Source organism: Hyperoodon ampullatus (assembly GCF_949752795.1).
Source record: "Hyperoodon ampullatus genome assembly, chromosome: 1".
NCBI lineage: Eukaryota > Metazoa > Chordata > Mammalia > Artiodactyla > Ziphiidae > Hyperoodon > Hyperoodon ampullatus.
In genome coordinates, this window is record NC_136914.1 from 59,562,732 (window position 1) to 59,706,910 (window position 144,179).

Consider the following 144,179-nt stretch of genomic DNA (forward strand, 5'->3'; position numbering starts at 1 on the left):
ACATACAGAGAAAATTTTAAAGCTTGGGGGATGGGGGCTACCAAACTTCTCTAACACCAGATGCCAAAAATGATGGATCAATGGCTTCAAAACGTTAAAGCAAAATGATTTTGATGCTAGCAATTTTGATGCTAGAAACTCTACCAAATAATAATCCAAAGATCATTCAATAAAGACAATTCCATTTGTGTAAGAAAACAAAATTTACTTCTCAGTACTGTCTCTAAAGAGATACATGAGGCAGATAAAAGGAAAACAAGGGAGAAAGCCAAGAAAGAAGAAGCCAAGGCATCAGGGATGAGCTGGGAAAGATGACCACTGGGTAAAAGAACCATTCCAAACTAAAGCCCAGCTCAGAGGGCTTCAGGAGCAAAGTCTCCGGGAAAAAAGTGCCCCCTGCAAAGAGCAGTGTGACTGAGAAGCTGGGTGATTTTTAGAATATGGTAAAGGCACATTTCTCTTTCGTCAACAAGAACAGAGAAAAAGTACAGTCAACCCTCATTATTCACAGATTCCATATTTGTGAACTTGCCTACTCACTGAAATTTATTTGTAACCCAAAATCAATACTCGTGGCGCTTTTGTGGTCTTTCAAAGACAGGCACAGAGCAGAAAAAACTGACTCATCCACTGCACACCTCACCCGCTGAGGTCAAACAAGGCCACACTCTACCTTCCTGTTTCATCTCCCACCCTGCATACGAGGGTCTTTTTCATGGTCTATTTAGTGCCACGTTTTTCACATTTTTGTGCTTTCTGTTAGTGATTTCACTGTACAAAATACCCCCCTCCTTGGGCTTCCCTGGTGGCGCAGTGGTTGAGAGTTCACCTGCCGATGCAGGGGACACAGGTTCGTGCCCCGGTCCGGGAAGATCCCACATGCCGGGGAGCGGCTGGGCCCATGAGCCATGGTCGCAGAGCCTGCGCGTCTAGAGCCTGTGCTCCGCAGCGGGAGAGGCCCGCGTACCGCAAAAAAAAAAAAAAAGGCCCCCAAGTGTAGTCTTGAAGTGCTGTCTAGTGTTCCTAAGCACAAGGAGGCTGAGCTGTGCCTCATGTAGAAAATATGTGTGTTAGATAAGCTGTATTCAAGCAAGAGTTATTTTGCTGCTGGCTGTGAGTTCAATGTTAATGAATCAACAATTCATATTAAATAAGGTGTCTTTAAAAGAAACATACATCAAACAAGGTTTTGTACTGATCCATTGATGAAGAAGTTGTGATCAGAGGCTGACAGCAACCTAACCCTGTTTCCCCAGGAACAATTGTTCACTACTCACTAATTTAGTGTCCTGCCTACTTTATAGAACAGAACTACTGCACATAACAAGGATCAGTTGTAGTTACATGGATACCTCATTTTACTGCACTTCACAGATATTGCTTTTTTTTACAAATTGAAGATTTGTGGCACCCCTGCCTTCAGCAAGTCTACCGGCGCTATTTTCCCAACAGAATTTGCTCACTTCATGTCTCTGTGTCACATTTTGGTAATTCTCACAATATTTCAGACTTTTTCATTATTATATTTGTTATAGTGATCTGTGATCACTTGGTCTTTGATGTTACTATTTTAGTTTTGGCTTTTTTTTTTTAGCAATAAAGTATTTTTTAATTAAGGTATATACGTTGTTTTTTTAGACACAATGCTATTGCATGCTTAATAGACCACAGTATAGTGAAAACATAACTTTTATATGTGCCGGGAAACAAAAAATTGATGTGACTCACTTTATTGAGGTGTTCTAGAGCTGCACCCACAGTATCTCTGAGGTACGCCCGTAGTAACTTGGGCGCGTGGGGGAGGCTTTACAAGAAAGACATGATCCAAATGTGAAGCCAAGTAAAATGTGGAATGACGTTGAACAACATGTTTTCAGAACCAAGAGACTCCACTTCTTGATACTAAGACACAAGGGTCCTAGTGTTGGACCACAGAAATGTGAAGCTAACATCCCACTTGATTCTGAAGGGAACAAGAGTTACAGAGTCTTCATCATATAAATGCTGTTCTTTGGCATTTAACTTTCAAAATTATACCTAGGGAGAAAACGCAGGAGATTTCGTTATGTGATTACAGAGCAAAATAGAAATGTGATAAATCGGGATAGTGGAAAGTACAGAAGACAGGTGCAAGTACGGAGGTAAAGTTGGGAGGAGAGGACCAGGGAAAGATTTGGGCCCATACATCCTCATTTTACATGACAGTAGCTTAGGAGACAGTCCCTAAAGTTGGTGGAATTGGAAATGGAGATTGAGGTGTATTATTTAAAGTTTTCAGGAATTCCCTGGCAGTACAGTGGTTAGGACTCCGTGCTTTCACTGCCGGGGCCCGGGTTCAATCCCCGGTCAGGGAACTAAGATTTGCAAGCCGTGTGGCACGGCCAAAAATGTATAGATAAATAAATGAATAAAAATACAGTTTTCAAGGCAATCAATGGAGGAAGTAAAATAATAAAGTTCTTTACCTTTTTGCTTTGTTTTACTGTGTGCAAGTGTTAGATTTAAAGATAAATTCAAAATTTTAAATAACTTCTTTAACTTTCTTGTTTTCCTTGCTTTAGGGTGGCCCTGAGCAAGTCATAATTATGTTTCAGCTTGTACAGATTCACAGAGAACTTAGGGTCTCAGCCATTTTTTCACAGAGCTCTTACGCCAGAAGAAATGCCTTGCATTCCATTTATTAAGTGGTTTGGTCTCAACAACCTAATAAGTATTTCTGTCCTGACAATTTAGTAGCTCTTTGAAAAAATAATAACACATGAATTAGAAGAACAAAGAACATTTGCATCCTGTTCTTAAATAACCACGATGAATTACAAAGAGGGTGTGTACACCTGTTGGACATTACACGACTTCTCACACCTTGGAATCAGATTTGACACTGCCACTCTCATTTTCTGTTCCACACTGATTTTCACCCAGCACTTGCTTTTAATCAGAAAAGCCAAAAATTCAGCTTTGCAAAAGATATGGCATCACCAAAAAGAAAATAGCGCACACACACACACACACACACACACACACACACACACACACAAGATAGTACAATCTACCCTGAACCTCTGGTGGAACCACAATGAACTAGTAGTTGTGGAGGCCAACAGAGGTTGACTATCACTGTATTTCACTTGAAAGCTTAAACATTAGCTGTTGTGGGACTTCCCTGGTGGCGCAGTGGTTAAGAATCTGCCTGCCAATGCAGGGGACACAGGTTCGAGCCCTGGTCTGGGAAGATCCCACATGCCGCGGAGCAACTAAGCCCATGCGCCACAACTACTGAGCCTGCGCTCTAGAGCCTGTGTGCCACAACTGCTGAAGCCCACGTGCCACAACTACTGAGCCTGCGTGCCACAACTGCTGAAGCCCACGTGCCACAACTACTGAGCCTGCGTGCCTAGAGCCCATGCTCTACAACAAGAGAAGCCACCGCAATGAGAAGCTCGCGCACCACAACGAAGAGTAGCCCCCGCTTGCTGCAACTAGAGAAAGCCCGCGCACAGCAACGAAGACCCAACGCAGCCAAAAATAAATAAATAAAATTTTAAAACAAACAAACAAACAAAAATCAGCTGTTGTGTCCCCAGGTCCCTTGGCACACAGTTTGGAAACCATGGCTCTAGCATCTGTTTAAAACTTTATTGTGAGCTGTCATGCAAGTTCATTGGAAAATATTTGAGGACAGAGGCCATGTATATTCTACAACATCTAATGTCATTTCTTGTTCAATAATAAATGCTCCATAAATACTGTCTTTCATTGAATCTCTGATGTCACAGATTGCAAGATGCATACTGATTTCTAGAGATAGTAAAATTTTTTTTAAAAGGCATATCATAAAATCAATGAAATACAATAGTTATTTAAATAGGCTAGTGTGAGTTTATTGTCCATGTCTGAGTCAGTGCCGCAATTTAATATTTACCCTTGTGATACCTGTAAAATCTAACTTATTGGTGTTCTTACGGGCTTAAAACCCAAACATAAAAACAAATCCTAAAACAACAGAGTCCCATACTTCCCCAGCACACACAAAACCAGTGGTGTTCTACCAACTGCCGTGCTCCTGGAGGTGAAAGGAGTAAGCAGGCAACACTGCATTCTCCTTGCTTCTTCCCTGAGTTTTATTTTCCTGCCCCGCCCCCCAACTTAACATGCTTAAAACTCTTCTGTTCACTTTGAGAGTAATTATGAGACTTTATACTGTGGTCATACCTTGGTCTTTCAGATGTGGAAGGACAGGTATGATGCGGATCTAGGTTGTATCTGGTCTGCTTCCCAGTTCCTCTCACATCCTCCACGTAGTGTGTACGACCACTTGGAAGAGCTGCATCCAGCCATATTCTTTCTTCGAACCTATAAACAAACATCATGTCATGTACTATAGTCCTTAAGCTCTGCCTAATTAGAACAGAACTTGTTTTCGAGCAGAAGGTAAATAAATGTAAACATTTAAGTATTAGTCTGATGGAAACATTTCACATTGCAATAGTTCTCTTTCAATGAGTGGCCCTTCACGGAGATTCAGATTCACGGGAAGTAGATAAAAACGCATTCAAGTTTTTAAACTCCTGACTTCCCAAGACTGCATAGAGTCAGGGGAGGCCTAGAAAAGAAGGAAGTTAGAGGTTATCACTTCTCACCACTGCAGGCAGAGTCCAGCGCAGGCTGGGGGCCTGGGGGATATAGAAGGTAGGGTCTTCTCTCTAGTGGGCCAAGGAGGCTCAACACTTCCTTCCATCTGTGGGTTCCGGCAGGTATGACCTGTCATCTCCTCTCTACTTCCTCTAAGGATTCCTGGAGGTAGTCTGATTCTTAAAGTGTGCAGGGGCCTCCCAGCCCTTGGGGCCAGGAATTAGGCACCTGGCTGCTTAAACCCAGCGTAATGTCTGAAAATGTTACCAGAGGGGACCCCTTCCAGGGCCCTAAAGTGGGCTCTTGTCTAACCCTCAGAAATGAATTGTCCGAGGAGACACACCTACTGACAGAACAAAAGGCTTTATTGGAAAGGGGCGCCTGGGCAGAGAGCAGCAGGGTAAGGGAACCCAGGAGAACTGCTCTGCCACGTGGCTCGCCGTCTCAGGGTTTATGATGGTGGTGGAGTTAGTTTTCTGGGTTGTCTCTGGCCAATCTTGCTTGTGCCCATACTTGATCTGACTCAGGGTCCTCCCTGGTGGCACTTGCATCTCCCAGTGAAGATGGATTCCAGCGTGAGGGTTCCTGGGAGGTTGGCAGGACATATCGTGCTCCTAATCAGGACCTTCTGTTATGAGACAACTTATGCAAGCAGTTATTATCGTGCCTGGCCAGGGTGAGTGGTTTGGCTCACTGGTTCCCTATCAAAAAGATGGGTCCCCACAAAGAACTCTCTAGTCCTATTGAAGCACATGCATGCAACGGTCAATCTCACACTTAGATTCAAATGGCACTGCATCCCCAGCTCTAAGGCCCTAACCTAGAAGAAAGTCTGGAAGCCAAAGAAGGAAAGTCTCATTACAAAGTGCTGTGTTTGGGGTGATCCCGACATTTTATAATAGCTCGTATGTTTCTATTTGATCTAACCCTGACTTTCCTTTCCTTTCCTATTTTATCTTCATGAATGTGTCAGGCATCAATCCCCTACAGTCCCCTGTTTTTCTTCTACTGCCAGTCCTTATTTCCAAGTTTTAGGGCAATTTGTGACTCCACTTGACTGATACTGGGAAAGTCCCTGGGTGGCTTTATCCTGCACACCTAGTCATTCCCTGTCTGTTTTCATTTGAGAAAAATGTATTGGGGGGTGGGGGAATGAAGGGGTCCTGCTTTGTGGTGTTTGTGCTCCGTGCATTCTTCTCTCTGTAGGAGAGATTATGACCATCCCGCACATCGTATGGTATCCACAGAGCATGTCCATCCTGTGATGGGCTTTTCAGGTGGTTTCCTCGGCAACCAGACCTACTAATCCTCCCCCTCCCCCCACTTATCAGTAACTAATAATCGGTTTAGTGGAGTCACCAATACTAACACATCTTTATGCACCTGCACAGGCTCTTAACCCTTCAGAACTCATTTCTTAAAGAGACTGAGCTTCTTTTCCAGAACCATTTGAAAGTGCAGTTCCGAAGACTGGAGTGTTTAAGACCAGAGGGACCTTCAGGATCAATCAGTCACCTCCCTGCTTTACAGATGAGGCCCACTCGAATGACACACACAGCTCCCACAGCCAGTCATGTAGAAGTGGGGCCACACCCAGGGATTCCTGCCTGGTCCCAGGCTCTTTCCACTACACCAGGGGCCACCCCCATTCTGAACGCCACCAGCGGGTAGCCAGCATGTGCCATGTAACTGTCCCTGAGAACAGGGACTGTTGAACATGCTTTCGTGTTCCCTGTCCCCTGGGAGAGCACCGACTACCAGCAGGTACTCTACACTCATCGATGCCTGACCTAAGTTTCTTCAACATGAATTGGTGGTTATAATCCTAATATGCAGCTACCTGCTTCGTCACAGAGAGGACAGCTGTAAGTGGATTTATGAGAGTTTGCAGCAGAAGCAGAGAAATGTGGAAGTTCTAAAAAAAGGGATGCTGTTTTATCCCTGTGCCTTACTGGGAAAGAGATAATGTTCTCAGGCTATTTGCTCATCTTTGCTTGTACTTAACTTTGATGAATACCTACATCTCTTGGTGGCAAAACGACACATAAAATAGGAGTGTAGTAAGTACATATGAGCATACAAAAAGAATGTATGTGAAGTATATAGTAAAATGCCTCAAACTCATTTACCTCAGAGATAAGAGGGTGTTGAGAATGGGATTTGTTGCTAAATTCCATAGTTCTTATATAAAACTCCTCAGTCATACAGAGTTATCAGATACTTTAGAAAATTGAACTCTATGTTCAATCTTCCATCCAGATTAAAGAAATCCCAGGTTTGTATCTTTCATATTAGCCATGCATTTATTTAGCACTTTCTTCCATCATATTCTTACCCACTTTCTTAGGCCTTTTCATTGCCATCTTTGCTGTTAGTAAACTAACCAAGCCAAAATTTGAGATGGCTGCCTCAACAGATAGAACCAATTTCAATTTATTTTTGACCTTCTCATTTTCCATCCCCAAAGAAAATGGCCACTGAGAATGATGTTGCCCTTGGGCCAGAGAGCTTTGATTCATTAACATTTTTTCCTAGAAAATTTTTGTTTCCTTTTCTTTGGTTCTGCTTGTTTGTAATTTGCTTTTACTTATTCTGGCTTATGTTCCTTTTTTGGTTACAGTACTCCCTCCACCAACAGGTTTAGCTCTATTACAATTCTCTGAATTAGTTTTAGCCTTACAAAGGCTTTTTCAGAAGTATATAATTATTTTATCTTTGCACAAAAGGTAGCTTCCTAAAATAACGCAGAATCATATACGTGTCTCTTGGTGCACTGTACTGAAGTCACCTCTTCGTGCTGATTCTGAAGTTTCTCCCCAAAATCAACCTGGATTCCCCATTCTAAGGAGCAAAAACTTGGGTTGCATTATGGCTTTTAATTTTCTGTGTTACTCTACATTAGCATAGTCAATAAAACTGCCTCTTCTGGCATGTTTCTGTTTTTAAGAATGCTACAGGGGGAAGGGATAAATTGGAAGATTGGGATTGACATATATGCACTACTATATATATAATAGATAACTAATAAGGACCTACTGTATAGCACAGGGAACTCTACTGAATACTCTGCAATGGCCTATATGGGAAAAAAATCAAAAAACGAGTGGATATATGTATGTATAACTGATTCACTTTGCTGTACACCTGAAAGTACACAACATTGTAAATCAACTCTACTCCAATAAAAATTAAAAAAAAAAACAAGAATACTACGTTATTAGGGAATTTAGAAAAGTGCTTCCATCAGAGAAGTGTACATCAGCTCTGAGTTGTGGGTCAAAGGTAACCATTATGATAGCCATGGCCGTATTAACTTTGTACTATTTATTAAAAGAGGCAGAAGCAAATCAGGGCAAAGAGGAACCATATTAGTTTCCTTGTTGCTGCTGTAACAAGTTATCCCCCAAATTTAGTGGCTGAAAACAATACACATTTATTCTCTTACAGTTCTGGAGGTCAGAAGTCCAAAATCATTTTCAATGGGCTAAAGTGAAGGTGTCAGCAGGGCTGGTTCCTTCCGGAGGCTAAGAGGGGAGAATCCATTTCCTGCTGTCATCCTGTCACTTACTCTCATCTCCTCCCTCCATCTTATAAGGACCCTTGCAATTACATTAGGTCCACCCAGATAATCCAGGATAATCTTCCCCACCGGAGCATCCTTAGCTTAATCACATCTCCAAAGTCTCTTCTGCCATGTAAGTAGCATATTCACAGGTTCTAGGGATGTTGAAGTGGACCTCTTTGGAGGCTGACCACAGGACCATGGCCTCTCTCTCTGGCCTCTCCTACGGAGGCTGGGCTGGATGGGTGGGGTGGGGAGCTGTTCATGGGTTGGCCTGCCGACCCCCAGCTCCCCATCTGCAGCACCCTGCGGTGGCAGCCAGGTCTGAGCTGCCTCCCCGGGGCTAACAGGCATGTCACACGAGCTCTGTGGCCACAGCACGGTTCCCAAGCTGTAGGGCCAGTCACCCTTCCTTACCCTGCCACCTTTCCTTTCCAGCATTGAGTTAGTGCCGGGAGGCCACCGTGTCAAGCAAGCTGAGAGCAAAACTAAGGCAAGATGTCGGGCCGGAGCGGGAAGAAGAAAATGTCCAAGCTGTCGCGTTCAGCCAGGGCCGGGGTCATCTTCCCGGTGGGGAGGCTGATGCGGTACCTGAAGAAAGGGACGTTCAAGTACCGGATCAGCGTGGGTGCTCCCGTCTACATGGCCGCGGTCATCGAATACCTGGCAGGTAACGAGAACACGCAGGGCAGGTAACCCGCTCCCAGATCTCACCTTCCCCTCGGCCCCTGCACACAGGCTGGGCAGGGAAGCCTTGATTCGCCCGTGGCTGTCTCAAGGTCGCTGTGCGCGGTAATGGGGTTTCAGTTTGCCTGCTTGGCTAAAACCAACTCCTGCAGGCTTTAGGGGAGGGAAGAGCACATAAGGGCAGAGGATCAACATGGAAGGAAGAGAATCCACAATAAAGTGTCTTTGCTAGACCAGCCCCAAGAAAGGTGTGTCTTGCTGTAGACAAATGTAATACGTAAATTTCTAGGTTCCCACAAAAGACAAACCATGGGGAAGATAGGGTCTTGCTATTCATTTTGTAACATGAGTCTTCACTTTTACTTCATGGTCCTCACTAAACCTCAGCTGTCCTGCTGTATTGAACCTAGGACTCAATGTCCATAAATAATGTTGAGCCCAGCATTGAAAGCATCTTCAGTTGGTTCCATGAAGCCGACAACGTTTTAATTTTACTCTCCTTTACAGAGGTGGTTCTCTGTCTACAAATACATAGGAAAGAGTTTCCCATGTTGGTTGTTAAAATTATTTTTTCTACTGAAAGATGACATTTTTGTTGTGTGTGTTCTTTACCTATTTGAGTAACTTTACATTTAGCTTTTTTTTGTTGCTCTGGAGGTTGGAGAGAAGGACTGGAGGGCTCTGAAAGTCAAACCAATCAAGTGTGATAGAGCAGTGCTTTTCAAAGTGGGGATCACTCCAGGGATCTTGTTGACAAGGTCAAGGGTAGGACCTGAGACTCTGCATTTCTAACACACTGCTGTGATGTGATGCTATGCTGCTGGTCCAGAGACCACTCAGAGGAGCATTTTAGCCAGTCTTTCAGCAGCAGGTCTAAAGGCCTGGGGAATGCTTTTTTAAAATGCAGGTTCCTGGCTGCATTTTAAACCCAGGAATCTGATGGGAAAAAGTCTCCTGGCTTGGAGGGAGAGGAGGGACTTTGAAAACGGTGACTGAAGCTTTAAAACAACCTTTAGATCTAGACCACCCACTGATACTGGAAGACCCTGAGTAACCCAGAGATTCCACAGCCTCCAAGCGGGGAGCCAGGATACCCTGATGTCCTTCAACCCTAAGCTGTACACTTTCTGCTTCACTACACTGCCCCATTATAATGTTTGTATAATCAAAATAGTTAGTAGTTCCTGTGCCTCCACTTGGTAAAAGTCTAAACTGCATAATACAATACAACAAAATTTAGCCTTTTCAAATTCTGTTCACTGGTGACTCTGTTCTTTGGTTCAGAGTGTTTGATGAAAAAGCATATGTTTTCCTTTTCATTCATTCAACAAATATTTGTTGAGCATCTACCTGACAGTGCACACAGTAAGTCCTTAGACTCTTCCCTGCTAATAGCATTGGGCCATTTATATGATTTTTCATTTATCTTCAATTAGAGCCACCAGACCTCATAGCAATGCATACTATAGCCTGAATGTCACACTCCGGACTTCGAGCCAGCACATCCGTAAAGATCGATAGTGTCTCTCAAAGTAGAATGTCACCCATTTTCTCATAGTCTTTCATTCACTCAACAAACATTTATTGAACACCTACTATGTGCCAGGTGTTGTTCTAGGTGCTGAGGATACAGCAGAGACCAAGACAGACAGGAGTCCCTGCCTTCAAGCAGAATGCATTCTGAAGGGAGAAACAGCAAACAAATGAGTGAAGTGTATGTGGTCCAGCAGATGGTGTTAAGTGCTCGGGGATGAATAAAGCAGGAAAGAAGTTAGGCTTGGGCTAATTCCAGGAAGTGGGGAGCTGAGGGGAGGCCCCACTGAGGGGCTGGTATTTGAAGGAGGCCAGTGAGTGGGCATGTGGGTGTCTGGGGGGGCCCTCGGGACAGAGGGAAGCAGGTGCTGGGGGTGTCCAAGGAGCAGCAATGGGGACAGAGGGCTGGGGCTGAGGGAAGGAACTTGGACTGTAAATGAGGCCTGAGGGAGAGTGGCTGGTGGGGGCAGAAGAGCTTGTCACGGGAGCTCTGGAGGGTTTTGAGCAGATGTGCAAGACCCTGCCTGTGGGGAGAAGGGGTACAAGGCAGGGTCAGGGAAAGCAGCAGGAAGGCAGTTGCAGAGATCCAGGTGAGAGACGTGAGGTTGGGGAGGAGGCAGTGGAGCCTCCGAGGAGTGGTCAGAGTACTGAGATATCTTGAAGGCTAAGTCAACAGGATCTGCTGACGGTTGGACATGAAGTGTGAGAGAAGAGAGGAGGAGCACCTGGAAGGATGCTGTTGCCAATAACACTCCTTCCCCAGGGCCAGTCCCAGCCTCCAGCACCGTCCTGGGTCAAATGGAGAAGATGAAGCGGGTCTTCTGAGGCCCAGAACTGTCTTCCCAGTGTCCTTTCCTTCCCTTCCTTTTGTGCTTTTTTCTCCCCTCCAAAGTCAGGCTGGAGTTGACAGTAGGGGCTTCGATGTCAGCTTAAATCTGATTTATCAATTTACCAGCTCTGTTACCTTGGGCTAATTTCCTTAACCTCTCTGAGCTTTGGGTGTTTCCAGAGCTAATCTCATTTAATTCCATTAATGAGCCAATGTATGCAAAATGTCTGGTGCATAGGATGCACTCAGTAAATGGTAATTCTTCTCCTCTCTCTTCTATTAAGAGCTGATGAAATCATTCAGGGCAAAGTGTAATGAGTAACTCTGTCAAGGTGGTATATTTGGGGGCTGTATTGCATTTTAATGAGACAAGGAGTTTAAGCCAAAGGAATGAATCATTATTGCAGGCGATTGCTGAATAAGTAAAAAGGGGATTTTTGTTAGTTGTTTTGTTTTGTTTTGGAAGGGGGCATGAATTGATTTTGTTTAGGGAAGAGAGTTCAAAGTGTGAAAGTCTCCTGTCACCCTTGAAATGACCTTTAACATTCACGACAACAATATTGACTGAGTTTCTCCTTTGCATCAGGCCTTAAAGATACAATGGAAAACAGACAGATGTGGTCCTGCCTTCCCTGGGTTTACATTCTAGCAGAGTTGACTAGCATTAAAAACAACACAATAAGATGACATTCATGTGGACAGGGAAGCCAGAGGAAATTTGGGAAGCAGGGGGAGGCTGCCTAATATAAAGCAAGGGCTGTTAAGACCTAACCAGGGGTGTAAAGCAATTATACCCCAATAAAGATGTTAAAAATAAATAAATAAATAAAAATAAAAATAAAAATAAAAAAGACCTAACCAGGGGGACTTCCCTGGTGGTCCAGTGGCTAAGAATCTGCCTTCCAATGCAGGGGACTCAGGTTCGATCCCTGGTCAGGGAACTAAGATCCCACATGCCATGGGGCAACTAAGCCCATGGGCCACAACTAGAGAGACTGCGTGCCGCAACTACAGAACCCACGCGCTCTGAAGCCCACGCACCAAAACGAAGAGCCCACACGCTGTATCGAAACATCCCGGGTGCCACAACTAAGACCCGACACGGCCAAAAATAAATAATTTTAAAAATTGGAAACTGGGGCTTCCCTGGTGGCACAGTGGTTGAGAGTCTGCCTGCCGATAGAGGGGACACGAATTCGTGCCCTGGTCCCGGGAGATCCCACATGCCGCGGAGCGGCTGGGCCGGTGAGCCATGGCCGCTAAGCCTGCGCGTCCGGAGCCTGTGCTCCGCAACAGGAGAGGCCACACAGTGAGAGGCCCACGTACCGAAAAAAAAAAAAAAAGAAAACTTGGAAACCGAAGTTTAAAAACAAAAGACCTAACCAGAGCTTCCCTGGTGGCGCAGTGGTTAAGAATCTGCCTGCCAATGCAGGGGACACGGGTTCAAGCCCTGGTCCGGGAAGATTCCACATGCCGCGGAGCAACTAAGCCCATGTGTCACAACTACTGAGCCTGCGTTCTAGAGCCCGCGAGCCACAACTACTGAGTCTGCCCTGTAGAGCCCATGAGCCACAACTACTGAGCCCATGCACTGCATCTACTGAAGTCTGAGCTCTAGAGCCCGTGCTTCACAACAAGAGAAGCCACCGCAATGAGAAGCCCACACACCACAATGAAGAGTAGCCCCCGCTCGCCGCAACTAGAGAAAGCCCGCGCACAGCAACAGAGACCCAACACAGCCAAAAATAGTAAATAAAAATAAAATAAATTTTTAAAAAAGACAAAAAGACCTAACCAGGTTCTCAATCCTGCTTTTTAATATATTGATTGATTTAAAATCCTGATACCTGGGTCTTACCCCAGAGATTCTGGGATACTTCCGGGTATCAGGATTTTTTAAAGCTTCCCCAAAAGATTCTGATGGGCAGCCAGGGTGGGCAATTGGTAGGAGTTGGCTAGATTCAGATGGGTTGATTATCAGTTTGGGGAGAAACAAGGGTGAAGATCTAAAGTTTAGAGGAAGTATGTGGCCCCTTCCAGAAACTGGAGGCATTTCTGTGTACCTGGAGCAGAGCTGGGAAATGGGAAGGTGCGAGATGAGAAGGGGGAGCAGGGGGACAGGTCCTTGAGGGCCACATGAGAGTGTGCACATTTTGCACACACACGCCAGGGGAGGCATCGAAGGGAGGAGGTGGCATTCTGGGGGCCTCACGTGGGCTTTAGGTGGAGAACAGTTGGTGGGAAGCAAGATCAGAGTCCAGGAAACCAGTGGGGGCTGTTTTAAAGTCACTTTGGAGAACTGACAGGGGCCAGGACTAGGGGTTCTCAGTGGAGACGATGAGAAGAAATGGGCACATGTGGGAGCTGTCTGGAGGGGAGAATCAGCTCTGCTCAGTAATGGGTGGGATAAGGGGGGAGACCAATTTACTTCTCCTCTCAGATTCGTGTCTATGGTCTCTGAAGTTCCCCTCTCCCACTCACTGCCTCCGAGAGGGGACCTGGGGCCACAGGAATAGCCAAGTAAGAAAAAGCTGGGTGCCAAGACATAGAAACAACCTAAATACCCATTGACAGATGAATGGATAAAGAAGATGTGGTACATATATACAATGGAATGTTACTCAGCCATAAAAAAGAACAAGATAATGCGATCTGCAGCAACATGGATGAAACTAGAGATTATCATACTAAGTGAAGTAAGTCAGACAGAGAAAGACAAATATCATATGATATTGCTAATATGTGGAATCTAAAATATGACACAAATGAACCTATCTATGAAACAGAAACACAATCAGGGACATATAGGATAGACTGGTGGTTGCCAAGGGGGATGGGGGTAGGAGAGGGATGGAGTGGGAGGTTGGGATTAGCAGATGCAAACTGGTATATATAGAATGCATAAACAACAAGGTCCTACTGTACAGCACAGGGAACTATATTCAATATCCTGTGAAAAGCCATAATGGAAAAGAATATGAAAAGAATGTATATATATATATATATATATATATATATACACACACACACACACACACACACACACATATATAACTGAGTCACTTTGCTGTACAACAGTAATTAACACAACATTGTAAATCAACTATACTTCAATATAAAATTTCTAAAAAAAAAGAAAAAGAAAAGAGTTTTAAAAATAGCATGTAGGGCCTCCCTGGTGGCGCAGTGGTTGAGAGTCCGCCTGCCGATGCAGGGGATACGGGTTCGTGCCCCGGTCTGGGAGGATCCCATATGCCGCGGAGCGGCTGGGCCCGTGAGCCATGGCTGCTGAGCCTGCGCATCCGGAGCCTGTGCTCCGCAACGGGAGAGGCCACAACAGTGAGAGGCCCGCGTACCACAAAAAAAAAAAAAAAAAAAAAAAAAAAAAAAAAAAATAGCATGTAAAAATGCAAAGTCATATTTTACAAATGTTTGAAATTCATGAACCATTCTTACTTTCTATTAAGTAAAACTATACAAAGAAATTATCCATATTTTAAAGCCCATTTTAATTCTTCCTAGAGCAGATCCCCAAATTTAATAAAATCTATTAAAAATGTAAAGATTTTATAAATACAAAAATAAAATCTACACGAAATGCAGAAAGAAAGGAAGGAAGGGAGGGAGGGAAGAAGGAAGGAAGGAAGAAAGAAAGAAAAGGTTGGGTGCTACTTAGCCAAAAAGAAAGTTGCACGAATTTTCAGGAACTTGGGGAGAAATAGCAGTCAGCCTTACCTGATTTCTCTGGCCTGGCTGCCTGACCAACCCTAGGTTCACACATCATCATGATGTTATAGCCATATGGCATTTCTGGCCCCAACCTGTTGGGGGAGATTGCACACTCCGGCAACGAATGCATGCTGGACTGCTCATCTAGAAGGTCCCTTCCACCTGAGACATCCACCAGCCTCCCAGAATGGACATCACATTCATACTTCAGTTTATCAATCTGTAAATGCTGGCCCAGTTTACATCTCCAATGTAAGTGAGGAAAAAATGGACTGAAAAAGCAAGCCCCAGACTCTGGAAAAGAATTTTGTATTCATCAGCAATAGATATAATATAAATGTAAGATACTGAGAATGAGTAATTTATAATCGTTTTATGGTGAGAAAATGTTCTGTAATATATTTTTTTTTTTTTTTAATTTTTTTTTTTTTTTTTTTTTGCTGTACGTGGGCCTCTCACTGTTGTGGCCTCTCCCATTGCGGAGCACAGGCTCCGGACGCGCAGGCTCAACGGCCATGGCTCACGGGCCCAACCGCTCCGCGGCATGTGGGATCCTCCCAGACCGGGGCACGAACCCGTGTCCCCTGCATCGGCAGGCGGACCCCCAACCACCGCGCCACCAGGGAAGCCCCTGTAATATATTTTTAATTGATAGGACAAATAGGCCTTAAAACAGCATTGAATTTCAGGGCACTTCATGAAATCATTATGTAACAAAGAAACCTATCATTTCCAGACAATTGGGTCTATCCATTTAACACCAAGCATTTTTTTAATATAATGATTTTTCAGTTTTTACATTTGTGTTTTGAAAAGATCACTTTGGCAGCCAGGACCACATGTGTGGTTGTGCAGGTTGTACACTGCACAAGGACACACATTGAAGGGAGTATCATTCACATCACAGACCTCAAAGAACTGTGACTAATTATGAGCATTTCCAGCAGATGGCAGTAAAGGTTCTTGTTCTAACAAAATTAGGGAAGTCAGGTGTCTTGAGGAAGGGGCATCTTTTTTCTAATTTGCACAAAGGTGCCCTGGGCCAGTGGTGGCCTTGTTGGCATGGATCTGGAGGAAGACAAAACTGGGGGCAGGAAAACCACTACGATTATCTGGGCTGGAAAAGAAGACAGCCAGGGCTTCCCTGGTGGCGCAGTGGTTGAGAGTCCGCCTGCCGATGCAGGGGACGGGGGTTCGTGCCCAGGTCCGGGAAGATCCCACATGCCGCGGAGCGGCTGGGCCCGTGAGCCATGGCCGCTGAGCCTGCGCGTCTGGAGCCTGTGCTCCGCAACGGGAGAGGCCACAACAGTGAGAGGCCCGCGTACCGCAAAAAAAAAAGAAAGAAAAGAAAAGAAGACAGCCTTAGCTCGGGTAATGGCAATAAGCTTGGAGAAGAGGGGCGAAGTTATGTAAGATTCATGAGGCTGGGAAAAGAGAGGGAGAAGGAGAGGGAGGGAGAGGGAATGACTCCCAGGTCTGTCTGTGGATGGAGCTGCCAGTCCCAAGGGTGATGGGAGGAGCCTGTTTCGAGGAATGATTTGGATTTGGGGATGTGGTGAGCTTGATTTACCTGTGGCACGCCCAGGTGGCATCATGGCAGGGCTGGAAGTGCAGATGCGGTGACATGGGAAGGAAGGTGGAAGCAGGAGCTGTGAGTGGATGGCGTTTCCCCAGAAGACTGCACGGCCTGATGCAGAGCAGAGCGCCCAGTCGAAGCCCAGAGACACCGCCACCTAGTGGGCAGGTGGACAAGCGAGCAGAGGCCAGGGAAGGAGACAGTCATGCATGTGTTCTGTCCCAAGCCTACACTTGCTGTGGTATTTCCCATCTCCTGTGGGCTGGGCTATCCAGTGTTGGTTTAGATTGTATCCAAAATGAGCGGACACGAACTCTTCCAAAATAATGTGCATGATGAGCTTTCCAACCTCCTTTTTGGCTACAGAAATCATTCCTTTTACTATCAGATACTCAGCTGTATCCCAGATGGTTACTATTGCTGGAAGTGTGACTTGCGAGAAGTGAGAGGTTTGCTGTAGAAGTCTCCAGACCTCCGTGGAAATCTCCACCACTTAACAAATTATGATCTTCCAACAAAATTTGCAGTGAAACAAATGTGTGACATTAAATTCAGTTTTCCTATTGATTGCCAGTTGACACACAAGGATACTTGTGTTCCCAAAATCAATAAAATCACTCAAGAATGTAGCAAACTTTTATAGTTCGTGTGAATATATTTGTCATAACATTTGAAAATATTAATAATGATTAATGTTATTTCAAACATTTAAATGGTGGAGTCTGGCCCAAGGAATGTTCAGACTAAACATCCAACAGAGAAAAGAACTCCTTGGTCTAGATTTCCTGCTATGTATTCTTAAGTTTTTTCTCTTTAAATAAAAAAAGTTCTACCTCTGTTTTTGCACTTGAGCACACGCTCAAGGTTTTCTTTCTTATAAATTATTTCGGAAGAGTTAGTACGAGAGCCCAGCTGCACTCGGGCAGAGCCTCACCTGTGTGCCTGCATTGTGCTGCCTGACGAATCGCTGCCTTTAGCCTCTTCCCGTGGCGGCATTCGATGACAGATTCTCCGTCTGAGAATCCAGTGTCTGTGCATCTGGCTGTCAAGCTGAAAATAACCTGACCTTCAGGGGCTTCCTGAAGGCTGGGAACGTGTAGGGCTTCCCGTTAGCCTTGCTGACAGTTAATTTGATGAACCCCAAGAGGATGCTTAACTGCTTCCTCTAAATGCAGGAGACAGAGGGAGGACAGTGATGGTCCAAGATGCTAAATGAAATTCAACTTCTCAGAAGCTTAAAACTCGGAGGCTCCTTGACCCCCTTTCCACCCATCTGGAAAAAGGGCTGAGCAGAGTGCTCCTTCCTCCCAGGTGTGGGCCCCTAGGAGCAGCAGGTGCAGGAAAGTCCTTTTATTGTGCTCAGTGGGGTGCTGTACATTTTAACCTAGAGCCATAACGCAAGCCTGTTTGTGAAGACTTTATAAATACACCTCTTTTTGATGGGTACCCTTTTTTTTTTTTTTTTTTAACGCGGGCCTCTGACTGTTGTGGCCTCTCCCGTTGCAGAGCACAGGCTCCGGATGCGCAGGCTCAGCGGCCATGGCTCACGGGCCCAGCCGCTCCGCGGCATGTGGGATCCTCCCGGAGCGGGGCACGAACCCGTGTCCCCTGCATCGGCAGGCGGACTCTCAACCACTGCGCCACCAGGGAAGCCCGGGTACCCTTTTTAAACGAAAGAAAAGCTGGGCAGAAATCTGAAGGCAGCAAACCAGACATCTAATATGGGGTTAATTTCAAATACTGGGTCCTCCAGTCCCAAGAAGCCTGCTCATATTTCTCAAACTACAGTGCCCCAATCTTTGATTCAGAAAATGCAGTGCCGTGTAAATGAATTGTTGGTAAACACAATATTCCTTGCTTAATAATCCAAAAAAGATGTTGTGAGAATGAATTTGCAGTGATTTAGTGCTTTTCATTATGGAAATGCCATATAAATATTTAACTCTAATGCTTATTTTATTCTAATTTTTTGTTAATCACATTTGCTTAGTTAATATGGCATACTTATGCCAAGTTTTTATTTTATTGCCATAGATTTTACGAATGATGGCAATTGCATGTGGTGTTTTATTTGAAATTAGGTTGATTGCAAAAATTCATGCAGAATTGCCTATTAATTTTAGGGTTTAGTATCTATGCCATTGTACCAGCAAATCCCCCCAACACACACACGTATGCACATACGCACACACAACACGTTCATGCACACATGCACATACAATTTTCCACCCACATATAACACACTGGCACATTGCCTCTTTAGGGAAAGAACTCTTTCTAGGGGAAGAATTTTTCTTTAAAGGCTCATTCATGCTCTTGAAGGCAGACAAATTTGATTTAGCAGAACATCCTTCCAAAATTGAGAAAGAAAGAAAAAATAAAGGAGGAAAGGGAAAGCATTCAGGGATATAAACCAATTCTATAGTTTTGTTTTGTTTTTTTGACTCAAAAACTGATCGTATGTGAAATAGAATTCACTTTTCAGGTTAAGTGGTACCTCACCCCTTAGTATAAATCAGTTCTTCCTATCCACTTTCCTTTAGGACGAGAGGGACAAGGGGCATCAAGTGAAGAGGAAAAGGAGATTCTGAAAGGGGTCTCAGCTCTCCTCAGAGATGGCTGCACACTGAAAGAAACTCGGCTTCAATGTTAGGGTTCTGTTTTGGTCAGGATTAACTTCTGCCGACAGTGGCTTAAACAAGAGTTTCTTTTTCTCTCATACAAAAGACGTCTATAGAAGACAGTCCAGGTTGGTAAGGAGGCTCCACAGTCCTAAGAGATTCTGGTTCTTATCTTATTGCTCTATCATCCACAACTTCTTACCCTTGGTCAAAGATGGCTGCTCAAATTCCAGCCATCATGTCCTCAGTCTGCCAGTAAAAGGGGAAGAAAGGCACTGTCCCTTTATTAATGGGTACTTCCCAGAAGTACCGTACAACACAACTGCTTGCTTTTCATCGGCCAGAACTTAGTCACACTATCACACCTAACAAAAAGGGTGGTTGGGAAATACCGTCTTCATTCCTGTGATTTGGGGCTCTGCAAAAAATCAGAGGTCCATCTACTAAGGAAGATGGGGGAGAATTAATGTCAAGGGACAACTAGAAGGCTTTGCCCACAGGATCGTATATCAGGTCTTGCTAAAATATCTTACTTGTCTGTGACTTAAGTTCTTTTCAGTTTTCTGGATTTCTTTCCAGGCCCAGACATAAAAATCACAAATAAATAAAAGTGATCTAACTCCAAGGCCATTTCCAAAGGAACGCTTTGGAAAACTCAGACCCCATTCTATGATTGCCTATTAACCCTCCCTTGAAATTTCAGCGGAAATTCTAGAATTGGCTGGGAATGCAGCGAGGGACAACAAGAAGGCCCGGATAGCCCCAAGACACATCCTGCTGGCAGTTGCCAATGACGAGGAACTCAATCAGGTACGTCTGAAGCATTGACACCAGCCACGGATTGGGTTTGCCAAACGCACTACTGCATGTGGACCTGGCTGGCTAGAAATCCTTTCTGCTACAGTACCCAGTCACATTTACACTAAAAGAGTCAGATCATACGGGAGAAGAACAAATTCTGCTAGCCATATTATTTAGATTCAAAATAAAATTGTCTCTGGAATAGATCCCATTATATATTCTGAGACTTGCCAGAATTTCTTTTCCTCTTTAAAAGCAAGCTCTGTGTGTTGCCGAGGGAAGCGCAGTGCACATATGTTATTCTCTGTACAGTTTCTTCCCCCAAACTTTGTTGACGATTTATTCTGTTGAGGGCAGAAGCGTCCTTCTTCATATATCAAAACTAACGCTTTATATTTTAGAGCTGACTCCAAAATCGAGTGAATTCCCACCCCCATGCCCCCCGCCAAAGATGTGCAAGGTAGCAGGTAAACAGTATGAGAATTTTAATTTATGTGTATTTTATAATGTTAACTGTCTGTGGTTAAGAATCAGTTCTTATTTCCAATCCAACATGGGCTGATAATTTCCAAAAATACAATAAAAAATAATTACTAGAAAAATTAAAAAACAAACTACCAGCTACAATTTTTTGTTACTAGATCCAATAGGTATACAAAAATTCTGTCAACTTACTAGACTCTTCCTCATGATTTCTGTACTCTCTTTGTCACAGACAGGTAACTAATAGCTTGTGGACCAGCCTTGGTTGCAGACCACATTTGGAGTAGCGCTGCTATAAAATGTGCGGAATGTATTAGTGTGGTAGTTCATGTTGATTAGTTAAAGTAAACACATATCAGTTGGGAGGTGTGTGGTCAAACATATTTTACTGATGGAATGCATGATCAAAGGAGTGGGGTTGGGCTTCCCTGGTGGCACAGTGGTTGAGAGTCCGCCTGCCGATGCAGGGGACGCGGGTTCGTACCCCGGTCCGGGAAGATCCCACATGCCGCGGAGTGGCTAGGCCCGTGAGTCATGGCCGCTGAGCCTGCGCGTCCGGAGCCTGTGCTCCGCAATGGGAGAGGCCACAACAGTGAGAGGCCCGCGTAACACACACACACACACAAAAAGGAGTGAGGTCTGTTGTTAACTGGGTCTAGCCCTTGCATTAACCTTTGAACCTCATTTTGTCAAGCTGTGCTCCCACGTCTGAAGCTCTTTATCCTCGGTTATGTCTGGAATCTCCAAGCTCTGGGCAACCTCCCTGATTTCAACCTCTATACGCTTTCATTTTGCTTTGCTTGTTTTGCTTTCTGTACAAGATCTCGGGATGCCTTGTTACCTACAGAGAAAAGCCGTACCCCTGAGGCAGGGACAACCAGTTAAATTGTGTATTATGCAGTTTCTTTGGAAAGCAGAGACCAGATTTAACACTTGTTTTGCCAACAGTTAGAACCGTATTAAATCCAGAACCAACGAGCTCTTTGCTGTCTGAGCTCACGCCTTCTCTCTCTCTTCAGCTGCTCAAAGGAGTGACCATCGCCAGCGGAGGCGTCCTGCCCAGAATTCACCCTGAACTGCTGGCCAAAAAACGAGGGACCAAAGGCAAGTCAGAAACTATCCTCTCCCCTCCCCCAGAGAAAAGAGGAAGGAAGGCCACGTCGGGCAAGAAAGGGGGCAAGAAATCGAAGGCTGCCAAACCACGGACGTCCAAAAAGGTGAGCCCAGTGGCGTCTGTGAGCTCCGGACTCTCACAGAACGGGAGGAAAGTTGAACCATCCAAAGAGAAGGGCGTGGCCAGCATCCCCGAAGGACTGGGGACCCACCTCAGCTTGGTGCTGGGAGAAAATGATAGGAATGTGTGTGAAAAAGAATAAAGGGCCTTTGAGACGAGCTCAGATCATCATGCAGGGTCTACTAGAGTTTTCCAAACCCCACACATGGGTGGTTTTCATGTTTCCAGATTCCCTCCACTGACCTCACCAAAATCTCAAGTGAGAGAGTTGATCTGGAACTCTACTTTCCACCTCTCCCCATGGGACATACTGACACACCTTTAGCTTCCCACAGAGAGTCGCCTGAGTTCAGCCAATGGCATTTCAGGTGTTTTGGATAAGTAGCTATAGCTCAGAGGTGCCATTTGTGGAGTAATACTTTCATATGCTGCCCAGTACGGCAACTGCTAGCCACATGTGGCTATTTAAATTTGAATTTAAATTACTGAAAATGAAATCAAATTCAGTTCCTTGGTTGCACCAGCCACATTTCACGCGCTCAACAACACGGAGCAGCACAAAGGGAATGAGGGAATGAAGTTCTGTTGGACAGCGCTGCTTTGGGGGTTGTCAACTTTTCATTCCCCAGACCTCCATGATGGCAAAAAAGATGGTATAAGAGTTCATTTCTCGGCCGCTGTGCCCCCGGGGAATCCTGGAGAGAAGGGAAGTTGAGCAGTGAACTATGAATGACCCCACTTGGCTTATTATCAGAAGCTGTAGGTGTTGAAAAGAACAAGAATAACATATCTGTGTCCAGGTTTGAGCAAAGACTATGGGTACATGCGAACCCCTTAATACACTTGATTTTTGCAGTATCCTTCTGTTTTCCCCATATTGCTGTCCCTTGCTTCCCTCTGTTGAAAACAACAGAACCTAAACTCTGACCACTTCCGTTCATATCCAAGTTGGTGGTAACCATGGGAAAGACTTCAAAGCCACTTGGGGCTTTTTCTGGATTATGTCTGATCTGTCCTTCTGATTTCTACCAACAGTCCAAACCAAAGGACAGCGATAAAGAAGGAACTTCAAATTCCACCTCTGAAGATGGGCCCGGGGATGGATTCACCATCCTGTCTTCTAAAAGCCTTGTTCTAGGGCAGAAGGTAATAAAGAGAATTGTAATGTACTGTCATAAAACACTATTGCATTTTTATAACCTACTGTTTACAAGCAATGAAGCCTCCTTCATCCCTTCCTTCCCTAATATGACTTTCACTCTGGTCTTGAGTTATTCATTTTTAAACTAAAGAGCTATGGCAATGTCTGCATTGTGAGGATAAACAAGCTCTTTAGTGCTGAGAATTGTTCATGCTGACACTGGTCAGCCAGAGGTACCCACAGTGGATCTTTCTGGTCTCCATGCCCCAGATATCTCTTGCTCACCAAAAAAAATCCATAGCTAACTTTCTCAACCAGGCTTTGGGAGGCCTGCTTTACATGGTGTGATGTAATTTATCAAAGAAGGAAAATAGAAAGATATGTTCCCTGAATATCCCTGGTGTTAGAAATGAATTATTTGCTAATAATTCAGTCTGCTTGCCTTTCTAGGCTGCAGAAAGAAAACAAACAGGGTTATACATTTGAAAAGTCTTCAGCAGCACAACAGCAGCCCAGCCAGACATGCAAATAATTCATTCCCATAAGCATAACAGACAATTTATCTACCAAGTCAACTGGGGCTGCAATACGATACCCGCGGAAACAGTCAGTTAATCATACCGGGTAGCAAATGTTTGCAGCCTGACAGTAGTACGAACCTCTGTTGAAGCAACTGGGAAGAGCACGTTTTGAGAAGAGCATAAACGTGGCGGGTTCCTAATTCATCACTGATGAAAGCAGGGAAGCAAAGAGGTGGAATTTATGTCCACTCTAGGGGCTATCTGTGGTTACGTGATGATTAGCTTTCTCTCCCTTACCTAGGGGAGCAAGAAGTTCTAGCTCACATGGGGACACAATGGAAAATGGCTTCCATTCTGCTCAGCTATGGGCACATGGGGCAGCATTTCACAAGCATAGCCCCAAGAGGGTGGTCCCAAAAGTCAAGGCGGCCAGACGTAGAGGTCAGAATCCCAGAGCCCCTCACTTCTCTCCAGCAAAGTGGTTGGCTTTACATCCCTGCCCCCGCAGGTCTGTGCTGCTCTGGAGAGAATGCAGGGAACCGAGTAGCTTCTTGCAGGAGCTACTCAGAGAATTACGATATCAAACACCAAGGCCACCCAGATAGGAAACGAAGGCATAAGCTATAGGGAAAAGAAAAGGAGGGGAGGTCCCGGTCCTGCCCCCAAAAGGGGAGGCAGATTTGCTGCTAGCTTCAGGGTGAACATCAAATCCACTGAGCTCAAAAGAGCCCATTGAAAACCACACACCTTGGAAACGTCAGAAGGTCGCTCCACGCACAGCCCTTTCTGTTGACACAAGCAATTGAGAGAATGAACAGATGTGAGTAAAACATGAAGATTTTCCATAGGCCTTGATCTCACCCACACTCTGCATCTTCTCTTCCCAATGCAGCTGTCCTTGACCCAGAGTGACATCAGCCATATTGGCTCCATGAGAGTGGAGGGCATCGTCCACCCAACCACAGCTGAAATTGACCTCAAGGAAGATATAGGTAAGGTTCTGAGATTTCGGGAGAGGTGCCATAGAATAGCTACTGTTCTGGCAAGTTCTCGTGAAGTCGGTCATTGTCAGCTGGATAGCCCCTGCTTGGCGGACTGTGTCAATCAAGCTCTGCCTTCGTGTGTAATTGAACAGCATTACTAGAGAAAAACTAATTTTGTTTTAGGTCTGCAGATATTTTTGAAATTTTTATTGAAGTATTATACAAAAACAGACCATTAATGCACAGCTTGATGAATTTTTCTCCAAGCGAACAAAACTGGGACCAGCACCTTGATCACGAAACAGAACCTTGCCAGCACCCCACAAGGCCTCTCATCCCTCGTCCCGGTCACCATTCTCTCCGAGGGTAACCACTATCCTGTCTTCTGTTTTTTTTTATTTTTGGCTGCGCCTCGAGGCATGTGGGATCTTAGTTCCCTGACCAGGGATCGAACCCGTGCCCCCCTGCAGTGGAAGCGCCGAGTCTTAACCACTGGACCACCAGGGAAGTCCCCACCACTATCCTGTCTTCTAACAGCATAGAGGGGTGTCATCTGTTTCTGATTTTATATAAATGAAATCATGCAGTATGTCTCCTTTTGTGTCTGTCTCCTTTTGCTTAACTTTGTGAAATCAACCCATGTTGTTGAGTGTGGTTGTAGTTCATTGTCTTTACTGTACAGTATTCAACTGTAGGTATATAACACAGTTTGTTGATCCATTGTACCATTGATGGCACTGGGGCAGTTTCCAATTTGGGCTGTAATGAGTGGTGTTACTCTAAATATTGTTGTACATGTTTTGGGTAAACCTCTACATATATTTTAAGCTGAAATACTGAGAACACCATTGGTAAAAAGGAAATGGACATCTGGAAAAAGTTAGGTGGTCTGTAAGGCTATACACTGAGTTCTTTCACCAGTGGATTGCCATCTGTCCCGCGAGTGGTGGAGGCATCTGTTACTAGGCTAGGTGGAGGAACCTGGAGGCTAAGCTTCCAGGCACTAGAAATAATAATAAGACCATTTAGTCACCATCTCACCGATTTTTACAAGACAGAAATGGGCAAAGAAAGGGTTTTGTCCTTGGGATACAGGGCTTGCTTCTGAGGTAGGTGATTTGGGGCCAATGCTAGTAGCTCAGCCCTGGGTGGTAGCTGCCAGGCTCACCTGTGTTTCCCCCTTGGCATCAGAGGCCACTTGCTTTGCTGAAAAGGAAATAAGATAGCACCGGGTGGGGGGTAACAAAAACAAAAAACAAACAAACAAACAAAAAACAGTATTACAGAGAAAGAGGATTTCTCTGGCACACAAACAGAGATGGTTAAAATTCCTCTACTCTTCAAACGCAGCCCAGGCCCTACCAACTGCCCTCAACTCCCTCTGTGTGGAAAGACTCCCCCTCGTGGCCTTAATCTTGAGCTCTGGTTTTGGTTTTGGTTTGTTTTGCTTTTTTTTGCGGTACGCGGGCCTCTCACTGCTGTGGCCTCTCCCGTTGCGGAGCACAGGCTCCGGATGCGCAGGCTCAGCAGCCATGGCTCACGGGCCCAGCCGCTCCGCGGCACATTGGATCTTCCCGGACCGGGGCACGAACCCGCGTCCCCTGCATCGGCAGGCGGACTCTCAACCACTGCGCCACCAGGGAAGCCCTTGAGCTCTGTTTTGAAGTGTGTTCTAGCTTCTCTCAAACAAAACAAGTTTATCTTTTAAAGTTTTACCTTCTTTATCATTTCTATAGTATTTGCATTTTTATATCAGGAAAACTATAAAGATATTTCTGTTTTTTAAGGGGTGGGTGATGGTAGGATAGAAAAAACACTGGTATTGAAGCAAAAACTCGAGGTCAGATCCCAGCCTCAGTGGAGGTTCTGGAGCCAGCGTGGGTCTATGTCCTGGATTTAACCTCTCTGAACCTCAGTTTCCTCACGTGTGAGGATAACAATAGTACGTGTCTCATAGAGGTGCTATGAAGATTAAGTAAGATAATACAAAGAGGGAGCTTAGCACAGTGCCGGGCTCATAGCCATTTGATAAATGATAGTCTCCTTCATGGTTGCAGGGTTGTTAGAAGGGGTCCCTCCCACCATGATTCCATTCTCCACTACTGTCGCCCAAACCAATCTCCCCATGCAGATAAGGCCCTGATTTATTCTTTTTAAGACTTTATAAGTTATTACAGAAAAGTTCAAGCCTACACAAAAATAGCAGAAAAGTGTAATGAAACCCTAGACACCCCATTGCAATCATCATCTACCCATGACCAAGCTCGTTTCAGCTCCACCCCCACCCACATTCCCCCCACACATATTATCTGTGAATATTTCAGAATGACAAGGGCTATTTTTTTACAACATACCATTATCACAAGACCACTATCACAACTAAAAAAAATTAAATTAATATCTTCAAATATCCAGTGTTCAAATTCCAACTGCATCATAAATATCAATTTTTTAAAATTTGTTTATTTGTTTCAGGCTCCATTAATTTCACACGTTACAATTGGTTGATAAGTCACTTATAACCCATTGGATCCCCCTTTGTCTCTCTCTTTTTTTCTTAGCAATTTATTTGTTGAAGAAGCTGGGCTGTTTGTCCTGTAGGGTTTCCCACAGTCTGGATTTTGTTGATTCCATCCTCCTAGTGTCATTAAACATGTTTCTTCTCTGCTTTTCTTATAAGTTGGTAGTTGGACCCAGAGGCTTAATTAGATTCAGGTTCAAAACTTTTAGCAAGACTACTTGGGCAGTGATGGAACGTTCTCCCATCAGGAGGAGCCCCACTCTCTCACGATGCTCCTTCTCTAGTTTTGTCCATTCGTTAGGGGTCGCAAAGGGGAGATATTCTAATTCCTTCTTCACTTCCTCACTGGAGGCTTCCACACAGGGTAAGTCCCCTCATCAACTCTACAGGCTACTTTATTCCTAAATGTCTTCAGGGAAGAGGGTGGGCTCACCTTGATTTTTACATGGTCCCATTTGACCTCTGAAAGCAGAGCACAGCAGCCTAGACCTGTTTCCCCTGCGTCTCACAGTGAACTTGGCTACCAGCTTCAGCTACTTGGCCTTCTCCAGGCTTCTGTGACCCAGCAGATCGAAACTGGCCAGGGGTCTGAGGGGCAGAAAAGAGACTTAGAGGCACTTGCCATAGCCTGCGATCACCATAACCAAATTGCGTCATTGAAACCCAAGCACATTAATGGAGAAACCCCTCCACCCCCGCCTCAGTGGAGAGTGATTGCTGCAATCAATATTTTTCCTAAGTGATCTGCACATCATACTGTGCCCTTCCAAATATACTTGAGTGTCTGAGTGTGGAGTGGGGAAGCTCCCTCACTCAGCCTCTAGGGAAGCCTCTGAACTGAATAATAATAATAACAATAATAATCATCATCTGAATAATTATAACAACTAATAATAATAACCACAAAGAGAGAGAGAGCTGAGACTTGCCCCAGACATCCAGTTCACCAGATTCATTTGAAGATGAAAATGCATGAGGGGAAATACCTCATCTCCCACCCAAGAGCAGCAGTCATCCTGGTCTGGACAAGACACCCACATGTCATCTCAGGGGCATGAGGATCCCCTGGTGCACATAGGTGGGGCTCCTGCTGTGCTGGAGGTGGAGTCCTGCCATCTCCTGGGGGTTCCACTTGGCCTCTCTAGAAGCACAACCCTGAAATATGGCGTAAAGAATTGTCCTACCGTCAAAAACTCGAGGGATTTCCCAGCAGAAATGTCCTTAGAGATTAGCCTTGCAACGCTCTGCATTTTCCATTGGAAACCAAGGCCCAAGTTGGGGGAACAACATTCCAGGCTGCCCTGGGCCTGTGTCTGTCCTTTGGCCCCAGGGACTTACAACACATAGGTGGTGGTGAGATGGGAACAGGACCCCAGAGCTCTCCACTCAGAGGTTCCTGCTAAGCCATCTGTCACCTGGGGCCTGCTCCCCACCCCCCAGCAATAAGGTGGTGGCTGCAACCCCAAGGGTGGCTCTGGGACCCGGCTTAGGAGCTGGTGACAAGAGGCAGGCTGCAGGGTCTGTGAGATCCCCCCCAGTGTGGAGTGCTGCCGTCAAATCAAGACACTGAATTTAATCAGTACTACACGGGTACCAAACCCAGAGATCAGAACACCGGAGCCTCAATTTTTTGAAAAGATCACTTTAGGGTTCGTGTCATGAGACTGCTTTATGGCCAAATCACCCCCTAAAAGTTAACGAGTTTCCATGGAATATGTCAATTGCCACCAATATAACTAGCACTGCTGATGGACTTTGATAGTACTCACAATGGTATAAGCTCTTCTCCCATTTTATGCCTCTCCTTATGTTTTTTCTTATGCTTCCTTTTTGCTCTCAAGAGGGATCCATCTTTTATATCTCCAGTATCATTTTCCTCTTCAGTAGAGACTTCTAATTCTAAATTAAATATCAAGTTAAGAAATAAAGACATAAGTTAAGGAAAATGAAAATCTTATTTATCTAACCCTAACCTTAAAGTTATAAATACCTTTGCTTTCTTTGCAAACTTTTTTTTTTGGGGGGGGGCCATGCTGTGCGGCTTGTAGGATCTTAGTTCCCTGACCTGGGATTGAACCCGGGCCCTGGCAGTGAAAGCGCCAAGTCCTAACCACCGGACTGCCAGGGAATTCCCTCTTTGCAAACTTCTGAAGCTTCTTTTTTATTGTTGTCTTTTTGGGTCATTTTTTCCTAAATAGATCTTTATTGGAGTATAATTGCTTCACAATACTGTGTTAGTTTCTGTTGCACAACAAAGCAAATCAGCCATATGCATACACATGTCCCCATATCCCCTCCCTCTTAAGCCTCCCTCCCATCCTCCCTATCCCACCCCTGTAGGTCATCGCAAAGCACAGAGCCAATCTCCCTATGCTATGTTTCTGCTTCCCACCAGCCAACTATTTTACATTCGGTAGTGTATATATGTCGATGCTACTCTCACTTCTCTCCAGCTTCCCCCTCCCCCCCCAAGTCCTCAAGTCCATTCTCTATGTTTACCTCTTTATTCCTGCCCTGCAACTAGGTTCATCAGTACCATTTTTTTTTAGATTCTATATATATACATTAGTATTTGTTTTTCTCTTTCTCACTTACTTCACTCTGTATGACAAACTCTAGGTCCATCCACCTCACTACAAGTAACTCAATTTCGTTTCCTTTTGTGGCTCAGTAATATTCCATTGTATATATGTGCCACATCTTCTATATCCATTCTTCTGTCGATGGACATTTAGGTTGGTTCCGTGTCCTTGCTATTGTAAATAGCGCTGCAATGAACCTGTGGTACATGTCTCTTTTTCAATTATGGTTTTCTCAGGGTATATGCCCAGTAGTGGGATTGCTGGGTCGTATGGTAGTTCTATTTTTAGTTTTTTAAGGAACGTCCATACTGTTTTCTTTAGTGGCTGTATCAATTTCCATTCCCACCAACAGTGCAGGAGGGTTCCCTTTTCACCACTCCCTCTCCAGTATTTATTGTTTGTAGATTTTTTGATGATGGCCATTCTGACCAGTGTGAGGTGATACCTCATTGTGGTTTTGATTTGCATTTCTCTAATAATTAGTGATGTTGAGCATCTTTTCACATGCCTCTTGGCCATTTGTATGTCCTCCTTGGTGAAATGTTTATTTAGGTCTTCCACCCATTTTTTAACTGGATTATTTGTTTTTTTGATATTGATCTCCATGAGCTGTTTATATATTTTGGAGATTAATCCTTTGTCTGTTGTTTCATTTGCAAATATTTTCTCCCATTCTGAGGGTTGTCTTTTTGTCTTGTTTATGGTTTCCTTTGCTGTGCAAAAGCTTTTAAGTTTAATTAAGTCCCATTTGTTTATTTTCATTTTTATTTCCATTACTCTAGGGGGTGGGTCAAAAAAGATCTTGCTGTGGTTTATGTCAAAGAGTGTTTTTCCTGTTTTTCTCTAAGTGTTTTATAGTGTCTGGTCTTACATTTAAATCTTTAATCCACTTGTAGTTTATTTTTGTGATGTTAGGTAGTGTTCTAATTTCATTCTTTTACATGTAGCTGTCCAGTTTTCCCAACACCACTTATTGAAGAGGCTGTCTTTTCTTCATTGTATGTCCTTGCCTCCTTTGTTGTAAATTAGGTGCCCATACGTGCATGAGTTTATCTCTGGGCATTCTATCCTGTACCATTGATCTCTATTTCTGTTTTTGTGCCAGTACCATATTGTCTTGATCACTGTAGCTTTGTGGTATAGTTTGAAGTTGGGGAGCCTGATTCCTCCAGCTCCGTTTTTCTTTCTCAAGATTGCTTTGGCTATTCGGAGTCTTTTGTGTTTCCATAAGAATTGTAAAATTTTTTGTTCTGATTCTGTAAAGAATTCATTGGTAGTTTGATAGGGATTGCATTGAATCTGTAGATTGCTTTGGGTAGTCATTTTCACAATGTTGATTCTTCCAATCCAAGAACATGGTATATTTCTCCATCTGTTTATGTCATCTTTGATTTCTTTCATCAGTGTTTTACAGTTTTCTGAGTACAAGTCTTTCACCTCCTTAGGCAGGTTTATTCCTAGGTATTGTATTCTTTTTGTTGCAATGGTAAATGTGTTTCCTTAATTTCTCTTTCTGATTTTTCGTTGGTGGTGTATAGGAATGCCAGAGATTTCTGTGCATTAATTTTATATCCTGCAACCTTACCAAATTCCTTGATTAGTTCTAGTAGTTTTCTGGTGTCATCTTTAGGATTTTCTATATATAGTGTCATGTCATCGGCAAACAGTGACAGTTTTACTTCTTCTTTTCCAATTTGTATTTCTTTTATTTCTTTTTCTTCTTCTCTGATTGCTGTGGCTAGGACTTCCAGACTATGTTGAATAAGAGTGCCAAGAGTGGACATCCTTGTCTTGTTCCTGATCTTAGCGGAAAAGCTTTCAGTTTTTCACCCTTGAGTATGATGCTTGCTGTTGGGTTTGTCATATACGTTTACACGTTGAGTTAGGTTCCCTCTATGCCCATTTTCTGGAAAGTTTTTATCATAAATGGCTGTTGAATTTTGTCAAAAGCTTTTCCTGAATCTATTGAGATGATCATATGGTTTTTATTCCTTAATCTGTTATTGTGGTGTATCAAATTGATTGACTTGCGTATATTGAAGAATCCTTGCATCCCTGGGATAAATCGTATTTGATAATGGTGTATGATCCTTTTAATGTGCTGTTGGATTCTGTTTGCTAGTATTTTGTTCAGGATTTTTGCATCTATGTTCATCAGTGATATTGGTCTATAATTTTCGTTTTTTGTGATATCTTTTTCTGGTTTTGGTATCAGGGTGATTGTGGCTTCATAGAATGAAGTTGGGAGTGTTTCTCCCTCTGCAATTTTTTGGTAGAGTGTGAGAAGGATTAGTATTAGCTCTTCTCTAAATGTTTGATAGAATTCGCTTGTGAAGCCATCTGGTCCTGGACTTTTGTTTGTTGGAAGATTTTTAATTACGGTTTCAATTTCGTTACTTGTGATAGGTCTGTTTATATTTTCTAATTCTTCCTGGTTCAGTCTTGGAAAATTGTACCTTTCCAAGAATTTATCCATTTCTTCATGGTTGTCCATTTTATTGGCATCTAGTTGTTTGCAGTAGTCTCTTATAATCCTTTGTATTTCTGCAGTGTCAGTTGTGATTTCTCCTTTTTCATTTCTAATTTTATTGATTTGCTGTGGAGGGCGGGGCCTAAGCAAGATTTGAGTGGTGGGCGGGGCCTATGCTTAGGACCCACAGGGCTGGAAAAGGCCCTGGGGTCTGTGGAGGGTGGGGCTGAGGCTCAAGGAACGGAAGGGGCCCAAGCGTGCACCCCACTCCTGGTCTCAGAGGCTGGAGGACCTCACCTGGGAGCCCAGCAGGATTCCTGGGCTCGAGTGGGTGGGGCAAAGCCCTCCTCTCCTCTCCTGCTCTTGAGGTCTGGGAGGGCCCCTCCCACCTGCCTCTCCTGATCTCCCTGGCCTCAGGGGCGCCGATCCTGTCTGGTCTCCACTTCTCCTCCCCCTTAGTCCCCCTGCGTCCTACTGGTTCACTTTGGGGTTCCTCCCATCTCCTTGGGCGTCAGAGTCCGCCACCAGTGGCCGGCAGGTGCGCTAGCTATGGGGAGATGCTAACTCCGCATCTTCCCTAACCACCATCTTGACTCCCCCTCCTTGAGTCATTTTTAAAATCTCTGATTTGGGAGTGAGGCATTCTTCATCTTCAGAGCTACTTCTTTTCCTCTCCCCTGTTCTGACAAAAGGTCCTGGACCTGCCTTAATAACTTTTGCTGCTTGTGCTTTGTTTCACATTCCACAAAAGCAAACCCCTTCGGATCTCCAGTAGATGACTTATAATGTGATATACTTACAGAAATAACATTGCCACGTTTCCCAAACACTCTTTCAATCCAGCTGTGATTAACATTTTGGGGAAGTAACTCCTATGATACATTAGAAGCAATATTAAATAAAATAAAATATTAAATAATTCTTTTAAAAAAAAGAGTTTGCTAAAATCTAAGTCCCACTGGACAGAAGCCCAGGGACCCCTGTCACCAGTGACCACTGGCAAACAGGATTTCAATTGCAAAGTTTGATTCTTACTTTCTAAGCAATTTTTTTAAGACCTAGTAAAACTCTGTCAGTGTAATTAATGACTGAAAAGAGCAACCACAATGGATTTCCATTGTTTCCTTCACAGGTAAGGCCTTGGAAAAGGCTGGGGGGAAAGAGTTCTTGGAAACAGTAAAGGAGCTTCGCAAGTCCCAGGGCCCTTTGGAAGTAGCTGAAGGTAAGTGTGGAATCAGGCCATGTTCTCTGCACAGCCTCACCACCTTCCCTTCCAGCATGACATGCTTCACGCACATTCAGTTTGCAGAGCAAAAGAGGCCATAACCAATCAGGAAGCTATTTTAGCATCTCTCAGATAATTTGAGCAGGCCTGCTTAGATCATTTCTTACACTCTGGGGACTATAAAGTGTCTGGATAGTTCAAGCCAATTTGCATCCCAGCTCACCCCAAAATGGTCCAGAGCAATTGGGTAACTTTGTGTGTGTGTGGAAAATACACATGACAAAATTTACCATTGTAACCTTTAAACATTGTACAATGTGGTGGCATTAAGTACACTCAGTGCTTTTCCTCGATCAACACTATCTAGTCCCAGAACTTTTTATCACCTTCTGTGGAAACCCCACACCCATCAAGTAGTCACATCGTCCCTCCCCCAACCCCTGGCAACCACCAGTCTGCCTTCTCTTTTGATGGATTTGCCTCTTCTGGATATTTCATGTAAGTGGAATAGTATAATATGTGATCTTCTGTGTCTGGCTTCTTTCACTTAAAATGTTTTCGAGGTTCATCCATGTTGTACCGTGTATCAGCACCTCACTCCTTTCTACAACTGAATACTATTCCATCTGTTTATCCATTCATCACTTGGGTTGCTTCCACCTTTGGCTATTGTGAATAGAGCTGCTCTGAACATTTGTGCACAGGTTTTTGTTTGAACACTTATTTTCAAGAATATTGGGTAACTTTTTGACAGGTAGGCCCAACTTCAGATCCGTGTCCCCGCCCACCTCCAGGGACCATCTAGTCAGTGCCAAGTGCTATCCTGGTGCTGGGGCTCCAAAGACAAATAAAACCCACTCCTGCCCTCAAGCACTGGACAGTCGAGGAGGAGAGACAGACACACAAGTGGGGCACAGAGAGGGAGCCATGCTCTCTGCTTGGGAGATTTGGGGAGGCGCCAGGGAGGATATAAGACCTGTGTGTGAGAAGGCTCAGTCAGGAGCAGCAGGGAGAAAGAGAGGAATAGCAGCCAGAGATGAGCCTTGCCCTTGGGCTGTGCTAAGGGTCTGGATTTGACCCTATACAGATGAGAGTAGGAGCCGGGGACTGTGATGATCAGATTTGATAGCTAGAAAAGTAATGGGGCTTCCGGTCAAGAAAGAACATGAGTCTACACTTTACAGTCTGCACATACCACTCCCCATACGATGATAGATAGAATTTCCTTTTTAAAATTTTAAGACAGAGCCACACTGAAATATAAAATAAATATCCAGGACTTCCCTGGCGGTCCAGTGGTTAAGATTCTGCACTCCCAATGCAGGGGGCACAGGTTCGGTCCCTGGTCAGGGAACTAAAATCCCACGTGCCGCACGGCGTGGCAAAATAAATAAATAAATAAACATCCATGTGGACAGAGAAGAGCTGCAGGCAGCAGCAGCAGGGGGATGTGGAAGCCGCGGGCTGGGCTCTAGGTCTGGTAACATGCAGAGCCATCAGGAGGTCAACTCTTACCTGCTGATGGGACCAGAGTCACCTCATGCTTGGAGGGGACCAGAGCCAGGCTCACTGCTCAAAGCAAGGGCTGGATGCAACTCCCAAGCTCTTACAGGAAGCCAAGGCTCTGACCGCCACCCAGGGCTATGGCTCGTGTTAAATCTGTTTTCTAGAGTAGCAGAAGGGAGCAGAGAGCCCCTCGCCCAGGCCCAGGGCCACGTGGCCCACTGGCTCAGTGTCTGGATCTACCGCCTCCCCTATATGACCACGAGACAGAGCCCTGAATCATCCTTGTAAGACAGGATCCTAACTGCGGGGGTCTTGCAAACTGCCTGATGGGGTGAGAAGGAGAGGAAAATAGCTTCTCTACATAGAGTGAGAGCCTCCAACGCACTTCTAAACAGTTCCAGAAGCAGAAAATAGGAGGTAGACAGGCAGTATGTGAAAAGATGAAGAGATATAAACTACTATGAGTAAAATAAATAAGCTACAAGGATATATTGTACAACACAGGGAATACAGCCAATATTTTATAATAACTTTAAATGAAGTATAATCTATAAAAATTTTGAAGCACTATGTTGCACACCAGAAACTAATATGTTGTAAATCAACTATCCCTCAATTTAAAAAAAAAAAAAAAAAAAAAAAGATCATGGCTGAGAATTTTCCGGAATGAAACCCACGAGTCCTCAGGTTGAAAACACTGAGTATATTAAATCAAAATAAATCCAAAACCTGGCCCATCAGGAATTCCCTGGCAATCCAGTGGTTAGGACTCCATGCTTTCACTGCCGAGGGCTCAAGCTCAATCCCTGAGCAAGATCCTGAAAGCCATGCAGTGTGGCTAAGCCAAAAATAAAACCAAAAAAAACCAAACAAAACCTGGCCCATCGTGGTGACATCTCTAAAGTTGAAAAATCAGGAGAAACCTGAAAAGCAACCCAACGAAAGGCAGAGTGTCTGTAAAAATGGTTCTCCTGACAGCCGACTTCTCATCAGTAACGACGCATGCTTGGAGACAGAAAAGAAGTATCTTCAAAGCACTGAGGGGAAAAACTGTCAACTAAGAAGTCCATGTATTACTCTGTTATTATTCAACAGGGAGGGTGAAAGATGCAGAATTACAGACATGCAAAAATTGAGAGTCAGAAGCCCTCAGACTCTTGCTGAAAGGACCACAGAGGCCTCACTGGGAAAACAGAAGTGAATCCAGAAGGAAGGAGAGGGCTGCAGGAAACAAGCATGAGCTAAGAAATCGGGGCATATCTGTCAGGTCTAAGTATCCATGGCCCTGGGACCAAACAGTGGTAGCTCCCTGGGAAGAAGAGATTGGTGAGGGTGAATCTGGAAAATGGGAGACAGTTCATCAGGGTCTAACACCATATTTCATTTAGTTTCAAAACACCATCAGTTGTAAGATATGCCCTTATTGTAAGAAAGAATAAATTTCCAAGATGGAGTGTCCAGTAGGAGACCCCACACAAAGCCAGGACACATTCAGTTTAAGAGCTAGCAAGACATGAACTACCATGCAGAAAGGGCAGCAAGTACTTTTTTTTTTTTTTTTAATAAATTTATTTATTTATTTTTAGCTGTGTTAGGTCTTCATTGCTGGGCGCAGGCTTTCTCTAGTTGCGGCAAGCAGGGGCTACTCTTCCTTGCTGTGCGCAGGCTTCTCATTGCAGTGCTTCTCTTGTTGCAGAGCATGGGCTCTAGGCACGCAGGCTTCAGTAGTTGTGGCTCGCATGCTCTAGAGCGCAGGCTCAGTAGCTGTGACGCACGGGCTTAGTTGCTCCGCGGCATGTGGGATCTTCCTGGACCAGGGCTCGAACCCATGTCCCCTGCATTGGCAGGTGGATTCTTAACCACTGTGCCACCAGGGAAGCCCCAAGTACCTGTCTTGACCTTGGCATTGGGTGGACCAAGGGGGACAAAAAACCTCACTAGGGAACTTGAACCACAAGCTGGTACTCCTGTGGATTTGCAGCCAAATCCACTGCGGCCCAAAAACCTCAATCAGGAAAGTTAGTGGGACATGACCTGGGTATGGTAGGGTCCCCAGGTGACACAGAAGTAAATGCAACTTCCCTCTGGAAGAACTCATCTCAATCCAAGCCCACAGCCGTTGTAAAATGCATCCTGATTCCAGCCAGGAAGGTGGATGGGACAGGGGTGGGAGGTGGCGGTAGAAATGAAGCAGATGGGCCTGGAATGAGACAAGTCAGAGGAAACCGACAGGTGGTGCCGGCGACAGAGATGGAGAAAGGGGAATCAGGCTTCGGGAGTGAAGGATGATTTTGTTGGGCACATGTTGGACCTGGGGCACCAGCAATGTCACTGGTAAGCAGTTGGTGAAAACTGAGGACGAAAATGGTTTGCAGATGGCTGTTTACAAGCCAGGGCCAAGCACCTCGGGCAGCAGAGAGAAGAGCACCGGGCCTGGGCGGGCAGGGAGAAGAGGGGCTGCTGCAGGAACCTGAGACAGGAGGAGAAGCACAGTGTCATGGAGACCAAGGATGAGCAGCAGCAGCTTCCCAGCCGGACAAGGAGCCACCCTGCAGTCCCCTTCGCTGCGGTGACCCTGAGAAGGTGGGCTCGCCTGAGGAAAGGTTCTGGAGGTCCTTTGCAGCTGCACTACCATCCTCAGAGCATGGTCTTCCCAGGTGACATCACATCACATAAAGAGTATTAGCAGATGCTTCTACCAAATATCAGTGTCCCAAGCCCCGAGATCACTTGACCTTGACCTTGGCACCTGTAAAGAACACTATAAATTGTTACAACTACAAGGTAAGGTTTCCATTTCCAGTTGCCATGGAAATACTTTGTTTTAGGCTGATGTGCTATCATGGACTACCTTCAAAATCTAGTGTAGGGCTTCCCCGGTGGCGCAGTGGTTGAGAGTCCACCTGCCGATGCAGGGGATGCGGGTTCGTGCCCCGGTCCGGGAGGATCCCGCATGCCACGGAGCGGCTGGGCCTGTGAGCCATGGCCACTGAGCCTGCGCGTCCGGAGCCTGCGCTCCACAGCGGGAGAGGCCACAACGGTGAGAGGCCCGCGTACCACACACAAAAAAAAAACTAGTGTAAATAGCGGGCGTCAGAAGGATGAGAAGGCGTGCCATTTTTTTCCTGATTAAATGTTTGACTTAACATTGCCGTTAGTGGTATATTCCTCTTATTTAAAATGACTTTAGGGCTTCCCTGGTGGCGCAGTGGTTAAGAATCCGCCTGCCAATGCAGGGGACATGGGTTCAAGCCATGGTCCAGGAAGATCCCACATGCCACGAAGCAACTAAGCCCGTGCGCCACAGCTACTGAGCCTGCCCTCTAGAGCCCGTGAGCCACAGCTACTGAGCCCGCATGCCACAACTCCTGAAGCCCGTGCGCCTAGAGCCCATGCTCCGCAACAAGAGAAGCTACTGCAATGAGAAGCCTGTGCACGGCAAGGAAGAGTAGCCCCTGCTTGCCGCAACTAGAGAAAGCCCACGCGCAGCAACGAAGACCCAATGCAGCCAAAAATAAAATAAATAAATTTATATAAAAAAAATAAAATGACTTTAACATTAAAAAGAATACCATTCAAGGGCTTCCCTGGTGGTCCAATGGGTAGGACTCCACGGTCCCAATGCATGGGGTCCGGGTTCAATCCCTGGTCAGGGAACTAGATCCTATGTGCCGCAACTAAGACCCGGCACAGCCAAATAAACAAATAAATATTAAAATATATATATATATATACCATTCAGCTGGTAACATGATCATTACCCGGTGTGTAAAGAGCTGGAGTCTCTCCAGCACATGAGAGCAGTAAGGGCCTCAGGGAATTTGCCCCAAGCAGGAAGGGCCCATCCCCAGGGTACTGGGTTCCCTTGGACTACAAGGCCGACAGGGACGTTCCGTTTCTGGTGTACAAATGTACAAGGTCGTACAGTCAACCAGTCATGCCCACTGCCTCCTCAGTATTTATATTGACTGATTCCTTCACCCACTCATTCACTAATCAGATGGTTGGCACCAGCTGGGCACTGGGGAGGCGAGGCATTCACAGCCGTAGCTGACAGGCAGGGGACGCTCCTTGCATTTGTCTCCACCAGCCCTGGCATGTGCAGTCACAGCCTCTTCAGCACTGTGGGCGCCCTGGCATGTACAGTCACAGCCTCTCCAGCACTGTGGGCGTCACTAGGAAACACGGCTCACATGCTGGGTGGCCATGATATATTTCAAATAAGTCTTTCAAACCAACCCCACACACTGCCCTAAAACAGACACACACACATTTGTTACAAACACAGCCCGTAGCAGCCACAGCCTGCCCGAACTCCCCCAGGCTCCCAGAGCCTGGCCACTGCGGGAGGGTTGGGGACCTTTGCTACACCCGGCTCCTTGAGTGGCACAGAGCCCCAGCTCCACAAGGTGGGCAGCTTAGGGGCAAGCAGCATGTGGGGTCAGAGTGGCCAGTGGATCAGGCCAAGCCCCTTCTCCAGGGATCAACGGCCACAGGGACTTACCTGGTGTTCCTCGTCATCAGCTCTGTCACTGATGGGAAATAGGTTTGGGGGGGTGAAAAATAAAAGTAGGGAGTATGAACTGAAATTATGAGACAAGGCAGGCATAATCCAATTTCACAACCCACTGTGAACACTTGCTCCCTGTAGGCTCCTCAGGTATGTAGAGATGATCGAAAGGACAATCCCTGTTGAGGATGTGTACAACCCAGTAGATGGGTTCTAAATTTATGCAGGGTCCTCAAATCACTAAGCGCAAGGCCTGCATCAGACCTACCAAGTCAGGATCTCAGACGGGGCAAGAGGGGAGGGCTTGTCCATTTTTAAAAAGCCGTTGCACTGGTTTCCAATCGCTGCTCTAACAAATTAGCACAAACTTGGTAGCAACAAACAACACAAGTATATTGTGTTAGCGTTCTGGAGTCAGAAGTCCGCAATGAGTCTTTTTTTTTTTTATAACCTTTATTTTTTTAGGCAGTTTTCTTGTCTGTTTGTTTTGGCCACTCTGCGCAGCTTGCAGGACCTTAGTTCCCCAACCAGGGACTGAACCCACGTCCTTGGCGCAGTCCTAACCACTGGACTGCTAGGGAATTCCCCACAATGAGTCTTAAGAAGCCAAAATCAAGGTGCTGGCAGGGCTGGTTCGTTCTCAGAGCAGCCGTCCCTTGCCTGTTCCGGCTTCTAGGCTCCTGCATTCCTTGGCTCCTGGATGCATCACTCCAACCCCTGTTCCTTCATCACAGCGCCTTCTCCTACCTTTGACTTCCCTGCCTCCCTCGTATTAGGACCTGTGTGATTACACTTACGGCTCAACTGGATAGTCCAAGGTAAACTTCTCATCTCACAATCCTTCACTTAATCACACCAGCAAAGACCCTTTTGCCATGTAAGGAAACATTCACAATTTCCAGGGATCAGAGATGAGTCCACTGTGTACCTTTGATTAGGAGTCACCTAACCTGTGGCGAGAAGGCAGACCATGTGAGAGTCTGTGACATGCTGTCACATCAGCTTTCAGTGTGTTTACCCAAAGCTTGTGCCAACTGTCAAAAGCAACTCTGATACAGCTCCTACTCTCCTAAGAGGGACACAGGTGATTCAGCCTAACCCCCTGGCTTAAGGTGAAGATGTAGGAAATAACCTGAGGCATTTCTCTCGTGTCCCAGCCGCCGTCAGCCAGTCCAGCGGACTTGCAGCCAAATTCGTCATCCACTGTCACATCCCTCAGTGGGGATCCGACAAATGTGAAGAACAGCTTGAAGAGACCATCAAAAACTGCCTGTCGGCAGCAGAGGACAAGAAGCTGAAGTCAGTGGCATTCCCGCCCTTCCCCAGCGGCAGGTAAGATGTTCTCCTCCAGGGGGGTGGCAAGGGTGCTGGGTCCGCTTGTCCAGCCTTCTCGCTGGGGACCAGCTGCTCCCCCACTTGGTCACATCCAGTCTGGCCATCCCAGAGGACGTGATCAAGGGCTGCCAGCGCAGCCAAGCACGTTGACCAGGCAATAGAGCAAGAGACACCGTTTCCATCCTTCAAAATGCAGGGAGAGGGCTTCCCTGATGGCGCAGTGGTTGAGAGTCCGCCTGCCGATGCAGGGGACACGGGTTCGTGCCCCGGTCCAGGAAGATCCCACATGCCGCGGAGCGGCTGGGCCCGTGAGCCATGGCCGCTGAGCCTGCGCGTCCGGAGCCTGTGCTCCGTAACAGGAGAGGCCACAACAGTGAGAGGCCTGCGTACCGCCAAAAAAAAAAAAAAAAAAAAATGCAGGGAGAAAGCCGTACTGGGAGGAGCAGGAGGCATTCTCTTTTGAGAGCCTGCCGTGTTGAAAGCCCACGTTCCCACCAGCTATTCCAATCTAGAGCACTGGATCCGAAACACCAGGCTCAAAGGCACTTGCTCCTCCAGGTGTAGTCCACAGACCAGCAGCAGAGAGCCCACGGGGTTAGGATGCCAATCGCAGAATCCCCAGGGGATTCCGGTGCTGCTCTAGGGCTGGGAGAGCCTCGAGGCTGAGGCTGGAGAAGTGAAAGGCTCTCAGCAAGGGCTTGCTTTTAGGAGAAATGATTGCTCTAATTGCCACAGACCCCGACTGGGCATGGGAGCAGTATTTCAGGTAAATAATGAGGCTGTCTGTCCTCACGTGTAGCAGGGCCTCTCCCCTCACGCTCACAGCCAATGTGAGTTATTGCTTTAATTTTGAACACCCTTTCTCCTGAGAAGCCCCTCTGTAGTGCAGATGTGATTTACACTCTGAAGACATTCTGTTACAGCCGAGTCACAGGAAGGCGAAGAAGGAAGGAATGAGGCCTAGCTTCCTGCCGTAATCCTATCTCAACCTGAGCAGGCAGTGCTGGGTCTCCATAGCCTGGCCCGGAGGCGCTGCGGGTTGAATTCTTTGCATAGCTGGGCCCACGTGCGGAGATGTTCTGGGCTAGTAAGAATTCTTATTAGGCGGGCCAATCCTGGACCCGCCCAAGGGGCTTGGTGGCTGACCCCAAATGACCAGGGGTGTCACAATGGCTGCGTCCCTGGCGCACAGCTCCACCATGGCATCCTGGGGCTTGGGGCCCTGCCCAGAATCGTCACTGCTCAAATTACATTGGCACGTCCACACAGGTTAGCGAGAGGAACATGAAATACATGAAACAGGAATTAATGAAGACGTACTTTTGAGCATACATTATTGCCCTTTAATAAACAATCTGTTCAGCATGTAAACCAGTTTTGAGGGAACTAATAAAACCTATATTGGGTTTTTTTTTTTTTTTCCCCATGCTGTGAGGCTTATGGGATCTTAGTTGCCTGACCAGGGATTGAACCCACGCCCTCAGCAGTGAAAGCATGGAGTCCTAACCACTGGAATGCCAGGGAATTCCCTATATTGGCTTTTTAAAATGCTGAGTTGGTAGGGTTTTTTTGTTTGTTTAATTTTTATTTTATATTGGAATATAGTTGATTAACAATGTTGTGTCAGCTGAGTTGGTAGTTTTTAAAGCTCAGCTGGACTTAAGTCAGGTCACATAGATTCAAACACAGGCCACCGCTCATCAGCCAGCCCTAAAACCAGTGTGCCTCTCTGAGCCAGTGTGGCATATGTGAAGTGGGGACAATGTGCCCTGTCTGTCCCCCTCCTGGGCTGTCCCTCTTCTGAGGTGAAAGGGGATCGTGTGTGGACCAGCCTGCACGTGGTGAGACCCCGAGTGACAGGAACAAGGACCTGGTGCCAAGATGAGAAGGAACCACCACATTGCCCCTACCCCGGGCTGAGGGCAGAGTTACTCCATGGGTCCCAGGACCAAAGTGACATCAGCTCTTCTCTTCCTTTGGCACAGAAACTGCTTCCCCAAACAGACGGCAGCCCAGGTGACCCTCAAAGCCATCTCCGCCCACTTCGACGACTCGAGCGCATCCTCGCTGAAGAACGTCTACTTCCTGCTCTTCGACAGCGAGAGCATCGGCATCTATGTGCAGGAGATGGCCAAGCTTGATGCCAAGTAGCCGCCCCGCGCCCACTGGTGGCCGCCGCGCTCACCATCCGGAATCAGGAGGATCAAAGTCACAGGAGCGGGGGTTTTGTCTTTTAAAAGGAGAGAGGAAGGGTGACGGCAGGGGAGCGGAGGGCAGCTGAAAGGGAAGCGGGTAGCAGAGGCTTCGGGAGCAGGTCCTGCCCACCGGAAGAGCCCTCTGCATTTTATATTCTCGTTAAAAAGAGCCTCAGTCTGTAATTAACCAGGTCTCCACCAGGGGTTTCTTTCCATGTGTTTTCTTCCTGTTGTTTTAGAACTTTTTTAAAAAAACAGACTTCGTTTTAGATTTATAGCATTGACTTTTACACACTCACATACACAAAATCCTTTCAGAATTCTTAAAATCTTCTGTTTCTCCTTTTTGCAAGGGAAGAAGGCAAAGAAGTGACTTGGGCTTTGTTGGCTGTCTGTATTCAGTGATGGAGAGAAGAAAATTAGGAAGGCATCTTACTGGTGCTTTTCTTTCTGTTTTAGTGCCCCTACCCTTACCCCTATAATATCTGTAACTACTCCTAGAAAGATTTTGCTTCAGGCTTTTTTTGTTTTGTTTTTTTTAAAGAAAAAGAAAATGAAAGGAAAAAAATAAAAGATCCAGTGTCTTTCTTACAACATACTCTTTTATTGTAACATCTTGCTCAGTTTGGAGAACTGTGTCCCTATGGGTAGAAACTTAAGAATGTTATAAATAGAACAAGGCCTATCAATATGGAGCTGAGACTCCCACCATGCTAGGCCCCAGGTCAGACGGCACGGAATGGCTTGTGTTTCTCAGGCAACAGGTCCCACTTCCAGAAGGGGAGCCTGGTTGGCTGTGGTCCACGGGAATGGAGGACTGGGTGAAGCCTCCCTGGGGTGGCCATCCTTTGGGACAAAGGCACAGTCTCACTTAGGCCTGGGCAACAAAATGGAACAGACCTGGGCCACAGCCCAGACAGGACAGACCAAGAACCCTTGTGAGGCTGGTATCCTAAGAATTCTGGCCAACTACCCAGAGGTTACCATTAAAAGTGGGCAGGGAGGGGTAGGGTAGGCCGGGGCAGGGCCTGAATTTATTCAGATGAACTCATCAACAACTTTTGCCTTAGAGATCTCACCTATGTGGTCCAAAATAGGTTTATCCTGATTAGAAGTCCTCTCCCAAACAGAGAAGTCATTTTTATACCTTAACATAATTGGTGACAGGCATTACTGCCACATGGCTACGCCTCCAGATAAGTGACATTGGGGTTGACCAAGAAACCAGAAGCACAAAACTACAAAGGTTCCCACAGGGTACCCCAGCATTGGCTGGAGTTTTGTCACTTACAAATTTGCCTAAGACAGTAACCTGGAAGCATGCAGGGGTTCACCTACTGAAACCCCCTCTGCTCCCTGAACGTTAGCAGGATGACGACCCACCCGACAGTCACGCTAGCTTGGCTATCTTTCTTTAAACACCCCCAGCAGCTGGCAGGCCAGGTTTCTGTCTTAACCCGTCAGCTTTGTAAAAAACTCACTCTCCATTAGGATGGACTCACCAGGAGGGAAATTTTATCTAACGCTTCTTAAATACAACCCATGGTATATAATCAGGATCTAAAAATAGAAATATAGAAAGATTCATGAAGATTAAAGACAGTAGGGACTAACAGTTTAAAATTAACCTCCTTTTAACAACCTGAGTGTTGCAGGATGTTAGAGGCTTCCCCACCTCCTAATGTGATGGGAGAGGCTGGGATGTAGGCCATCTCTCCACCCCAGTCCCCCTTCCTTAGCTGGTCTCCTTGGGCAGGCCCTCCTTCCTGCCCTTACAGAGAGGGAGACCCTTCCTGCCACCAGGATACTGAGCTCTTGCCCCTACTCTGAGAGCTCTGAATGCCACACACCATGTGCACGTGCACACACCCAAGAGGAGGCTGGGGTAGAGAAGGTGGGCTGTGCCCTCCCCAGGACCAAGTGAACCATTCATCCAGCACAAGTGCAAGTAGACCTTTGAAACCCAGACTCCTTTAAGGGTGTCTTTTTTTTTTAACACCAATATCCCTCTCTCTCTCTCCCAGTTTTTGGTTTTGTCTAAGTTGTGTTTCTGGTCAGTACATCACTGACATCTTACTCCAGGAAAAGAGCTTTTGCCCTTTGGCATTTGTCAAGCGGGTACCATTTGTCAAGAAATCTGATCACCGGGCGGTGGCAGTACCTATCTCCCGCCCGGCCTCCCCATCAGGGTGGAGACTGCCGCATGGTTTTCCAGCTCGTGGAGACCAACAGGTCCCGGCTCTTGGCCAACCGGACCATGAGCCGCCCCACGTAGAAGCCACTGATCTGGCCCACGCCGTCATTTCTCCCCATGGCCAGAAGGAACGTCAGCGAACCTGTGAAGCAGAGCCGTGCGTCAAACTAGAATCCTGCTCACCATCCATGGGCCTGCAACTCCCAGGGCACAAACCCTTCCCGGGGCCTTCAGTGTCAGGGCAGGGAAATGCGTAAGGCCTTCAGGGACGTGGGCAAGTCCCTGAAGTACTTTCCTAGAGCTCTGGGGGAGGTTTCTGTCCCCAGCTTTGAGAGTGTGTTCTAGCGGTCAGGCATCGTAAAGCCCACAAAGGCTTCACTGTTTCTAACCCCGACTCTCTTAAAACTGTGCCGCATGGGGAGCTTCCTGACCTGGCTTGTAGGCTTTGAGGGGCCTCTGTTTCACCGAGTTGACGATGTTGGTCACGGCGACATTGGCATGGAGGCTGGCATGATAGGCCATCTTGGGTTCCCTCACATCGGCGCAGTCACCGATGGCGTAGATGTGGCTGTAGCCCTCCACCTGGAGGTACTCGTTCACTCTCAGAGCACCATCGCTGGCCAGCTGATCACCTGCCAGAAAACCAGCCCGAAACCAAGATCCTGAGCTGCCTCAAGAAGTGGTCACCAGAACACAGTGAGGATGGGCTGTGGTGCTGGTCCAGCTGCCCTCCAAAGGCACATCCTCAAGAGGCAAACCTCCTGTCTGGTTTATTTCTGCCTGAAGTCCCCCCCTCAGAACTCTTCCTGCAAAGGCGAGGTTACCATTTTGGGGTGGAAACTGGTCAGAAAGACCAGCAAGTGTCATTTCATATAACGCGCGTGACTCTTTGTAAGTTACCACGATTAACAATGATTCACTTATGATGATTAAGTTACAACCTAGCCAAATCTTGGATTTCCTTTTGAATGTGGATCAGATTTTTTAAAATAAATGCAGGGCTTTAATAGATGATAAACTTTTCTTTTTAAGGGACTTAAAAGAATTTACCTTTGAAAACATACCATTAGGACCATTAGGTGTTAAGTCCTGGGATCTCTGTATATTATAAGCCCTCGATCCCAGCCCCACACATGGCCTGGACTAGCTTCCTTCTGGGATTGGATAATTCTTTCCTGCCAGACACACAGCAGGAGCTTCTTGTCCAGGAAAGGTATCTGGGAGTAAATGATGGGGACCTGGGGACATGGCCACCTCGGGGCCTGAGAAGGAGCCACTGAGCCTCCAGCTCACAGATGGAGCCATGGGTCCAGCTCCCCCCACCTCCAGTTAGCTCAATAGGTCAATATTCAGCTTTACAAACAGAGGCCTCATTACCCGCCTCTCCCCATGATCGTTTCCAAGCTCAAGTGGCAAACGTCTGGGTCAGGGTTTGGGGAGAGCAGCACACCTGTGAACAGAGAAAGGCCTGACCCTGGAATTTCCTCTGCATCGGTGTTCCAAGGAAAGTAACAGAAAAATAGATCTTTTTTCTTCCTTCTGAAACCTGTTCCCATCTCTCACCACTAGGGGGTGGGATCCGATTTTGGAAGATTCTGGTCACTTTGGCCACCTTGGGCTAAATCACCATCAACACATCTGAGGAAAGCTCAGCAAGAGTGGCCCCGAACCTAAATTTAAAGTTTGAAGAGACCAAATGAGCTGTTGAGACTGGGGGTGGGGGTGGGGGGGTGGAGTGCCAGTTCCTCGGGGAGAGGCCTGCAGGGCCTTCTCGGGGGTTGGAGGGGGAGGAGGCAGCCTGGGGAGGGGGTCACGGCCCAGCCTCCCACTTACCAAATGCGCTGCGGTAGGCCAAACTGTTGATCTTGATACCGCTGCAGGCAATCACCAGGTTGGCGGCCACCTCCACGCCTTTGTCCGTCTGAACCGTGATGCGCTCGCGATGTTCGTTGAGAGGCAGCGCCTCCAGGTTGCTCACCCGCTCACCTGTCAGGGGAAGCCCATGACCAGGAGGCTGGCAGAGGGCAGGCACGCCACCGAGGCAGGGGCCCAAGCCAGGGCTGGCCTGGGGGCCGGAGACTGGTCCGCTCTGCCACCCCAAGAAGCACAATCTGGACATTTGGCCCCAAGGGATCCGATGGAAAGCAAGTTCCAAGAAGCAATTTGGGGAAGTAAGGCCGAGTTTCCCAAGAGGTTCTGGGAAAAGCTATTTGAAGAAGACCTCAACCACGCCTCCCTGAATGTCCACTCCTAACCAGGCAAGATGAGCCCTCTGGGCTCACCACCGACAGGGGTAAGCAAGGGAAGTCCAGGGCCGGCCCACTCTCCTCACTGCCTGGAAGTGCAGGCGGGCAGAGGGCTGCACAGCCACTTCTGCAGAGCCCAGGAGCCGGGAGGGCTCTCAGAGAGCAGACACCTCGCCCGCCCTGCAAAAGGTGAGAGGGTCGGGCCCGTGAACTGCGGGGGGGGGTCACACCCCCGGGCGAGAGCCCCACTCTAACATGCTGGGTAGGTCTCTTCCCTTCTGCTCTGGACAGAAGCCACGCTCTCCACCACCCTCAAAATACAAACCCAAAACACCTATTTTCTCCACCAAGAGATATCATAATTCAGGTCAAATCTTCTATATGATTTTTTTTTTTTTTTTTGGCCTCACCACACAGCATGTGGAATCTTAGTTCCCTGACCAGGGATCGAACCCACGCCCCCTGCGTTGGAAGCACAGAGTCTTAACCACTGGACCGCCAGGGAAGTCCCTTTTATATGACCTTTTTAAACCATTCAACAAATGGGTACCACCTGTACTGTATCCAAAGCAACAGCCAGGACAGTGCTGCCTGCATGACAGGAAAATCCCATAAGTACAGGGGCCTCTGCCCTGCCTGGGGACAGACACACCTCCAGCTGGACGGCAAGGCTAAACAGGCTCTGCAGCCCCACCTCAGGACACAGAGCCTGGGGTTGAGCGCGGCCACGCTCAGGCTGTGAGCAGGGACCAAGCCTCAGCCAAGTCTCACCAGGCCAGGGAGAGGGGCAGGGCAGGAGGGGCCTGGCACATACTCAGCAGCAGCTGCACGCCTTTCCGGAGCAGGATCTCCTTCACTTCCTGCCGGACACAGGGCAGGAGTTCCTTGTCTGCGAGGGCCATTTGGGAGTGAATGAGAGTGACCTGGGGACAAACAACCACAGAGCAGAGAAGGAGCCACTGAGTCTCCTGCTCACACAAAGAGGCTTAAAAACATATCAGCCTGTCTCTCCCACCTCCTCCCCAACTTCCAGTTTACAAGTGAGGAAACTGAGGCCCCAGAGAAGTACTTTGCCCACTGCTAGAACCAGTTAATGGTGAGCTGGGCTGGAGCCCACATCTCCCAGGGTAGGATTTTTTCAGATGTGCCAATGCTTCACAACACACACCTCACAGAGGGCCACGTGGAAAATTATTTTCAAGCATCCTTGGGCACTTATACAGTCTATATATAAGCCATCGACATTCTAACTGTAAATCAGGCTGACATTTACATTAAGGCTGGTTCTAAAACTGGTGCTTCCAGGCACGTCTACTTGCTGTCTGGGTCAGCACAGTGAAGTGAGAGGGAGCCTGCAGTGATGTTCAAAGCTTGAGCTTTGAAATCAGACTGCCTGGGTTGAAATCCCATCTCAGATACCCACTCACACACCTCCTGAAGACCCAGTAAGATGGATCACAGTCCTACTCATAGGAATTTTGTAATGATGAAACGAGAAAGTAAGTATAAAGCACGTAACTCAGCACATAGTGACTCTTTAATAAAGGGTGGCTACTATTACTCTTATGTGTCTGTTAGTTATAAACATTTGGGAATTATACTGAGCTATTTACTACTTCAGACCAGTCTTTACCCCATAAATCAAAATTAATAAACTTCTACATGAACCACCCATAATAATTTCCAATAATTTGTCAGAGAATAGCCATATAATTAAATTAGCCCATATTGATCTTACTTTTCAAAACCAACCTGCCTTTCCCTAGGGAAAAAGAACCAGACACAGGCTCCGCGTGGCTCCCAGAAGATGATCTGGCATCAGCTGGGCAAGCTCTTGCCTCAAGGACCCATAACTGCTGATCGTCACTCAGCCCTAGGCTGAGCCTTTACAACCTGCTCCCTTTCTCTCCAGGATGCTGGCAGGGTCTCCATCCCTCTATCACTAAAAAGAGGCAGTGCTGGCCAGTCCTTCCCCAGCATGGGCTGTGAGGTGTACACTTCAGGGTCCCCCTACATGCTGTCTAGGGCAAGGGCTACTGTCCCTTAAACACCAAAAGGCTGTGCTTGCTCCAGACAAGACACCCATGAGGGTGTCTTTGATCAAGCTGGTTGTTGGCAAAAAGAGGCAATCAAAAGTCTACGTTTATATCGCAAAGGCCACATTACTGCAGGGGGACACGGGAGTTAACCTTTCATAATGTATCCCCCCGGGGCGTGGTCCTCCGGGTTGGCCCAGAGGGCAGAACCCCTCACGGAACTAGGATGCACCCTGGCTCTCCAGGTAAAATTCCCAGCAGAATGGGACTTTAGGGGGTCCCCCAGTGCAGAGAACAGGAGACAGGAAACACATGCTCCCACTTTATGGTAACGGGGCTCCCCTCCCAGGCCCTGAGCAAATTCTGATGTTCATCAGACGAAAAAGAATCCCGCCTCTGAGAGTTCAAGGACAAGGCCACCGGCCCACCTCTTTCTCGGGGTATTCTGTTTTAATCTCTGCTGCCATCTCCACTCCCGCAGAGCCTCCTCCGACCACCACGATGGACTGTGAGCACTGGACCTGAAGAAGGAGGAAACGTTAAGGTGCACCCTCAAATCTGCCCTGCCTTGGGGTCCAGCCTAGGGAGTGGGTTCCTTGGCCAAAGAAGCATAGAGAACCCTTTCCAAGTTCAGGGTCCAAATGTGCTGCCTCGGGGCCAGCTCTTGCTGGGTGTCTCCCTGCATTTCTCACTACCTGCCCACCTTGCAGGTGACCCGGATCTGCCTGAGTTCCAGGCCGGGTTCCTAACCTCCACTCTAACGTCTGCTCATGACTGTGCCAGAGGTTCCCCAGGCCCCTCAGCAGCTGTGCAGAGAGGGAAAGACCTGGCCTTGGTCACACAGCTGTACGACCTTCTCTGGGTCCCCACACCTCATCTGTTCAGTGGGGACAGACCCATCCCACCCACCTCTCCAGATCTCCGTGAGAAGTGACTGAGAGCATGGATCCAAGCCCGCTTTATAAAACACAAGCCCCGTGCAAACATGAGCCAGTCGCTACATGAGCAGGTCTGGGTACTCACGTCCAGACCTCATGACAGGTCCAAAGGTCTCCTCCCAGGAGCCTCTTCCTGGTAACTCTCCATCTCTACAGAGCCACTGCAGCCCCAGGGGCTCCTTGCTGCAGCCCTGGGCATCCCCACCGCTGTTCCACTCTCCCAGGGCCCCCCACCCCTGGCTCTGCCCTCACTGTCCTGCCGCCGGGCAGCAGGCAGCTCACCTGCGTCACCATGTTCTCATAGGCCTGGATGGCCATCTGCTGGCTGGACACCTGGTTAAACTTGCCTGGGAAGAGACCAGTGCTGCCCGTGGCCAGGATGAGATATGTGAAGGACAGGGCCTGGGAGGGGCAAGGGAAAGAACGGTGAGGGCAGGCCTGGGCTCCTGCATCCAACCCCAGGCTCCACCAGGCAAGGAGCACCAAGGGGGACAGGCCTCCTGCTGGGGAGCAAAACCATCACGGGTTAGACCAAGGGATGGTGCTAGAACCCAGGAAGTACCCAAGGAGGCAGAGCTTACCTCCTGCTGGGCCGCCCACCATGAAACAGGACGGGAGGGGAGAGCTCCCCACAGGGGCAGCGGCGCAGGTGAGCAGGCAACAGGAAACGGCTCGTGGGGAATAAGCAGGATTCCAGCTTCCAGTGTGGAGTTAGTTTAGAATCTCCCTATTATTACCATTATTTTAGAAAAAATTTCCCCTTATCCTGGCCAACAAAAACAAAGTGGGGGTGGTGGAATTCCTGTTTGGAGCCTAAATATATAAAACTGACAAACCCAGAGCTGCTCTGATGGAAGGGGGACTGGAGGGTCTGTATCCCACTCAGACCCCACTACCCCTGTGGAGGCCTGAGATGCCCTCATGGACCCAAAACCACAGGATAAGGACGTTCTCAGTAATCTTGCCAACTGGAGATTCTACAGCCTCAAAATTGATTCAAGGAAGATTGATTCATTCACACTAAACCACACTCATTGAGGACAGGAATTGGAGCCCCTTTGTACAGTCCCCCCATAGCTTTGACTAGAGTAGAGGGCCAGGCTGGAGGGTACCCTCAGCATGGCGGGTGGGCTGCTGGCAGCTTGCTGATGGAGCTCTGGTCCCACAAGGATACACCAGGCACCATGCTTACCCCAGGGCTGAGGGACACAAACTTCGGGAAGAAAACCTCTGCCCTCCCGGGCGATGTGGGATTGTGGTGCCTACCCTTTGATTCCAGTGAGGGGGCCCCTGGGCTGGGACTCTGGCTTTCAGAGTGAGGGCTCTGGGGCAAAGCAGCCTGGGTCCAAATCCTGGCTGATTCTCTCCAGCTGTGGGGTCTTGGGCAAGCCTCTTAACCTCTGGGTGAACCGAGGCTACTCCACCTCCCTCACAGGGTCACAGTGGGCATTAAAGGAGATCACGTGAGGCTTAAAACAGTGCCCGGCACACAGGGAAGGCTCTGCACTGCTCTCCTGTGGCTGCTGGGGCCCAGCCTTTGCTCAGGAGGCATCTGCTATCTGCCAGGCACCAGGCGGGCATGGGGGGCCCTTGCCCCTGAGGAGACGGGCCCAGGTGTCCTCCCACCAGCAGCCACATCCCAGGGGCCCCCTGAAGCCAGCTGAGGATGGCCAGCCCCCGCTGGGTTCACCTCGCCGTCCTCCAGCAGCACCGTCTGATTCTTCAGGTCTATGTCAACCACCAGGCCCTGCCGGAAGTTTTCCTTGAAGGTCACCGAGTAGGAAATGAATGTCTTTTTGGCAAACCCTGGGGAACGGACAGAGAGGAGGTCACGGTGTAAAACTGGGCTGCCCACAGGAGGCCAGAATAACTCAGAACATTTCCAGAGCTGCATGCCAACAGGGGCCCCTTGGTTAAACAGCCCCTGGGTACCCACTACCCCCTAAAGCGCCAGTCTGGGCCCCAGGTCCTCGGAGAAGCTCTCGCTGTGACTTCTGGGGCCTTGGTATGGTAGCTGCTTAAGGCCAGGGACCTTAAGATACCCCGGAATTTGTCTAATGGTGGAATTTAGGCACCTTGCCCTAACGGGAGAAAACCACCCTGTGGTCCACAGTGGTGACAAGACCACGGTCACAAAGAAAGCCCCAGAGAAGAGCCCATTACCACTCTCCACGGAGGCCCGGAGGGCTGCCACGTTGTGGTGGAAGGAGTCCTTCATGTCCACCAGCACGAAGGGGATGTTCTGCGCCTGCAGTTGGCTGGCGGCCGTGATGCCGCCAAAGCCCCCGCCCACGATCACCACATGCATGGCTCCCACGTCCATCGAGACCTGGGACCCCATCTCGGACCAGGTGCTGCTGGGGTAGGAGGAGAGACCACATCCGATTCAGGGGGGCTCGAGGGCTGGGTGGGCAGAGGTGGGTCCATATCAAGAATGGCCTCAAATGCCAAGACTTGACCCTTTAAAAGTATGTAATCATCTTTTATGAAATTCCAATTTTTGTAAAATTTGAATTAAATTCCAAAGGAACAAGGAGTATCCTAATTCCATCTCATCCCCCCAACCACCCAGTTCCCTTCTCCAAGGCATCTACTGTTACCAAGTTTACGTGAATCCTTCCAGAGATATTCTGTGCACCTACAATCATGATTATTGTTTTTGCACATGTTAAACAACTGTTTTTGCACTTTTTTTCACTCGTAAATATATTCATTCACTCAACAGTATAAATTAATAGACCTCCTGCTCTTTGACATGTTCTGTGCTGTGGATGCTGTGGTCAGAGAGACAGACAGACAGATATGGTCTCAGCCCTTGTAAAGGCAGGGTTTCAAACTCAAAGGGCCAGGTGGATGATGTAGCTGTGGGAAACTGGGCAGGTGCACAGTAACCAAAAATGGTGGGTACACCTCTGGGGAACTGGTAAGCACAGGCCACATTAAAAGAACTAAACAAAATTATTTAAGCACCACACTAAGCAAACACTGCGACCAGATTCCACGCAGCTCACATGTCACCAGCTTCAGCCCCAGGTCTGAGGAGATCAATTAGCAAGTTATGACAATCAGCCTGCAAAACAGGATGCGATGTGATTAAGGCCATGACAGTGGGGTGGGGAGGAGGGGCCTGCTGTGGGCAGGTGGTCCCCTGAGCATTCCTGGAACAGAGGATGTACATTGCGACTGGTGGGTGACACCCCCCAGGAGGAAGGGGGCAGGGAGAAATCTCTGCTGGGAGAAGAAACAGTGCTGGTCAAGGACCAAAAAGGAAGTCTGCTGGTGAGAAAGAGGATGGAGAAGCGCTCATCACGTGGGCTCCAGTGAGAGGGGCAGGGGGTGCAAGGTCCTGCTTGATGTCGAGGAAAGGGAACCTGCAATCGAAGAGAGTATCTGCAGAGGATGGAGGGCCAGGTCTGCAGGCCAAATGTGCACCAGGCTCACACTCACATGTGAGCACGGCAAGGAGGGAGGAAGTGGACAGACAGCAAGCTGTCGAAAAGCTCAATGGGGAAGAACATTCCAGCCCACCTCTCGGACAGCAATGCAGGCAGCTGGAAGGTCACCACTCTGTCCTCCATCAGGTGTGTAGTCTGGGGCACAACCCCTCCCCTCTCTGGGCCTCCATTTACCCCCTGTAATGGGAGGAGACAGCCTAAAATGCCCTTGCACAATAGGTTTCCAAGACATGGTGACCCCCAAGATGGTCCCCAGATCTTTCCACACTTACGGGGGCAGCTTACGGTTGGACCTCCAGACACTGTTGTTGTATTCAAATACACACTGTCTAATTTCTCCTCTGGGGAAGTGAAAACCTGGGTGAGGGAGGGTAGATCTGGCATAGGAGATTGGAGGGGATTTAACTTTGTTTCTCATTGGCTAAATGGTCCCCAATGCATTGAGGCTTGTGCATTCTAGGGCTGGAACCAAAACAAGTCCCCCAGCAGGCAGTGTCACCTTCACTGCTCCAGGCCCTCAGTAAGTGGTCCAGAGCTGGCCCCGTGAGTGTTCATCAGGCTGAATCTGCCACCTAGGCCAGGACCCAAAAGGGCCCCGGGGACCAGCCAGGGACAGGAGCGGACACCAGGAGCTGAGCAGGGCCTGGGCATGTGGCAGGCAGTCAGGCAAGCTATGGAAGGGGTGCATTTCACCTGCCCCTTCAACATGGCCCCCTCTGTGCCAGCCTGCCCTTGGGGCCAGCAGCCAGCGAAGAGGTCAGAGACACACCCAGAGAGCTCTGCTTCCAAGCTGGCGGGGCACAGGCCTGAGAGAGGCTACCCAGCTTGTTGGGGAGAGGGGTCCACCGTGGACCACCCAGGGAAGCTCAAGGTGGAGCCTTGAAAAACAGCTGGGGCCAGGGGCCTTCTTCACAGAGGGAACAGCTTAGGCCAAGAAGTCCAGTGGCAGGAAGGGAGGGGGTGGGAGGGGTTCAGGGAACAAGGTGGGGCAGCCAGGAGGGCAGGGGACAGGGGACAGCACACACAGAGGGCCTGTCATGCTAGGGCAGTGTCTGGGCCTACATGTTGCCCTGGGGCCCTTGCAGGGAAGAAAGCCCAGTGAGCTCGGCACAGGCCTGATGAGCAGTGGGTTAGCCAAAGGAGTTGAACCCCTGCTCCCTCAGCCCCCCAGGATCATTAACTGGCTTCCCCAAAGGACAAACCCTGGCCTCACCCAACTAGGCACAGCCCTCAGTAAAGGTGAATTGATTCTTTAGAGTTCCGGTGCAGAGTCTGGGGCCTGAGGGCACACCCAGGCCCAAGAGGGGCTGCCACAGCTGGGCCAGGGAGGGGAGGCGCTTTTACACCACAAGCCGCCTGAGGCCTCTCCTGGAATCTGTTCTTCTCTCTCCTCCACTGACCTCTGATACACCCACTTGGGGAACCGGGGCCTGGTGGCGCTCCAGCCCATTCCACCCTTTCTCCTCGGCAGCCTCCCTTGCCCAACACTCTTGGTCACCCGCCTCTCCCTTGGCTCTTCCAATGCCAATTCTCACCTGGACCCGAGGACAGCTAGACTCCCCTCTGCTCGGCCATGACCTACTTCACCACACACCTAAATCATTGGCTTAAGCCATGGACCAGCACTCCTAGCCACACACCCAGCAGGTGCTCAAAAAGCAAGCGTGGTTCCTCGGCGCTGCCTACGGAGGTGGCAGCCATCTCCTACTCGGCATCATGGCTGCCCTCAGACCCCTCGTGAAACCCAAGATCGTCAAAAAGAGGACCAAGAAGTTCATCCGGCACCAGTCAGACCGATATGTCAAAATTAAGCGGAACTGGCGGAAACCCAGAGGCATTGACAACAGGGTGCGCAGGAGATTCAAGGGCCAGATCTTGATGCCCAACATCGGTTACGGGAGCAACAAGAAAACAAAGCACATGCTGCCCAGCGGCTTCCGGAAGTTCCTGGTCCACAACGTCAAGGAGCTTGAAGTGCTGCTGATGTGCAACAAGTCTTACTGTGCTGAGATTGCGCACAACGTCTCCTCCAAGAACCGCAAAGCCATTGTGGAGAGAGCAGCCCAGCTGGCCATCAGAGTCACCAATCCTAACGCCAGGCTGCGCAGCGAAGAAAATGAATAGACAGCTCGTGTGCACGTTTTGTTTAATAAAACCGTACAACGGCCATCTGGCATTTCCCCCTTGGTTTTACTCTTCAGTTTGTTCGACAGCTTGTCACAGAGATTGCTCTTTTGCCTGTTCCTGCTCTGTGGAACCTTCTGTTTGGAAGGCGTTTGTAAAGGATACGTGATCCCTCCTTCATGGGACCCAGGCCTCAGGTGCCCAGAGCAGCCTTGGTCAGCTCCAGGTGGGCTCAGGAAGATGTGGCCCTCGGACCACGGTAGGTTCTGAGACCCCTGGTTGGAGGACCTTGCATCTTGGAGCACGTAGTCATTTTTAGCCTCACTTTATAAAGTGAGGAATTACCCTGTGTGGTTCTTGTGAAGATTGAGGACAGTCAAGTTTCCTTTTCAACTACAGTCCTAGACCTTAGTCGGCGGTACCTAGAATTCAGCTGTTTTATGAGGCTAAGAGGCCATTTTTCCAAGACATGGTATTAAGTGGCAGCACAGGTCCCATGGAGCAGGGCATGTGGCACTCTACAGCACAAGAGTGGCTTGAAGGCCCTTAGTTCAGTAGATAGATGTCTTACAGATTGGCTCCTGTTCAAAACTCAGTCGGAAACGTTTGAGTAAATTGTCGGTCATTGTGTGACTTCTTTGAATGGACGTGGGAAGCATTCTGATAGTCTTGACTACTGAGTGGAGGAATTGTGCGGAGAAAACAGTAACAGCTTAGGATCTGTCCTTTATTAACCGGGGATAGCAGAAAATTCTTTGGCCTGTCGCTTAATGTTTCTGTGTCCTTGATACTAAAAACTAGACGTGTTCACAAACCACCTGATTACACCTCAATGGGGGGACATGAAAGGTGGTTTGTACTTTTTCATTTGTGCTTTCCTGTCTCAGTTTGCTACCTAAGAGTTTGGGGATTAGAAAAAAAAAACATTACATCTATTTCCCTACCCCACTCCCTTGCCTCTGCAAAAATAACACACATTCCTGATTTATCACTGCCAATGAGAAATAAAGCATTTTGGATTCTAAAAAAAAAAAAAAAAAAAAAAAAAAAAAAAAAAAAGCAAGCGTGCAGCTGATGGTGCTGAATTATATGTTCTAATGTAGCAGCAGTGCTGGGCAAACAGCCTCAATCAGTGGGCGACTCCATCAATCAATGGAAACCTCCACCAATGGGAGATTAGAAGATACACTATTACACACCCATACAATGGAATATTCTGGAGACATTCAATTTTACAGTGGAAGATTTTTTACATGAAAAGTTTGTCCACGATTCATCCACACCCACAGACTGTACAAGACCAAGAGTGAAACGTAATGTAAGCTATGGTCTGTGGGTGATTATGTCAATGTAGGTTCAGTAACAAACAGACCACTCTGGTGAGTGATGTCAATAATGGAAGAGGCTATGCATGTGTCAGGGCAGGAGGCATATAGGAAATTTCTGTGCCTTCCACTCAATTCTGCTGTGAACCTAAGACTACTCTAAAAACATAAAGTCTTAGGAAAAAAAAAAAAGCTTGTCCATCAAAAAGTCAGATAATAGAAAGTCATGTAGAGCCTAATCTCCATTGTGGGCCATCAGACCCAGGCACCTAGCTACATATACACACATACAAGTAATGATGACAGCAGTGAGCATCCACTGCACTTTTATCAATGTCTTTGCGTTGAATAGGTGGGGTTTCCTCCTCATTTTGGAAAGAGTTTCAGTAACTTGCCCCAGTTCAATCCTCAACAGTCTGACCAGATCTGCACTCTAAACCAAAATGCTAATAGTGGTTGCCAGATGATGTTTTTACTTTCTTCTTTGAGATTCCCCCCCCCTTTTTTTTTTTACTGTTTGAATGTTTTTAAGTGAAATAATAAAGCTTTAAAGACAGACCTGGCTTCCTACAATCTAATGTTTTTAATTGAGATATTTTTTCATATATTATAAAATTCTCTATCTCAGAGTGTACAACTCAGTGATTTCTAGCACATTCATAAAGTTGTGCAACCATCACCACAATATAACACCAGAACATTTTCATCGCCCCCTCCCCAAAAAGACTCCACATCCATTAGCATTCACTCCTCATTCCCTCCCCCCTCCAGGCCCTGACAACCACTAATCTTTCTGTCGCTATAGATTTGCCTATTCCATACCTTTTGTGTCTGGCTTCTTTCACTTAGCGCAGTATTTTCAAGATTCATTCGAGCTGTAACTTGTAACAGTATTTCATTCCTTTTTATGGCTGAGTAATATTCCATTGTATGGAGATACCACATTTTGTTTATCCATTTGTCAGCTGATGGACATTTGGGTTGTTTCCACCTTTTGGCTAATATGAATAAGGCTGCTATGAATATCTGTGTATAACTTTTTGTGTGAACAAAAAATTCTCTTAAGTTTGTACCTGGGAGTGAAATTGCTGGATCCTATGGTAACTCTAGATTTTACTTTTTGAGGAACTGCAAACCTACCATCTGATTTTACTGACCATCAAGGCAAGAGAATGATCACAGAGAATCTTAACTGAATCTTCCCAGATGCAGGAATGTTAGTATAAAAGCAGGTCCAAGGGGACTTCCCTGGTGGTGCAGTGGTTAAGAATCCGCCTGCCAATGCAGGGGACACGGGTTTGAGCCCTGGTCCCAGAAGATCCCACATGCCACGGATCAACTAAGCCCGTGTGCCACAAGTACTGAGCCTATGCTCTACAGCCCACGAGCCACAACTACTGAGCCGGCGTGCCACAACTACTGAAGCCCGTGCGCCTAGAGCCCGTGCTCCACAACAAGAGAAGCCACCGCAGTGAGAAGCCTGCGCACTGCTGCGAAGAGTAGCCCCCACTTGCCACAACTAGAGGAAGCCTGGGCGCAGCAACAAAGATACAATGCAGCTAAAAATAAATAAATAAAATAAATAAATTTATTAAAAAAAAAAAAGCATGTCCAAGAAAACAATTCCTAACTGTCCAGCAACTCCTAAGTAATTTTGCCTTTGCCCCTCCCCCAACACACACAATATGGTCTACACTCAAATTTTCTCAGTAAATCCTGTTTTCTCTGCCAAGGACACCCAGCCTGATCCCAGGTGGATTCTTCTCTAATAATACAGACAAAGGGCTTTTAGGAACCTACTGAAAAACAAGGAAGTTATATTTAGGCCAAAGCTGTAGGGAGGTCATGCCTCAGAAGACACACAGCGGAACCATGTGGGCTCTGATCAAAGCAAAGATGTCGTCCCAGAATTGTTTCATAGAGATTACAAATAAAACACCCAGCTTTTGAGTGCTCACCAGTTACCCCCAAGGTAGATTTCCACAGCTGTTTCCAGAGTGGCCATCCTGGATGAGAGGGCCTACAGTGTGACTTGAAGCACCATGAATATATCTCTCCAACCCGGCGAAGGCAGAGGGGTGGGCAGCCTCCCTCACTGGACCCCAGGGACCAGGCTGAGAGTGGGCACTCCATGGCCAGTCCCCCAGGGAACACATGGTGAACAAAACCCAAAAAGACCAATTTCTGAAAGAGGCTCAAAGTCTGAAGAGGGCTGTCCCTTCATGCCCTCAAGAGAGGGCACTTCTGGGCAGACACGTTCATGCAGGTGTCATACAGGCTCAGGTGCTGAAGCCTAGGCCACGCAACTTGTACAGTCTCCTGGGAGCCAGTCACTTCGTGGTTCCCTTAACATCCCCATGATCTGTGCCTGGACCCTGGCTTCCTCTTTCACCACTAGACACAAAGATCAGGCTGGCCCTGGAGCACACCCCCTCTACCCAGCTCCTCCTTAACTGTTGGGTAGTCCTGAGCAAGGCCCCGCCCAGCTGGGCCTCAGTCTTCTCCTGTGAAATGGACCCTCCAGATGCAGGGTTACACACGGTCTCCCTTGGAGGGCTCTGAAAGCTTGGGGCACATACACACACCCAAGCAGGACTCCTTGATAATTTATATATTTACATATTTTGCATGTTGGCATTTGAACACAAGATGCAGAGCCGGGACACCTGGAAGCCCCTTCACAAACTATGTCTGACTCTCTGCCCTGTGCCTGTCCTCCGATGGGACCATCAGCTCCTAAGCACCTCTCCCCTCCCCACCCTCACGGTACAACCAAGGGTCAAAGGGAGTCTAATCAGAGGGGAAAGGCAGGGTGTGTTTAGTGGGTGCTGTTGAAAGAAAAGCACCCAACATCAGGCACTAAAAGCAGCTCCTGGTAGATCAGGAGTCCTGGGCTTCCCCCCAACCTCCGGCCCCATCAGAGTTAGTTGGGTCACCTCTGGCCTTAGTGCCCCCGCGGAAGCTGGGGCTCCGTGGAGAAGCAGGACCTCCCAGTTCATCCTGGAGCCTATGGGCACTGGGTAGCCCCGGGCATTTTCCTCCTGGACACTGAGGCTTTCCTCCTGCCTATGACACAGGCTTCCGTCCGCCCCGCAGCAGCTTCCACCGCCCAGCGGCGACCCTCGGAGCCCTCCCGGGATTGGGGGAGGGGGTGGTGACGGGGGGGTGCCTGTCTTACTTGGGAAGACTTAGTAGGGATTTGCGGGGGCGGGGGGAGCGGACGCGGAGGAGGCGAGTTTGCTCCGTCCTCACTGGGAGCAAAGCTCCCCGTTGAGTTTTGGGGGACCTGGGTTGCTGCAGGCCTGAGCTCCTCATCCTAGACCGGGGGTTCCCAACCCCCGGGGCGCGGACCGATACCAGTCCTCGGCCTGTTAGGAACCGGGCCGCACAGCAGGAGGTGAGCGGCGGGCGAGCGAGCGAGCGAAGCTTCATCTGCCGCTCTGCCTCCCCCCTATCTCTCGCATTACCGCCTGAACCGTTCCCCTCCCACCCACACACACCCCCACGGCGTCCGTGGAAAAGTTGTTTTCCACGAAACCGGTCCCTCGTGCCAAAAAGGTTCGGGACTACTGTCCTAGAGGACCGCCCTCTCCTCCCCGGCCCCGGACGCTGTTCGGGCTTCATGGGGCCCTGCAGGCGCAGAAGTCCCGCAGAGCTCGCCCGACGCGCCCCTCACCTGCGGGCGGTCTCCCGCCGTTCCGGCTCCCGCTCCGGCCAGCAGCTCCCGTGGTCGCCGCCGGGCCCGAGGCCCCTCCCTTGCCGGCGTGACTCGGCGCGTCTGCCCTCCAGCCTCGGCGCGTCTGCCCTCCAGCCTCGGCTATGCCCCCGGCGGCCCCCCCCCGGAACTGCAGCCTCCGGCCCGCCCGCGCCGCCGGCCCGGGAAGCCAATCGCCCCAATCGTGAGCACTCGACCGCTACTGTCGAGGCCGCCCGCGCTGCCCTGGCCCCTCGGACTCTGCTCAAAGTTCGGTCCGGACGCCTTTCCAGCCTTTAGAGCGCGGGCCCCGGCACTGGCTGTGAGATCTCGGACGGATCACTAGCCTCCTGCCTTCACACATATAAACAAAAATGCAAATCCAGTTGAGCACCTACTCCACGCCTGGCATTGTGCTGGGCGCGCCGGGTGGGAGTGAGGGGTTGTAAAATGTAGAACAATGCAGGCATGGTTTCTGCTTTCCTCCAGGTAATAGTCTAGGGAAAAATACTAAACAACAATAAAACACATGTATCACTAATTGCAGTAAGAAAGACCGGGGGCAAAAGAAGGGTGCCAAGGCCTCTCTCCAAGGATGAGAAGTTAGTCCTGGGCAGAGGGAAAATAAGTATGCTCTGGGTGTGCAAAGATCAAGGCAGGATAAATAGCTGAGAGCAGGGGCATTGCAGAAGTGGTCGGGGACAGAGTGCCCCAGCGTGGCAGGGTGGCACAAGCCTCCAGGTCCTGGTAAAGACTGCCCGTGTGATCCCAAGGGCAACGGGATGCCACTGATGGGTTTTAAGCTGAAGAGTGAGGTCTGAGTTATGTTGGAGGGTGAAAAGACAGGGGAATGGGAGGGCTGCCTGAAATTGGGTAAACTGGGCAGGAGGGGAGTCCAGGGAGAAGAAGAAAGCACTCGGATCTGTCAAGAAATGTACTGATGCAAGCTACAACCTGGAGGTAGGATCAAGCCAATTTGGTGACAGATAATCCATCTTCACCTATTTAATGCAAATATTAGCACCTACCCGAATCACTGTAGAAAAGATTCAACGAGATCTTTTTTTTTTTTTTTTTTAGCGGTACGTGGGCCTCTGTTGTGGCCTCTCCCGTTGGGGAGCACAGGCTCCGGACGCGCAGGCTCAGTGGCCATGGCTCACGGGCCTAGCCGCTCCGCAGCATGTGGGATCTTCCCGGACCGGGGCACGAATCTGTGTCCCCTGCATCGGCAGGCAGACTCTCAACCACTGTGCCACCAGGGAAGCCCCCAAGGTCTCTTTTAAGGGATGCCTCCACTCCCACCAGGGGCAGGGGTAGGGTGCACAGAAGGCCAAGTAGAAGGTTCTTATAGGCCAGGCCTGGAAGTGGCGCACCTCCCTTCTGCCCTTTGGAACTCACAGACACACCTGACTGTGAGGGTGGCCAGGAGATGCAGTCTAGTGTATGGCCACAAAGAAGAGAGGAAAACAGATTCTGGTGTCTGCCCTGCTGACCTAGGTCTTAGCCTCCCTGGTTTTCTTCCTGTGCCTCTGCTTGTCTCTTCTCAGCCCCTTTGCAGGCTCCGGCTCTGCCTCTGTCCCTTAAACACCGGTGGCCCCAGGCCCTTCACTGCACTTCCTCTCACAGCGGCCCCAGATGTTGCACGGCATGAGAAGATGATAGGCTCAAGCAGGTATTTGCTCTCTGAGCATTTAGTGAAGAAATCTGATAATGGGGCATGTGACAAGGAGATCTAGAGATAAAAGGTCATGGAGAGAAGGGCCAGAAAGGCCAAACTGCACTTACGAGGAAGGAGAGACTCTGAGCGCCCAGGAGGCCAGAAGAGAGGGAATAAAGCAGAGAGGGATGCTGAGTCATCATTCACACCTAGTGGCCCCCAGAGCTTCCCCAGGCCAAGGAGCTTTCTGGCACCTGTGCAGGAGGGTCTGAACACTAAACCTACTTTGATTTTGGTAATACGAGTGAGTTTTTGTTCTTAAAGCAGCACTAAAACAAGACCCAGCTTGGCACAGCCAGCCAGCTCTCCACAAAGGTCATTCTCCCCTTCTATGGCATAGGGGTCCTGCTGAGGAGCATCTGCCCTGCCAGGGACTACGTTGCCCATCTCCCCCCACCCCACCTCGCTTCTGGCCAGGGCCAAATTCTCACGGAAGGAACATGAGCAGGAGTTATATGTGTCACTTCTGGGCTGAAGCAGTTAAGAAGCAAGGGTGGCTTTCTTCCCTCTTCCTAATGAAGTCAAAAAAATCATGAGGCAGGCTTGTGCGGAGCAGTAATGGTGATCCGTATAAGAGCAGCATCAGAGCAGAGTGGCGGGGCAGCCTGATGGGGTCAGAAGACTAGCCACATGCAAGGGATGGAGCAAACAAGTTAATATATTGAGGATAATGTAGCCGTGTTTCTCACTGACAGGAGGGAGGTGCCAATATGAAAAGGGGAAAGCTGGAATGAACCTTGTGGTATTGAACTTGTGGTATCAAATTGGAACTATCAGTGTTAACGCATGGCATGGCTTGCAACATATAGAGATAGAAATAAATATAGATGTAAGGTCTGTCTACTGAGAGGGCCTGGGAGCAGCAACACCTCAGAGTAAGAAGCACACCTAGTACCTAGATCTTTGCTTCTAAATACCGTTCTCTAGTAAAGAGGACACTAGAGAAGTAGCTGATTCCAGGGAAAGTACAAAGTAAGTCTAAAACATTTTGTTTTGAAGGAAGTGCTCAAAGAATGATGGGGAGATGTCAAAAGAACACAGAAGCTAGTATGAAGGAGCTCTCACTGGCCAATATGGACAATTGGAGCATCAAAATAATGGTAACAATAGATTATAGTCCATTGAATAAACTATGAATCCATGATTCCACACAGATATAAGTAAACAGAGAGGAGGGAAAGCTTTTACTTACAACAGAAAGCCAGTGAATAAATGTAGGAGGAAAAATGAAAATAAAAAATTTCCATTGGGCAAACATTAAAGTTATTCAGCCAAGGGACATCAGTGGGTGATAAGCATAGTAGACGAAAGTGGGATAGGGATATTTACATAGTCTACAAATATTGCCACACAAATACTTATTAATTACAAAGAAAAAAAGGAACTTTACAGTGGAGAAACCTAGCAGGCACCGTCTTACTCAAATGATCAAGGTTATCATCTATAATTGGACAAATAAAGATCATGCGCCACCCAGTAGAACATGATGATAAGACAACATCACTAATGTTATATCCCAAAGATGTGTATCCCAAATCTAATCATGAGGAAGTGTGGACAAACCCAAGCTAAGGCACATTCTGCAAAATGACTGCCCTGTTTTCTGCAGGAAGGTCAAGGGCATCAAACTCAAGGAAAGCCTTAGGAGCTGCTCCAAGTCAAAGGGGAGAGAGCCTTGGCAAGTGGGTAGAACTCATGATCCCAAATGAGGTCTCTTTGTTACAAAGAATATCTCTGGGGCATATGGCACAAATGCTATGGGGTGTCTGGGGGAAGGGTGTGTGGGGATTCTTGCTACTTTTCTGTAAGTTTAAAACTGCTTCAAAATAAAATCATTTTTTTAAAAAAGAAGCAGGAATATCTTCTCCTCTCTCTCTTCCCCCATCCACCATCCAGGTACAGAAGACCTGGCAGAGGATCTGAGGTCCCAGACCCAGTGATAGAGCCACAAGAAGGAAGGAGCTCAGTCCTTCAACCAGAACAGCATGGGAGCTACCCTCCCCCCCTTCCTGGTCAGGTGCATGACTTTGGACTTTACATGAGCAATAAACAAACTTCTATTGTCCTAAGCCACTGAGATGGGGGAGAGGGGACCTTTTATTGCGTTATCCTAACTCACCCACTTAACAGCCTGCTGTGCCTCTCTACTTGAGATCCCACAGACACCCAAGGAAACATCTCGTCCCTAAACTTGTCAGACACTCATCACTATCCTGGCTAGGGACCCAGCACCATTTGACCCTTCTCTCTCTCTGCATTGCCCCACATCCAGTCAGGTCCACCTCCTGTGTCATGCTTGATCTCTATGCCCACCAGGCCTGCTTTGGCCATCTTCCCCGTCACCAGGGCCATTGTCACTGGTTCCCCAGCCTCCATTCCAATCTCTTCTCCACTTAGCATGGCCAGACACACATGTAGTTTCACACTTCCTTGTCCCAGCTCCCACTGCCCTCAATCTGGACACCCTCCCTGTTTCCTGTTTCCAACTGGTAAACACCTACTCTCCCCTCAGGGTTCAGCTGCATGAATCCTTGCCTGACCCTCCCTGCTCTGGGCCCCTGGACATGGTCTTCCACCTGAACAGGACAGAGACGCCCTGCTCATTCCACTAATGGGGTGACACACCAGTCTCCCCAGAATAGCCTGAGCTCCTTGGTACCCACATATGCTGGAATAAATTCTCCCCTTCCCACTTGCAGCCAAGTCAGAACTCGGCTCTCCCTCCCCACCTCCATAAATTTACTACAGGATTTCTCTCAAGTTAACTTTGCCCTCCGGCCCCATTCCTAATCCACACAGAGGAGAACAACTGTCTCAGGGGTGTTCTGTGGTTGCCCAGAGTTGGTGCTCAGCAAACAGATGTTAGAAACAAAGTACTCGCAGCAATTCTCTCTGCTTAGCTTAGCCCCCTCTGCCCCAGTCATTCCCCAGTGGCATTCAACCTGTCAGTGATTTAACAATCATTTCTTGACGGCCTGCACAGGCAGGGCCTTGGGCACACAGTGCATGTTCCTGACTCCCAGGGTTGGTCTTAGCTCCTAGGGCCTGCCTTGGCCTCATTCACCTTTGAACTCCCCAACTCCCATCCATCCCAGGACCTGGCACAGGCCTGGGCCCATCCGGGCAGCCTGTAAACAGTTGCTGCCAGGCCAAGGCCACCATGTGGGATCTGCAAGCCCCACCCAGTGCTAGCTGGCACCGCGACCAGCTACCAGGACTAGTCTGGCGCAAGAGTGTCCCATGAGATCAAACTCCCCTGAGAAAGCAGGACGGAAAGGTATATTTCTGTGCCTGGTGCTTTCCTATTCCCCATTCAACTCTCAAAACAAAGAAGGAAAAAAAAGAAGCTGATATATAGAAGTAGGTCCTGTCCCTCGTAGGTCCTGTTTATTCTCAAACCCCAGCCAGACACATTCTACCCCTCCCCCCACATCCCCACCCCCGACCCCTGAGAGCCACTTTACGGGCCGGAAAATTAAGGCACTGTGTCAGCGTGCCCCTGTAGGTCAGGGCACCCGACATATGAAGAGCCGGGAGTCCTGGCTTTCGGGGACGCCACCGCTGGTCCAGCAGAACAGGAAGATGCTCTTTCCCTTCCGCCTCTGGTCTTCAGAGCAGGGCCTCTCTGCTGAGGTTTTCTGAGGAAGCCCCAGTGCTGTCAACCCCATTCTGACCGAGAGCAGAGAGGAGCCCAGGCCCCAGGGAAGCCGCCGCTGCAGGCAGCCAGTGACCGTCAGGAGACAGGGGACCGTGGCTGGGCCTACCTTCCAGCCAACATCTGTCTGTCAGGACCAGATCTGTCTGTTGTACGGTTGTACTGGGCTCCCCAGAAGGGTAAAGAACTGAGCCTAGTGTCGGGGGCAGGGAGAGGTGGCGACACTAGGCTCAGCTCCCCAGAAGGGAAAAGAGCTGAGCCTAGTGTCGGGGGCAGAGAGAGGTGGCGGCTCAAGAAAGCACCCCAAAACGGGCTGCCAGGTAAGAGATCCGTGGGGGCTAAAGAGAAGTTTGGTCCAGACTCCAGAGCTGAGCAAGGTGGGTGGTGATGGGGATGCAGCCTGGCTGGGGTGTGCCATGTCAGGGTCCTCAGGCCACCAGCCTCAGCACTCCCCATGGCATCAGATGGTTGCTCTTCTCTCCAGAGGGGTGCCACAGCTTCAGAGCTTGCTCCGCGGGGCCTCTGCCAGGGGTCGCTGCAGCCGCCACACCACCCTCACTGGCTCAGGGGCATGGTCCAGCTGGCGGAGGCCGCCCAGGTCACCTGCCTGGCTGTACCGCTGCAGGGCCGGCTGGAGCACCGTGATGGGAATGCTGAAGTTCAGGTGGGGGTAGGTGGCCCCCGTGTTATTGTCCCGGGTGTTGCTGGCGACGATGCCTGTTCAGGAGCCAAAGAGGGCGTGAGCCAGGGGATAGGGGAGGGAGGCTCACCTCCAACCTGGAGGCCCTAGACTTGCCTGAAGCCCCCTCGTAGGGACAGGCACCAGGCTTCATTCATGGACACGGGCTCCTCATGCCTCAGTCCTCCTTCCTGGCTTTACTTTCTCCCCAGCACTATCAGTATCTAATAGCCCATGTTTCACTTGTTTTGTTATCCCTCTCTCCAACTTCTGTTATCTTTCAGCTCCATGAGGGCAGGACTGCTGCGTTCTGTCCATGCAGTCTCCCCAGTACCTGGAACAGTGCCTGGCAGAGGACGACCTCAACAAATACTAGCTGAGTGACTGAATAAATGAATCAGACCCACACAGAACTTTTGTTTGGCCTGCTCAGTGCATGTGTATGAATTTTCTGAAGACAATTTTAGACTTAACAGAAGTCTTGCCAAAATAGTACAGAATTCCTGTATACCCTTCACCCAGCTTTTCCTTGTCACCATACAGCATCCATCAACACCAAGAAATTAACCTGGGTGAAATGCTATTAACTAAAGTACAGAACTCACTTGGATGTACCAGTGTTTGCACTAATGCTCTTTTTCTGATCCAGGATCCCACATGGCATTTAGTCGTCATGTCTCCTAGGTCTCCTCCCATCTGGGTCACTTCCACAGTCTCTCCTTATCTTTCACGGCCTTGACACTTTGAAGAGTACAGGTCAGTTATTCTGTAGAATGTCCCTCAATTTGGGTTTACCTGATGTTTTCTCATGATAAGATTGAGGTTATACATTACTGAGGAGAAAACCATAGAAGCAATGTGTCCTTTTCAGTGCATGCTATCAGGAAATGTGTGCTGACTATAAGCACTGCTTGCGATGTTAACCTTCATTACTTGGGTGGTATCTGCCAGGTTCCTCCGCTGTAGACTTACTATTACCCCCTTGGTAAGTACGAAATATTTTAGGATTATGCATTTATCTTGTTTCTACTTAAACTTTTGCCTACTGATTTTGGCATCCATCGATGGATCCTGTCGGCAGCAGTTCCTACTGGGGTGTCCTAATAGTGATTTTCTATTTCCCTCATTTCTTCTACATTCATTAATGGGAATTCTTCTGAAAACCAAAACTACTACTATTTGTTTTGCTGCTCAAGTTGTTCCAGTGGGAGCTCCTTCACGTCAGCTCCTGGTTCTTTCAACATTTGACATGCCCATCATTTTGCTGCTGCTGTTGTTGTTACCCCTCCCTCCTTTCCAGCACCACAAGGCAGCCCTAGAGAATGACTCTTAGAAACCAAGATCTGAACTCTAGCTGTGCTGATTACAAATGGATGCCACTGCTTCCAGCCCCTCTCAGAAGACTGAGCTAGGAGTCACATATATATACACGCACACACACTAAGTCATGCATACATACATCTATATTTATTTATGTGTCCACTTATCTGTATATATCTTTTAAAAGGTCAACCAGTATATGGGAGAAAAATGGAATGCAGACTAGGACAAATGTACCTAACTGTATTTCAAATGAATCACATAACTATACTGAAGGGGAAGGGGAAGGAGCTAATCTGAGAAACTTTGGAAAAGAGTGTTTTGACTGGACACTTTAAGGCTAAAGATAAAAAGAACTGTACATGTTCAAACACTGTTCTCTAGCTGGTAAATTCGTTTCTCACGGGGGTGTGGTTGGTTAGGAATTCTGAAAAAAAAAAAGGTTCACAGCTTCTTGTGAAAAATTGGAAAGTCGGCCAGCGTTAGGCCCACATATCTTTGTAATGAGGCAACAATGTGCTAGAGCTGAGTGGTGTTCAGCCCAGTTCCCCCTTGCCCTCCACTCACTGCTGTCTTCACTCACTCACTCACTCATTCACTTTACCAGCCCAGCCTCTGTAGGCTTTGGAGTTTGTGACCCTTGGATTAATCCAACTCCTGAGTCTCACAGATCAAATGACATTAAGTGACTTACCCAAGGTTGTGCAGTGGCTCAGTGGAAGAGAAGCAACCAGAACTCAGATCTCTTCCCTCCAAGCTCAGCATCTGTCCCTCTCCACCCTCAGAAGCACAAGAGCCTGCAAACCTTGGCTAACTACCTCTGCGCATAAGGCCCACCATCTTTCCAGACAGAGGGTGGCTCCCAGGGCTGGAAACCAAGCACTCCCAGGATGGGGCTGAGGCTCTGGCAAGGGGAAGGCTGGGAGAGGACCAAGGAGCTGGTTACCCAGGAGGTCCCCGGAGCAGGTGAAGAGAGGTCCCCCACTGGAGCCACCATGCACAGCACACGTGGTCTGAAGCATCACTGGTGTGTCATCCACCTGCACCACAGCTGACAGGATGCCTGAGGTCACCGAGGGCCCGCAGGCCTGGCCAAAGACACCGAAGCCCACCACACTGACAGCCTCGCCTGCCAGGGAGGGAAGAAGGGTTAAGCTGGGGAGCCTCCTCTGTCTGGCAGGACTCACACACTCCCCAACCCCCTCCCTGACCTCTCCAAATTTCCAAACCCTCTCTGCCCTTTGAGTTTCTGCTCAGATACTCTTGCCTCCATGAGAACTTTCCCCAGGCACCCCACAGGAACAGGCCAGGACCTCCACTGAGCTCCCAGCACTGTTTCTGCTCAACCACTTCTCTTCAGCATCAGGCTGTTCTCCAGCCCTCATTCCCCTGCTGGACTGGGTAGTCACTTTTTAGGATTCCCAGCACCTAGCCAGGGGCTTAATAAATGTTTGTGAAATTAACACCCACCTCCTGAGACTAAGAAGTCTCTTGATAAAACTAAAATGGTGATGATGACTACAAAGCGGGCACCACCTTCCTTCACCAAGTGCTCTACAGACAATATCTCACCCACTCCTCACAAGGCCCAGGAATAGGGAGCATTATCCCCATTTTACAGATGTGGAAACTGAGGCAGAGTTCACTAAGTTGCCTAAGGACACGGGGCTAATAAGTGGCAGAAGATGCCAACGCAGAGAGCTTGTAATCCTTATTATGTTATAGCATACGACATCCACAAAGCGAGACCTCTGGTACTTCTGTGGCAGCGTCACAAAGCCTTTTACTCAAATCATGCCATTGGAGCCTCAAAAGTACACATCTCTCAGACCAGCCTGCAGTGTTATAAGGAGACCCCAAGGCTCAACACACTACACTGCTGTGGGGCCTCAGGAAAAAGGCATGCCTTACCCTTTGCTGGGAATTCCACATGCCCCCCAGGACCTTGGGCATGCTGGGCATGAGCAGGGAGGCCTCCAAGAGCAACTCCGGCTAAAGCACTGTAACCAGGATGTAACAAGGTGCCAGCCTGACTCATTACTCCAGCAGGGGTGGGGAAGGGAGCTGACCTGGGGGACTGGCCCCTGATCTGCAGGGTTAGAGCGCCCAACACTGACTTTCCTTCCTGAGGTCCACCCCAGACCAGAGAACCCCTCTGTCCTTTACCTTCATGGAAATGCTCAGCGGGCACAGGTACCGGGACACCATCTAGGTCCTCCTCCAGGCTCACCACTGCTATATCATAGGGAGATGTCTCCTGGGTGGCAAATACCACATGTCCCCAGATTACAGTGCTCCTGGGAACAAGGGAAACAAAATGACAGGCTAGCTTTCCGAACATTCAGCATGGGGAGGAAGCAAAATAATGAGAGTGACAGTAAAAGTCATGAACTTGGGACTCAAAAGATTTGCTGTCAGCCCTGAAACATACCAGCCTGCAACTCTGGGCACACCCACAGTGGAACTTCCAAACATGCTCTACCAACTGCAGGGTACTTCTGTGTAAAGCTTCCTGTGCCTCACCGTCATCACAAACACCTGACACATAGGGGGCACTGTGGGCCAGGCCTGGCGTTAATGTTCTACGGACATGATTTCATTTAGTCCTCACAGCTGCCCTATGAACTAGGCACTGGTATTATCTCCATTTTGGATGGTGCATTTGAGGCCCAGAGAGGTTGAGTAATTTCTCAAGGTCACACAGTCAGCGGCAGGAGCCAGGGCACACAGTCTCAGCATTTTCCTTTACTGCCTCATTTGATACCAACAATCCTGTCAGGTGGTGGGGGGCAGACATGATACGATTTCATCCCTCTGGGTACCTGTTTACATACATGCCAGCACTTCTATAGCTCTTACTACGTGGCAGGCAGTTCCAAGACTTTACATGTCATGGGAAGGCAGCTTAGACAGATTCAGCAAATTGCCCAAGATTACACAGGGGCTTCCTACTACACACTCTGCTGGGGTAGCTTCCAGCAGACCTGTTGGGTTCCCTAGGACCAAGAGTATGTGGGGGTAGGTGGAGGGGTGAGCAACTGGGGACCACACACAGAGGAAAATTCTCATCATCAGTCTTCCCTATAAAGTCATGGCTGTCCAGGTGGCTGCCAGAGGGGACTCTATGGCAAAGCCGGGCTGGGTTAACCTCAGGAGTTCAACAGAGGCATTTGGAAAGGTCTGGGCTGAGAGGCTGAGCCAGGTACAGAACAACAGGCATTAACACCAAGGTGCTATAGTGTTTGCTTTGGCCTAAGTCAAGCACCTGGGACTACAGAAGAAACAGAACATGTATTAGAAAACCAAGCCAGGAAGCCAAGGCTGCTGTCTCCACTGTCACAGCAAGTGAAAGTAAAGGAGGGTAAGAGTGCTCTCCTAGCTGAGAGGGAACAAATGACTGTCTGAAGTCCCAACCTGGCTGCCAAGAGCACTCAATGATTGTTCAAAATATATTTGCCTGGCCCCCACTCCCACATTCTAATTAGGTGGAACCGCGTATCTGTTCATTTTGATCCAGAAGGGAAGTTCTGGTTAAGATCTAAGAGATAAATCAAGTAAGAGTAACAGGCTCCTCTCCTAACCCAGGAGGGTAGCATCCTGGGCCCCTGGGTTCACTATGGCATTCAGGGGAAAGTGGGCAGGGTTAGGAAGACTCTGTTCAAGGGCCTCTGGTGTGTGGGTGCAAGGCTGAGACAGAGAAGTTGCCCAGAAGGAATTCAGACTGGGAGGGGGAGCTCAAAGATACCTAGCCAGGGATGCTGGACCACCCCACAGTTCCCCAGAGTTGCTTGTCATCTTGCCCAAGCCCCATTCACCCCTTGCCAGGAGGTCCAGAACCCCCTACTCTGGGGTTCTGGGTGCCAAGGATGAGGGGAGGGTCCCAGGTCCCTATCCACACTGCACCACCAAGCATGAGCGTGAGACCAGAAGGCCTCCATAATCCTCAGGATTATGATCTGAGACCTGGGATCCAGATATGACAGCTGGTGAGGGAGTGGAGTGGGGGCAACCCTGTGGGCCTTACTTGGGGGTGGTGGAGCGCACCAGGACCTTGGCCGCCTCCCGAGGGGCCACATGCCGGCAGGTCACCACGAGGCGGGGTGCCACGGCCACTCCGGAGCCCCAAACGGAACCGCACTCCACCAGCACGGCCGCAGCTGCCCAGGGGGGGCCGGGGTCTCGGAGGGGCAGGCCCCCCGGGGCAACGATCTCATGCGGTAGGAAGGCGGCCAGGGCGGCGGCGCCGGGGTGCAGGCAGCAGAGGGCAGCTCGGGCGGCGCAGAGGAGAGGGGCGGCGGCGCAAAGCAGCGTGAGGCCCACCCACTCGCGGGCCTTCCAGCAGAGGGGCGCCGCCACCAGCGCCACCAGCGCCCCCGCGGGCCGCGCCTCGAACACGCCGCCGCCCTCGGTGCCTGGCAGGCAGCGCGCGTCGGTGAGAAGCAGAGGGCCGGCCGAGTTGCTGAGCACGCCGCAGCTGAGCGTGTTGAGAAAGATGTCGGGGCAGAAGGCCCCGAACGGGGAGCCGCAGGCCAGCAGCGGCTCACCCTTGGGCACAGCCCCGAGAGGCGCCACGGCCAATACCGGCCCGCGCTCCTCCGCCTCCGCCTCCTTCTCCGGGTCCGGCCGCACGCGCAGCAGAGCGAACCAGCCCAGCGCTCTCAGCTGGTCTTCCTCCTCCTCCTCCGACACCTCGTCGTCCGGTGCGGCGCTCGCGAAGCTCCACTGCTTGGCCGCCTCGCCGCCGAAGAGGCGCGCGAAGTGGCCCCGGAAGGCCGGGCAGCTCAACAGCAGCAGCAGCTCGGCGGGGCGGGGGGGCTGCAGCGGCCGCCCGCAGAACCGGGCGGGCGGGCCGGGCTCCAGGCCGGCGCACTGGGGCGTGCACAGCCCCGGGCGGCCCCGCTCCGCGCGGCCTGCCGGACTCGCGGCCGTTGGGCCCCACTGCACGTGCAGGCGCAGGTCGTCGCCGCAACTGTCGCCGGTCAGGAAGGCGGCGCCGGCCGCGGTTAGCGCCCCGCTGCCGGCCCTCAGGAAGGGGGTGAAGATGCCCCCGTGGCACAGCACCAGGCCCAGGCGGCGGCTCAGGATCACCCCGCTGCAGCTCCACGAGCCCGCCTCGGGCTGCCCGGCCCGGGTGGCGCTCACCACGCAGCCCGCCTGCTCGGCCGCCCTCATGGCTGGCCCCCACTGCCGCCCCATGGCCTCGGGGACGGCACACCAGGGGCTTCCCGGGGAACAAGCGAGCGAGCAAGGACCGCGGCCGGCACCAGCTGACCCCCCGTAGCGCCACCCAAGGCTGGCAGCGAGAAGCGCAGGCACTATCCCAGGTCTTCCTCTTCCGGCCGGATTGGCTAAGCCCCAACTGGCCCTGCCCGATTGGCTGGGCTAGGGGCCGAGCCCTGATTGGCTGCTGGGGCTGACCCCGCCTTTCCGCTCCCTAGATGGTTCAGGTCGCCTGTGCGACGTTGAGGGCGAAGCGGGACCGGAGGGCGAAGCGGGACCGGAGGACGAGCCCCGGGAGAGTGACAGGAATGTGGCTTTACTGGGAGATAGGGGCGTGCTGGTCCCTCGGAGCCTAGTCTCGTCTCTGTTCGCTGAGCTGCAGGAAAGGGAACAGAAATGCGCCCTGAGGTGGCTAGACTTGCCCAGGCCTTGACAGGACCTGTCAGTATCTGCCCAGGTGTAGGAGACATCCGACCTCTGATCCCTGGGATAAGACGGGCACAGAAGCCGTTCAGGGGACTTCCCTGGTGTCGCAGAGGTTAAGAATCTGCCTGCCAATGCAGGGGACACGGGTTCGAGCTCTGGTCCGGGAAGATCCCACATGCCGCGGAGCAACTATGCCTGTGCGCCACAACTACGGAGTCTGCGCTCTGGAGCCTGCGAGCCACAACTACTCAGCCCACGTGCCACAACTACTCAGCCCGCTCGCCTAGAGCCCGTGCAACAAGAGAAGCCACCGCAATGAGAAGCCCGCGCACCGCAAAGAAGGGTAGCCCCCGCTCGCAGCAACTAAAGAAAGCCCGCGTGCAGCAACAAAGACCCAACACAGCCAATAATTAATGAATTAACTAATAATAAAAAAGAAGCTGTTCAGTATTTTGAAACTTTGTAAGTAAACCGTACAGTAATCCACTAGGGGGGATAATGGACCTTGTAAGATTACACCTCCGGTCTTCTGATGCCAAAGCCACACCCTACATATCTCATGGAAACTGGATTTGCTCCAAAAATTGCCTTTTAAAACTATGATAAACAGTAGCTGAAGTCAAAGTTTTAAATTACACAACCCTATAGTTTGCATTATGCACATTTCATAAAATGATTTATAACCATCACCCAGGATTTATCTAGATCAGGGGTCACTTTTTCTGTAAAGGGCCAGAGTGTAAATAAATAGCTGAGGTTTTGTGGGCCATACCTTCTTTGTCTTAAATACTCAGCTCTGCTGTTGTAGCATGCAAAAGCTAAAGAAATGGGGTGGCTGTGTTCCAATAAAATTTTACTTATGGGCCCTGAAATTTGAATTTTATATAATTGTGGCATGTCACAAAATTTCATTCTTTTTTTAAATTTTTCTCACAGGCCATACAGAAACAGGCAACAGGCCAGATCTGGACCACGAGCTGTAGTTTGCCATCCCTGCTCTACCCTGACATAAAACATCCTTACTTTTCCAATGAAGTCACCCTGAGGACAGAGGAACACGAACAAGTATGTTTTGGGGGGCTGCAGGATATCCCTGAAGCAGTCACCACAAGCTAGACATTTTATGAAGGTCTATCACAATGTCAACTAAAGTAATTTTAATAAGATTATTTTAATACATATTTATGTCAGCATTAATGAAAATATTCAATTACTACTTAAATTACATAACCTTTCTGCCTCAAAATTTTGAATAAACTAACACTGCTTGGTGTATCCCAAGCACAACACAGGGTAATGCTCAATGCTCCCAGTGACACAAACCTGTTTGAGAAAGGGAAATGATGATCCATTATAGCATGAGGCAGGACTGAAATCAGCAGTCTTCCTATAGCAGGTACTGTCTTCTTTTGGTTCTGTGACATAGAAGATGGCTTGGGCGCTTCCCTGGTGGCCCAGTGGTTAAGAATCCACCTGCCAATGCAGGGGACAAGGGTTTGAGCCCTGGTCTGGGAAGATCCCACATGCCGCGGAGCAACTAGCCCCGTGAGCCACAATTACTGAGCCTGTGCGTCTGGAGCCTGTGCTCCACAACAAGAGAGGCCGTGACGGTGAGAGGCCCACACACCGCAATGAAGAGTGGCCCCCGCTTGCCACAAGTGGAGAAAGCCCTCACGCAGAAACGAAGACCCAACACAGCCATAAATAAATAAATAAAGCAAACTGTCAACAAGTAAAAATAAAATAAACACTATTATAAAAAAAAAAAAAAAAAAAAAAAAAAGAAGATGGCTTGATCGCAGTAAAACCTATTAACTATCCAACTTCCTGGCAATTGCTTCTTTCTCTCTGGAGTCCAGTGATTCTCCCTTAATGACGCCAAAGCCTCCAGCATGAACTGTTTGCATGTTTTTCTGTTTACGGCACATCACAGTGGAGTCCCAAGTCACAGTCAACAGCCAAGGTGAGACACCCTAGTGCTGGGCTCATTGACTCAGCCTTTAATTTTCATGTTCTGCTCTGACTCAAATGACACAAAACCAACCCATATAAGCGTAAAACCCATGGCATCATTCCACTGTATTAGTTTCAATCTCGATGCCTCCAGTAATTTAATACTCAGTCAAAAAGAACCTGGTGCATTTTGCTTCCCATTCTATTTTATTCCAGTACTTTAGTTTTAGAACCTCATTTGGGTTTTTTAAAAGCAAAGCTTCCTACAAGCCTAGTAAATGCACAAGCACAGGTTTCATTACTTCTATTCTGTCAAATGTAGCATTCAACCAGATTCTCTCCAATTTTGTATCAAATGATGAAACACAGCTAAACTGGACCCAGTCCTTGCTAGCATGTTAGTAGGAGATTTTGTTCAAAAGTCTGCCATGTCCTTCCTGTTGCATAAATGACCACCAATCCTGGGACCACTGCATGTTCCAGGGCTCTCAAATGGTACTAAATTTATTACTTCCAGTGGAATGTGTAAATTGGCCTGGCCTTTCCACCCATACCCCACGCCCCCCATAGCAAAGTTTGTCTCTCACACCCGTTGTAAATATTTCGTCCCATAAGTATGGAAGAACTTTTGCACCTCCCCACAACAAATGTCATGCTATGTTCACACACAGAACAAACCAATGCCAAAAAAAAGGTGCAAGATACCAAATTTGTTTTAACTTTTTATTAAAACGCTTCGGATACAGATTGACTTTCTTTTGTAAATGACTGTTTTACTTTTCCTGAAATAGGACATATATGCACTCTGATAAAACAGAATGAAAAGTCTCAATTCATGGGAGTTCGAGTACAAAGCTCTGACCTAACTGTCAGGAGCCAAGTTCCTCACAGCGGCTTCTTTCCTGTATATTATTTCTGTGGGGCAAGAAATAGACTGCTGCCACTTGATTTTTCAATCCCGACTCTTTCTCCAGTGGCCAAAATAAACCACCTTCACAAAGAGATGCCCTGTGTAGAATCCACAGTTTTCTAGCTTGCTAAAAAGTGATTAGGGACAAATATTAAAAAACAAAAACAAAAACCAGAAAACACTGAAGCAATCATACCTCTCGTATCTCTGGAGAGAGAAGTATGGGTTACCTTTAGCCAAAGAAAATTAAAAGTATGCAAGTTAACTACCTAGTTCATTCACTGTTAGCTAGATTTGTTCACGTAAGGCTTTAACCGCTTTCCAAACCAGCTATGCTTGCTAATAAATGAAAGGCATGCTCTTCCCAGCTTTATACTTCACTGAGCCTCTGCATTTGGTACCTAGCAGTGAAAAAGTATGCTTTCCCAACAGGTGAGTACTGAAGACTAACAATGGGGAATCCAACTAAAGAACGATACTCTCTCACCCCAGGAATACATTATCCACACGTTCCCCGCCCTCACATTAGAAGCAACAATCCACTGAATTTAGTTCAGGCCTCTGCAAATACGCCTCGGAATTACAATTTTCAGTTTTGAGGAAAATACCTCTTATCTTTCATTAAAGGAAAAATGAATGAAGATATCCTCCCACATGAAGACCATCTCCTATCCCTTCATCCTTTACTACAAGGGTAAAATATTGGTTAAGATCATGAAAATCCAATTTCACAGGTGGCATTAGGAAAATGGAATGCTATAAAAATAATCCTCATCACACTACTGGGGATGCTGAGGCTTTTATACCAGGTGCTTACTGACAAGTGATGCTGGCCCAAAAGAACAGCTCAACACAAAGTTCTTGGCTTAGAGTTTCCCCAGATTATTTCTGGGCTGGAGAAAGGCAATTTCCTAACACCCCCCGCCCCACCCCAAAAAATCTGGAAAAGCTACAGATGTTAACCTTTAACGTCAAAAATAAGTTGATAACCAATAAAAAAAAATAGAGCTCATGAAGAGTCCAATAAAGAAACCAAATTCTGCAAGTGGAAATTTTAAAGCCCAATGAATGAATCTTTCCTAGATTCAAACAAATGCTACAATACCAGATTTTTAAGTTCTCAACTCACAGAATTAAGAGCCCTTAAGCTGTTAACTTCATCCTGTGTGACTCTCCTATTCAGAAAAATTTCCCCTAGAATCTGCAAAAATGGCTGAGACACACCTGCAGTGTGTGACAACAAGGGATGTGTTCTCAAGTCTTTCATGAGGCAAAAGTCACTTTTTACGACTGAAAATGAAAAAGGTGCTACAGAGGGAAATGAAGTTTCACAACTACATAAAAGTAAAGACTGGCTGAAATTTGTAACTTTATGAGTAAAAATAATAACAATAACCCACTCTACAATTAACTCCTCCGCAGTGAACAATCTGCTATGCATGCTGGGATGAGGAATGACGGTAGCCCGAGACTGTGGGAACTGGCCTCAACTGCAAGGCCGGGGTTCTGCCCTTTCCTAGTGCTCTGTGCACAAGGTGGTGCCACCTGCTACAAGGCAGTTAGTGAGATGGGAGCCTCTCTCACCAGCCTGCTGTTCATTTGACTGAGCTCTGGCCTCCAACGTGTATCTGTGCATAATTTTATGAAGTATCTAAATGCCATTCACTAGTTAAAAAAAAAAAAGCAAACTCTGGACCAAGTAAATTGTGAACTCAAAAAGTTATTAGGAGGGTCACCAATTACACTAATAACACTTTCTTTAAAAAATAGAATCACTTTCTTTTGAAATCAACCACAGTGGTGAGACGTGTTTTTCTTTCCAGGTGCTCCATGATGGCACACAGCTCTACCCGGCAAATCCTGCCGCTTCCAAGTCCCGGGGTGCTGACCTGCACCAGCACGTGGGGCAGCGTTACCTCCCAACAGTGTGGAGAAGAGCACATGTCACCACTGGGCGATGAGAGAGCTGACAGAGACTCTTGGCTTCTCAACGCCAGACATGGTCGGAGAGCTTTCCTTGTTCTATTAGAAAAGTTCATGAGGAAGCTGTGAATAGGATCAGTCCAGAGAAGTAAAACTCTTTTATTTTCACTGTCCAAACATCAGTCAATATACTGGGAGAGCCAACGGAAGCCCTCGCCATAGCCTTGCCTCTTGAGCACGCTGCACATGAACACTTCCATGGGGCGGGCATTCAGCTCCTTCAGGGTCACATTTCCCTAGGGGAGGCAAAATCAAGAAAGGTCCATTAGCGTCTCCATGTGGAAAAGCTTGAAAGGGTGACAACAAAAATCACTCTGTCCCTCAAAAGCAAATCTGAGTAGGGATTAATTATAGAAATGTGGTCAAGGCCATTGGGGTTCGTGCTTTCAGGACAGATAAGCAGCCCAGTCCTATTACCAGGTTCTCCCTCTCATTGTGAAGAGCCTTTGCTTTGAACACACCAACATGCATCTGGAAAGCTATGGCAGCAAACCAAGAAAAAGGCCACTGGGACCCACAGAACCAGGAGGCTCTTTCATGGACAAAAGAAGTCCAGGACTTCTTAGAAATAAGGACATTCTCATTAACACAAGCATTCAGAAATATACACTAATGACAGGTTACATTAAGAAAATTAAAAATTCATGTGCGTGTAAGAGGGAAAACTTAATTAATTAAAGGAAGCATTTCTAGAAAGAACTAGATAACCAAGAAGAGGCAAGACTAAGGAGCCATGCAAAAAAGTCAGGAAGTTAAAGATCCCAGAAAAGGACATTTTAAAAAATTAAATATGCCAAAACCCCAAGCTCAGAAGACCAGGATTCCTGTAATTATGGCTGATCTAGATTTTTCTCTCCGAAGCATACTTTTCTGCAACAGGGTTCTGCTTCCTACTGGAAACAGCATAACCTACTGACCTGGAAGACTTGGGTTCTATTCCTGATTTCATCACTGACTTGCTGTGTAGACCTGAGCCAATAACTCTCAAGAGTTTCCTCATCTTCAAAATAGGGGTAACAGTCCTACCTCTTTCAGCAAGGAGCACTGAGGATAATCCAGTGCTCTGATTTCAATGCTTGGAAAGTGACATAAATGATCACTCTTCATAACCTGAAATTTCCAGTGGAAAAAAATTTCTGGCTAAGGAGGCTTTCAAAATTGATTTCTCAGAACTGGATTTGAAAGACAGTCAGAAAATTCTTAAAATGACAAGTTTGCTTTTTCTACCATTTCCTTCATCCTTATATACCCGAGGAAACTCTCATTAGAAAACAGTTAAAAAAAGAACACGCTCCTGGCTTCAGAGAGTCTACAAATCACCTCTAGTTAAACAAATACTAAGCCCAGTTACTTTTGAAAGACAAGTAAAATCTAGATAGCACAACATGAATGTTTCACAAGCTGTGAATTTCCTTTATAATATGTCCCCTGGAGATTTTTCTCTTGCCTTTCCTGTGGTCTGTCCATAAAGCCCAAATATCTCACGGAGTTTTTCTTCACTGATTGCATCTGTTCTGTCAATTTTGTTACCCAAGATAAGGATTGGCACGTTGGATATTGTTTCATCAGTCATTAAAGCCTAAAGACAAGATAAAAAATGAGTTGAGTGAGGAATCTATAAAAGCCCACCAAATAATGAAAACAACTTTGACTTTCACTTGTCTATAAGGTATCAAATGTAAAGTGAAAATCTGACCATATTTATACCTGAGTGATTAACTAAAAGTTAATCTTGACATTATAGCCCCTAAAAATTACCTTGACGTTAGTTAGAAATCCCCTAACAGCTTCAAAACAATTATAATGTAAAGCTGTGTCTATTTGCAAGGCAGCAAAACTGCCCAACCTTAACTCTGAGCTAAATCACTCAGCCACAGGCCATCCTCAGCTCTCCCCTGAGCACTGTCCTAGAAGAACAAAGCTCTGGCTACAGAGCCTCAAAGATGACTACCGGAGTCCCCAGATATCCACTAGATGTCCCATGTGTGCAAAGCACTATCTCTGACACTGAGAGGAAGACAAAAGGAAAGGTAAGGGGCTTCCCTGGTGGCGCAGTGGTTGAGAATCTGCCTGCCAATGCAGGGGACACGGGTTCGAGCCCTGGTCTGGGAAGATGCCACATGCCGCGGAGCAACTGGGTCTGTGAGCCACAACTACTGAGCCTGCGCGTCTGGAGCCTGGGCTCCACAACAAGAGAGGCCGCGATAGTGAGAGGCCCGTGCACCGCGATGAAGAGTGGCCCCCGCTTGCCGCAACTAGAGAAAGCCCTTGCACAGAAACGAAGATCCAACACGGCCATAAATAAATAAATAAAATTTAAAAAAAAAAAGGAAAGGTAAGACATAACCCTGGCTCATGAAATCCTCACTCTATATTCATCTGTCAGCAAGCAAGGCAAGTGGATGATTAAGTGTCTCAATGAATAGGAAGAGAATATAAATACTAAAAGACGTTCAGGAAAATAAAATGGCAATGTGGGCTTGAGGAAAGTCTTAGCAAAGATGTGGAAACTAAACTGGACTCTGAAGGAGGGGCAGGGTGTGGATAGGCAGAATCCAAAGAAGGAAGAATATAAGCAATGGCTTTATGGCAGGAAAAGAATTCAGGAAGCCACATGGAGTATCACCTGGCTGGATTAAAGCATTTATGGTGACAGGTGTTGACAGAGTAAATGGGTTGGGAAGGGATGACGAGCATTATAGTGCCAGTCTGAGAAGTCAGCTACAATAGATCCCAAAGGCCCCAAATCCAGAAATTATTAGATAGAATCTACACTTTTAGTACAATGAATTTGCAAATAGTATCTACCTGGTGGTGCTCAGGTAAGGGATGATGATCTAGCCTAAGCTAGCAGCATGTAATGAATAGTGCAGCAGGCATTCTGAAGAAAGAAGTGAAGAGACTGATATCTAAATGATAAGACAGACAACACAGGAGTTGAAGCTCGCAGAGATTTCAAGCCTGGGAATCTATTTCACTGACAGGAAAAGCTAGGAAAGAAGAGCAGAGTTGAAGAGAAACCTACTTTGAACATCTCAAGTTCCAGGAAATGTTATACAAAATCAGAGTAAGAATGTCATTCATTCATTAAATACTAACAAAGTGCGTATTATGTGCCCGAGGCTTTACTAGGTACAGGGGTTTCACAAAGAAATAAGACAAGGTCCCTACCATCTAAGTTCACAGTCCGATGGGAGAGACCTAAAAGAAAATCAGCAAAGACAACAGACACTGATAAGATGGAGAGTTTAACAGTCTGAGAGGTCAGAGAAGGCTTCCCAGAAGCAGTCATACCTGAACTCTGAAATCTCTTAAAAGGACATTTAGAAATTTACCAGCAAAAGGGGGTAAGGGTCAGGTGAGAAAACCAGGCAGAGACAGTTACTTCTGCATACGCAAGGGAGAACAAGTTGTTATCTATGTTTGGAATGTAGTTCAAGGTAGGCAATAGAGAGAAAAGCTGAAGAAATAAATGAGGAAAGATCATGAAAGATCTTATGTGCTAAGCAAAAGATCTGTGGATTTTATCCCCAAAGTGGTAAGAGATCTATTCAAGAATATTAAGTAGGGCAAAGACAAGTCTGAGTAAGTTCCTTCCAGCATTACAGTATATGGCAGGGTGGTGGTAGAATCTACAGTAATTCACTGCATGTCCACGTAGATGAGGGAAAATGAACAGTTCCATTTTGGGAGAACAGAAATGGTAGGCAGAGTTTCTAATAAGTAGCATTATGTATGAGGCTGGAGCACAAGAGACGTTTAAACAAGAGAAATCCATCTGGGGGTCACTGGCATGTGGGTTGCAGATGAAGGAATGGGAGAAGCCTGGACCAGCCTGGGAAAGCACCAAGATTTAAGGGCTAAGCAGGGGAACAGATACTTGTGAAAGAGTCTGAGAAGTATCAGCCAGAGAGAAAGCACCAAAACCAAGAATGTAAAGGGGAATTTAGAGAGAGAAAGACAGTGCCAAGGGGTCAAGTAAGGGAAGGACTGCCCTGTAGGTGATTCTCCATGAGACTAGAGCTTCAGATTCAACAAACGTACTTAAACCTTAGAGGTTCAAATTGCCAGGAACAAAAATGCAGAGAGAGAGTTGTAAATCAAAGAGAAAGAAGAGGCACAGGGTAACACAGTAGGCATTACTAAGGCAACATTACAGAAATTATCAAGCCAAGAAAATGCAATGTTGAGAAAGGAAAAAACTTGAGGTGAGTCCTAGTTAGTATCAAACACTGCACGTGACTGAAACTGAAGACAGAACAGACTATTAAGGTCTGACAAGTCACTCAGTGCAAGAGTGGGCAGGCACAACCTGAGAACACAGATTCAAAAACACAAAGAACACTAATATCTCCTTTAAGGTTTCACTATGCCAGCACTTCATAAACAGTGAACATATGTGATATGTGAAAGGGAAAGACATTAATTATGCTAGGAAAACAGGCATTAACTGAGGAGTGTCCTGAGCAAACTGCACAAAGAGTCACCCTATGATAGATATAAGCAAAGTTAATTTACTCGTGTTCAAGCCAAGTTTCCTCAGAACATCGAAAAGCAATGTCTTAGATTTTAAAACACTTTCTTCCCGTAACTAGGACTTTTACCAAATGTTAACTGGAATGATTAAGTATTAGCACTACTGAGCTGTATTTCTTAAACAGAGGCCAAGAAAGGAAAAAAATATAAACATACATTAAGCTCAACTTTGGATTCCATGAGTCGAGGATGATCTGCACAGTCCACCAGAAAGACAATCCCATTAATTGCGGGGAGATAATTTTTCCAAACTCGACGGGCTAAAAGACAAAGTTTGCAGCTGCATCAATTTAAAAACATATATACTGAAAATGAATAACCTAATGGTCTATAAAGCAGACAAATCCTGGCCAGGTTTCAATAGCATTAGACTCTGTATAGATTCTCCAAGTCCTAGCCAGTATTAAGTCAGAACAGAGGATATAAAATGATGGTCCATGAACTGAATCTGATTTTTTTAAAATCTGAAAATCAGGGTTTTCTGCCTGACTTTCTGAAAAGTGCAACATCTGGCATATCTATCCACATGCTGGATGGATAATAATCAGCTGGACTGAGTGGTGGCTACCCCTTTAGATGAGGTCTCAGTTCTTCAGTCTGAAAAAGTTACCACCACCTCCTACTTACTCCCAATTTCACTCACTTAAATGACCTACCTCACCCCTGGAGCCATTTTAGTTTGAAACCTCTGAGTTAAAGTATCAGGATGCAAATTACTTTTCAATATAACTTTCGTCCCAAGTAACCAATGTGTTCCTAAGTAACCAATGTGTAAGCGTACTGACACATTGATCCACACAGCCCATAGGGAGACTAGGCTTGACAGGTGGTTGAAGTTCCCAGGCCAATTACCTCAGTTTCCTTATTTAACCCAGTGTGCCCTATAAATTTTATTTTTTTGTTTATGACATGAAGTGATAATGGTCTGGGAAGTAATGCTTTAATTGTATTATAATTTCTAAGCCATTCGTTTCTGGTCCTTTCAATGGGATGATTAAAGAAGCATCTCTAGGTGTCTAAAATCAAACATTTAACAATGGTTACCTCTGAAGAGTGGGACTGGGAAGGGGAGGTCGGGGAATTTCACTTTTACCTCCCATAGTTGGATACTGATTGTATACTGAATTTGTGACATTGAGCCTGGACTACTTGCATAAGTTAAAATTTTTAAGTTATACCAAAAAAAAAAAAAAAAAAAAGGAAACCTCCAAATGTACAGAATTTTAGTAATTTGTGTAAAATGGTGGCTAGGTTATCATGAAAAAGTGTTTCTGTTAAGTAAATTTTCCTCAAACAAAACAAAACTATGTACAGATTTTTCTTGACTAACAATGGGGTTATGTCCCGATAAATAGATCGTAAATTGAAAATCTCATAAGTCGAAAATGCATTTAATACACCTACCAAACAGAGCTTAGCCCAGCCTACCTTAAAAGTGCTCAGAACACTTATATCAGCCTGTGGTTGGGCAAAATCATCTAACACAAAACCTATTTTATCATGTGTTGAATCTCTCATGTAATTTATTGAACATTGTACTGAAAGTGGAAAAGAGAATGGTTGCATTGGTGCAGAATGGTTGTAAGTTTATCAGTTGTTTACCCTCAGGATCACATGGCTGACTGGGAGCTGCCCAGCATGATGAGAGACTATGTATGGTACAATACCATACGTGGCTAGCCTGGGAAAAGATCAAAATTCAAAATCTGAAGTACAGTTTCTACTGAATACGTATCACTTTTGCATCACGATAAAGTCAAAAAATCTTAAGTTGAACCATCATTAAGTTGGGGACCATCTGTACATAAACGCATTTTCTTTCTCTATCAAAACCTGAAAGCTAAATTTATCACACCAAATAATACACAATTCCCAGTGCAGGTGTCTAAAAACACCTACTCCTTCTGCATTCTCCAGATGGTCTCAGTTCAGCTTATAACTGTGTTATCTCTGAATTTAAATTTGTAAGCAGTTACAAATACTTTTGAAAGAAGCAGAAAAGAGACCATACACCCATCCCTACCCAAGTGGAAATAATACAAGCTCATTACAGAAAAAAAGGAAACAAGATAATCTATAATCCTCCATCAATACACAGCCACTGCTAATGTTTCTGTATACTTTCTTCCAATCTTTCCTCTGTATAGGTATTTTATGTGATGGTGCTCATACTACATAAATGATTTTGTAGAATGTAAATAATAAATGAATAAAATAAATGTAATTATATGTTAATGAAATCACTGACTATAAAATTATTTGGATCTCTTCTCAGCCTTCTAGCTAAAATTATATGACTTTACATTTACAATTACCAATATTCTATTTTTTTAAACTATACTTTAAAAAAAACTGTATTAGATTCAACCTAATAACATAATGCTCCAAAAGGAAACATCTCAACTCAATTTAATAACAAATGAGTAAACCTGACAGAATCTCAATAGGTTCTTTCTTCTGCCTTCCCAGAATATTTATTCCCACATCTTCAATGTTTTACTCCTAAGCCTAGAGTCTTGCCAAATGTAAAGTGGGCATTGATCGGATAAAGATGCCCCATTCTGCATATCTCCAAAACACCTGACAAGAACTGGGAACCAAATGGAGAGCAAGAAGGCAGAAGAAAATGTTCCACCAACTGCCCCAAATGGGGAGAGTATACAAAAAATCAATTCAGATCACGGTGGTCACAAATAGTCACTGTATTATTTTTGCAACTTTTGACAAATTTAAAATTACTTACAAATAACTTAATTTCCTACATACTTTAACTCCATTGAATAATGGATACAAGAAAGACATGATTAAATTCAATATGTGATATTGTAATGGATCTTGCATAAAAGGAAAAATGGTATAAAGGAGATTATTAGAACAAATGACAAAAAAAGGGAATATACACTATAGAGTAGACAAATAAAGCTTCCTGGGTCTGATAATTATTATGATTATATAAGGGAATATTCTTGTTATTAGGAAACACGCATTAAAGTATTTAAGGAGTAAAAGAAGATGATGAACTCACAAAAGGGTCAAAAAAATAAATATTAACATGTATTACACAGAGAAGGAGACTAATAAATTTGGGCAAAAGTTATAAAGGAGGGGAGTTCTCTGTATTATTTATACAACTTTTGGCAAATTTGAAATTACTTAAAAATAATAATTGAATAATACAACATCATTAAGTAAGATCTCAAGCAATTTAAAAGGTATATATGACACACTGCTTTAAAAAAGAAGGGGAACAAAATGAACCAGAAGTCAACCACCCTTCCATTGAATCATCTCTTACCTTGCTCATGCCCACCAAGATCAAAAGTTGTAAAAGTCATTCCAGCAATTGTCAGCTCTTCTGATGCTGAAAAATAAAGGAAGGAAATAAACTTCTCCATCCAACAAGGCCCAACTACCAGTATTCTAATCCAATACAAATGCAAAACCTAATGAAGCTTTCACTATGTAAAGAAAAGGAGGGCTTCCCTGGTGGCGCAGTGGTTGAGAGTCCACCTGCCAATGCAGGGGACACGGGTTCGTGCCCCGGTTTGGGAAGATCCCACATGCCGCAGAGCAGCTGGGCCCGTGAGCCATGGCCGCTGGGCCTGCGTGTCCGGAGCCTGTGCTCCGCAACGGGAGAGGCCACAACAGTGAGAGGCCCGTGTACCGCAAAAAGAAAGAAAAAAAAAAGGATACAAGGGTGAAAACACCCTTAAATAATTCTAAAAAGCCAAGTCTCTTTTCCTCCAAGGTGTTTGCTGCTCCTTAGAAGTAGATATGGGAGATGTATCCCATTGCAGGACTAGTGAGAACAGATAGTGGCAAAGTTCCAGAGGTTTAAATTTATGGGTATTTGACCTGAGTGTGTCCTATAGAGTTTTTTTTCAAGTAAGCTGTCTTTTGGGGCTTCAGTTAATAACAGAACTGTATCAACTTGGGATTCATCCTAGAGCCCTGACACTGACCCTCAAATATCAAAAGGTCACTGGGTATTTTCAAACCTACTCGGATGCAATGTTGGAACATGTTGGCCCAATCTGTCATCTTTGAGCATGTGTAGAAGAGTGGTTTTGCCTGCATTGTCCAAACCCAAGAATACAAGTTTTCCAGATTTCTTGTAGAGTCCTAAAAAGAAAAAAAAAAAGTTAACATAATTTGCTGTCTACACACCAAAGCCTACTTGTATCAACATTTAAATGGTTACAGGAAATACACATAGTTTGAAACCTATGATATATTTCAAGGAAATGGCTTTACCTAGGAACTGGAGCACACTGCTGAAGCCATTGTAGAGCCACTCAAAGATGAAAGACATTATTAATGCTTACTACCTGTATAAAATAGGAAAGCAGCAAACATTAGCTTTCTGAATGCTAGTATATTTCTGGAGAAGTTAACTCTCATTCGCTGGCCCTGATGCATGTTTACAGTCCCATGTTTTGGGGCATAAGAAAACAAAGGATTGTGCACTCTGGAGGGAAGTCTCTGGGGTCCTCAGATCTGCACAAACTTCTGGTTTTCTAAGTTTTCAATCTATGATACTCAGAAGACTAGGAGTTAAAGATACTTTCCTCTTTTGCTGTGTGATTCACTCCTCCAGGCAGCTGCTCATTCGCATTCCCTAGATACACCACTGCTGTCTACCAGTTAGCAAAACTTCTAGGAAATCCGCCCCATCAATAATCTGGAACAAAATGTCACACTGATGCACTAAGTAGAAAATAAGAATAAAGGCATATTAACCTGAATGAAAAGCATATTAACCCATCCTTGCAAACAACTCTAAAAAACAAGGTCACCAAAATCCTACTGGCTGGCACAATTTGCATTGCTCCATTTACCAATGTTATCTCTTCTTAATATTTGTTTAACCCCTCTTATAATATGTATCTCAACTTAAAAAAAGATGATATCACTATAATGGAGAACCATGAAGAGATAAGAGAATCTGATCATAATGTGAATAGTCAAGACCTACCTAACCCATTTTACAAATATGGACTTTCTTAAAAAAAGAATACTCATTCAGGGCATAGAAGTAGGTTCCTAGCCAAGTACATACCTCAATACTGATATTAACACCACTTTTTCTACTGTTTCCCATAAGCCTAGACAAAACAGAAGATGACCCGAAGCTCCTAAAAGGTCTACATACACTGGGGAATAAGCAAGAGGACCTCTGAATGTTAAGAGGGTAGGATCTAGAGCCAATGGTGGGTGTTAAGGTTTCTCAGAGTCAGCATGTCCTCATCACACTGAACTTCTGCCTCAGTATCTCAGATTTGGTGCAGAAAAAAGAATGATCCCCCATTTTCACTCCTCTCCATCAGCAAGAACACCTGAACACAAGGTGGCCAACTGCTATCAAACAAATTTGCTGAAGTTTTGTTTTTTAAAAAAAGTAATCAGGGCTTCCCTGGTGGCGCAGTGGTTGAGAGTCCGCCTGCCGATGCAGGGGACACGGGTTCATGCCCCGGTCCGGGAAGATCCCACATGCCGCGGAGCGGCTGGGCCCGTGAGCCACGGCCGCTGAGCCTGCGCGTTCGGAGCCTGTGCTCCGCGACGGGAGAGGCCACAGCAGTGAGAGGCCCGCGTAACACACACACACACACAAAAAAAACGTAAACAGAAGTTTACTGTATAAGGGTTAGCCACAAAAACCCACATATATTCTTCATTCAAAGAATGCTAGGGGCTTCCCTGGTGGCGCAGTGGTTGAGAATCTGCCTGCTAATGCAGGGGACACGGGTTCGAGCCCTAGGTCTGGGAGGATCCCACATGCCGCAGAGCAGCTGAGCCCGTGAGCCACAAGTACTGAGCCTGCGCGTCTGGAGCCTGTGCTCCGCAAAAAGAGAGGCCGCGATAGTGAGAGGCCTGCACACCGCGATGAAGAGTGGCCCCCGCTTGCCACAACTAGAGAAAGCCCTCGCACAGAAACGAAGACCCAACACAGCAAAAATAAATAAATAAATCAATAAACTCCTACCCCCAACATCAAAAAAAAAAAAAAAAAAAAAAGAATGCTAGATGAAGAAGAAATTGAAAAATGGAGACAGTATGTGTTAATTTTCTTTTTCATCCAATTACTGCGTTTTTTTAAAAATCAGGCCTGTGGCCTGACAGGTAAACTTTAGGGACTGCTGTAGTGCTTATATTCTATGGCTCTTACCATAGAAGGGCCAAATGAAGCTTGGGAATTTGGGTGGGGTGGAGACTGAAGGAAAAAGCTTTTATAGAAAGATCCTAGGACTTTCCCAGTGGTCCAGTGGTTAAGACTCCATACTTCCACTGCAGGGGCACGGGTTCAATCCCTGTTCAGGGAAATTCTGCATGCCGTGCAGTGTGGCCAAAAAAAAAAAAGGATACTAAATAGGGTTTTTTTCCCCTCTTCAGTAACATCAAAATATATTTTGGCAGAAAAACCAAATTTAGTATGTTAAATAATAGTTTTGTCCGGAAACTTTGTCTCTACTTTAAGAAGTCCAATGACTTAAATATACTTACAAAGTTCCTGCGCTTAAGTTTCCACTGTAGGTTAAGTAAAAGAACAATGTGTCTCTCCTCTGCAATCCCACCAAACCAGTCATCCTTCCCTATTTTCTCCGTCTACCACTTGGAGAAGCAGGGCTCACCTTTAGAGAGCACCTCTCATTAAGGTCACTCCCAATGATTACGGCTTTAAAACCCAACACTTATATATTCATTTATACTACACTGGTTTGCAGTCATTACTTTCTAGACAGTTTGTAAAGTTTTACTACATCATTTTAGAAGTATTCCCAACTAGATAAATTCTCCCAAGGTGACAAGGGGAAAAGCCCATTTTAGGGAATTTTTCATGGTTAACTGAACTACTTTGACTTTCCAATTTATTTTCCCTTGACATCCCTGCTTTAAAAGTCCCATAATTCTTCCCTCCAAAATGATCTACGGAAAATACTTGAAGAAACTCTTCAGGTGATGTTAAAAAATAATAAAACCCCTTACTGGACCCAAAGAGTTGCATTGTATTGTTACCCAAAGTTAAGGAAATGCGTCTGATGGCTCCTCCATCCTTGAGATCTTAGGCTTTGTACCCCCTCGTGAGTAGTTTTTCAGTTTATACAGTGCCTGCACATATATCTCATTTCAGCCTCACACCAACCCTATGAGGTAGGAATTCTTAGCCTCATTTAACAAGACGAGGACGCTGATGGTCCTAGATTAGCTAGCTTAACCAAGACTACTCAGCTGAAAAAGTAACAATGCCAGGACTTAAACCCTCCTCTTTTAATGCCAAAGCCAAAGCTCTTCCTGTTAATATCACATAAAATTCCGACGCAAATCACAAAACTGCTTTAAAAAAACATAAAGCTTCCTTAAACCACCAACTACACAGATGATAACCTGCTGTTTTCTTCCTTACAACTCATCACAACTTCTGAACTATATATTAATAACTAGCATTTTATTCCTTTTCTATCCCTGATCCACTTTACCACCTTATGGCACCTTATGGCAAATTAGACTACAATCTAAGTGCTCTAACTACCAACAAAAGCACTGCCAACGTACCTAAAACTAACATTTGAAAATTTCAGGACTGACTGATTCAAATAAATAAAAAGGAGGAGCACTAGACTGACAATTAACCAATAAAAAATCTACGCATCACTTCTTATACATATTCATTACTTCTTATTCATGCTCAGAGCAACTTGAAGACACCGTTTCAGACAGATCTGGGGGTAGCAAGCCGCTGGTTTTTAGCTAAGAAACTCTGCTTGGCTGCAGGGTAAACGTCAAAGGTCAGCCCCATTGCAAAACTCTGTAAAGCCCCCTGTCAAAACCTAAGCAGATGCATCGCGGTAAAGGAGAAAAGACGAGAACAAGGGAGAATACTAAGATTTTTTTCCATGCACTGAAGAGAGAGGGGAAAAAGGGGGAAGTGGAAGAAGAAAACACGGGGTTCGACCCAGGACAGCAGCAGATGATAACACACAGCTGAAGTGGGGGTGGGGAGAGCCCTGGACTAGGAGCAAGGAGATCTGGTTCTAACGCTCACACTTGCTATCTGCGGGGCCTTGGGCAATTCACTGTGCCTCAACGAGCCTTAGTCCCCGAATCTGTTTAAAAAAAAAAAAAAAAAAAAAAAAAAGGATAATCATCAAGGACTTCAATCCACCTCACCGAGGGCTGAAGCTCATCCGAGACAGGGGATGTGAAGCCGATTCGTAAACCGGAGCGCACGGTACCGACAGGAAAACTGTTATCCTGCCCAGCAGCTGCAAGACCCCCGAGCGGAATGCTGATGGACCCGATACCTGAGAGGCCGGCAGGGGACCGAGCAGACCCGGCCAAGCCGGCCCGTCCCCGCCCAGAACGAGTCCCGCGGCCCCACAGAACCGCCTGCGTGTCACTTCCCCCCCACAATCCCGCCTGCGCCGGCCTCCGCCCCGACCCTCTCCGCCGGCCACCCCAGCCCCTCCGGCCCCGGCTCCCTCCTTCGCCGCGGCCCCCGACTCACGGCCTAAGGGGTTCCTCCGGCGGCGGCAGGCGGCTTAGACCCTCCCTCAGAGCGTAGAGCCCAGAAGCACCCAGGACCGCCACCTACTCGCCGGATATACGTAACACCCCCTCCCCCGGGACTTCCGGGCGCGTGCTCGCCCCCGCCCCTTCGCAGCGTCACGGCGCTCTGACACCCGGTGCCACCCTACCAGCGACTGGGACCGCGGAGGGGCGGGCCTCAGGCGAGACGAAGGCTCTCGGGGGCGGGCCCGATTTGGCCCCGCCTCCTCCCGTAGGGAGTGCGGGACCCGCGAGACGTGGCAGCGCCAAGGCCCGGAGGGTGGGGGCGTCATCCTGGAGTCTCGCGGGGGACCTAGACGGCTTCAAATCCGACCGAGTGCGTTCCTAGACGCTGGGGGAAAATCAGAAGTGGCGACCGGCAGGTAGGTAGGTTCTCGGAAGGAAGAGTTGACCTCAGAGCCCTCGACCTAAGATGGATCCCAGCGAGCTTCTGCGTTAAATCGCAGTTCCTTGGGATAGCCTGTTTTCTAGAAGAACAGCTAATATTCATTGAGTACTTATGTTCCAGTGCACTGAGTACTTTGCAGGCCTCATTTCATTTGACCCTTTCATTACGGCCCTGTGAAGCAGATACTATTGTTATCCCCATTTTACAAATGAGAACCGAAGTTCAGAATACTGTGGTAACCAAGCCCGAGTTCATATCCTAGGAAGTGGCAACTCACTTCCAAACCAAATCATTGGTTCCTTCACCTGCATTTTCCCATTTAATTCTGAGGACAGCCCTATGAGATTGGTATTATTACTCCGATTTTACAGATAAGAAAGCTGAGTCAAATGGAAAGATGAATGATGCTTTTGGATGGGAAGACTCTATCATAAAGATCTCAATTTTCTGTAAGTAAAATTACAAATTTAACATGATTCCTATAAAAGAACTAATAGGATTAATTATTATGTGTGTGTTTTTATTACAATTTGTTTCCTCTGACAGGTTACGAGACAAACACCCCGTTTACTTGAGTTTTAAAAGGGTATTTCCTTTGCCCCACTTGAATGACCAATAAAGACATAAGTCCAGTTGACAAAGTGAAAGGGGAGTGTTATGTGTGTGTTTTTTAAACTACCCTGTTTGTTCCTAAAATTCAAATGGAAAAATAAACAAGAATAGTCAGAAAACAGGCTCTGAAGAAGAAGAACAATGAGAGGGTTCTAGCACTATCAGATATGAAAACATAGATCCTCAGTAATTAAAACAGTTTGGTACCAGTGCACAAAAAGGCACACAAACCAATGGAATGAAGTACAGATATAAACTCAAATACATGCAGAAATAAAATTAAAGTGGCACCTGGGTAGGGGGAGGGATAAACTGGGAGATTGGGATTGACATATACACACTACTATATATAAAATAGATAACTAATATGGACCTACTGTATAGCACAGGGAACTCTACTCAATACTCTGTAATGACCTATATGGGAATAGAATCTAAAAAAGAGAGGATACGTGTATATATATAACGGATTCACTTTGCTGTACAGCAGAAACTAACACAGCATTGTAAATCAACTATATTCCAATAGAAGTTAATTTTATTTATTTATTTATTTATTTTATTTATTTATTTTTTTGCGGTACGCGGGCCTCTCACTGTTGTGGCCTCTCCCGTTGCGGAGCACAGGCTCCGGACGCGCAGGCTCAGCGGCCATGGCTCATGGGCCCAGCCGCTCTGCGGCACGTGGGATCTTCCGGGACCGGGGCACGAACCCGTGTCCCCTGCATCGGCAGGCAGACTCTCTACCACTGCGCCACCAAGGAAGCCCTATTTTTTTATTTTTTGCCCACACTGCGTGGCATATGGGATCTTAGTTCCCCAGCCAGGGATCGAAGCTGCGCCCCCTGCATCGGAAGCAACGAGTCTTAACCACTGGACCATCGGGGAAGTCCCCCAAAGTTAATTTTAAACAATAAAATTTTAAAAAGATGAAATGGCACCTGGCAACTCCAGCAATACTCAGAGGGGGCTGGATAGGCGAGGTCACCACCTTCCCCCTCCTTTCATCCTGTGGGTCTTCTGCATTGAGTGTGAATCCCGCCCAGACACATTTGAAAGGGGTTGGGCTATGTTCTGAGGCCTCTCACCAGCTTTGACTAAACCAGGGGAACTATGTCCAGAGGGCTTGGAACCCCGGTGTGCACACCTGGAGGCACAAGTTGGCCCTGGTGCAAGTTAATGGTGCAAGTTAATGCGTTGGACTACCGGGCCTTGTTAGAAGCCTGGCTGTAAGATAAGAGGCTTCCAAACCACAAGGATGACTTGGGGGACTCAGGAGGAAGGAGGAAGCACACAGATTCTCAGGAGAGCTGCAAACTTCACGTACCAGCTGGGCAGCCTTGGTCAAGTTGACAAATGTCCCAAACCACAGTGTACTCACCTCTAAAATGGGTGAAAGAGGCATTGTCGTGCACGTAAGCAATTTTTTCAGAGTACGTTTTCAAGAAGTGTTTCAATTATGTGTTTAAAATAAATAAATAATAAAAGGGTTGGGACAGTTGGGTTGTCAAGAAAACCTAAAAGTTGAATTTATAAGTCATATGCCACATCAAGTAAGTTCCAAATGATTCAAAGATATATATGTTTAAAAATGACACCATAAAAGTACTAGAAAAATAGAAAAAAAGCATGGATGAATTCCTTATAATCCTGGAATAGAGAAGGCCTTTCTGGCTATGACTGAAAATCCAGAAGCCATAAAAGAAAAGATTGATAAATTTAACCACAGAAAAATAAAAATATTTTATATGGCAAAACAGCAATAGTGATGACACCATAAACTCAAGACAGATGACGAGAAAAAATATGTGTAATCACATCATTGGCAAGTGAAAAATTGAAAAAGACTTGTTAAAAAAAATAGACAAGGAATCAAACGTTTATCAGGAAAGGAAATACACATGCCTCTTCATCATAATAAACTCATAATACAAATATAATAGATACAGAAAATAATAAAAGTTAATAAATTTAAAGCTCACTGAGATACCATTTTCACCCACCAGGTTGGCAAAAGTCGACCTGTTTATTGGTGGCGAGGCTGTTGTAGAGAGTAGTCAAGGAAGGCCCCACCAAGGTGCCATTTGGACAGGACCTGAAGGACATCTGGGGGTTAAATGTTCCAGGCTGACAGCACAGCATGTGCAGAGGCCTCAAGGAGGAGTGTTCATGGCAGCTTCCAGGAGCAGCTGGGAGGCCAGCATAGCCAGGCAGGGTGAAAAGGGAAGTAGTAGCAGGAGGTGAGGTGAGAAAGGTGTGGGGTAGGTGGTTAAGAATTGGGAAGGTTCTGAGATTTTACCTAATGAGTTAGCCAGGCACACTTCCATGGACACTGGCAAACACGAGACTCCTGGGGCAGAGACAAAGGACTTTATTACCTCAAGCAAAGCATGAGCTTCATGTTTGTGTATTTTGCACTTGCCCCCTCGACAAGTCCTCTGGGGTGATGCAGAGCAGCCTGGGCGGATGCTGCCCATAGAGTGGATTTGCATCACAGCTGAAGAACCCAGAGCTTAGGGAACCCCAGTCTTTCATAATGGACTGCAGGCAAACCTGGCTGACTTTTGACCCAGATGGAGACAGTATTACCCTGGACAGCAGACAAAACTATCCCCTGCCTCAGATGGAGAGTCTCTTCCAAGGCTGTTCTTTATATAAACATCCTTGAAAAGATAGTTGAAATAAAGGCCTCCAGGACCTCTGCTCCAAGAAGTGCAGAAATATAAGAGATTCATAGAGAATTGTCTCCCAACAGGGGCAAATGTTTACAGCCTTGTAGGCCACTGTGAGGACTTTAGACTTTCTTGTGAGTGATCTGGAGATGGAGGGTTTGAGCAGAGGAGTTTTATGTAATTCTTCTCCCCACTCTATTCTTTTCCCCCTATGCATGCTCAACATTAGGTCGACAGGCACTCAGAAACTGAAATGGAGACTGAAAAGCAACTGTGTTAGGTTCTCCAGAGAAAGAGAACCAATAGGATACATAGATTTGTATAAGAGGAGATACATGAAGGAATTGGCTCACTCAGTGATGGAGGCCGAGAAGTCCAACAGGCTTCGATCTGCAAGCTAAAGAGCCAAAAAAGTCGGTGGAATGGTTCAGTCTGACTCTGAAGGCCTGAGAATCGGGGCTAGTGGTGTAAGTCTTGGAGTCTGAAGCTCCTAGAGCAAGGAACTCTGATGTCCAAAGGCAGGAAGGTGGATGTCCCAGCTCAAGAAGAGAGAGAATTTGCCCTTCCTTTGTGTTTTTTTTGTTCCATTTGGGCCTTCAACGGATTGGATGATGCCCGTCGACGTTGGTGAGGGGCACATCTCTTTACTCAATGTACTGAAGCAAATGCTAACCTCTTCCAGAAACACAAGACACACCCAGAAATAATGTGTCACCAGCTATCTGGGTGTTTTTTATTCCTGTCAAGTTGACCCATAAAATTAACCACCTATTGGAATTGTCAACATGGGGGCCATGGGGACCCCCATGCAGTTTCAGGGTAGTAATGGGGATGGATGCTGGACTGGAGTGACCTAAGGAGAGACCGTGAGAGGAGAAAAGGGGGCATTAACCCTGGCCAGTGCCATTAGAAATGTGGCTGTGAAGGAGAGGAGAGACCAGGGAGCCGAAAGGGCATGGATGCTGAAAATTAATGATCTCTTGCTGCATTGAGCGTGGTAAAAACTGGAATACCATCTGTGTTAATACATAAAAATTCATTCAATTCTTGAGAAGAATGTAAATGTCTAGCCTTTTATCAGCTAGAGGATTTCATAAAACGTTGATTAGAAAAATCATTCTGAAAAGCAATCCATCTAAAATTTGAAGAGGTAAAAGTCTTAAGATTTCTAAATGTTTTCCCTTTGATGTAATCTGGAGTGCAATTAGGAAAAAACCTTAATTCTTCTTAAACTAATTGTATGTTTCCTAGTTTGTGCACTGTTGGTGGGAATGTAAAATGGTGCAGCCTCTATGGAAATCAATACGGGGGTTGCTCAAAAATAGGAAATAGAATTATCATATAATCCAGCAATTCTACTTCTGGGTATATAACCCACAGAATTGAAAACAGGGTCTCAAAGGGATATTTGTATACTGATGTTCACAGCAGCAGTGTTCACAACAGCCAAGAGGTGGAAGCAACCCATGTGTCCATCAATGGATAAATGGATAAACAAAATGTGATATATACATACAATGGATATTATCCAGCCTTAAAAAGGAAGGAAATTCTGATACATTCTACAACATGAATGAGCTTGGGGGACATGCTAAGTGAAATAAGCCAGTCACAAAAAGACAAATACTAAATGATTCCACTTATTCTAGGTACCTAGAGTTCTCAACTTCCTAGAGACAGAAAGTAGAATGGTGCTTGCCATGGCCTGGGAGGGGGCGGAAATGGGGAATTGTTTAATGGTTATAAAGTTTCAGTTCTGCAAGATGAAAAGAATTTTGGAGATCTGTTGCACAACATTGTGAATGTACTTAACACTACTAAACTATACAGTACACTTAAAAATGGTTAAGATGGTAAATTTATGTTATGTGTATTTTACGACAATTAAAAAAAACAGGGGGGCTTCCCTGGTGGCGCAGTGGTTGAGAGTCCGCCTGCCGATGCAGGGGACCGGTCCGGGAAGATCCCACATGCCCCGGAGCGGCTGGGCCCGTGAGCCATGCCCGCTGATCCTGCGCGTCCGGAGCCTGTGCTCCGCAACGGGAGAGGCCACCGCGTACCGCAAAAAACAAAACAAAACAAAACAAAACAAAACAGGGGACTTCCCTGGCGGTCCAGTGGTTAAGAATCTGCCTTCCAATGCAGGGGACATGGGTTCCATCCCTGGTCAGGGAACTAAGATCCCACATGCCGCGGGGCAACTAAGCCCACGTGCCGCAACTACTGAGCCCGCACACCACAACAAAAGAGCCCGTGTGCCACAACAAAGATCCCGAGTGTTGCAACTAAGACCTGATGCAGCCAAATAAATAAAAATAAATATTAAAAAAAAATTTTAAAAAAACAAGAAAAGTTTTTGGTTTCCCTTGGCACCTCCAGCACCTTCATCTTTCTATGCCTGGTGTGTTTTGGCATTTCCATTTTCTGAAGGGTTATTCTCATCCTTGCCAACATCGACTTTTCCCCTTTTCTCTCTCTCTTTTTAAAAAAAAGTATTTATTTATTTATTTGGGTGCGCCAGGTCTTAGTTGCAGCACGCAGGATCTTCATTGCCACGTGTGGGATCTTCATTGCGGCATGCGGGATCTTCAGTTGCAGCATGCATATGGGATCTAGTTTCCTGACCAGGGATTGAACCCGGACCCCCTGCATTGGGAGCATGGAGTCTTAGCCACTGTGCCGCCAGGGAAGTCCCTCCACTTTTCTCTTTGGGTCCCTACTCTCCATTCTTTACAGGGGTCTTTTCAGGCTTGGGCTCTGGCTTTGGAGGCACAGGTTTAGCAGCTACTCTTGTATCTATTCATATTACAGGGTTAACCCAGCACCCACAACATACTCCCTTAATATTAGTAGAATAATTAATAATAGTTCTTAATTTAAAAACATTGGTCGAGGTCCCCAAGAAGCATTAAGGATGCAACAAAATAAAGATTCTTTCCTTACATTGCAGAAATTCCAACCCCCTCCATACGTGCAAAAAAGGAAAAGAAAAGAAGCCTGAATGTGGAAGCTTTACAAAATTTTTGACTATTTTGAATATTGAATTAGAGTTCTCAGGGAAGTCCAAAATATACATTTTAGTTTGTGAATACCCAGTTATAGTGATATTTTGCTACATATTTATTTCCCTTTAGGAAGCAATGAAAGAATTTGTATTTTTTAGATTAATTCATTCAATATTTATGAAGTACATACTATATGTGAGGACATATGCTAGGTGCTCATAATACAGAGAGGAACAGAAGAGATAGGGTCCCTGCCCTCATGAGTCTTGCAGTCCAGTGGTACTTGGAAATCATCTCCTAGATTTTTAATGGCTCCACTGGAGGGCGCTCTAGCACATCCAGAGAGCCCTGGACCCTGCTTTGGAAGCCACTACACCACTTTGTACTCCCCTCCACTGCCTCCTATAGGGCCACCCAGCAAATGCTTGTGGAACATGTTCAAATGGCATATCACACCATGACCATTCCAGTATTTATAGAGGAGTCATGCATTCAATAAATATGCTTGAATATTTCCTAATGAGAAGGGTATGGTGGGGAGGGGTAGATATTATCAAACAGCATTGCAGATCACCAGGATTCCTTGAATACTTCTGTACCCATTACGGAAATAAGATAATAGTTCTTTCCAGTTTTAAAAACTGTTGGTGCCTCTCGAGGGCCTCTTAAAGTCCAGGGTCTCCTTAGCAAGGCCTTTCATTATCTGATCCTTGCCTACCTTTCTTGCCTGGCCCCCTTCTATTCTCCAACTTGTAATCAGCATCCCAGCTACCTACAACACATTAGATTTCAGGAACATGTCTCATGGAGTGGATTAAGAATATGTGTTCAACAATACATCTGTATTATCTTTACACCAGTTTAAAAGAATTAGGTAGCATCTATAAAATCATGAAATTTCAAAATGTATATAACTATGATCCCATACGTACTTAAAAAATACTAAATTGTATATTTATATTCAGATAAATGTGTGTAAAAGCATAGAGAAAAATCAAGAAAGATTCATACTGAACTGATAGTGGTTAATCTCTAAGAAGGGAGTAGGATTGACAGCAAGCAAGGAGGACTTTATCTGTAATTTTTGAATTTTTAACATATTAAAATTTGTGTATCTTCTTTGGAGAAATGTCTATTTAAGTCTTCCACCCATTTTTTGATTGGGTTTTTTTTTTATATTGAGCTGCTTGCATATTTTGGAGATTAATCCTTTGTCAGTTGCTTCATTTGCAAATATTTTCTCCTCATGCACTGTTGGTGGGAATGTAAATTGATACAGCCACTGTGGAAAACAGTATAGAGGTTCCTTAAAAAACTAAAAATAGAACTACCATATGACCCAGCAATCCCACTAGTGGGCATATACCCAGAGAAAACCATAATTCAAAAAGACACACACACCCCAATGTTCATAGCAGCATTATTTACAATAACCAGGACATGGAGGCAACCTAAATGTCCACCAACAGAGGAATCAATAAAGATGTGGTACATATAACAATGGAATATTAGTCAGCCATAAAAAGGAATGAAATTGGGTCATTTGTAGAGATGTGGATGGATCTAGAGAGTGTCATACAGAGTGAAGTAAGTCAGAAAGAGAAAAACAAATATCGTATATTAACGCATATATGTGGAATCTAGAAAAATAGTATATATGATCTTATTTGCAAAGCAGAAATAGAGACAGAGATGTAGAGAACAAATGTATGGATACCAAGGGGGAAGAGGGAATGGAAGGAATTGGGAGATTAGGGCTGACACATATACACTATTGATACTATGTATAAAATAGATAACTAATGAGACCATACTGTATAGCACAGGGAACTCTACTTAATGTACTGTGGTGACCTAAATGGGAAGGAAATCCAAAAAAGAGGGGATATATATATATATGTATAGCTGATTCATTTTGCTGTATGGTAGAAACTAACACAACATTGTAAAGCAATTATACTCCAAAAAAATTAATTTTAAAAATTTTGTGTAATTTTAAAAACAAATAAAATACATTAAATAAATCAACAATACATTAAAAGGATCATACACCATCATCAAGTGGGATTTATCCCTGGGATGCAAGATGGTTCAACATCCACAAATCAGTCAGTGTGATGCATCACAGTAACAAATTACAGAATGAAAATCATATGATTGTCTCAATAGATGCAGAAAAAGCTTTTGACAAAATTCAACATCCATTTATGCTAAAAATTCTCAACAAAGTCAGTATACAGTGAACATAATAAAGGCCATATATGATAATAAAGGCCATAATAAAGGCCATATGTGATAAACCTACGGCCAACATCTGTAGGTTTATCTGAACATAATAAAGGCCACATATGATAAACTTACAGCCAGCATTAAACTCAATGGTGAAAAGCTGAAAGCATTTCCTCTAAGATGAGGAACAGGACAAGGATGCCCACGAGATGAAGCACACAGAGCCTATAGCACAGGGCCTGACACTTAGGAAGTGTTCACAAATGGGCGCTATTATCATTTGCTGCTGTTGCTGTGATAGATGTTTGCTGGGTTATTGCATGCTGATCATAACTACAACCCCATGAGAAATTTTTCCTGATCTCTGAAATTTACGACTAGAGCAGTGGTTTCAAACATAGGCGATGTTAGAATCACCTGGGGAACTGGTTAAAAAGTAGATTCCAGGGCTCAGTCCCTCCCAGTCCTTATTCTGTATGTCTAAAGTATATATAATATATATACACATGTGTATATCCATATATAAGTATATATATTATATATATCATGTTACATATATATGTATATATATGTAACATATATATGATATATATATAACATATATACACATATGTACACATATATATATATAGAGAGAGAGAGAGAGAGAGAGAAGCCCCCTGCCACTAGCTGTGCTGAGCACTGTCCACTGGTGTCCTTCTCCTACTTCATTTGATTTTCTTTAAAAAAATTTAAAATTTTATACATGATTTTAGAAAAACAATTCAAAGAGCATAGAAACTTACAGGCTTCCCTGGTGGCACAGTGGCTAAGAATCCACCTGCCAATGCAGGGGACATGGGTTCGAGCCCTGGTCCGGGAAGATCCCACATGCCACGGAGCAACTAAGCCCGTGCGCCACAACTACTGAGCCTGCACTCTACAGCCCGCGAGCCACAACCACTGAGCCTGTGTGCCACAACTACTGAAGCCCTCGTGCCTAGAGCCCACGCTTCACAACAAGAGAAGCCACCGCAATGAGAAGCCTGGGCGCTGCAGCGAAGAGTAGCCCCCGCTCGCCTCAACTAGAGAAAGCCCGCACACAGCAACGAAGACCCAACACAACCAAAAAGAAAAACAAATAAATAAATTTAAAAAAAAAAAGAGCATAGGAGCTTACAAAGTGGAAGGAAACTCCATGGGCCTGACTTCTTCCGCACGTAACTCATTCCCACTCCCTGAGATAACCATTGTTGGCTGTGGTTTATTTTTGTTTGTCTGTCCCCAGAAATTGTCTATACCCATACAAGCATATCCATTAATGTGTCTCTTTCCCCACAGTGCTCCCTTTGTAAAAACACAAATAGCATCATAGGATAGAGCAGGGATTGGCAAATGGTTTTGGTAAAGGGTCAAATAGTAAATATTTTTGACTTTGCAGGTCATGTGGTCTCTATCCCAACTACTAAATTCTCTCTTCATTGTAGCTGGAAGGCAGTCACAGCAATTCATAAATGAACGGGTGTGACTGTGTTCCAATAAAGTGTTTTTACCAAACCTCTGGCAGGCTGGATTTGGCCCACAGGCCATAGCTGGCAGCTATAGAGTACTACAACTTTTTCTCTTTTCACTTAGGTATTTTGAACATCTTTTCCTTATCAGCCCATGCAGTGACTTCATTGACTGCTACATGTACGAATATTTAGCCATTCCTCAACTGGACTGCTAGATATTTTTCCAGGTTTTGCTATACTTAACAAAGCTGCCATAGGCTGTGTGCCCGGTTGACTATTCTTAGTTAACTAGAATGAATTCTTAGAGCAGAATTGCTGACTCAAAGTATAAAGACAAATTTAAAATTTTGATAGAGATTGCCAAATTGCTCTCAGGCTTTTTTAAAAATTCAGATTGCCACATACCCTTGTGGTGTTCATTGCTTAATCTTATTTCTGGCAAATATTTTCTGTTAAAGATTTTGTAATAACTAAGGGAAAGATCCCAAAGAGAGACAGAGGGAGCAATAAACTCTGTGGCAATCGACTCAATAACTCTTCAGTAAATACTTGCTATCATGAAGCAATTCGCACAGCATTCTTGTCAGTGTAAAGGCAAATTCCCTTTGGCCTAGACTCCCAGAAAGCAGTAAGGGCAGCTGTTCTAAATGTAAAGAACATTCTGTGCAAAAGCACAATATAAGCCCTTACGTAGCAAATATGCTGATTAGATAGGACATAATTGCCATTACAGCTGCAGCACATGCAGGCCTGGGCTCAGGGATGGTGAAAATGAATTTTGAATTTCTAATTGGAGTTCTCATTCGGACCCTTTCTACAACTGGGCCAACGCTTCAGATTCCCTTACCTGAAAAATTGTATTGATCATGCAGTGTTGCTGAGATTACATTTAAAATTTTTTTTTAATTTAATTTTTATTTTATACTGGAGTGTAGTTGATTTACAATGTTGTGTTACTTTCAGGTGTACAGCAAAGTGATTCACTTATACATATATCCATTCTTTTTCAGATTATTTTCCCATATAGGTTATTACAGAATACTGAGTAGAGTTTCCTGTGCTGTACAGTAGGTCATTGTTGATTATCTGTTTTATATATAATAGTGTGTATATGTTAATCCCAAACCCCTAATTTATCCCTCCCCTCCACCTTTCCCCTTTGGTAACCATAAGTTTGTTTTCCAAGTCTGAGTCTGTTTCTGTTTTGTAAATAAGTTCATTTGTATCATTTTTTTAGATTCCACATATAAGTGATAACATATGATGTTTGTCTTTCTCTGTCTGACTTACTTCACTTAGTATGATAATCTGTAGGTCCATCCATGTTGCTGCAAATGGCATTATTTCATTGTTTTTTTATGGCTGAGTAATATTCCATTGTATAAATGTACCACATCTTTATCCATTCCTCTGTCAATGGACATTTAGGTTGCTTCCATACCTTGGCTGTTATAAATACTGCTGCAGTGAACACTGGGGTGCACGTATCTTTTTTTTTTTTATAGGAAGAACCATTGTGTCATATACTTAATTTTTTTATTTATTTATTTTATTTTTCAGTTTATTTATTTTATTTTTTAAATTTTTTGGCTGCGTTGGGTCTTCATTGCTGTGCACAGGCTTTCTCTAGCTGTGGCGAGCGGGGGCTACTCTTTGTTGCAGTGAGTGGGCTTCTTGTTGCGGAGCACAGGCTCTAGGTGCGCGGGCTTCAGTAGTTGCAGCACGTGCACTCAGTAGTTGTGGCTCGTGGGCTCTAGAGCACAGGCTCAGTAGTTGTGGTGCACAGGCTCAGTTGCTCCGTGGCATGTGGGATCTTCTCGGACCAGGGCTCGAACACGTGTCCCCTGCATTGGCAGGTGGATCCTTAACCACTGCACTATCAGAGAAGCCCTGACTGATGTTCGTATTTTTTTCTTTTTGGCCGTGCCACACAGCCTGTGGTTCCCAGACTAGGGATTGAATCCAGGCCCATGGCAGTGAAAGCACAGTCCTAACCACTGGACCCCAGGGAATTCTTTCCCCTGATGTCCTTATAAGGGGAAATTTGGAAACAAGCACACAGGGGGAACACCTTGTGTACATTAGGGTTATGCTGCCACAAGCCAGGAACTATCAAAAGCAGGGAGAGGCCTGGAACAGATCCTTCCCAATAGCCTTCAGAGGGAGCATGGGCCTGCTGATACCTGGATCTCGGACTTCTAGCTTCCAGAACAGTGAGGCAATACATTTCTCTTGTTTAGCCCATCCAGTTTGTGGTACTTGGTTATGGTTGCCTAGCAAGTGAATACAAGAGTATTTTACATTTCTTACCTGAACAGAGGAGCGGAAGCTTTCTACAGAGGATCTCATACAGGAGAACTATTGCTGACATTTCTTCTGACTAGTGTTCTATCCTCTTTCCTTTCCATAAATTTGGGCGGATGATTCCTATTTATTGGACCAATACTTGTGAAGCTCCCCACTTTGTACAGTCTTTCATTAGAAAACACATTTCTTATCCTAACAAATCACTTCAGAAATCATATATTACAATGACTGGGGCAGCATTTAAAAACAGAACTTATGAAAGGAATAAGAGAAATATTACTAAAATCTGAATGCTGATGTTTCTGGTCCTGGACCAGACAAGAAGGCATAGACATGTTTTTCCTACTTCTCCTGCTAAGCACAGCTATGAACCCTGGAGATGACAAGACACAACCAAGAACTCTGAAAGGTGCTAAGAAGGCAAGCTGGTTTGGGCCCCCAGGACCAGAGAACAGCAGTGACAGGGCACATGCATCCTACCACCACCAGGAGGAGGAGAAGAGTCCTTCCCAAACCCTAACCTAGCAACAGAAGGCAGTCCAGATAGGCTCATTCCTCCACCTCCCCCATAGGGAATGGGGATCCCTCTGGTGGGCACGACACTACCTGGCAAAGGGGCTCATTGGGAGCCCAGGCAGAAATAAACAACCAGGGAGGCACTCTCCTTCCCCACAAGGCCTGAGACTCCCCTTTTCCACCAAGAGTTACCTAGGTAGGCGGGTGAGCTGAGCCTGAGGGAGAAATCCAGCTATAATGGGTAGACCAGTTCAGGAAGCTTCTTTATCCCTGTAGCCTAAGACTCTCCTCCTCTACCAAGAGATACTCAGTCCCCTCAGGCAGCACCAGCAGGAACCAACAGAAGCCCCAGTGGCACCAGATAAACCAAGCTGACCAAAATAACACTGCAAAGCTGCTGAAAATTAAACTGCCATTGAAACCACAGTCCACAAAAGCAGGCCAAGATCCATGTGCTAACCCTAAATAGGGTGATGCCTGCTAAAAGATTTAAATGGATCCTAGTGTCTCCTAACATAACAGACAAAATGTCTAGGATATTATTAACAATCACCCATCATACCAACAACCAAGAAAATCACAACTTGATTGAGAAAACAGTCAGTGGATGCCAACACTGACCTGAGATTATAGAGCTAAATCAGTAGACGGGCTAGGATTAAAAACGCAGGTCTGCACAGCTCCAAAGCCACGAATTTAATCACAAAACGATCTTGGCTGATGGCTCACAGTGGGATGATAGTAATTAGGTAAGAGTATAGTGTCAAGACTGCTGTAAATATAAGGGATTTCATTTTCAGGTGCCTACAAAAAAAGTCAGTTTTAGTCTAATAAATAAAAGTGAATTATAAGATCATTCACAGAAAACAAATACCAAACAGCACCCAAGCCTGCTTGGTAGTGTTAGGCTTCAGATTAAAATAAAAATATCATAAACCAAGTTTCAATAAAATAATTTTATTTCCTAACACATGGCAAACATATACATCCAATACATACTTATCTTGGACATTTATTCACAGATGGCTTCCAAACTACAACTGTCTTGATATTTAAGCAGGAACTAAAAGTTATCTTAGTTGATATGAAAGATGCTTTTAGATGGATAACAGTATGGATATATTGGATTGGTCACAGCAGAATTTGATTGATTAGTTCTATAAATTTAAAGCTTGGAAAAGTTACTACTTTTGCATCTAATGCTTTCAGATGAAAAGGATGCAGCAATATCAGCTTGTATTCCAGAGAAATGTCCTTAGTTTTTCTGGTGATGGAACCACTTATCCACTGTAGTCAGGGAAAAGAAAAAATTAGAATCCCTGTTAGAAATCAAAATTACACCCAACATATAACAATAAATAATATGTTTGCTTTAATGTATCCTCCTATGAATTACATTAAAACAAACCTACATACATGCAAAGCTTCACTACAGCAAAAACAGGTAATTTACCAGTGTTTTCTTTTGGGCTTCTTTACTCTTGATGCTGATCCTATGGACATGCAATTCTCACCAGAAGAACCTTACAGAGAATTCTAACATCTAAAGGTGGAAAGAACTGTTTCCTGGGTGAAGCAGCCTGGGGCCAGATGGGGACGAAGAGCCCAGCCTCCTCCGACCTCCACAAGGCATCTACCAGGAACTCCGAGAACAGTGGGTCATGGTCATGCTGTCACAGGGGTGGCCCTAAAGGTGGTATGTACAGCCATTTTTCTTCCCACATATGCTACAGAACTCTAAAAATGCTTCTTCTTCCCATCCTTCTCTTTCTCTGTATGTATGTGGTATGTAAGATGTATCTATAGATATAGATGTAATTTTCCCACACATATGCATAATGTTTAATGTAATTTTACTAGATATAGATCTTACCATCTGTTGGTATTGTGCAGGCAGACTCACATGGTGGTGGTAACTAAAATAAAATGTTAAAATGTATTAGTCTAATCCCAGAAAAAGAATAAGCTAAAAAAGTATACTGATACAAAAATTAAAAGGAATCTAAACAGAAGACAACCATCCCAATTTTTAGGTCCTAAAAATAATTTACAATAGATAGTAACAATGCAGAGCTTGCTCTACTGCTAAGAAGTGCTAACAAATTCAAACCTCTTACCTTTTAATGACATACAGGAGAATAAATAATAAAAATAAATTTGTTACAGCAGAAACTAACACAACATTGTAAAACAACTATACTCCAATAAAAAAAACCCTGCTTTTTGAAATAAAGAATTAAAAAACCAACATATGTATATATAAAGGTTTTATATATACACACATATATATAAAATGTAGGCAGAATGTTCTCATTGAAAAGTTATGATTGTTAACCAATGGCTTTTCCCTTCCAATTTATCTTATTCATCTCAACTTTGTCAAAATTCATATATAAATAAAAATAAATCTAAATATATTGCCTTCATCATTAAATTGTCCTTTTCCCTTGTATTACCCTGTTTACAAGGCTGTAAAGTCAGACCTCATTTTCATTTGTTTTCCTTATTTAATATTGTAAATAAGAATAATTTTAGACAATCTTCAGTCTTTAGGTTAATACAAATCAGATCATTAAAAATAATACAAAAACAAAATTATTTCTTTGATGGACAGTTTACTTCCTCACATGAAATTCTCCTCTAGGACTATAAACCACTCCTGCAATGGTACCTGAAATTTGGTAACTTTCTCATTCCTTGCTATGACCAAGTCAAGTAAGTTCCCATTGGTACTTTTGTGAAAAAATGGCTTATGATAAGTACCCAGGCACTTGGGTTACTTAGAACATTCTGGAGTCATTTTGATTTTTACAAATTGTCCTACTTTGTTATCTGCCCAATATAGTGTTGACTAGGACCCTCCTCAGGTTTCCCCTCAGTCAAATGTCTTCTTGTATTTATGGCTTGTAATTTCAAGATCTCACATTGTAATATGTGTACAGGACATCCTCAAATATTTATTGAAGGTACTTTCCCTCCCCATTCAACACCATATTTTTTGGCCACCAGGCATGTTCTTTTTCAAGGAAACCTTTACTTACAGCATCCACAATGGCTTTGGCAGCATCAGGATCACACTGGAAGGGGCTCTCAAACACTGTTGTATTCATGCTATTAAATAAAGGAAAGTTGTCATGAGTCACAGTAACAAAAACTTCTCTCTTATTAAAACTCTCTCTTGTTAAAAATAACAAGTTGAAGGTGGTAGGCCAGATGAGATTCAAGTCTGGCTTAGTTGAAAGCTTTCTCACCTATATTAAATATTCTAATTACTTAATATACAGCTATTCTTGTGGTCAATTTTACTCAAATCCCTTAACAAGTTCACATTTTAAAGTATGTGATTGAATGCAGTGTAATTCTCAATGAAAGAGCTAAGATGCAAATGAAAATGACAAACATATCTTTCCTAATTAGATAAAATGAAAAAAACAAAAAACAAAAGAATCCGGTTTCTGTCAGTATTGACATCTGAGACAGACACTCCTGGAAGGAGTAACACCTGGTTCAATATTCCTGAAAAATAACCTGGTAAAATGTGTCCACAACAAAATAAAAAAAGAAAAAGTAAGAGAAAAAAATTAAAAAAAAACAAAAAAATGTGTCTAAAACCTTTTAAAAAGCACATACTCTTTGATAGATAAATTCTATATCTCGGAACTCAGAGACTTAAACTATGATGTACAAAGATGTTCAACATACACGATTTCACTATTGGTAAGAGTGAAAACTTGGAAGTAACCAAAATGTCCAACAACAGGGATGACTAAAAATGATTTATCCATGAGATGGGAGTATTACACAGATGGAATGTTATATAGTATAAAAGTATTATATTCTTAATGACATGAGAAATGCTTATAGTGTTAACTTTTTTAAACCATAAAACAAATTGTATATACAATATGATCCTAATTATTTTTGAAAATATTATACTTATACACAAAGGACTGTAAAAAGAAAAAACTCTAAATGTTAATAAGAGTATCTATGGAAAAATTGTGATTAAAATGATTTTTTAAAAACTGTTTTTGGTTAACTATAGTTCAAAATTTCCTATGTATTAAATTATTGTGTTTTATAACATGGGTATGATCAGAAATATTCTATTAAAATGAAAAAGAAATATCTTCAGTTACCTGCCACTTTACATGCATTAAGCCCATTTCCATAGAAATAATAGGACACCACAAAATAGAGAAGTTATTAAAAGCAAAGTCTCATGATTGTACATTTTCACACAAATGTGTAAGTGTGCTCAGTTTTTCTTATGTTTGTGGAGAGACAATGTTTGCATTTTACAGGACATTATCCTGACTTACAGAAGATCCTGAGAATTATTTTTACATTAGGATTTTCTCATAATCAGAAAAAAATCTTACTACCCAGATAAACTGACATTTATAAAAAAAAAAGTAATACACATATATAGTTAGAAAATTCAGAAAGTCACAAATTGAAAGCCTCTCTCCCTTCCATCTCCAAATGGTTGTCTCCAAAGGCAATCATTATCTATAGCTCTTGTTTCCCTCCAGAAAAAAAATTTAAATATAAACAGATGCTGGGGGGGGTGTGTGTATCTCACCTTGCATAAATGGGATCATACTAAATATACTACTATGGACTTTGCTTTTCTCACTTAATATATTTTGGTCGTCTTTCCTTATCAACATAGAACTTTTTTTTTTTTTTTACTCTGACATATACTGTTCTGTTATATGGATGTGCTTAACCATTACATTTTTGTTGTTTCTAACTTTTTGCTATTATAAATGACACTGCAATGAACATCCTTATACATAAATCTTTTGGGACCATATCTATAGGATACATTCCTAGCAGTGGTTCTACAAAGAAATACATGCATTTAAAATTTTGGGCTGAATATTGTCAAATTGCCCTTCACAAAGGTTGTACCCATTTAAACTCTCACCAACTAGATAGATAGATAGATAGATAGATAGATAGACAGATAGATATAGTGATATTCTTGCCATCCCCGCTATCATTTAATTTTTAAAATTTTTGCAGGGCTTCCCTGGTGGTGCAGTGGTTGAGAGTCCGCCTGCCAATGCAGGGGACACGGGTTCGTGCCCCGGTCTGGAAAGATCCCACATGCCGCGGAGCGGCTGGGCCCGTGAGCCATGGCCGCTGGGCCTGCGCGTCCGGAGCCTGTGCTCCGCAACGGGAGAGGCCACAACAGTGAGAGGCCCGCGTACCGCAAAAAAAAAAAAAAAAAAAAAAAAAAATTTGCAAAGCTACTGGGGGATAACACTATCTTTCTGAGCTGCATTTTAAATTATAAAATGAGGACTTCTGTGGTGGCGCAATGGTTAAGAATCCACCTGCCAATGCAGCGGACACAGGTTCAATCTCTGGTCTGAGAAGATCCCACATGCTGCGGAGCAACTAAGCCCATGTGCCACAACTACTGAGCCTGCACTCTAGAGCCCACGTGCTGCACCTACTGAGCCCGCGTGCTGCAACTACTGAAGCCCACACGCCTAGAGCCCATGCTCTGCAAAGAGAAGCCACCGCAATGAGAAGCCTGCGCACCGCAACTAACAGTAGCCCCCGCTCGCCACAACTAGAGAAAGCCCGCGCACAGCAACAAAGACCCAACGCGGCCAAAAAAAGGAAAAAGAATAAACTAATTCCACTACGAATGAAATAAACAAATCCTGAAAGAATTTATTTAAAAAAATTATAAAATGAGCCTGTACATCCTCTTATATGTAAATTTTCTTTTTTATCTGTTCCTCTCCTTCTATTGAATTATTCTTTTTCTTATCAATTTGAATAAGCTATTTATAAATTAAGGAATTTAGCCCTCTGTCGTGTTGTTTAAGCAGAAACTGGGAAAAATTGTCCCTGATACATAAAAAAAATAATACCACAAGTAAATCTTTCTTTTAAGGATTTTGAGTTTGTCTTCTGTTTGGAAAGGTCTTCCCTACTACAAGCTAATGAATAAATTCACCTATACTTTTTCTAGAACTTTCTCACATTACAATTTATCTGTCTGGAATTAAATGCTGATGTAAGACTAGGGTTACAAACCCTAGTTTTCAGCCAGCACCCAGTTAACATGTGGATATAAAGTAGTTGGAGGTAAGAACACTGGTGCTGGGTTGCTTGCACAGGGCACTCGTGGAGCACCTGCCTGCTTACAGCACCTTTCCAAAATTAAACGGCCACAGCCATGAGGGTGGTTGCCAGTGTGTATATCTGGCATAAGGAATGTAAGGAGCGAGATAGAGATCTAGTCTTATTTTCTTCCTAAACAGGCAGTTGGTCCAAACCACTCATTTAAAATATCTTCTTTATTATAAATTGAATTCCCATACATCTTTAGGTCTACTTTAGGTCTATCAAACTCTAATAGAACTGAATAATTTGACTTTCTTCTTCAGTACCAAATTCTTAGTAAAACAATATTACTAAACAGTACCAAAATAATTAACACTCTTCCTCACCACTACTACCCTTACTTTTTTTTTTTTTTTTTTTTTTTTTTTTTTTTTGCGATACGCGGGCCTCTCACTGTTGTGGCCTCTCCCATTGCGGAGCACAGGCTCCGGATGCGCAGGCCCAGCAGCCATGGCTCACGGGCTCAGCCACTCCGCGGCATGTGGGATCCTCCCGGACCGGGGCACGAACCCATGTCCCCTGCATCGGCAGGCGGACTCTCAACCACTGCGCCACCAGGGAAGCCCTACCCTTACTTTTTTCAGAATTTCCCTCGTTATTCTGAGATGCAGATTTTTTCTAGATGAAACTGAATGTTATTCATGAATATATACCTTTCTATTTAACATCTTTTATATTTCTCAATAGAGTCAAACTTTTCTTCTTCTGGGTCCTTCAGGTTTCTTATTTATACTGTGTTTTGTTTTTAAATACTATTCTACATGAGATCTTTTCCTCCATTATAGTTTCTGTTACACTTCATATAGAAAGCTAGCAATGTACATATATACTCATTTTGTAATCATTCACCCTGCTGAGTTCTTTTTTCTAGGGTTTTCTGGGTACACAATCATATCACCTGCAACAATTTGCTCCCCCTTTTCCAATATTTCTGCGTCTTCTTTCTCTTATTTACTTCATCAACTAGTATTTCCAGAACGACACTAGTTAAGTGGTAATGGTGGGCATTCTCTTATAATCTTTAAAAGAGGAAGTACTGTACTAAAAATGATCTGGGGCCAGACAGACTTGGATGCGAGTCCTAACTCCAAAACGCTTACTGTGGTATGACTTTGGTTAAGTTTAATCTCCCTGCATCTGTGTTGCAGGCTTGGCAAATATTAACTGCTCAATCATATTAGCTTTATTAGTAGTAGTAGTTAATTCAGTGTGCATAGTAGATCCTGGTTTAGTTGTAATGAACCTTACATATTCACATCAGAGAATACTAACCCTTGAACTCAACCTGATTATACCCATCCCATTCTGAGCACTCTGATGCTAGGCAGGTTTTCCCGATTAGCCTTACAAAGCTCTGATCTCACTGTGCCCTTTATAGTTTTAGTTTGTACTTATTCAGAGAGTATCTTGTGGCATTTTTCAGTTGTTTATATAGTTACCTTCTGTAAAGAAAAAAAATGTTGCCTGCCATTCCAGTTCTACAAGGATCAAGCCATTAGCTACTATAGTCACCCACGGACAGTGAGCCCTGAGGGGAATTCCGGATGGAGAAAACCAGGAAACATTTGGGTATATTGGCCCCTAGATAGTTAACATGTATTTCTAAGAAAAAATTTCACATGACCCCAGATTTTTGCCTCTTCCCATACATAGAAAAACACTAAAATCATTAACTTGAGAGGTCTCTTCTTTATGAATAGCAGTAATCTTTTTATACTCGACTACATGTTTTCCCGGCAAAAAAGTTCATATATATCCTGGCTCCTCCCTTATCTCTCCAGAGCAGTTCCTCAGAGCTCTCTGAGAGGCTATCTTCTGGGCTACAGTCCTCGAATAAAACTTAACTCACAACCTTCCCGTTGTGTGGTTTTTCTTTCAGTCTACACTTCCTACTGACTTAATAAGCACTGACAAAACCAGTCTCTTTCCCTAAGTGAATGTAACGGTGGAGTATGTTAAGGTAATTAAAACCTCTGGAGTAAGCTAGTCTGCTTTGTGTGTTAAACATGCAGAAAAGAGTTAATGCTTACCAACTGATTCCTTTTCCATCAGTTTCCTTAGTCACTAATGCTCTCCAATAGTCATGAGTGCTTTTAATAATATCAATTGCAAAGTCCTATAATTTGAAGAGATATACGTTAGAATAATAGAAACGTGTTCTTTTCTTATTCTCAATATTTTCCCAAAGCCTGATAACTTTGTCTCTTTTGAATCACTTCTTTCTATCAACAATGGAAGAAAACACTTAAATGAATAAATCAACATCAAGCCCGTCGTCTGTCTTTAGACATCTGTTTTATGATCATATTGTCTTTAGATGGTAACAATATGGTTAAATTATAAGTCTCAATACAAACAGGCCTAAAGCTACAGTTCTGAGTGACACATTACCTTATCTTTAAATTCTGCGTTGAAAGCAAACTGGTTCTCAGGTTTTCCATCAGGAACTTTGTACCTTCTAAACCAGTCCACAGTAGCTTCCAGGTAGCCAGGTTTCAGCCGCTTGACATCATTAATATCTAAGAAGAGAATAAGATTCTCTTCTCAGATTGCAAGATGTGCATGTAATTATTTATGCATTCAATAAAAATATCAAGTGCTTACTTGGAAAGAGCTACGGGATGGATTATCAAAAACTTTCAAGACAATGTTAGAGCTAACACCTTGTTGAGAAGAGAACACATACACACATTAAAAGGAAATCATTGGGGCTTCCCTGGTGGCGCAGTGGTTAAGAATCCGCCTGCCAGTGCAGGGGACACAGGTTTGAGCTCTGATCTGGGAAGATCCCACATGCCACAGAGCAACTAAACCCATGCGCCACAACTACTGATCCTGCGCTGTAGAGCCCTTGAGCCACAACTACTGAGCCCTTGCACCACAACTACTGAAGCCTGCATGCCTAGAGCCCATGCTCCGCAACAAGAGAAGCCACCACAGTGAGAAGCCTGGGCACTGCAGCGAAGAGTAGCCCCCGCTCGCCTCAACTAGAGAAAGCCCGCAAAGCAACTAAGACCCAATGCAGCCAAAAATAAATTAAATAAATAAATAAAAGGAAATCATCTAGTGTCTTAAAATAGCTCTGACATTAAGTATACTAAGAGAACAATCAGTACCATAGTGACTCCTATTAGATAAGAGAAGGGAGAAATAACTGGCAGCTACATAATGAGAATAGTTTGGCAGGTGTACATAACTTCTAAGAGATGGACAGAAGATACCAAAAGACAGGCTGAGGCTGTGTTTGAGGATCACACCCCAATTACATACAAAAAGACAAGAAAATGCATTACACATATTCATTGATAGGTTACATATTAAATGTGAATAGGCTTTTCTCACTCTACAGTATAGGCATTCGGTATCACAATACTTTAGTTCTGGCCAACAAAAAAAAGTGTCCTGTGTAAAAAAAACTTTTAAAAGTTTCTGTACAGCCATTAACAGTGCCTAGCCTCAATGTCATCAAATTCAAGTTTAAATGACTGAACTGCTTCTCCATGCAAACAAATATTAGATACATGTGCAAAAAAAAAAAAAAATCCATCAGGAAAATTGTAATTGGAAGGAGGAATACATTCAACAATAGCTTATTTATATTTCTATAAAATAACTTTGCTTAACCCCAGTTTATAATCTACATAGTTAAAGAATATCATGCATTTTATTATCAGGGTACCACTAAAAGTATGGAAAGGTTACAAACTGAACTGGGAAATGTTTAAACACTGATAAATTTCAAGGAACTTAGAATTCATATAAAACGTATCACCTGATACAGAAATAGTTTGAAAACCCAGAAATCCAAAATACAAGTGTAGGGTATCTTCCAACAAATTTTCCATCCAGTTCTATTCCTTAGGAATACCAACTGGGTGTCCGACAATTCAATTATGACACTATCTAACTGGAGTTAGCATCAGGTCCCACAGTCAGAGGGTTCAGTTCCACAAGACTGATCCCACTTCAGACGCTGGTCGCAAGTCCCAGACCACCCATACTTCTGACCAACAGCTATAAATCAGAGTTCCCTACAACTCTCTCCTCAGATTTGATAATTTGCTAGAAAGACTCACAAAACTCAAGAAAACACTGTGCTTTGTTTACTGGTTTAGTATAAAGGATACAACTCAGGAACAGTCCAATGGAGGAGATGCATAGGGCACGGTATGCGGGGTGCATAGTTTCCATGCCCTCTGGTGGGGAGGCGTGCCACCCTCCCAGCAAGTCAGTGTGTTCACCAACTCACAAGTGCTCTGCATCTCATGACCCCAGACTTTTTATGGAGCCTCCCCTCCCGACCCCAGAGGTCAGTGGTTGGGGCTGGAGGTTCCCACCCTCTAATCATTCATTTTTTCTGTTGACTGAGCTGGTCTGAGGCTAGCTAGGGGCCCCACCGTAAGTCACCTTATTAGCATAAACTCAGGGGTGATGAAAGGGGCTCATTATGAATAAAAAAGACACTCGTCACTCAGGAAAGTCCGAGTGTTTTAGGAGTTCCTTGCCAGGAACTGGAGACAAAGATCAAACATATTTTTGTATTACATTGCAGCAAGGAAAAATATAACAGTTGATTAGCTCACTCACTGTGGACCAGGTATTGAAAGCTATGCTGGATCCTGACTAGGGAACTGTGAACACCAGACCCAGAGGAAAAAAGTAGGAGAAAAGAACTCAGTCAATTTTTGTTCCTCCAGTTGTACATTATACACGTACAGACAAAGCCAGTGGTCTGCAGAGCTCCCTGAACTGCCTCCTGATGCCACATCAAGATCCTACCAAAGACAAGGACTTCCCTGGCAGTCCAGTGGTTAGGACTCTGTGCTTTCGTTGCCAAGGGCCCAGGTTCACTCCCTGGTCAGGGAACTAAGATCCCACAAAAAACATGGCAAAAAAAAAAAAAAAATACCCCCAGGATTAAAATATAAAAATAGCTCCTGCCAAAGTCACTGAATTTCAGAATAAAATAAATTAAAAATAGATCCTACCAAAGACAGCACCAATTCTGTGCTGTTCCCTGGGTTCAGCCTCTAACCAGCCCACAACCATGAGCATAAAATGCTCAATTTCCTGATGCCCACAACTGAGGCAGAAGGGTTACTGGCCATCGTGGGCCCACAATAACAAAGGGGATCAATATGGCCAACTTGGTTGCTTTACTGGGTAGGCCATCCTCTTCCATGGCTCTGTGTGTATCCCTCCCAAAGTTGTGGCTTGTCAAGAGTTCTACTCTTAGTTAGTTCTACCTAATACTCTTCCAGTTATAACTGATGATGGACATTGCCTTAGGTTGACATTTAAGGAAAGCTGCATACTGCTTGCATCATGGGGCCAGCCCCCCAGAGAAAATTTTAGGGTCCTAATAACCTCTACTGCAGGGAAATGACACCCAGAAAATTGTGCTGATGTAATGATGGTGTGGCTTCATTAACTGTGGCCAAAGCATGCTATTTAGCATGTGCACTCTTGTGTAAAGAGCACATCTGAAAATGGACACACATTCCTACATTTAGAATCAGAGCTAAATGTAGGAATGCATTCTCATTGTACAAAATTTAGTCAATACAGAAGTATCTGAAGAGCCGGAGGAAGATGGCGGAAGAGTAAGACGCGGAGATCACCTTCCTCCCCCCAGATACATCAGAAATTCATCTACACGTGGAACAACTCCAACAGAACACCTACTGAACGCTGACAGAAGACCTCAGACCCCCCAAAAGGCAAGAAACTCCCCACATACCTGGGTAGGTCAAAAGAAAAAAAGAATAAACAGAGACAATAGGATATGGACGGGACCTGCACCAGTGGGAGGGAGCCGTGAAGGAGGGAAGGTTTCTACACACTACAAGCCCCTTCGAGGGCGGAGACTGCAGGTGGCGGAGGGGGAAAGCTTCGGAGTAGCGGAGGAGAGCACAGCAACAGGGGTGTGGAGGGCAAAGCAGAGAGATTTTGGCACAGAGGATCGGTGCCCTCAGGCACACACCAGCCCGAGAGACTTGTCTGCTCGGCCGCCAGAGCGGGCGGGGCTGGGAGCTGAGGCTCGGGTATCGGCTTTCAGTCGGAGCGCAGGGAGAGGTCTGGGGCTGGCGGCAGGAAGAGACCCTGAAGGGGTTAGTGCTAGCCCGGAGGGAGTCCGGGGAAAGGGTCTGGAGCTACCGGAGAGGCAAGAGACTTTTTTTCCCTTTTGTTGCCTGGTGCGCGAGGAGAGGGCATTCCCCTCCCTCCCCTCTGCCTGAGTGAGCCAGAGCCCCCGAATCAGCGGCTCCTTTAAACCCGTCCTGTCTGAGCGAAGAACGGACGCCCTCCGGCGACCTACGCGCAGAGGCGGGGCCAGGTCCAAGGCTGAGACCCGGGAGCTGTGAGAGCAGAGACAGGGAAATCTCTCTGTGCAGCCTCCGAGGCAGCGGATTAAAGCTCCACGGTCCATTTGATGTGCCCTGCATCTGTGGAGTGCATGAATGGACAGCGAATCATCCCAAATTGAGGAAGTGGACCTTGAGGACAAGATTTAAGACTTTCCCCCCCTTTTTTTTCCTCTTTTTACAACGAATTATCTCAAATTAAGGAGGTGGACTTAGCAAGATTTCAGACTTTTCGCCCTTTTCCTCTTTTTACAACGAATTATCCCAAATCGAGGAGGTGGACTTGGAGAGCAAGATTTTTGATTTTTCCCCCTGCTCTCTTTTTGTGAATGTGTATGTGTAATCTTCTGTGTAAGATTCTCTCTGTATAGCTTTGCTTCCACCATATGTCCCAGGGTTCTTTCGGTCCGTGTTTTTTTTCAATAATTACTTTTTAATTTTAATAACGCTACTATATTTCATACTTTATTCTATTTTACTTTACCTGCTCTTTCTTTTTTTCCTCCCTTCCCTTCCTCCCTCCCTCCCTCCGCTCCTCCTTTCCTTCTTTCTTTTTCTTTCCTCCATCCCTCCCTCCCTCCCACCCTTCTTTCCAATTTCTTTTTCTTTCCTTCCTCCCTCCCTCCCTCCTGTCTTTCTTTCTTTCTTTCCTTCCTCCCTCCCTCCCTCTCTTCTTCCATTCACTCTTCCTTTTGCTTTCATTCCTCCCTCCCTCCCTCCTTTCTTTCCTTTCTTTCCATCCTTCCTCCCTCCCTCCTTTCTTTCTTTCTTCCTTCCTTCCTTCCTTACTTCCCTTCTTCCTTTCTTTCAATCTCTCTTTCTTTCTTCTACTAATTATTTCTTTCTACTTTTTCTCACTGTTATTCTGAGCCGGGTGGATGAAAGGCTCTTGGTGCTGCAGCCAGGAGTTAGTGCTGTGCCTCTGAAGTGGGAGAGCCAACTTCAGGACACGGGTCCACAAGAGACCTCCCAGCTCCACATAATATCAAGCAGCGAAAATCTCCCAGGGATCTCCATCTCAACACCAGCACCCAGCTTCAGTCAACGACCAGCAAGCTACAGTGCTGGTCACCCTATGCCAAGCAACTAGCAAGGCAGGAACACAACCCCACCCATTAGCAGAGAGGATACCTAAAAACATAATAAGGCCACAGGCACCCCAAAACACACCACCAGACGTGGACCTGTCCACCAGAAAGACAAGATCGAGCTTCAACCACCAGAACACAGGCATTAGTCCCCCCCACCAGGAAGCCTACACAACCTACTGAAACAACCTTAGCCACGGCGGACAGACACCAAAAACAATGGGAACTACGAATCTGCAGCCTGCAAAAAGGAGACCCCAAACACAGTAACATAAGCAAAATGAGAAAGCAGAAAAACACACAGCAGGTGAAGGAGCAAGATAAAAACCTACCAGACCTAACAAATGAAGAGGTAATAGGCAGTCTACCTGAAAAAGAATTCAGAATAATGATAGTAAAGCTGATCCAAGATTCTATCTCCCAGATCCAAAATCTTGGAAATAGAATAGACAATATGCAAGAAGCAGTTAACAAGGACCTAGAAGAACTAAAGATGAATCAAGCATCGATTAAAAACACAATAAATGAAATGAAAAATACTCTAGATGGGATCAATAGCAGAATAACTGAGGCAGAAGAACGGATAAGTGAGGTGGAAGATAAAATAGTGGAAATAACTGATGCAGAGAAAAATAAAGAAAAAAGAATGAAAAGAACAGAGGACAGTCTCAGAGACCTCTGGGACAACATTAAACGCACCAACATTCGAATTATAGGGGTTCCAGAAGAAGAAGAGAAAAAGAAAGGGACTGAGAAAATATTTGAAGAGATTATAGTTGAAAACTTCCCTAATATGGGAAAGGAAATAGTTAATCAAGTCCAGGAGGCACAGAGAGTCCCATACAGAATAAATCCAAGAAGAAATACGCCAAGACACATATTAATCAAACTGTCAAAAATTAAACACAAAGAAATCATATTAAAAGCAGCAAGGGAGGGCTTCCCTGGTGGCGCAGTGGTTGAGAGTCCGCCTGCCGATGCAGGGGACGCGTGTTCGTGCCCCGGTTGGGGAAGATCCCGCATGCCGCGGAGCGGCTGGGCCTGTGAGCCATGGCCGCTGGGCCTGCGCGTCCGGAGCCTGTGCTCCGCAACGGGAGAGGCCACAGCGGTGAGAGGCCCACGTACCGCAAAACAAAACAAACAAACAAAAGCAGCAAGGGAAAAACAACAAATAACACACAAGGGAATCCCCATCAGGTTAACAGCTGATCTCTCAGCAGAAACTCTACAAGCCAGAAGGGAGTGGCAGGACATAATGAAAGTGATGAAGGAGAGAAACCTGCAACCAAGATTACTCTACCCAGCAAGGATCTCATTCAGATTTGATGGAGAAATTAAAACCTTTACAGACAAGCAAAAGCTGAGAGAGTTCAGCACCACCAAACCAGCTTTACAACAAATGCTAAAGGAACTTCTCTAGGCAAGAAACACAACAGAAGGACTATACCTACAATAACGAACCCAAAGCCATTAAGGAAATGGGAATAGGAACATACATATCAATAATTACCTTAAATGTAAATGGACTAAATGCTCCCACCAAAAGACACAGAGTGGCTGAATGGATACAAAAACAAGACCCATATATATGCTGTCTACAAGAGACCCACTTCAGACCTAGAGACACATACAGATTGAAAGTAAGGGGATGGAAAAAGATATTCCATGCAAATGGAAATCAAAAGAAAGCTGGAGTAGCAATTCTTATATCAGACAAAATAGACTTTAAAATAAAGACTATTAGAAGAGACAAAGAAGGACACTACATAATGATAAAGGGATCGATCCAAGAAGAAGATATAACAATTGTAAATATTTATGCACCCAACATAGGAGCACCTCAATACATAAGGCAAATACTAACAGCCATAAAAGGGGAAATCGACAGTAACACAATCATAGTAGGGGACTTTAACACCCCACTTTCACCAATGGACAGATCATCCAAAATGAAAATAAATAAGGAAACACAAGCTTTAAATGATACATTAAACAAGATGGACTTAATTGATATTTATAGGACATTCCACCCAAAAACAACAGAATACACATTTTTCTCAAGTGCTCATGGAACATTCTCCAGGATAGATCATATCTTGGGTCACAAATCAAGCCTTGGTAAATTTAAGAAAATTGAAATTGTATCAAGTATCTTTTCCGACCACAATGCTATGAGACTAGACATCAATTACAGGAAAAGATCTGTAAAAAATACAAACACATGGAGGCTAAACAATACACTACTCAATAATGAAGTGATCACTGAAGAAATCAAAGAGGAAATTAAGAAATACTTAGAAACAAATGACAATGGAGACACGACGACCCAAAACCTATGGGATGCAGCAAAAGCAGTTCTAAGGGGGAAGTTTATAGCAATACAATCCCACCTTAAGAAACAGGAAACATTTCGAGTAAACAACCTGACCCTGCACCTAAAGCAATTAGAGAAAGAAGAAGAAAAAACCCCCAAAGTTAGCAGAAGGAAAGAAATCATAAAGATCAGATCAGAAATAAATGAAAAAGAAATGAAGGAAACGATAGCAAAGATCAACCAAACTAAAAGCTGGTTCTTTGAGAAGATAAACAAAATTGACAAACCATTAGCCAGACTCATCAAGAAAAGAAGGGAGAAGACTCAAATCAGTAGAATTAGAAATGAAAAAGGAGAAGTAACAACTGACACTGCAGAAATACAAAAGATCATGAGAGATTACTATAAGCAACTCTATGCCAATAAAATGGACAACCTGGAAGAAATGGACAAATTCTTAGAAATGCACAACCTACCAAGACTGACTCAGGAAGAAATAGAAAATATGAATAGACCAATCACAAGCACTGAAATTGAAACTGTGATTAAAAATCTTCCATCAGGGCTTCCCTGGTGGCGCAGTGGTTGAGAGTCCGCCTGCCGATGCAGGGGACACAAGTTCGTGCCCCGGTCTGGGAAGATCCCACATGCCGCGGAGCGGCTGGGCCCGTGAGCCATGGCCGCTGAGTCTGCGCGTCCGGAGCCTGTGCTCCGCAACGGGAGAGGCCACAACAGTGAGAGGCCCACGTACCGCAAAAAAAAAAAAAAAAAAAAAAAAAAAAAAAAAATCTTCCATCAAACAAAAGCCCAGGACCAGATGGCTTCACAGGAGAATTCTATCAAACATTTAGAGAAGAGCTAACACCCATCCTTCTCAAACTCTTCCAAACAATATCAGAGGAAGGAACACTCCCAAACTCATTCTACGAGGCCACCATCACCTTGATACCAAAACCAGGCAAGGATGTCACAAAGAAAGAAAACTACAGGCCAATATCACTGATGAACATAGATGCAAAAATCCTCAACAAAATACTAGCAAACAGAATCCAACAGCACATTAAAAGGATCATACACCATGATCAAGTGGGGTTTATTCCAGGAATGCAAGGATTCTTCAATATACGCAAATCAATCAATGTGATACACCATATTAACAAGTTGAAGGAGAAAAACCATATGATCATCTCAATAGATGCAGAGAAAGCTTTCGACAAAATTCAACACCCATTTATGATAAAAACCCTGCAGAAAGTAGGCATAGAGGGAACTTTCCTCAACATAATAAAGGCCATATATGACAAACCCACAGCCAACATTGTCCTCAATGGTGAAAAACTGAAACCATTTCCACTAAGATCAGGAACAAGACAAGGCTGCCCACTCTCACCACTCTTATTCAACATAGTTTTGGAAGTTTTAGCCACAGCAATCAGAGAAGAAAAGGAAATAAAAGGAATCCAAATTGGAAAAGAAGAAGTAAAGCTGTCACTGTTTGCAGATGACATGATACTATACATAGAGAATCCTAAAGATGCTACCGAAAAACTACTAGAGCTAATCAATGAATTTGGTAAAGTAGCAGGATACAAAATTAATGCACAGAAATCTCTGGCATTCCTGTACACTAATGATGAAAAATCTGAAAATGAAATCAAGAAAACACTCCCATTTACCATTGCAACAAAAAGAATAAAATATCTAGGAATAAACCTACCTAAGGAGACAAAAGACCTGTATGCAGAAAATTATAAGACACTGATGAAAGAAATTAAAGATGATATAAATAGATGGAGAGATATACCATGCTCCTGGATTGGAAGAATCAATATTGTGAAAATGACTCTACTACCCAAAGCAATCTACAGATTCAATGCAATCCCTGTCAAACTACCACTGGCATTTTTCACAGAAGTAGAACAAAAAATTTCAAAATTTGTTTGGAAAAACAAAAGACCCCGAATAGCCAAAGCAATCTTGAGAACGAAAAACGGAGCTGGAGGAATCAGGCTGCCTGACTTCAGACTATACTACAAAGCTACAGTAATTAAGACAGTGTGGTACTGGCATAAAAACAGAAAGATAGATCAGTGGATCAGGATAGAAAGCCCAGAGATAAACCCACGCACATATGGCCAACTTATCTTTGATAAAGGAGGCAGGAATGTACAGTGGAGAAAGGACAGCCTCTTCAATAAGTGGTGCTGGGAAAACTGGACAGGGACATGTAAAAGTATGAGATTAGATCATTCCCTAACACCATACACAAAAATAAGCTCAAAATGGATTAAAGACCTAAATGTAAGGCCAGAGACTATCAAACTCTTAGAGGAAAACATAGGTAGAACACTCTATGACATAAATCACAGCAAGATCCTTTTGGACCCACCTCCTAGAGAAATGGAAATAAAAACAAAGATAAACAAATGGGACCTAATGAAACTTCAAAGCTTTTGCACAGCAAAGGAAACCATAAACAAGACCAAAAGACAACCCTCAAAATGGGAGAAAATATTTGCAAATGAAGCAACTGACAAAGGATTAATCTCCAAAATTTATAAACAGCTCATGCAGCTCAATAGAAAAAAAACAAACAACCCAATCCAAAAATGGGCAGAAGACTTAAATAGGCATTTCTCCAAAGAAGATATACAGACTGCCAACAAACACATGAAAGAATGCTCAACATCATTAATCATTAGAGAAATGCAAATCAAAACTACAATGAGATATCATCTCACACCAGTCAGAATGGCCATCATCAAAAAATCTAGAAACAATAAATGCTGGAGAGGGTGTGGAGAAAAGGGAACACTCTTGCACTGCTGGTGGGAATGTGAATTGGTACAGCCACTATGGAGAACAGTATGGAGGTTCCTTAAAAAACTAAAAATAGAACTACCATATGACCCAGCAATCCCACTACTAGGCATATACCCTGAGAAAACCATAATTCCAAAAGAGACATGTACCAAAATGTTCATTGCAGCTCTATTCACAATAGCCCGGAGCTGGAAACAACCTAAGTGTCCATCATCGGATGAATGGATAAAGAAGATGTGGCACATATATACAATGGAATATTACTCAGCCATAAAAAGAAACGAAACTGAGCTATTTGTAATGAGGTGGATAGACCTAGAGTCTGTCATACAGAGTGAAGTAAGTCAGAAAGAGAAAGACAAATACCGTATGCTAACACATATATATGGAATTTAAAAAAAAAAAAAAATGTCATGAAGAACCTAGGGGTAAAACGGGAATAAAGACACAGACCTACTTGAGAATGGACTTGAGGATATGGGGAAGGGGAAGGGTAAGCTGTGACAAAGGGAAAGAGAGGCATGGACATATATACACTACCAAACGTAAGGTAGATAGATAGTGGGAAGCAGCCGCAGAGCACAGGGAGATCAGCTCGGTGCTTTGTGACCGCCTGGAGGGGTGGGATGGGGAGGGTGGTAGGGAGGGAGATGCATGAGGGAGGGGATGTGGGAACAGATGTATATGTATGACTGATTCACTTTGTTATAAAGCAGAAACTAAAAAAAAAAAAAAAAAAAAAAAAAAAAAAAAAAAAAAGTATCTGAAACAAAAAGTCAGACTCTTTTCATCTTTCTTCCCATTGTACTATTAAAGGTTGTTGTTGAGTCCTTTTTAAATGCGTTTACATACAAATTTGCATATATTTAAATATATATGAGATCGTACTCTGTAAAACAGCAGAAAGAAATAATGTAAGAGCTATATTTATAAAATTCTTGGGCTTCCCTGGTGGCGCAGTGGTTGAGAATCCGCCTGCTGATGCAGGGGATATGGGTTCATGCCCCGGTCCGGGAAGATCCCACATGCAGTGGAGCGGCTAGGCCCGTGAGCCATGGCCCCTGAGCCTGCGTGTCCAGAGCCTGTGCTCCGCAACGGGAGAGGCCACAACAGTGAGAGGCCCGCTTACCGCAAAAAAAAAAAAAAAAAAAAAAAAAAAAAATTCTTAGAAGGAAACATAACTAAGTCTTTGTGACCTTGGATTAGGCAATGGTTTCTTAGATAATGATACCAAAAGCACAAGCAATAAAAAAATAGACTACATCAAAACGAAAAACTTGAGTGCTTCAAAGGATACCATTAAGAAAATGAAAGGACAAATCCACAAAATGGAAGAAAATACAGACAAATCATATATCTGATAAAGGTTTAGAATCCAAAACATATAAGTACTCTTATAACTCAAAAATAAAAAGACACACCCCACTAGAAGGGTTATAATTTAAAAAGATAAATAACAACTAGTGCTGGCAAAGAAGTAGAAAAATCGGAAGCTTATGCACTGCTGGCAGGACTGTAAGATGGTGCAGCTGCTTTGGAAAAAAGTTTGGCAGTTCCTCAAGAGGCTAAACATAAGAGTTACCATATGACTCAGGAACTCCACTCCTAGGTATATATACCCAAGAGGATTAAAAACACACGTCCACACAAAAACTTGTACAGGAATGTTCATAGCAGCTGCATTATTCCTAATAGCCAAAAACAACCCAAATGTCCATCAACAGATGAATGGATAAATAAAATGTGATATATATCTATATAATAGAACATAACTCAACCATTTAAAAAATGAGTACTGATACATGCTACAACATGGCTGAACCTAGAAAACCTTATGCTAAGTAAAAGAAACCTGACACAAAAAGGCCACATATTTTACAATTCCATGTATATGAAATATCCAGAATAGGCAAATTCATAGACACAGAGAGCAGATTAGTGGTTGTCGGGTCCTGGGAGGAGGAGGGAACAGGGAGTGACTACTTAAAGGTACAGAGTTTCTCTTTGGGGTGATGTAAATGTTCTAGAATGAGATAAGTGGTGAGTTGCACAACACTGTGAATGTACTAATGCCACTGAATTGTACACTTTAAAATAGTTCAAATGGTGAATTTTATGTTATGTTAATTTTACCACCAAAAAAAAAAGGGAATGAAGTACTGATACACGTTACAATGTGGATGAACCTTGAAACCAGTATGCTAACTGAAAGAAGCCGGATATCATGTGACTCCATTTATGTGAAATTTTCAGAATAGGCAAATCCATAAAGACAGACAATAGACTGGTAGTTGTCAGGGACTGAACGATGTGGGGATAGAGGGTGACTGCTAAGGGATATGGGGCTTTCTGTCAGAGTGGTGAAAATGTTCTGGAATTAGATAGTGATGATGGTTAACAGACTAGTGTATGTGTCAAAAACCATAGAACTGTACACTTTATAATGGTGAATTTTATGGTATGTGGATTATATCTCAGTTTTCAAATTTTTAAAAATAAATAAATAGAGCAACTAAGTGTTAGCATGTGGGGAAGGAAAGAAGAAAACAGGAAATACAAACTACCAGATTTTTTCTTTCCTGGAACGAGGGAGAAAGTTTACTTAGTTAACCACAGAACTTCAGTAGTAGAAATAACAATGCTTTGTCAAATGTTTTGCTCCTCCATTCTTTAACAGTTTGAAGGCATGGGCTTACAACTCTGTCATTACAGGTTAAGTTTGGTGCTGGGTAAGATTTAGGTATAAAGACTTCAGACTCTACAAATATTTCTTACCATTATAATTGGCTGCATCAGGATCATCCACATTAATGGCAATGACTTTCCAGTCGGTTTCCCCTTCATCGATCATAGCCAGTATGCCCAGAACTTTCACCCTGATTATTTCCCCTCTTGCACATACCTGAAAGTCAAAAACCACAGCCAGGTCAATACTACAGAATGAAACTTTGGAAGAAAAGTTCTACTTGGTGGATAATAGGAAATGAGGAAGACGCCAAATTTCTGCAAACTTAAGATAGTTCCTTTAAGGAATTTTTAAAAAGCTAGGAGGGACCTTCAAGATGGCGGAAGAGTAAGACGTGGAGTTCACCTTCCTCCCCACAAATACATCAAAATACATCTACATGTGGAACAACTCCTACAGAACACCTACTGAATGCTGGCAGAAGACCTCAGACTTCCCAGAAGGGTCTTGGTGCTCCAGCCAGGTGTCAGGCCTGAGCCTCTGAGGTGGGAGAGCCGAGTTCAGGACATTGGACCACCAGAGACCTCCTGGCCCCACGTAATATCAATCAGCGAGAGCTCTCCCAGAGATCTCCATCTCAAAGCTAAGACCCAGCTCCATTCAATGATCAGCAAGCTCCAGTGCTGGACACACCATGACAAACAGCCAGCAAGACAGGAACACAACCCCACCCATTAGCAGAGAGGCTGTCTAAAATCATACTAAGTTCACAGACACCCCAAAACACACCACTGGATGCGTTCCTGCCCACCAGAAAGACAAGATCCAGCCTCATCCACCAGAACACAGGCAAAAGTCCCCCCGACCAGGAAGCCTACACAAGCCACTGAACCAACCTTACCCACTGGGCACAGACACCAAAAATAATGGGAACTACGAACCTGCAGCCTGTGAAAAGGAGACCCCAAACACTCTAAGTTAAGCAAAATCAGAAGACAGAGAAATATGCAGCAGATGAAGGAGCAAGGTAAAAACCCACCAGACCAAACAAATGAAGAGGAAATAGGCAGTCTACCTGAAAAAGAATTCAGAGTAATGACAGTAAAGATGATCCAAAATCTTGGAAATAGAATGGAGAAAATACAAGAAATGTTTAACAAGGACCTAGAAGAACTAAAGAGCAAACAAACAATGACAAACAACCCAATAAATGAAATTTAAAATTCTCTAGAAGGAGTCAATAGCAGAATAACGAAGGCAGAAGAACAAATAAGTGACCTGGAAGATAAAATAGTGGAAATAACTACCGCAGAGCAGAATAAAGAAAAAAGAATGAAAAGAATTGAGGACAGTTTCAGAGACCTCTGGGACAACATTAAATGCACCAACATTCGAATTATAGGGGTCCCAGAAGAAGAAGAGAAAAAGAAAGGGACTGAGAAAATATTTGAAGAGATTATAGTTGAAAATTTCCCTAATATGGGAAACGAGAGAGTCAATCAAGTCCAGGAAGTGCAGAGAGTCCCATACAGGATAAATCCAAGGAGAAACACACCAAGACACATATTAATCAAACTATCAAAAATTAAATACAAAGAAAAAATATTAAAAGCAGCAAGGGAGGGCTTCTCTGGTGGCATAGTGGTTAAGAATCCGCCTGCCAATGCAGGAGACACGGGTTCGAGCCCTGGTCCGGGAAGATCTCACATGCCGCAGAGCAACTAAGCCCGTGCACCAAAATTACTGAGCCTGTGCTCTAGAGCCTTCGAGCCAAGCTACTGAAGTCCGCGCGCCTAGAGCCCATGCTCCACAACAAGAGAAGCCACCACAATGAGAAGCCCACGCACCGCAACAAAGAGTAGTCCCCACTCACCGCAACTAGAGAAAGCCCACGCACAGCAATGAAGACCCAACGCAGCCCAAAATAAATAAATTTATTAAAAAAAAAAAGCAGCAAGGGAAAAGCAACAAATAACATATAAAGAAATTCCCATAAGATTAACAGCTGATCTTTCAGCAGAAACTCTGCAAGCCAGAAGGAAGTGGCAGGACACATTTAAAGTGATGAAAGGGAAAAACCTACAATCAAGATTACTCTACCCAGCAAGGATCTCAACCAGATTCGAAGAAGAAATTAAAACCTTTACAGACAAGCAAAAGCTAAGAGAATTCAGCACACCAAACCAGCTTTACAACATATGCTAAAGGAACTTCTCTAGGCAGAAAACACAAGAGGAGGAAAAGGCCTACAATAACAAACCCAAAAGAATTAAGAAAATGGAAATAGGAACATACATATGGATAATTACCTTAAATGTAAATGGATTAAATGCTCCAACCAAACGACACAGACTGGCTGAATGGATACAAAAACAAGACCCGTATATATGCTGTCTGCAAGAGACCCATTTCAGACCTAGCGACACATACAGACTGAAAGTGAGGGGATGGAAAAAGATATTCCATGCAAATGGAAATCAAAAGAAAGCTGGAGGAGCAATTCTCATATCAGACAACATAGACTTTAAAATAAAGACTATTACAAGAGATGAAGAAGGATACTACATAATGATCAAGGGATCAGACCAAGAGTATATAACAATTGTAAATATTTATGCACCCAACATAGAAGCACCTCAATACATAAGGCAAGTGCTAACAGCCATAAAAGGGGAAATCGACAGTAACACAATAATAGTAGGGGACTTTAACACCCCACTTTCACCAATGGACAGATCAACCAAAATAAAAATAAATAAGGAAACACAAGCTTTTAATGATACATTAAACAAGATGGACTTAACTGATATTTATAGGACATTCCATCCAAAAACAACAGAATACACTTTCTTCTCAAGTGTTCATGGAAGATTCTCTGAGCTAGATCATATCCTGGGTTACAAATCAAGCCTTTAAATTTAAGTTACAGGAAAAAAAACTGTAAAAAATACAAACACATGGAGGCTAAACAATATGCTACTAAATAACCAAGAAATCACTGAAGAAATCAAAGAGGAAATAAAAAAAACCTAGAAACAAATGACAATGAAAACACGATGACCCAAAACCTATGCAAGGCAGCAAAAGCAGTTCTAAGAGGGAAGTTTATAGCAATACAATCCTACCTCAAGAAACAAGAAAAATCTCAAATAAACAATCTAACCTTACATCTAAAGCAATTAGAGAAAGAAAACAAAAAAACCACCCAAAGTTAGCAGAAGGAAAGAAATCAAAAAGATCAGATCAGAAATAAATGAAAAAGAAATGAAGGAAACGGTAGCAAAGATCAATAAAACTAAAAGCTGGTTCTTTGAGAAGATAAACAAAATTGATAAACCATTAGCCAGACTCATCAAGAAAAAAAGGGAGAAGACTCAAATCAACAGAATTAGAAATGAAAAAGGAGAAGTAACAACTGACACTGCAGAAATAGAAAGGATCATGAGAAGATTACTACAAGCAACTATATGCCAATAAAATGGACAACCTGGAAAAAATGGACAAATTCTTAGAAAAGCACAACCTTCCAAGACTGAACTAGGAAGAAATAGAAAATATGAACAGACCAATCACAAGCACTGAAATTGAAACTGTGATTAAAAATCTTCCAACAAACAAGAGCGCAGGACCAGATGGCTTCACAGGCGAATTCTATCAAACATTTAGAGAAGAGCTAACACCTACACTTCTCAAACTCTTCCAAAATATAGTAGTGGGTGGAATACTCCCAAACTCATTCTACGAGGCCACCATCACTCTGATACCAAAACCAGACAAAGATGTTACAAAAAAAGAAAACTACAGGCCAGTATCACTGATGAACATAGATGCAAAAATCCTCAACAAAACACTAGCAAAGGGCTTCCCTGGTGGCGCAGTGGTTGAGAATCCGCCTGCCAATGCAGGGGACACGGGTTCGAGCCCCAGTCTGGGAAGATCCCACATGCTGCGGAGCAACTGGGCCCGTGAGCCACAACTACTGAGCCTGCACGTCTGGAGCCTGTGCTCCGCAACAAGAGAGGCCGCGATAGTGAGAGGCCCGTGCACCGCGATGAAGAGTGGCCCCCGCTCGCCACAACTAGAGAAAGCCTTCACACAGAAACGAAGACCCAACACAGCCAAAAATAATAAATAAATAAAAAATTTAAAAAAAAACACTAGCAAAAAGAATCCAGCAGCACATTAAAGGATCATACACCATGATCAAGTGGGGTTTATTTATTCCAGGAATGCAAGGATTCTTCAATATACGCAAATCAGTCAATGTGATACACCATATTAACAAACTGAAGGATAAAAACCATATGATAATCTCAATAGATGCAGAAAAAACTTTTGACAAAATTCAACACCCATTTATGATAAAAACCCTCCAGAAAGTAGGCATAGAGGGAACTTACCTCAACATAATAAAGGCCATATATGACAAACCCACAGCCAACATCGTTCTCAGTGGTGAAAAACTGAAACCATTTCCACTAAGATCAGGAACAAGACAAGGATGTCCACTCTCACCACTATTATTCAACATAGTTTTGGAAGTTTTAGCCACAGCAATCAGAGAAGAAAAAGAAATAAAAGGAATCCAAATCAGAAAAGAAGAAGTAAAGCTGTCACTGCTTGCAGATGACATGATACTATACATAGAGAATCCTAAAGATGTTACCAGAAAACTACTAGAGCTAATCAATGTATTTGGTAAAGTAGCAGGATACAAAATTAATGCACAGAAATCTCTTGCATTCCTGTACACTAATGATGAAAAATATGAAAGAGAAATTAAGGAAACACTCCCATTTACCACTGCAACAAAAAGAAAAAAATACCTAGGAATAAACCTACCTAAGGACACAAACGACCTGTATGCAGAAAACTGTAAGACACTGATGAAAGAAATTAAAGATGATACAGACAGATGGAGAGATAGACCATGTTCCTGGATTGGAAGAATCAACATTGTGAAAATGACTATAATACCCAAAGCAATCTACAGATTCAATGCAATCCCTATCAAACTACCAATGGCATTTTTCACAGAACTAGAACAAAAAATTCCACAATTTGTGTGGAAACACAAAAGACCCCGAATAGCCAAAGCAATCTTGAGAACGAAAAATGGAGCTAAAGGAATCAGGCTCCCTGACTTCAGACTATACTACAAAGCTACAGTAATCAAGACAGTATGGTACTGGCACAAAAACAGAAATATAGATCAGTGGAACAGGATAGAAAACCCTGAGAAAAACCCACGCACATATGGTCACCTTATCTTTGATAAAGGAGGCAAGAATATACAATAGAGAAAAGACAGCCTCTTCAATAAGTGGTGCTGGGAAAACTGGACAGCTACATGAAAAGAATGAAATTAGAACATTCCCTAACACCATACACAAAAATAAACTCAAAATGGATTAAAGACCTAAATGTAAGGCCAGATACTATAAAACTCTTAGAGGAAAACATAGGCAGAACACTCTATGACATAAATCACAGCAAGATCCTTTTTGACCCACCTCCTAGAGAAATGGAAATAAAAACAAAAATGAATGGGACCTAATGAAACTTAAGAGCTTTTGCACAGCAAAGGAAACCATAAACAAGACAAAAAGACAACCCTCAGAATGGGAGAAAGTATTTGCAAATGAAGCAGCTGACAAAGGATTAACCTCCAAAATATACAAGCAGCTCATGCAGCTCAATATCCAAAAAAAAAAAAATCCAATCCAAAAATTGGCAGACCTTTATAAATAGCCATTTCTCCAAAGATATGCAGATTGCCACCAAACACATGAAAGGATGTTCAACGTCACTAATCATTAGAGAAATGCAAATCAAAACTAAAATGAGGTATCACCTCACACCGGTCAGAATGGCCATCATCAAAAAAATCTACAAATAATAAATACTGGAGAGGGTGTGGAGAAAAAGGAACCCTCTTGCACTGTTGGTGGGAATGTAAATTGATACAGTACTATGGAGAACAGTATGGAGGTTCCTTAAAAAACTAAAAATAGAACTACCATATGACCCAGCGATCCCACTACTGGGCATATATCCTGAGAATATCATAATTCAAAAAGAGTCATGTACCACAATGTTCACTGCAGCACTATTTACAGTAGCCAGGACATGGAACCAACCTAAGTGTCCATCGACAGATGAAAGGATAAAGATGATGTGGCACATATATACAATGGAATATTACTCAGCCATAAAAAGAAACGAAATTGAGTTATTTGTAGTGAGGTGGATGGAACTAGACTCTGTCATACAGAGTGAACTAAGTCAGAAAGAGAAAAACAAATACCGTATGCTAACACATATATATGGAATCTAAAAAAAAAAAAAAAGGTTCTGAAGAACCTAGGGGCAGGACAGGAATAAAGATGCAGATGTAGAGAATGGACTTGAGGACACGGGGAGGGGGGAGGGTAAGCTGAGACGAAGTGAGAGAGTGGCATTGATATATATACACTACCGAATGTAAAACAGATAGCTAGTGGGAACCAGCTGCATAGCACAGGGAGATCAGCTTGGTGCTTTGTGACCACCTAGAGGGGTGGGATAGGGAGGGATGGAGGGAGACACAAGAAGGAGGGGATATGGGGATATAAGTATACATATAGCTAATTCACTTTGTTATACAGCAGAAACTCACACAACAACGTAAAGCAATTATACTCCAATAAAGATGTTAAAAAAAAAAAGCTAAACAAGTGTCCATTAGTCCCATCAGAGTTCAGGGTAATTAATGTTTTTAAACTGTCATCGATTGTGCTGAAGAATAAGTCCTCCATAATTTATTTCAAATACCTATTTTAATGTACTTTCTTTACCTTTTATTTTATAGAAGTCACTGAGTTAGGCAAGTCATACAATATGCCTGAACTTGATGAGTTAAGCAACTGAATGACAACTTTCTTTTCAGTCGCTTAATATTTTCTTGAGCCTGGGAAAGATCATAAAGAAAATAACTATAGTCAGAATCTTAGAGCAACCCTACTTGAGAGAGGAATCCCTACCATAAATCTCCAACTCATGAGGTTACCTGGTTTGGGCCAATTCACTGGTCACTCCAAATCCTTAGGCAAGGTTTGCCTTGTTGACTCCTGGTAGCCTTCATCTATTGACTACTCATCTGCCTTCTAAAGCAATGCAGAACGTGTCCAGTTCTTCCACACACATGCATACAATACACAATTTTTTCTAGGCTAGGTTTAAATGTACAAATTATGATGTAGAAATGCTTAGAATGGAATGGAAGCTTTTGTCACCCAAAGAGACCCATCATAACTCCAATAATATTCATATATTTTATTTACAATATTTTTAAAGGTATGAAGTTTGTATATTTCATTGATATCGTCTCAACTCTACAGAAAAATATTTCAGATTCCGTTACCTTGCTTCCAATTTCACATACATCAATTGGGTCATTGTCACCACAGCAGCCGGTGTGTTCATCATTGTGTCTTGGGTCTTCCCAAGTCTAAGAAAAAAAATAAGATACAGTATATCATTCCTGTATATGCTAATGACAAAGTGGATCATGTTGGCATTAAAAGATAACATCCCACGATCTTTCTGCAAAAATATGAATCTTCAGCTATTTATTCTCATTAAAAAGAATTTTTTTTAAAAAATAATTCTTTATTCACGTCTAAGAATCTTAACTACACACAATAATCTTAACTAAATGCTGGGCTCCTATTAAGCGCATTATGCGGAACTAAATTTAATCTTTAAAATGGATAATGATGCTATTTTAAACAAATAAAACCCAACTATCTAATAACTGAGACAATATGCAAACACAAATGTAGAGCCAGATGTTCACTTAAAAAATATAGTAAAGGGCTTCCCTGGTGGCGCAGTGGTTGAGAGTCCGCCTGCCGATGCAGGGGACACGGGGTCGTGCCCCAGTCCGGGAAGATCCCACATGCCGCGGAGCGGCTAGGCCCGTGAGCCATGGCCGCTGAGCCTGCGTGTCCGGAGCCTGTGCTCCGCAACGGGAGAGGCCACAACAGTGAGAGGCCCGCGTACCGCAAAAAAAAAAAAAAAATATATATATATATAGATAGATAGATAGATAGATAGTAAAAGAAAACTGCTTTGATCAACTTTTAGTATTTACTGTCTTCTACTAACCAGATTTTCTTTAAAATAAATCTCCAAGCAGAGATGGGTAGGTGGTAATATTAAGATGGAAATGACGTGTGCTGGTGGCAAAAATGTCATCGCTGACCAGGAGCCAAGAATAAAAAGTTTAATCAGGATTTGCTGAAGCTTTAAATGGCTGGGTTTCTTCCCTGCTAAACTGCAAGACAAAGTCCTTGCAGAGCAGCTCACAGAAGAAGCGATGGCCTGTGCCTGCCAGGAAGTTCAGTTTAAAGTGTAGCTGTTGTTTGGGTTCTTTTCCCTCCCAATCTGGAACATATTTCTTGGATTTGTTTGCTTACTCAGCTGGAGTAAAGGCAGAGAGATAAAAGTAAAGGGGGAAAAGGAAGACTGGACCCAACAAAGCCAAATCCAACTTACAGAAGAGTAAGTATTTCAGCAATGTGTTCCCAGAGGGATGATATTTCAAGGCTAAATAGTGAATCAACTGAAGCACAAGGTGAAGTGCTATAACGAAAGCAAACAACTTTGTGACTACCTAGTAAGCTAGATGGGTTTGACCTATGTTTTAGTAACTTACAGATTGTTTCACAGTAGATTCCACTTAATAGACTTAATGGTTAATAAAAACAAACCATTTATCAACAGGAAGAAAATAAATTGAATATTTCATTTAAAGATCCTAAGTGCCACAGCATTAGCTTAACCAAACCAGAATTAAATATACGTGATTTACTCATAGTAGACATGATTCTAGTGATTCTTCATTCAAATATTAAGTAAGAGTCTACTACACACTGGTATTGTGTTGGGGATAAATTGGTAAACAATGCAGATATCCCCCCTCCTCAAAGCTTTGACTGTTCAGGAAACAGAATCCCATTATTACTTTACCACAAAGAGCTTGGCACAAAGAAAGTAATCAGGACTATAGAGACACAAGTCAGCAGCTGTGAGAACGTACATGTGCCAGGTACTAAGTGCTTTATTCCTCAAATAGCCACACAAGCTATGTACTAGGAATATCCCAGGAGAAAATATTAACATCTCAGGGAGGAAGAAGCAGAGGCAAGTTAGATAAGCTTTCGTAGACAGTTTAGATTTATTTCCAGCTTTAGTGAGGGCCACTGGTAGGTTTTAAGCAGGGACATGATAATGAATCTGATTTAAGCTTTAGAAGGTTGCAACTGGGACTTCCCTGGCAGTCCAGTGGTTAAGACTTTGCCTCCCAACGCAGGGGGTGCGGGTTCGATGGGGGAGTTAAGATTCCACATGCCTCCCGGCCAAAAAACCAAAACATAAAACAGAAAGAATATTGTAACAAATTCAATAAAGACTTTTAAAATGGTCCACATCAAAAAAAATCTTAAAAAAAGAAGAAAGTGGCAGACTTGGGATTTGCACCCTCATCTGTGTGGTGCCATAAGATCAGTGCTTTTAAGCACTAGTCTACACGGCCTCTCTCAATAGATACGCCACTCGTTCTGTAAAGAAAGAATTTGTGTAGTTTATAACCAGTCCATATAAAAAAATACTTCAGAAAAGAACAAACTTTCAAATGTGAATTCAAACATTGTAAATATTTACCTTTTAGTTCATCTTGAAAATAAGTTATTTAAGGAAGTATTAAAATGAGTTAATTACCCCTTATGTTTTTATAATCTACTATAGCAAAAACTTTTTGAAGGTGTTTAAATCTTTTTTACTAACAGTAGTAGGTTAAATTTTTGTAAGCTAAAAAGTACATTTCTAGCAAGTGCACAGAGACATACCTGAGGGATGGCACCATAGTTCCAGATATATCCTTTATAAGGGAACAAATTTGCAACATAACGGAGTTTTCCTTTTTTCACATCTTGTTTGATTGGGTTTAAAGGATCCTTTGTAGCAATCTGAAATAAAAAATTTCAAATCATTGTATATTTGTATGTGAAATACTATTCAAATAAGGATTTAAGGAAATGAATTATGAAATGCACTAGTTCCACTTTAATGATATATTTTTACCCCTAACCCTTTTATAATTTGAAATAAGTTTCTCCATAATCAGCCTTTAAGTGGAAAACATTTGAGGTACAGAGGAACTATCAAGAAGGGAAAAAGAACATTTTCTAATTCCAGAAAGCAAAAATTAGCTGGAATAAATCCTAACTTTTTTTTTTTTTTTTTTTTTTTTTTGCGGTATGCGGGCCTCTCACTGTTGTGGCCTCTTCCGTTGCGGAGCACAGGCTCCGGACGCGCAGGCTCAGTGGCCATGGCTCACGGGCCCAGCCGCTCCGCAGCATATGGGATCCTCCCAGACCGGTGCACGAACCCGTATCCCCTGCATCGGCAGGCGGACTCTCAACCACTGCGCCACCAGGGAGGCCCAAATCCTAACATTCGAGAAAATATCTAACTTCAGCTTTCCTTTAAAACATTTAAAATTATTCAAATATTTGACTATTACATGTGAAGTGTTGTTACTGTCAGGAAGCATTATTAAGTGACAGAAAATGTTACAAACATCCGTAACAAAAAGTCAAATCTATTAGGTATCATCAGAAAAAAATTAACAGGGGCTTCCATGGTGGCGCAGTGGTTAAGAATCCGCCTACCAGTGCAGGGGACGTGGGTTTGAGCCCTGGTCTGGGAAGATCCCACATGCCGCGGAGCAACTAAGCCCGTGCTCCAAAACTACTGAGCCCTTGTGCCACAACTACTGAAGCCCACGCGCCTAGAGCCTGTGCTCTGGAACAGGAGAAGTCACCGCAATGAGAAGCCCGCGCACTGCAACGAAGACCCAACGCAGCCAAAAATAAACAAATAAATAAATATTTTTAAAAAGAAATAAATTAACAAAATGTGACAAAAATTCCAATAAAATAATTTATGGCTGGAGTGACTGAAGCAAGCCTGTTGACTACATGGAGGAGTCAACGATGGAATTAAAGGGAAGAAGACAGAAGAGAAAAAGGTAATTCTAGGCTTTGGGAATGCCGGAAGGAAAGTCTGTAGCATATTTGTAAATAGTAAATGGTTGAGTTTAGTTGGAGCACAGAGGGAAGACTGGCAGGCAATAGGAGATACAGCTGGAAAATAGCTTGGGACTAGAAAGAGGACAACCTTGGACATTAGTTGTTTAACCCTTGAGCAAATCGGTGCAACTAGATCAAAACTAATATCCTACATCTGACTAGCAAAGGTAAAACATACCTCCATTTTTGCATTAGACCAGCGTGGTACTTCAACCACCATGTGGAACACATCCTGAAAAACACAGAGAAGGTGAGATGGTCACAGGAGTTCATTTATTCTATTACTTCAGTGAGTATGTCCCAGTCCTTCCAAAGTTAAACTGTTCATTGTATCAAATCTTTGAAGTCACGGACTTTCAACAAAATGCATCAAAAAATAAGGCAGACTGATGGATGAAGAGGTAAAGCAAATACAGCAAAATAATTGTAGAATCAAAGTAGTGGGTGTATGATTGTTCACTGTAGTTTTCTTTAGAGTTTTTGTTTGTTTTAATAAACACAGTAAATTTTTCATAATAAAATGTTGAGAGGGTGGGGTGGAAAGAATTTTCCTATAAAGAACGGAAACAGTTTTAAACATAGCAGAACTTGTATCTCTGAGGAGGGCCATCTTCAAAGCAACTGTCTCCAAAGGCTATGCATATCCTCCAGTGACAGTGCAATTACTCAAAATGTTTTTGGAACTTCTATTTCAGAGGTGGTTTATAAGACAAACCCCAAATCAGAAAATTTATTTGTCATACTTTAGTTTTAGCCTCAAGCAAAATCAATCGGCTTGATTACCCACATTATTCTCCCAATTAGGCTGTTTTTAAAAATCAGATATTCCTCAAAAAGACAAGAAGTTTGATACTGAAGATAAAATATTATGTTCCAAAAATATTTTAACCAATGGCAGTTCTATTGTAATTAGTTTACAGCCTTAAATTGACTACTTGAAATTGGATGACATATTAAAAAATTCTCAGATGCTTACTGCTTAAAAACCCAATTAATGAAAAATCACACGTTGCTATCTCCTTTGCACACCAGAGTCAAATACCAAGTTGAAATACATTTTGTAATTAAAACTGAGCTTTAAATAGTCAGAAAATTATTTTTGCCAAGGAATAAAACTAAGTTCAGTTTTTCAATTTAAAACCTCTACAAAGGGCACACATGAAGCCAACTCTGCCATTACTTTTATAAAATGCATATTTTAAACAGTTGATTTAAAATGAAAATCACTTAGTTACACACTTGCTAGAATTACTTCTTTGCTACTTTGCATCAAAAAACAGGTACTGGGCTTCCCTGGTGGCGCAGTGGTTGAGAGTCCGCCTACCAATGCAGGGGACACGGGTTCGTGCCCCGGTCCGGGAAGATCCCACATGCGGCGGAGTGGCTAGGCCCGTGAGCCATGGCCTCTGAGCCTGCGTGTCCAGAGCCTGTGCTCCACAACGGGAGAGGCCACAACAGTGAGAGGCCCGCGTACCGCAAAAACAAACAAACAAACAAAAAAAAACAGGTACTGATAAGCTATTGAATACAAGGGAATAAGTCAAAGATTTCCAGACAATAATTAGCTTGTTATTTTAGCCAAGCAGAAAGCTCCACAGATTTGCATTGAAGAGGCTAAAACTTCTGTCATTTACTGAGGGAGACTAAAGTATTCCATAGTTTCTGCTCCAAGCCTCCTGACGTCTGCCTACTCCATACAATATAAAAAACACAATGAATGGAGACATTGTTTAAATCCAGGACTGAATAAACTGCTTTATCCCTGTAAAGTCATAACTGGGTGGTTTTAGAAAAAGTAACACATTGTTCATGGGTAGGAAACCTCAGACCCAATCTTCGATTACATTTCATTCTACTCATTGTAAGCGAGACCTGTGTCTATCTAGCACCACCCCTACACCTCAGGTGTTAAAATGAAAGATCTGCACGTCCACCACCAAGTCAAACTTAAAACTGTACAGCAGTAATACCCTAAAGGTCCACAAGATAGAGCTGTTACTACATGAAAGATCACCTGAGAAGAGAAAACCAAAGAAACTGGCTAGTTTTTTAAAAGAAAATATTACCAAATGAATAAATTACCTCAAGAAAAAAAGTAGCAAATAAAGCTAAAATCACTGATTCAAAGTTTGGAAACTATACTGAACACTTTAATGGAATTAAATGATAAATACATAGAGATCCTCAAAAACCACATTACCTAATATTACAAACCTACATAACTAATAGGAAAGCAGAAGAAAAGAAAAGAAAGAGAGAAGGAGAAAGAACCAACATTACAGGAAAGAAAACATCTTTCAGGAAAAGACTCTACTGCAAACAGAAGAACTCTGAAAGCCTGAGGTTTTGGTACTTTTTAGAAATTAGCTGGGCCAAAAATAGCAAGGAGTATCCTGCAAGGAGCCTCAGAGACAGTTCATTCGTTTTTGCCAACATATATTTATTGAGCACCACTGTTTTGTGCCAGATACTAGCAGTGAACAGAATTAAAGCTCTTCTAACTCCCTAAGAGTTGGATCGCCACACCAGGTCATTTCAGCTTGCAGGCCTCAGGCTGTAGCCTAGGGTCCACAAATCTAGGTGAGGGACTAGTCTGTAAAATGAATGTTTAGCACATTTTCAAGTGTATGTAGATACCGTAGTGATTACTGGATCTTTTTAAAAATTAATTATTTAATTATTTTTGGCTGGTTGGGTCTTCATTGCTGCGTGCGGGTGTTCTCTAGGTGTGGCGAGCGGGGGCTACTCTTCATTGTGGTGCGTGGGCTTCTCATGGCGGTGGCTTCTCTTGTTGCAGAGCACAGGTTCTAGAGCGCAGGCTCATTAGTTGTGGTGCACGGGCTTAGTTGCTCCACAGCATGTGGGATCTTCCCAGACCAGGGATCGAACCCATGTCCCCTGCATTGGCAGGCAGATTCTTAACCACTGTGCCACCGGGGAAGTCCCTGTATCTTTTTTTAAAGCAATGAATGTGTAGTAATTTTGTCACTACCTTCCCCATCAATCATTATCAAAACAGAGGGGGCTTCCCTGGTGGTTGAGAGTCCGCCTGCCGATGCAGGGGACACAGGTTTGTGCCCTGGTCCGGGAAGGTCCCACATGCCGCGGAGCGGCTGGGCCCGTGAGCCATGGCCGCTGAGCCTGCGCGTCCGAAGCCCGTGCTCCACAAGGGGATAGGCCACAGCAATGAGAGGCCCGCGTACCTCAAAAAAAAACAAAAACAAAAACAAAAACAAAAAACGGGTTTTTTTTTTTTTTTTGATATTAAAAAGGGCGGACGTTCTTATTCTTTAGAAGGAAGTACTAGTAAAGAACAGTTTATTTCTCCTAGACACCATGGATACAATTCAGGGAGTTGCCACTAGGTACACAATGATACTTAGGATTTTCAGGGCAACTGACATGAGAATGTCAACCAATCACTCCAATGCTACTAGAAAAAAACACTTTTACTGCTAAAACATTATGCATTCTATTTGGAACTCTTGTGCACTGTTGGTAGGAATGTAAAATGGTATAGCCACTGTGGAAAGCAGTATGGTGGTTCCTCAAAAAATTAAAAATAGAATTACCATATGATCCAGCAATTCCACTTCTGGGTATATACCCCCTAAAATTGAAAGCAGGGTCTTGAAGAGATATCTGTATACCCATGTTCACGGCAACATTATTCAAAATAGCTAAAATGCAGAAGCAACCCAAGTGTCCATCAAAGGATGAATGGATAAGCAAAATGTGGTATGTACATACAATGGAATATTATTCAGCCTTAAAAAGGAAATTCTGACATGTGGTACAACATGGATGAACCTTGAGGACATTATGCTAAGTGAAATAAGCCAGTCACAAAAAGACAAATGACTATATGATTCCACTTACATGAGGTATCTAGAGAAGTCGAATTCATAGTGACAGAAAGCAGAATGGTGGTTGCCAGGGGACTGGGGAATTAATGTTTAATGCGTATGGAAAGTAAGTTTTGCAAGACGAAAGGAGTTCTGGAGATGAAGGGTGGTGGCGGTTGCACAACAATATGAATGTACTTAATACCTCCAAACTGTATACTTTAAAATAGTTAGAATGGTAGATTTTATGCTTTATGTATTTTACATTAAAAAACTGGAAAAAATTATGCATTCTAATATTTCCAATGTTTATGGCATTTAAAAGAATGAGACAAGATTTTAGGAAATTTAGTACTACCTAGTTAAAAATTCATGCCTTCTTTCTCTAATCCTAACTGGTTTAAACTATTACTTAGCTCAATCCTGGATTTAGTGTCTTATTATTCCCATTGTTAGGACTTCTCAGAACTGTTCTCCGCTTCTACTATGCTCTGGATTCTCAATCCCTGCTCTGGCACCAAGCTTTCAGCTCCCTGTTTACAGTTTCAGAGAAAGGAAGGAAGGAAGACGTTGGTATCCCTAGTAGGATGATGCTGACAAGGCTGTAGGAGGCAGGGGAAAGGCAAAGCATAGCTCTAAGCTGTGACTTCCAAAGTCAAAGACATAGCAATCAGTCTGACTTCCCAGATTTACAGTCATTTCAACAGGAAGACAAGTATGTTAATGTTATAGATGTCCAGATTCTAAGGAGATTAGAAACTTAAGTCTAAATCATAGCATTCCACTAATCAAAAAGATTTAAAATAAAATTGTTTTACAGATAGAAGAAATATAACCTACATCTTGATCGGGCTTTTAATTTCATTGATGAAACAGGAGTATCACAGTAGTACAGTGATCATAGGTCTCATCTCCAAACTGGTTCGTTTTCTTGTGGATCAAGTCAGTAGTCTGACAAGTCATTTACTAATGAATAGGCTATAGCTACTTGGTAGGCTATTATTTCTAATATCATTAAGTACATATACAGGAAACATACTCTTAATTACATCCCATCTCTGAATCTTAGTAGTAAAGTTAAATGTGTCTTTATTGGGAGACTTACGAACACCTTATGACTTATGATCTTTTCCCAACGCTGGATCTGAAGCCTAGTGAACATGACCTACTGTATTGCAAAACTGCATAAGTTACTTAAATTAGCATTTAAGTTGTCTCTTCATGTGTTTCTCTAGATAACTTCAGAAACCAAGTACAATAAATACCAGACTTACGAAGAAATACAAAATCATCCTGATTTCACTATCCTTTCTTTTATTTTTCCATTTTGCAATAAAATTTGGAGAAAAACAATGGTGGTGGAGAGGATTTTCTTCTAAATTTATCTAGAGATTAGATATAAAGCAAGAGGCTAATAGAAAACAAGGGCAGCTTGCCTTTTTTTTTAATCTCTAGAGTATTTTTGGAGAATAAAATTCCTATCAGAAGAGCTCATGTAGTTAGTAAGGAAATGCTCTACTCACGTAAAGGTGCTTTTGTAAAGGTTTAGCAGATTTCATCATTTCCAAGAGTATTTTTATCGTATTAAGTGCTCACCAAGTAACACTTGGTTTTAAGTTTTGGCTTCAAAGCTAGTTCTGTGATTACAGGATATATTCTAAGTTGTTAAAAGTAAATGGGTTCCTCCTGTGCAGTATCAATGGGGTTGTAAATTGGTGCACCATTATGGAAAACAGCATGGCATTTCCTCAAAACACAAAATAAGAACTACCATATGATCCAGCAATCCCACTTCTGGGTATTTATCCAAAATAAATTAAATCAGAATCTCAAAGAAATATCTGCACTGCCATGTTCACTGCAGCATTATTCACAATAGCCAAGATACGGAAACAACCTAAGTGTCCATCAATGGATGAGTGGATAAAGAAGACGTGATACATACATACACACACACACACACGCATGCACACACATACTGGAATATTCAGCCTTTTTTTAAAAAAAAAAAAGGAAACCCTGCCATTTGTGACAACACGGATGAATGTGGAAGATATTATGCTAAGTGAAATAAGTCAGAGAGAGAAAGACAAATACTATATAAACTCACTTGTATGTGGAATCTAAAACAGTTCAACTTATAGAAACAGAAAGTAGAAAAATGGTTGCCAAAGACTGGATGGGTGGGAGATAGGAGGGGATGTTGATCAAAGGGTACAAACTTCAGTTATAAGTGATAAGTTCTGGAAACCTAATGTACAGTATGGCTCTATGCAGGTTGCTAAGAGAGTAGATCTTAAGTGTTCTCACCATACACACAACAAAAATAGATATGTGAGGTGATAGAGGTTAACTAACGTGATTAGTGGGATCATTTCACAATGTACACATATATCAAAACATCACACTGAACACCTTAAATACAATGACTATTTGTCAATCATACCTTAATAAAGCTGAAAAATAAATTTTTAAACAAATTTTAAAGAAAAAATAAATGGGCTCCTGACTTCTTTCAGTGACAAGTGACAAATGTCTATTGGAGAAGCTGACACAGAAGAAATATGATGACCGAAGTTCACACTGTGTGCTTCTTATTCATTTAGAATTATAACTTCACAAAGGGAAACATGATTTACACCAACCCCCCAAAAAATTGCTCAACAAGTTGTTGAGCAGGGGAGACAGTTAAAAAACAAACACCTTTCAGTAATGCTCACTTGTTTTGCAATCACACAGATGTTCTACTCATAGAAGTTTCAACAAACTATTGTATTTGGTAATGCATACTGCCATATGCCACATACACGGAAAGTAATAAAACTTAATTGACACGTCATAACTAAGAATAAGCTCCTATTTTTTCCCCTCAGATGAGCTTTAAGATGACTCAATTTTGAAA

At 44.5% G+C, this 144,179-nt stretch overlaps 6 protein-coding genes and 1 long non-coding RNA gene across 9 annotated transcripts in view; 3 read left to right on the top strand and 4 right to left on the bottom strand.

Moving 5' to 3' along the window:
- Nucleotides 1–8,692: 8,692 nt before the first annotated feature.
- On the top strand, nucleotides 8,693–42,632 carry MACROH2A2 (macroH2A.2 histone; the record flags this gene model as incomplete). Its single annotated transcript, XM_079712792.1, has 8 exons — nucleotides 8,693–8,864; nucleotides 19,873–19,979; nucleotides 21,473–21,670; nucleotides 22,723–22,833; nucleotides 24,242–24,341; nucleotides 33,038–33,127; nucleotides 40,304–40,478; nucleotides 42,467–42,632. 8 exons carry the CDS (start codon nucleotides 8,693–8,695, stop codon nucleotides 42,630–42,632), a joined length of 1,119 nt encoding a protein of 372 aa, XP_079568918.1.
- Nucleotides 42,633–44,860: 2,228 nt separating this feature from the next.
- AIFM2 (AIF family member 2) lies at nucleotides 44,861–60,794 on the bottom strand (the record flags this gene model as incomplete). Its single annotated transcript, XM_079715803.1, has 9 exons — nucleotides 60,671–60,794; nucleotides 52,254–52,447; nucleotides 51,781–51,896; nucleotides 50,373–50,492; nucleotides 49,581–49,673; nucleotides 47,931–48,039; nucleotides 46,704–46,856; nucleotides 45,302–45,502; nucleotides 44,861–45,012 (listed from the first exon to the last, which is right to left on the bottom strand). Exons 2-9 carry the CDS (start codon nucleotides 52,429–52,431, stop codon nucleotides 44,861–44,863), a joined length of 1,122 nt encoding a protein of 373 aa, XP_079571929.1. The 5' UTR covers nucleotides 52,432–52,447; nucleotides 60,671–60,794.
- Nucleotides 55,220–55,725, top strand: LOC307056509 (large ribosomal subunit protein eL32). Its single transcript, XM_079709325.1, has one exon. The coding sequence runs from the start codon at nucleotides 55,262–55,264 to the stop codon at nucleotides 55,667–55,669; it is 408 nt and encodes a 135-aa protein (XP_079565451.1). The 5' UTR covers nucleotides 55,220–55,261; the 3' UTR covers nucleotides 55,670–55,725.
- A 5,069-nt stretch (nucleotides 60,795–65,863) lies between the features above and the next one.
- TYSND1 (trypsin like peroxisomal matrix peptidase 1) lies at nucleotides 65,864–73,255 on the bottom strand (the record flags this gene model as incomplete). 2 transcript variants are annotated; one of them, XM_079718183.1, is made up of 4 exons in its annotated part: nucleotides 65,864–66,777; nucleotides 69,006–69,188; nucleotides 70,226–70,356; nucleotides 72,084–73,255. In XM_079718183.1, the coding sequence occupies 4 exons, from the start codon at nucleotides 73,253–73,255 to the stop codon at nucleotides 66,560–66,562; spliced, it is 1,704 nt and encodes a 567-aa protein (XP_079574309.1). In that variant the 3' UTR covers nucleotides 65,864–66,559. The 2 variants fall into 2 exon arrangements, with proteins under 2 accessions (XP_079574309.1, XP_079574310.1); XM_079718184.1 differs by lacking the exon at nucleotides 69,006–69,188.
- Nucleotides 73,256–78,630: 5,375 nt separating this feature from the next.
- Nucleotides 78,631–87,400, bottom strand: SAR1A (secretion associated Ras related GTPase 1A). Of its 2 annotated transcripts, XM_079703683.1 has the most exons (6): nucleotides 87,342–87,400; nucleotides 87,090–87,209; nucleotides 86,383–86,448; nucleotides 83,244–83,347; nucleotides 79,999–80,130; nucleotides 78,631–78,787 (listed from the first exon to the last, which is right to left on the bottom strand). In XM_079703683.1, the coding sequence occupies exons 1-6, from the start codon at nucleotides 87,397–87,399 to the stop codon at nucleotides 78,671–78,673; spliced, it is 597 nt and encodes a 198-aa protein (XP_079559809.1). In that variant the 5' UTR covers nucleotide 87,400; the 3' UTR covers nucleotides 78,631–78,670. The 2 variants fall into 2 exon arrangements, with proteins under 2 accessions (XP_079559809.1, XP_079559810.1); XM_079703684.1 differs by lacking the exon at nucleotides 79,999–80,130.
- A 4,461-nt stretch (nucleotides 87,401–91,861) lies between these two features.
- LOC307055619 lies at nucleotides 91,862–92,685 on the top strand. The gene is made up of 3 exons (XR_013810978.1): nucleotides 91,862–92,014; nucleotides 92,412–92,489; nucleotides 92,587–92,685. It is a non-coding gene; the product is annotated as an uncharacterized lncRNA (long non-coding RNA).
- A 13,319-nt stretch (nucleotides 92,686–106,004) lies between these two features.
- The window catches only part of PPA1 (inorganic pyrophosphatase 1), a gene marked incomplete at its 5' end in the record, with an annotated part of 45,597 nt that continues 7,422 nt past the window's right edge, over nucleotides 106,005–144,179 (bottom strand). The window contains 9 exons of the mRNA XM_079696300.1: nucleotides 106,005–106,161; nucleotides 106,748–106,790; nucleotides 107,916–107,985; nucleotides 113,055–113,140; nucleotides 113,416–113,543; nucleotides 126,387–126,513; nucleotides 133,700–133,786; nucleotides 136,188–136,307; nucleotides 137,611–137,664. Coding sequence (XP_079552426.1) covers nucleotides 106,130–106,161; nucleotides 106,748–106,790; nucleotides 107,916–107,985; nucleotides 113,055–113,140; nucleotides 113,416–113,543; nucleotides 126,387–126,513; nucleotides 133,700–133,786; nucleotides 136,188–136,307; nucleotides 137,611–137,664 — 747 coding nt within the window. The 3' untranslated portion in view covers nucleotides 106,005–106,129. The remainder of the gene's footprint in view (nucleotides 106,162–106,747; nucleotides 106,791–107,915; nucleotides 107,986–113,054; nucleotides 113,141–113,415; nucleotides 113,544–126,386; nucleotides 126,514–133,699; nucleotides 133,787–136,187; nucleotides 136,308–137,610; nucleotides 137,665–144,179) is intronic.

Excerpts from the sequence above, each read along its gene's own strand:
- SAR1A (XM_079703683.1), bottom strand. The coding sequence starts at position 87,399 with ATGTCTTTCATCTTTGAGTGGCTCTACAATGGCTTCAGCAGTGTGCTC. Across the intron at positions 83,348-86,382 it reads TCTTGGTGGGCATGAGCAAG|CCCGTCGAGTTTGGAAAAAT; the intron begins GTAAGAGATGAT and ends TTTGTCTTTTAG. Across the intron at positions 78,788-79,998 it reads ATGGACAGACCACAGGAAAG|GGAAATGTGACCCTGAAGGA; the intron begins GCAAGAGAAAAA and ends TGCCTCCCCTAG.
- LOC307056509 (XM_079709325.1), top strand. The coding sequence starts at position 55,262 with ATGGCTGCCCTCAGACCCCTCGTGAAACCCAAGATCGTCAAAAAGAGG.